Source organism: Xiphias gladius, chromosome 13 (genome assembly GCF_016859285.1).
Source record: "Xiphias gladius isolate SHS-SW01 ecotype Sanya breed wild chromosome 13, ASM1685928v1, whole genome shotgun sequence".
In the NCBI taxonomy this organism is placed as follows: Eukaryota; Metazoa; Chordata; class Actinopteri; order Istiophoriformes; family Xiphiidae; genus Xiphias; species Xiphias gladius.
This window is the reverse complement of record NC_053412.1, coordinates 12,044,666-12,165,089: the sequence shown is the minus strand read 5'-3', so window position 1 is coordinate 12,165,089 and position 120,424 is coordinate 12,044,666. Positions and strand designations below refer to the sequence as shown.

The 120,424-nt window shown below is 40.9% G+C and overlaps 7 protein-coding genes and 1 long non-coding RNA gene across 20 annotated transcripts; 4 read left to right on the top strand and 4 right to left on the bottom strand.

Annotated features, from left to right (window-relative positions):
* Positions 1-727: 727 nt before the first annotated feature.
* LOC120798029 (bile salt export pump-like) lies at positions 728-19,089 on the bottom strand. Of its 6 annotated transcripts, none has more exons than XM_040141938.1 (29): positions 18,944-19,089; positions 18,646-18,734; positions 18,477-18,495; positions 17,288-17,317; positions 17,146-17,197; positions 16,759-17,045; positions 16,523-16,610; positions 15,230-15,363; positions 14,967-15,138; positions 14,736-14,860; positions 14,473-14,647; positions 13,896-14,009; positions 13,672-13,782; positions 13,420-13,545; positions 12,759-12,962; positions 12,454-12,624; positions 11,061-11,262; positions 10,831-10,900; positions 10,154-10,274; positions 9,771-9,938; positions 9,504-9,608; positions 9,018-9,179; positions 8,550-8,753; positions 7,485-7,726; positions 6,645-6,801; positions 5,961-6,158; positions 4,576-4,782; positions 2,858-3,004; positions 728-2,383 (listed from the first exon to the last, which is right to left on the bottom strand). In XM_040141938.1, exons 2-29 carry the CDS (start codon positions 18,722-18,724, stop codon positions 2,183-2,185), a joined length of 4,071 nt encoding a protein of 1,356 aa, XP_039997872.1. In that variant the 5' UTR covers positions 18,725-18,734; positions 18,944-19,089; the 3' UTR covers positions 728-2,182. The 6 variants fall into 6 exon arrangements, 5 of the variants coding, with proteins under 5 accessions (XP_039997872.1, XP_039997874.1, XP_039997875.1 ...); XM_040141940.1 differs by having other exon boundaries at positions 18,948-19,089; XM_040141942.1 differs by having other exon boundaries at positions 2,277-2,680.
* A 6,684-nt stretch (positions 19,090-25,773) lies between these two features.
* Positions 25,774-30,221, top strand: LOC120798003 (retinol dehydrogenase 7-like). Of its 5 annotated transcripts, none has more exons than XM_040141882.1 (5): positions 25,774-25,866; positions 27,288-27,606; positions 28,133-28,391; positions 28,492-28,655; positions 28,742-30,220. In XM_040141882.1, the coding sequence occupies exons 2-5, from the start codon at positions 27,294-27,296 to the stop codon at positions 28,963-28,965; spliced, it is 960 nt and encodes a 319-aa protein (XP_039997816.1). In that variant the 5' UTR covers positions 25,774-25,866; positions 27,288-27,293; the 3' UTR covers positions 28,966-30,220. The 5 variants fall into 5 exon arrangements, with proteins under 5 accessions (XP_039997816.1, XP_039997818.1, XP_039997817.1 ...); XM_040141884.1 differs by having other exon boundaries at positions 25,782-25,866; positions 27,292-27,606; positions 28,742-30,221; XM_040141883.1 differs by having other exon boundaries at positions 25,799-25,866; positions 27,269-27,606; positions 28,742-30,221.
* A 582-nt stretch (positions 30,222-30,803) lies between these two features.
* atp5f1b (ATP synthase F1 subunit beta) lies at positions 30,804-34,671 on the bottom strand. The gene is made up of 10 exons (XM_040141881.1): positions 34,538-34,671; positions 33,472-33,645; positions 33,188-33,362; positions 32,855-32,976; positions 32,552-32,736; positions 32,260-32,418; positions 31,952-32,074; positions 31,523-31,735; positions 31,223-31,424; positions 30,804-31,083 (listed from the first exon to the last, which is right to left on the bottom strand). Exons 1-10 carry the CDS (start codon positions 34,638-34,640, stop codon positions 30,986-30,988), a joined length of 1,554 nt encoding a protein of 517 aa, XP_039997815.1. The 5' UTR covers positions 34,641-34,671; the 3' UTR covers positions 30,804-30,985.
* On the top strand, positions 33,652-76,119 carry LOC120798001 (collagen alpha-1(XXVIII) chain-like). 4 transcript variants are annotated; one of them, XM_040141879.1, is made up of 37 exons: positions 35,989-36,044; positions 40,557-40,599; positions 42,346-42,503; positions 43,772-44,346; positions 47,142-47,162; positions 47,250-47,312; positions 50,168-50,221; positions 50,355-50,399; positions 50,636-50,662; positions 51,126-51,170; positions 51,472-51,516; positions 52,202-52,255; positions 53,517-53,585; positions 53,693-53,761; positions 54,900-54,968; positions 58,213-58,281; positions 59,203-59,271; positions 60,860-60,928; positions 61,113-61,181; positions 61,293-61,364; positions 61,453-61,521; positions 61,664-61,735; positions 61,900-61,968; positions 63,293-63,361; positions 63,882-63,950; positions 64,512-64,580; positions 65,412-65,480; positions 69,313-69,381; positions 69,578-69,646; positions 69,730-69,810; positions 70,023-70,058; positions 70,149-70,185; positions 70,379-70,936; positions 72,302-72,600; positions 72,702-72,936; positions 74,942-75,136; positions 75,330-76,119. In XM_040141879.1, exons 3-37 carry the CDS (start codon positions 42,353-42,355, stop codon positions 75,335-75,337), a joined length of 3,708 nt encoding a protein of 1,235 aa, XP_039997813.1. In that variant the 5' UTR covers positions 35,989-36,044; positions 40,557-40,599; positions 42,346-42,352; the 3' UTR covers positions 75,338-76,119. The 4 variants fall into 4 exon arrangements, with proteins under 4 accessions (XP_039997810.1, XP_039997813.1, XP_039997812.1 ...); XM_040141880.1 differs by having other exon boundaries at positions 36,019-36,044; positions 40,557-40,584; XM_040141876.1 differs by lacking the exons at positions 35,989-36,044; positions 40,557-40,599 and adding an exon at positions 33,652-34,047.
* Positions 76,120-78,676: 2,557 nt separating this feature from the next.
* LOC120798310 lies at positions 78,677-83,221 on the bottom strand. The gene is made up of 3 exons (XR_005708670.1): positions 82,867-83,221; positions 82,585-82,701; positions 78,677-80,710 (listed from the first exon to the last, which is right to left on the bottom strand). It is a non-coding gene; the product is annotated as an uncharacterized LOC120798310 (long non-coding RNA).
* LOC120798308 (kelch-like protein 41b) lies at positions 79,652-86,811 on the top strand. The gene is made up of 6 exons (XM_040142520.1): positions 79,652-80,764; positions 82,082-82,239; positions 82,621-82,728; positions 84,892-85,077; positions 86,206-86,352; positions 86,446-86,811. Exons 1-6 carry the CDS (start codon positions 79,652-79,654, stop codon positions 86,555-86,557), a joined length of 1,824 nt encoding a protein of 607 aa, XP_039998454.1. The 3' UTR covers positions 86,558-86,811.
* A 2,803-nt stretch (positions 86,812-89,614) lies between these two features.
* LOC120798380 (2-oxoglutarate receptor 1-like) lies at positions 89,615-92,224 on the top strand. The gene is made up of 2 exons (XM_040142634.1): positions 89,615-89,719; positions 91,208-92,224. The coding sequence occupies exons 1-2, from the start codon at positions 89,699-89,701 to the stop codon at positions 92,222-92,224; spliced, it is 1,038 nt and encodes a 345-aa protein (XP_039998568.1). The 5' UTR covers positions 89,615-89,698.
* A 3,996-nt stretch (positions 92,225-96,220) lies between these two features.
* LOC120798202 (heparan-sulfate 6-O-sulfotransferase 3-B-like) lies at positions 96,221-119,916 on the bottom strand. Its single transcript, XM_040142310.1, has 2 exons — positions 119,358-119,916; positions 96,221-97,114 (listed from the first exon to the last, which is right to left on the bottom strand). Exons 1-2 carry the CDS (start codon positions 119,897-119,899, stop codon positions 96,358-96,360), a joined length of 1,299 nt encoding a protein of 432 aa, XP_039998244.1. The 5' UTR covers positions 119,900-119,916; the 3' UTR covers positions 96,221-96,357.
* Positions 119,917-120,424: the final 508 nt, after the last annotated feature.

The window sequence follows — 120,424 nt, the reverse complement described above, 5'->3', positions numbered from 1 at the left end:
AAGATGGGAAAAAAAATGGGAGTTAAAAAAATACAATGAGCTACTAAAAGACTCCATTTTAATTATTTGACAAATATTAGTATCAATTGATGTATGCAGTTCTGATTCATTTGATAACCTTTAACTGCTTTTTGTCAGTTTCAGGGCACCATAGCATTCAAGGGTGCTCTGTCCTCCAAAACTTCAGCAGAGGTGCTGATTCAAAATTCAGTATTTGCTGTATGTTTATTTTCCCCAGCAGCATGAATATACTGTTATTCAGCAGTCTGCTTCCAAACTAAGGATGTCGAACTATACTTGAACATACCAGTAGTTATTCATTTGAAGGTAGCTCCTCCGTGTAGCAGTATTGCCACCATTTTGGCTGATTAGATGACTCTCAGGACTGCAGATTTGGACAGAGTGCTTGACTGGTATCTCTGTGACTCCCCAGTCAGCTTTGTTGCACTTGTTAGTGCAGAAAATATTAAACATGTATACTTTACACATTCTCATTAGTACATCGAGTTCTGTAATCTCAGCGAATTACCAGCATGGGTCCGCCCACCTTCAGCCTGAGGAGAGGCTCAGTTATCTTAACCGAGAACCCTGTGCAGGGCTTTTTTAAAATGCCCTAAACCACAGCAAAAAGTTAAACAGAATAATTTTAAAGCACATCAGATATTTGATTCACTGAGTAAAAACTGCCACACACATTTAACTTTCATAATAGGTTTTTATATTTATTTATAGTATACTTAAAAAGATGTGATTTCATTACCCAGATACAAGATAATTAAATTTAATAAAAGTTTAAAATGAAAAAGGAAACATTTTTTTATATGAAATACATTTGTCTTTCATCAGCAACAACTTCATTGCAAGGAAAATGGAATACAAAGATTTTGTTGGATTAGTGCTTGGATTTCAAACATTGGTTCTCTGTCAATAGCCACACTTTTTTGCTTTTAGTCCCTTGTGTCACATATTTCCAGCATCTGCCAACTGGTCCCAGATGCCCGTTAAGTTTTATTTAATTTCCACAAAAAGAATTTTAAAAAAGTAGGACCATACATACAGTATTATAGTAACAACGATGAAAAACAGAAATAAATTTAGGAGCTGGGAGGAGGAATACAATCAGCAAAGGAATTACATTATAGCTACATTATGCTTTCTTGGTCAGAGTTAGATGAAAGATTGATACAACTCTCATGACTGTATGGTAAATATCTAGCTAGGGCCAACAGGTGATTAGCTTAGCCTAGTTTATCTTAGCTTAGCTTGTACATGTTTGTTGGTTATTGTTGGCCGCAGCGGTGAAAGAAGTACTTGGATACTTTGCTTGAGTAAAAATAGCTAAACCACAATGTAGAAATACTCCATTACAAGTTAAAGTTCAAAGTTCAGTATATAGTTATTACAAACAAGTACTCAGAATATCAAAATAAAAGTAGTTATCATCCATAAAAATGGCTCCCATTGAGATTGGTGAATATTACTGGATTATAATGACAGATGCATTCATGTGTAAGTAGCATTTTACTGTTCTAGTTGGTCAATGTGTAAAGTAATGTGTAACAAATAATAAAAAAAAACTGTCATCTGCAAAGTAACTATAGCTGTCAGAAAAATGTAGTGGAGTAAAAAGTACAATACTTCTACTTCTACTACTACAATACAACGTAAAGTAACATAAAATGAGAACACTGACATAAAGTACTTACACCACTTGAGTGAATGTACTTAGTTAGCACTGGTGACCTGTGGGGTTCACTCCACTCCGAATACCACTCTGAAGCCGTGTAGGATAACTGTGGATCAATTGTGAGTTTAGGGGCACTGCACATTGGCATTTTCAAGACATGGGACACACTTGCCTACTACCAAGTGGCACATGAACGCGCAAACGTAAGGGCTGAAAACTGCAAGCGCGGGTACAAGGGCAGACCCAGTATCCAAAAAATAAACAACTGCCAAAATAACAGAAAGACATGGGGTGATTACCTTAAAATACCCCACTTTAGGGTGGGTGACTCACAAAACTCCCTCTCTTCATAACAGGATCCCTTCCCAAAAATAAATATTGTAAGAGTAAACAGGTGTATCTTCCAGTTCTGGCCTCTCTTGACATACAGCAATAACAACGTTCCTCGTATTCGTCTCGGCTGCCTCGCTAATTGGATACTGTTTCCCTGAGCAGTTAGCTGATTGGTGCTCCCGTGGTAACCAGCTTGTAGTAGGCTCCCTTCAGGGCCATGAGCTGGTCGTGCGTTCCTTTCTCGATCAAAAAGCCCCTGGACATGACGGCGATAATGTCAGAGTTCTGAATGGTGGACAGTCGGTGGGCAATAACAATGCAGGTCCGGCCCTCTCTGGCCTTGTCCAGGGCTTCTTGCACGGTCTGTAACAGAAACAAAAACACACACAGATACACACACACACACACACAAGCGCGCGCGCTGAAGCCATGTTCACAGACTCCCACACAGCTGACACGCAGGCCTCATAATTACAGCAATTTCACAATCACGTGTTGATTACTATCATTAGAATGTTCCAGTGGATCAGTGCGCCGCAGAGGCCTCTTTGCTCCACAGCGTGGTTCAGCCATTTGAGCTGGTAAAGCTACTGCCTAGGCCCACAGACTGTATTCATCTTGAAGACGCTCTACTGAAGGCTCGGTATGAACTGTGAGCTGCTGGTGATAATAATAGAGATGATGAATGATAATGATGTTAATGATAATAATAATTAACTGTCTGCTCTCCTTGCTCCCTGTGCCTGGAGAATATCAAGCAGCTGCGCTGTGACGTGATATGAAGTGTGTGGATTCAGCAAACGATGACGGCGCTGCTCGGAGTGTATTGAGGCGTACCTTCTCGCTCTCGGTGTCCAGTGCGGAGGTGGCCTCGTCCAGGAGCAGGATCTTGGGGTCGCGTATGATCGCCCTGGCGATGGCGATGCGCTGTTTCTGACCACGAGACAACTGAGAACCCTGAGCGCCCACATTGGTGTCGTATTTCTAAGGCAGCGAGGAAGAACGAGATCTATATTAAACATATTATGAATAGTCACATCCTCATTTGTACATAAACGTGTTATTTGTCTGGAAAGCCGAGATATCCTTCTCCAATTCTTTTTCTATGCAAGGCCCTGAGAAAAAAATCAACAGAGGATAATGTTTATAGTTTTGGTTTACATTTTGTCCGTATCAGTACTGGCCTCAAAAACCCAGGATCAGTCAGGCTGTAGACCTTCCGACAGTGAGTCGGCTGCTGCAGGTAGTGAGCCTCATTGCATCAGCACAATTATAATGAGCTTTTGAAAAGGCACTGACTGAATCCTGCTGATGGAAGTGGAGTTAAAAAGTAAAAATGCAGTCATTTTAACTTTAACAAAGTGGTTTGCATAACTCATTAATTTGCCAGTGTAAAATTTTTGCGGAGTGATGAACTTGAAATGTCTCGGCTGTCAGTCAGCCGAATTACCCATCAAAGCCCCAACTGCACTCTCCAAACCTAAAATTTTTCAACAGTCCAATTACTTTCCCATTAGACTACATTAGACCATGCAATAACACTGCAATGCGTGTAAAGGATTTCACTTTTTATAAACTCTTGCCAGGAAATGTGAGGCCTACGGGAAGTCCTGTAGAACTGATTACATTGTTAAAAATATGGTCATTGAAATGCCACTAAAAGAAAAGTCATTTATGCACCACTTTTCACAGGTTTTAACAAAATGTAGCCAAGTTTGAAAGACAGCCAGAACTACACTGACTGCTTCATTTCAGCAATGCTGACAGCGGACTAACCACTGCATTCGCCTGTGGTCTGCTCTTTCAAGGCCAAATTCCACTTTATAATTTCATTGGTTTGATATGTTTATGAAATAATGTACATCTGATTACAGTACAAGAAATAATGGATTGTAAGTTTGTTCATTTATTATCATAAACTACCAAGAAGTTCTATCTTATGATTACTACACAGAACTTTCACATCCAGACCATGAAGGTCTGACAAAAGCCTTTGTTCTTTTCTCTCATAACCGGTATCAAACTCAACACTGACTAATTTTGAACTAATTTATTTCACATTTGATGAACCAAAAGACCGGTCCTTAGCCTGATCAACCAGTCACTGTAGACTCTTTCATGCCATTCATTAGTGTAGAGTTCTCTCGGTTCCTCAGTAAAAGTTGCTCTGAGCGGCTTTGTGAATAGATATGAGGAGGAAACCGAGGAATAAGTTAGGAACGTTCAGTGGCATTTAGGAGGACTCCTAGCGGTAAGCTGAGATACGCTGAAGAGCTACACCCACCGGCACACCTGCTCCTCATTCCCACATCAAGCCACACCTGTCCTTCATTAACCGCAGTGTGTATATATACCAGCCTCTCTCCCGTTGCTGTTTCCCTGATCAGCCTCTGTTTGCTTGCTCCCCTTGTTTTAATTTGGTATGCCTTTGCTAACTAGCCACCTGTTGCCAGTCTGTTTTCTAAACATGGATGAAATACACCTCATTTTAACCTGACCTGCTCTGCCTCTGCTTTTGAGTCCACACCCCACTAAACACAAAACGTCCACAGTACCTCAGGAAGCGACATGACAAAGTCGTGAAGCTGGGATTTCTTGGCGGCGGAGATGACCTCATTCATGCTGATCTCCCGGGAGTTGTCGCCGTACTTGATGTTCTCTGCGATGCTGCAGTCAAACAAGACGGGCTCCTGAGATACGATGCCAATCTTGGAGCGCAGGAAGGGGACGTTGACACAAGTTGAGTCACGGCCATCAATCAGCTGCAGGAAGCAATTGATTTTACCATTAGTAGACTGGAAATGCAATCCACTTAATGAGCTATCATACGGCCATCTCCACTGTAATTTCTCTCCAAACTATGCGGAGGTGATACTGTCCTTTTTTAAATCTCAGAGATTCAGGACTATGCCTTTCCAAAACAATTCCAACTCAATTAAGGCCATTTGGATCTTGGCAGTTATCCCTTTCTGGCACAAAGGCAAACTTCCTTTGTAGGAAGAATTACCCCTTTTAAAATACAGTCCAAAGTCAGCATAAATGTCTGACTGATAAATGCTTTGAAGTGATATGAGAGTCAAATATACTTCATTCACCAGGTACCTGCATGTCCAGTAATCATTTTTTGACTTTGACAAATTACAGATTTCACTTTATACAGTAACACCCAAAGTATAACTGAACGGCCTACGAGCATAAGTTGAAAGCAGAAATGACATTCATTTCAAATGAGACATCTGACATTTTAAAAAGAAGGTCAGCATCTGCTGTGACAATATAATGTTGGCTTAAAGGCAAAACTCTCAATTGCACATTTCCTTGTTTAAATATGCAAAGAATTCATTTGATTCTTCCTTTGCAGGGCCATATTTCCATAACCTATATGTACTATATGTGTAACAGTGTAGTCTTGGAAAAGTGCTCAAATACCTGTGACAAAATTGATTTTTTTTGTTTTTGCATCCACTTTGGGGCAGAGGAAATAAGCTATGAACACAATACCGGCATTCTATGACCTTTTTTAAGTGGATATTGTAAATGTGCCAACAAACAGTTGCCTATTAACAGATGCAGCAGATATGTAGCAACATGTGTTTATGTCCATTTGGCAAATTGAAGTCCAGTCGTGGCTCTCCTTTTAGCTCTGTTTTGGTCTCCATCAACTCCTGAGGGAAATAACGGGCTCTTAGCTGCTAAATGTTCAACCAACAAGTAGTGGACATTGGGTTTTTGGAGCTTTTCACTCAGTTAATTATGTGTTTTGCACGTAAAATCAAAGTACAGCTGTCAAATAAATGTCTGTAAAGAAGAAATACTGAAGTTGCATAAAATGGAAATACTCAAAACCTCAAAATTGTACCATTTACAGTATGAAACCATTCATAATTTATATTCAACGCTTGGTGTACATATGCAGCATTTTGAAGTATGTCCTCCTCACCACTCTGCCGTGGTCAGGATCATAAAACCTCTCCAGCAGCTGCACGCTGGTGCTCTTCCCACAGCCGCTGCTGCCCACAAAGGCCAGCGTCTGGCCGGGCTTCACCATCACATTCAGCCCATTCAGGACCTGGATGTCGGGCCTGGTGGGGTAGGTGAACTTGCAGTCAATGAACTCAATGTTCCCTTGGAAGTTATCCTGGAAACAAGGTGGAAGGAAGGAAGTGGGGTGGGGTGGGGGCAAAATGAGCACAAAGGTTACAGTAGGTTTCTTTGAGTGTTAGGGTGCCACCTTCTGTCCATAAAAGGCAGGATTAGACTCCAATTACACTGGCAGTGAAGAGTTCTGTTTCCTTTTTATGCTAGAAATTGTCTGATGCTGTTTTTTTTTTATTATTATTATTATTATCATGCTCCTCAAAAGCGTTCTGTGTACTGGTATTTTCAGGAAATTTATTTCCTTTTTTTTTTTGTTTGGATGTACAATAAATGATAGAAGGACTAACAATCCTTCCTTTCATCTCCTTCCATCTGCAAATCTCTCTTTCATGACTGATGTAAAATTACCAGGCAAAGCAATAAGAAATCAGACCCTTCTTAATCTAATGTGGAAGGAACAGGCAGCACTCAGACAGCAATGTGACAGCCGAGCACATAACATACAGCATAACATATGCCCTCATACCCATTTATCTCCCTTATCGCTGTAGACGCTGATCTGAGGCACGCGGTCCAGCAGCTGGAAGAAACGTGCAGCTGAAATCTTGGCCTTGGCGTAGTCCGGGGTGTAGGAGGAGGCTCTGCCGAGGGCTGTGCCACTGGTGACGATGGCTGAGATGACCCTGCCAAAGGGACCAATATACTGTGACTTCTCTTCCACCACGACAGGCGACATTATTGTGCATTTCTTTGTTTTGTCCGAATCTACAATTACAATAAATGTAAAGGCGATTGTAGCCATGAGGACAAAACGAAAACAAATCAGGTATAAAAGAAGAAAGAAAACTGATGGTTTACCAAACGCTTTCACTGTGATTTTTATTTTGCATGGCCACATGACCTGCACATACACATGCACCCTTTTCAGCCAGAAATGGCACCATTCTTACCTGCTTACTGGTGTATTTTAACTACTGTTGTCATGCAGCTGCACGGTGTAGCATGAGCTCACTTCGCCTAGTCTTAGTCTGTGATATAATGGCATATACAGTGATTGCATACAATGATTTCTACCATATAGTTTTTTGCCTATTTCTTTAGTTCTTACCCACATTTTAGGCATTTTATCAGAAGGACAGGAGAAAGATGACAGGAAATGGGGAAAGAGAAAAATGGGAAAGGACCGGCAACAAAGGTAGTTAATGTAAATGGCACCTTGTTTTTAAGTGTTAGGAGTGATACAAATTAGCATTAAATAAATCTTGATGCAGCCCCTACATCGGGAACCAGTGACATAAGCAGTAGCAACGACCGGGAGGCACACAGAATGACACTGCAGTTCACAGCCTCCCTCTTCCCCTCTCACCTGAACACCAGACTGAAATGAAGCCCCTCTCGTCGCACCAAGTAACCTCCAAACCTGTAGGAGGCGGAGTTGGTCAAGAAGATGACGCACTGGGCGAAACCGTAGCAGGCTCCATACACGTTTGCTTTCTTTAGGGCCGCTTGGTACGGGGCGTCAAGTTGGGCCTCATACAGGTCCACAAAACTCCGCTCCTTCCCCAGACCGGCGATGGTGCGGATGTTGTTTAGGGCCTCACCAGAAATCTATCAATGAAGGACTTGGGTTAGAATTCTGATATCAGATTGAACGGAAAAAACAGGCCAAAAAGCCAGATGGCTGGAGATGCCCCTGATTCTTATGGGCTTTTCCTGTGTGAAGAAGGATGGGCTTATAGATAAAGCATTTGCTCTGTTCTTATCTATATCCTATTTTATGCTGCTGCAGTAAGCCAACTTCCCCCATAGGGATCATTAAACTTTCATCTAATCCACTTTATTTGAATTGGTGGGGTTTACTGCATCAGGATAATTAAGATAGCGTAACGCAAGTTCACAGTAAATTGACTTTTGAATACTTTTCCTTTGATTTGAACTTGCTGGCTCTCACTGTATTGTCCTGGGGGTTTTTTTTATTTTTTTTTATCAGTTGTGCCTTTCAGTACCGTCGCTGCATTTTAAGCATGGGTGGCCCCAGCAGGTATCGAGCCTGACAGTGTTAGCTCCGTGCCTAAATCACCAAATTACAGGAGCACCTAATAAAATGCTTTTGGATCTGAGTTCAGCTGTAGGGCTGTAGAGTTTTTTCCTCAGTGGTGTGGAAAAAAAAAAAAAAAAAGATGAAACCTGGGGCCTGAAGTAGACCCTGTTGTTAAGCTTTCTCTTTTCTGCTGTCTGTAGATAAGTCAGCTGATGTCGCCTTCCAGCTGAAAGTTTACCAGGATTATTGTGATGATGCTTTTCACCTGCCACTCAGTTTATGAACATTGCAGTTGTGGTGTTTTCAAAGTAGAGGCTAATAAACAGTCACCCAAGACAGGAGAAAAAAGATTTCTGTTGAAGTTGTACAGTATAAACAATGATATCTGACCCGTCCGGCAGCTTCCATGGCCTCTTTGTCCTGCTTGGCGAAGCCCGTGAGCATCTTCGCCTGGAAGCCACCTGACAGGGCGATGAAAGGCAGGAAGCACAGGATGAGCAGCGTGAGCTTCCAGCTGAAGTAGAAGGACATGATGACGGCCACGCCGATGTTGGTCAGAGAGTTGACGATCATGCCGATCTGCGAGCCCGTGGCCTTAGAGCGAGACGAAGGGAAGAGGGGGATGGTGCTGCTTGACTCAAAATGTTGTGCAATGTGCTGATTGTTCTTATATATTGAACTAAGTCATCCGAGCAGAATTAAACAAGTTAGATTCTAGAAAAACAGGACACCAAGTGTTATTCTCCAGATACAGTAGGTGGGATTTATCTCAATACATAGCAAAATACAGTTAAGGCCAGAAAATAAAACCATAGTTTTTTCACTGAATTTAATCTTCATACTGAGGCTGTAACGTACCCCTTGAACTTGTGAAGCATCAGTCGCCAGACGTGTGGTCAGAGCTCCAGGGCTGTTCCTGTGATCGTCAAACCAGCCGATCTCCTGGCCCAGCATGGCGTGAAAACCGAGCCGCCGCAACCTGCGTGTCAGCAGCTCTCCAGCCTTGGAGAAAGCATAACCCTGGAGACACACAGGCACAAAGTATTTTTATTAAATCCAAAACCCCAACACGGTCACCTTCAACATAATGTCGGGTATCGGTAATTTGAGAAAATTGTCTATGTCATCCCCTCCCCACCAGGAGGTCAGGGAGTCATTAACCTGGTTACAGAACAGCACCTCTCCAGGATGTAGGGAAATCTTGTTCATCCAAAGAAGGTATTAATTTGTCAAAACAAAAGTGGTGGCTTATGACTTTCCCCCAACCTTGAACACAAGGAGGCGGTGAGGGCAGCGGAGAAGCACCAAAACAATCCGTCTTGCTAAAGCAGACCACTACTCTACCTGCAGCATCTGGGTGAAGAAAGAGACCACGCCGACCATGACAAAGAACAGGCAGATACTATCAATCTCCTCCCTCTGAGCCACAGGATCTGTTACTGAGAACGTCTATACACACACAAACACACACACAGGCATATGCGCACGTACAAAAACATGTTATTGTGGCCCACCATGCATATAGTTACCTGAATTTTCAGTGTCTATACACAGTGGCTCTATGGCTTTTGAAATAAGCTCAATTTTTAAGACAATCTAAGTGAACTTTACCGCCAAGATTTGACTGAACAGTAGAGAGTAGACGGGGTTGACTCCTCCGTTTATTGCAGCTCCAAGGGATCCGAAAAGCATATAGGGCCACTCAGGTATGTTGTACTTCAGGATCCTAGCAACTGGAGCGGGCTCCACGAGTTCGTCCTCCTCCTCTGGGATGGCATTCTGAGCATTCACAAAGGACGGACGTAAAAAAAATACACATCCGGACTGAACAGCAAAAGCTTTTAAGTGTGTGTACTGTCTGAGAACTGAGGGGAAAAAAAACAAATATGCTGCCAGGGAAAACTTCCAACGAGTGGTTTTCACTCCAACAATATGCAACTTATTGTTGACCTGCTTCAAACACCCACACATAAAATTTGCGCACGCACGCACACCTTGGATTTGTCTGCCTGAGAATCGGCATAGGCTCTGGGGCCGAGCTCTCCAGCAATGGGCACTGAAGACTCTGGGATCAGGTTGGACAGCTGGGATCGGGACCGCTGGCGGATCGAGGCTCTGAAAAAACAAAGAATTTACAGAAGTGGTTTCTGAACTGATGTATTTCTATCTATCATTTCTTGCACACTGTGTACATGAATATTTGGAGGACAGAGGAATAGATTGCAGCTTGTGTGTTGTTGATGCTGCTGGTGTTGTTCTTTGTGCACTTGTCACTGGGTGCTTCTTGAGGTGCTGATAGAGGAGCTTGAAGCCTCTGCTGTTGCAGCGTGTGTAAGTGGCTCTGGATGATAGCGCGAGCTAAATGCTCCAAGTGTCGAAGTAAGTGTAGGTGGCTGATTAGGTCAATTAAGGCACCGGTTTCTGGCATGATGCAAAGTCAATTTCAGCCACAAAATGACTACTGTAATAATCCAATTTAGATGCTTAGTCAGGAGCCCATAAAAGGGTATTATACACAAGTAAGCAAATGTGCGAGTACTGAAGGGCAGGAGGTGACTGGCACAGTGACTGTGTGTGTGTGTGTGTGTGTGTGTGTGTGTGTGTGTGTGTGTGTGTGTGTGTGTGTGTGTGTGTGTGTGTGTGTGTGTGTGTGTGTGTGTGTGTGTAATACCTCAAACTGGCACGGTAGCTGCCTGCTCTAGATAGACTCAGCCTCTCCTGCTCTTCCTCCTTGTCAGCCACTAAACGCAAGAGATCCAACAAAGGCTGATGATCACAGTCAGTAGATCCTTTCCCTATATGATTAAATATCTTTCTGGAATTTTAAATCGGAGCAAAAATTCAGTGGAATGAAAAACTACGTGAGATCAGGAAGACAGCATCCCCCGGAGCTGGACCTACTTTGCCGAGCCTTCTCGTTCAGAGCCTTGTCTCCTTGACTCTGGAGGGTCACGAGGGTGAAGTAGACTCCCTTCCTCTCCAGCAGGTCATTGTGTTTGCCCCTCTCCACAGCCCGGCCGTGCTCAAAGCCGACGATCACGTCGGCATTCTTTATGGTGGACAGCCGGTGAGCAATGGAGATGGTGGTGCGACCCATGCGTACCTACGACGAAAAAACAGATTTGTACCAGTGTTTTATTTCTGCTAGGGACTAAGAAAAACCAGTCTCATGGGTTTTGTTTGATTAATGAATAAAAAAGGATTCAGACCTCACATCCTCAAATTTCTAAAACCATCTCTGCCTTACGACCTACAACAAAACCAATCAATATTTTTCACTCTTTGTTGGTTATGAAATGGATTTTTTCCTCCCTTTTTGTGTTCATGTATTTTCCATTATCTAAAGTCTTACTGTTTTTTATGTGGCAAAAGTTTGACATTAAAATGTTAAACTATCAAAATAAAAAGATAAGGTGACTGTAAACCAGTGTCCTGAATTGCCCATTTCTGTATTAAATCATTCCTGAATGAAATATATGTGCCTCAGAGGCACCATCTTTCTTTCAGATGTGTAATGTTTGCCTCGCAAACAGCTCATAGGTAACAGTGTGCTTGAATAAGCAAGCCAATGAGTGTGCATACAATTTGCAGGGGCAAATACTTTAAAGAAAGGTAATGCCACCAGAATTTCTTTCTTTTTTTTTAATCATGATAAGAAAAACCTGATGAGTTTCTGAAATTTCTACAAATGTTCACCCTGGCCATGTCTGCAAACTGCAGGAATTACAGTTCCTCCAAAAACGTATTAGACAAAGCAGTTTGATAATATTTGAAGACATTCGTTCAGTATTCTCAAGTTTCTTTCAGCGTCCTCAGACTTCATTCCACATTTTCAGAATTTCCATTTAGGTTTTCCCAGGATTTCGTTTCCTGACAGCATGCCATTGTTTGTAAATATGATGTAAATGGATAGGTTTATAATGAAATTATCTTTATAATGTGTTTTACTTCATGTTTTTTTGACTGTATAATTTTTTCTGTAGTTTTTCAACCAGTTCCTGCAACTATACGTTTGTTGATGTGATGGCTAAATAAATACTGGCCCATTTTATTATTTCCTTATAGCCTTTACTTTTTTTTTTTTTCTTGAAGTTGGGTTACGGGGGCATATTTGAAATATACTCTGTATAGTTCTCATGTTACAGTATGTCACTTGGTGCCGCACTGTACATGGATGCTCATGTTTATGTATTCGACTTTTTTCCCAATGCTGAGTAATTATTTGTGATGACCTCAAACGAACAAGGGCTGAAACGAACGGAGTTAATGCTCCACACAGGCCGTTCAGACTTACTTTATCCAGGGCCACTTGAACGACAGCCTCACTTTCGTTGTCAAGGGCAGAGGTCGCCATGTCCAGCAGCAGGATACGAGGGTTCCTGACCAGCGCTCGAGCAATGGCAATACGCTGCTTCTGACCTCCGCTCAGCTGACCTCCACCCTCCCCCACCAAGGTGTCGAATTTCTGCCAAATTTAAAATGACAGGGAAACTTATCAGTCTTACTGGTTCTCAACACTGCACCGAATCGGTGCTTATACCTTTTCTACGCTTCCTGAAACCGAAACTCTATCTGCTAGATCCTCAGCGACCACTCCACCTGCGGCAGGTCCATGATGAAGCTGTAGGCGTTGGCCTCCTTTGCAGCGGTGATGATGTCTTCCATGGAGACGCCGGGTCGACCGTAGCGTATGTTCTCAGCGATGGTGGTGGCAAACAGCACAGGCTCCTGCTCCACAATGCCAATCAGTGAGCGCAGCCACTGGATGTTGAGCCCCCTGATGTCATGGCCGTCCAGGGTCACCTGAGATGGAGGGCACACAGAACAGCTGGTTTGATAGATGATGCCATTAAAGTACTTTGCTGCTATAATGTGTTTTTTTTTTCTTTCTTTTTTGCAACAATGCTTCAAATGATAAGGTTGTTAGTCTTGTGCTACAATAGCCTATTTCCTTCTTGAGAAGCTAAAAGGAATAAAAGAGTAAGGTGTGTAAAGACTTCTAATTCCAGTAAAAGTGAAAAATGAGGCTGTTAGGGCCCATTGGCTGAATAATGAAAGAGATTATCATGTACTTCTATAACCCTCCGGGGATGGTTATTTTTGAAACTACTGGAATAAAGCTTAAAAGGAAGGAGCTGGCAGCTACTGTGTGTCGAGGGATTCTTCAATCTCATGAGCCGACAAAAGGGACCTGAATCACAGTATATTATATGGGCGCCACATGTTCTTTTTAGAACTTTAGAACATGTCTCAAACTTACCATGCCCTCTTTAGGGTCGTAGAAGCGCTGGATGAGCTGAACAACAGAACTCTTCCCGGCTCCGCTCGGACCAACAAAGGCTGTGGTCTCCCCTGACTTCACTGCGACACTGAGCTGGTCCAGGATCTGAGTAGAGGTGACATGACACCGTGGCAAAAGTGACACAGAAAATTTTCTGGAAAACTGTTTTTCAGGAATCAAACTATACCCTCAGTTATATATGATAACAAAAGCAGCAGCACTCAAGAGTACCTTGACTTCAGGTCTGGATGGGTAGTAGAAAGTCACATTGTGAAACTCAATATCTCCTTTGACCCTGTCAAGCTTATATCCAGCCTCGGATAAACAGTCAATCTCCGGCTCCTGGCAGTGGCACATTTCAAAAAACAAGACTTGTCTATAAGAGTCAGTGTTTTCCTGTGAAAATACAGTACCTTTTACAGGTGCAAAATCTTGTAAACATCGAGCTTTCTCACTCTTTCAATTGTCTCAAAGATGATGGTGGCGGCGCCGCGGCCTGCAGCAAACGCCTCCAGACATGGGGAGGCCTGCCCCAAATTCATAGCGGCGATCAAAACACCAAAGAACACCTGGAATGAAGAGGTCAATATGTTATAGCAGCAAGAACTTTCTTGACTGGCAGAAGACACGAATGATTAATTATTTTTCAGTGTAGCAAACTGAGAATGGGGAAATTCTCCCCAGTGAACCATTTTTCTCTTTTGTTTGGGGTTGTTAGGAACCTCCAAAAGTAAGTGACCATTTTTCTCTTTGATCAAAGCAGCACTCTTTTGTTTTGTCTCGCACTGTTTTGCCCATGTAAGTGATAAAGACAGAAAAAAGGACCGGGGGAATTCAAAGGGAGTGAGGAAACAGAAACACCAGAAAAAACTTCCCATCACAAAATGACAGAAGACAGAAGAATCCAACAAGATAATGGTGCGTTTGATGGGCAGGAAAAGTGTAATTCTCCCTTTTGCACCAATGCTCATCAGTCAGTGGAGACGTTATAGGACGTTATAGCAAAATTTCTCATTATGGTAACTGTGATACCTGCAGTAGCGTTCCTGGTGTGTACTCCTCAGTGTCCACCACCAGACTAGAGCCATACCAGAAGGCCAGACCATAGCACAGGAAGATGATCAGCCACATATATCCGGTAAAAAAGCCCATAATCAGACCCTTCTTGATGCCCCAACGCTGCGCTGAGATCAAGTTCCTGTCATACCTATAAGGATGAGAGGAGCTCAACTCAGCTATGCTAACATGAGGAAAAAGTGAAAATTGTGTCGGAACTGTCATTTTGCGTACTTTACCTTTGCACCTCTTTTCTCTCTCCACCAAAGGCAGACACAGTCCTGATGGAGGAGAGGACCTCGTCAGCTACGGCTCCAGCTTTTGCGTAGGCCTGCAGCTCCATCCCTGTTAGCTTAGCCACGAACTAGACTCAGGGGAAAAACCAGGTGACGCAAAGTTAATGGAGAAAAAAAAACCAAGTGAGAGTCAAGTCAAGAAAAGTCAATCAAGGAAATCGAATCAAGTCTCACCAGAGCCATAAGACCAGCGCCAATACCGATGAGTGGACTTGCTGCAACGATGACAAGTGTTAACTTCCATCCTTTCACAAAGCCAATGCAGAAGCCACACACAAAGGTGGTGAAGCGCTGCAGAAAAATGGCGACTTGATCCGCGATAGCATCGTTGATCTTGTTGATATCACTGTAATACAGATATGACCACTGTAAGACAGACACAACATCCGTCCACAAGACCCCAGGAGACAGACGTTTTTTGTAATTTTCCCACTCACTCTGACATGCGAGTGTTGAGTTCCCCTACGGAGGTGCAGTCGAACCAGCCGATCTCCATCCGCATCACTTTGCTGAAGTACTTTTTCCTTATGAGCTGGATTTGCCTGGCAGCGGCCGTCACCCACAGGGAGATCTGTCAGTTGTAAAAGGGAGGTTACGCTCAGATTCGTTCACTGTTAGAAATAAAAGGGTGGTATCAGGACCCTGACCTCTGACCTCCGTTTGAAGGTTGAAAAGATACATTTCACATGTGAAAAAATGTAAAGGGGCACTACACCAGTTTTACACGATAAAGTTCAGCTTGTTCGGGTGAGGTGTGCGCCAGAGCCTGTGAAAACAGTAGGACATCGCCTTCTGTGGCTCTGGAGCAGCTTCGTCGAGACTTAGAAAAAAACCCCGATGATGTCGCAGTGATGTCATCGGGGTCTAATCTATCTCTTGTAGGCCATCCCAGGAACTGCAATACTAAATCTCAAACCTATTTAGTGCTTTATAAGCCATTAGTCCTGTTTTAAAATCAATTCTTTGGAGGCATGAAGCCAGTGTCAATCTTGATTTCAGTTGCAGTTACTCATTCATCGTGTGGGACCATTCAATGAATGAGTAACCGAATTAACGGGTGATATTGTTATGTAAATCTGTGGGTTGTCGAGCCTTGGGGAATTCCACGTGATTTCCTTTGCTCAGATGCATGATTACCAATCGGCACTAAGTAGACCCTGTCCTCCAAGAAGGGGTTCGAGCCAGAAAGTCCCACCAGGTTTTCCAATCTGTAGTGTAATATGCTGTGGTTGACCATGCTGATTGCAGCACTAAGATCCAATATACTAAGGCTGTCATTTAGGACCTAAACAAGAGCAGTGCCAGTGCCGTTTTGTGTGGTCAAAATCTTGACGGGAAAACAGCAAAACAGTTGTTTAAAGCCACAACTGTGTTCAGCTGCTTTACTTAAGATATAAACGGAAGGTTTCCTATGGGCCTGTAACTGTTCATTAAGTGAGGTGTCAAGATTGTAAGGCATAATAACTGCAGTTTTTATGTCCTGTGGGAAACAGCTTGAGAAGAGAAGTGTTGATTATTTGCAGGGGATCCCATGCCATGAAATAAACAGCATTTTTAACAAAGCTTGTGGGCAAAATTTCAAGGCAGCAGGAGGAGGATTTCAGATGTGGCACAATTTCCTTAATGGTCTCGTAGTATCAAATGAAATTGATGTTGTGCTGATTGAATTGGTTTTAAGTGGATGCAAAGAGGATTCATGATAGATCAGTCTATTTGGATGAAAGACTAACCTGAAAGTATCCTAACAAGAACACAGCTGCTCCAATTCCAACATAATAGAAGGCAAATTTGGTCATTTCATATTCGACGTCAAGGATCCTGAAAGTCAGCACGCACACAATAAATAAATCATACTACAAAACCACACACACATTTTAACATATATCTAAAACTTTTAATATTAGATCTTACACTATATTAGATGTTGAAGAAAGCCCCCCTCATGCATTTCTCACAACCCACTTACCCACACTGCCTTCCCTGCAGCGGTGTGAGCATCTCCCATGTTGAATTGTTCATGAGGCTCCAGTCTGGCTGGAGTGTGGCCGTGTAGTTCTTCCTCCACTGGATAGTGTTGTTCACACACTCCTTCCTGTCGTCGCTCAGCTCGTTAAGCTCGATGTCGTACTCGATGAAGGTGTCGGTGAGCAGACCAAACACCAGCAGCATGAGGGGCTGGGCTGAGCCGTGGAGCACCGCGCACAGGCTACCGGCCACCATCATCAGCACCTCGCTGCCCGTGGCAAAGCGGAACTGGAGAGGCATATAGCACACACACTTGCATTGGGTGGAAAAATCTCTCGGAAGGTGCCAGTGTTACATTCTGAAGTGTGGACAGAGGTTTTTTTTTTACCAGCTGGAAGAAGCCAACCCTTATTGCTGGTTGATCTGCTTTTCCCTGAGCTCTGTTTAAAACAGAAGGCCAATCAGTTTACATACTGTATTGGGTGAATGTAATTAAGTATCCAGAGACTCTATTGTTATACTTTACTCACTTCCCATCCTCCTTGGAAGTTGTCATGGTCCTACATGGAAGAAACCGGAACACACAGTTAGCTTCTACACACATCCTCTGGGTAACACTTTATAATAAGGGTACAAAAGACATGCTTAAGAAATGCACAATGATTTCATGCATGATTTAAAGCAGGATGTATTATGAATTCTTGTTGCTCATGTGTAATAAATGATTAATTCACTACAACGTTATATAATTATTTGATGCTTAATGGATCGTCAATTAGCAACTGTAGATTCAGTTTCTTCATACATCAACTTTTAATTTAGTACCATTAGGTGCAGGGGCCCTGAGGGCTCAACGCACTACAACATAAAAATACACGCAAATATGAAGAGTACATTTCTTTGAATGTAGAAAAACGAAATGCTGCAAAGTGAGAAAACACAAATCCGGAAACTTGCTGCAAAAACTGAAAACAGACCCAAATGTTCTGTGCACCTTGCAGCATTTCTGTATTTGGATGCGTATTGAGTTTTTTTTAGCATTTTTTTTCATAATGCTGACTTGTTCTCAAATTGGTGAATATGTTTCTTTGTTTTTTTGTTTTTCATTGGCTTTGGATTTGTCTGTGTGTTTTTCTTAAGCTGGAGTGTATTTAGCCCCAAGGCCCTCCATAATTAACAAATTGCATTAACTCTTAAGCATGTGATCTGTACGGTTATTATAAAGTGTTACCCATTCTCTGATTATAGCAGTGCTCCTTCAAAACAGAACACAACTGGATATTTCTCTTTGGTCTCACCTGAGACACTATAAACAAAAGCACACAAAAGCATGTAAATAGACCTGCCTACATAGCGTTCACACCTACGTACACACAAGCACACATGATCATTGTCTGCCACAGAGATGAAAGATTTCTCTCTCTAATAGCTCAGATTCCTTGCGAAGGGGCTAACTGTCACTTATTGTAGCTAATGCCTTCCTAAGTAACCCATCTCTCATTATCCAGCTGTTTTCATTATTCTAACTAGTGGCTGAACCGAAACATGCACAGATATTAAAATCCCCTCCACTCGACTCATTTTCTGAGTAAAAACAGTCTTTTTCTACAAACACAATCAGTGTTACTCATAAAACTCATTATTTATAGATCTTAAAACAATCTCCAAGATGATCACTAAAAATGACATTAGTATTGATATACAAAATGCTGTACTTACATATAGGAGCCAGCTGGTTCTGCAACACAGGAATTAAAGAGGCATTAATTAACATCTGTACATCCAAGACATTCCATCTGAACAAAGTGAAATACAGCATTTTTGTATTATTTTATCATAATTGGAGAATTTTTCTCGGTCCAGAAAATGAAATGTAATTGTGCATTACCGTCATCTGAAACCTCGTAGCTGTAATTTTCATGTCCCAGTTTTTTAATGCTTTGCAATTTCACTGATCCGGTCGGCATGTTGACTCATCTAGGAGAAGCGAAGAGAGAGCGCATTTCAGACGTCCAAAAGCAGAATAATTCGCGTATGACAGTCATGTCAAAATTTAAATCCCACTTGAGAGTACATTTATTTTTTTTCAGCATTCATCCTCCTGTGAGATACAATAAAAAAGAAAAAAAGAAAAAAACTTGCTGATTTGATGACATTTACATCATGAGACATTAATACAAACTTACCTACACAATTCCTTTTGAGAGAAAACTACGCTCCTTATCCTTGGCTGAAAGCGATCATGGGTTCTACCAAAAGGAGTCAAGTCCGATTAAACCAGCAGTACCAGCAGCACTCCTACACTCAAGTCCAGTATCCTGACATGCAGTTGTTACGTCCCCCAAGTTAGCTGTAGTTGTGGCAGCTCGTCACTTGTGGATGGGACAACGCTGTGTACATTGGCAGGGGTTCACGTGCTCTTGTTAAACAGAATTGGGCTCGGTTGGAACTCGGGGTCAGAGTGTTTTGTTTGAGGGTAAGTGTCCTGTCGGTTTGTGCTGCTGAACGGGCCAGTGACCTCGCCGGAGCAAACAGTTTACCTGCGGGGTCCCTGCACTGTGTCTTCATCATTACGAGCTGAATGTGAATGATGGCTTTACAGAGGTGCTGGCTTTAAATGAACACCTGCCTGTGAAGATTCTCAGCCATCCGGGTCATGGTATTCTGGAAGCGCTATGGGAAGGCAACTGGACTCGCTTGAAGTTCTTTGAAGACGTTGTGCCTTAAATGAACGTCGTGTAATCCTCTTGACAAAGAAAGGATTCAATATCTATACATTCTTTAGATGTGAAATTCTTTAGCTTATGAATCATATGTGTGTGTGTATATATGCTAATGTGTTTCTGCAAAAAAAGAAAACCATGTGTAATCAGTAAAAACTGGTCCAACTGTTTGTTTACTTTGTGTAAATACTAATACTACAGTTCCTCTAAAACTGTAGACAGGGTTATTACACTAGCTTAGCAGAGGTTGGTTGAAGGACTTATTGGACTGTGGAAATGGCTCAGGTCTTTAAGCCTATGGCAAAGCATTTTATACAGATTTAATAAGGTTCTTATTAATGCATGGACTCATGGGATTTAAGTGAAGACCAGAAGCTTTAGTGAAAATTTCTTCAACAAACTTTAATGGCTATAGTGGAATCTGAGAGTTACGGGTGGGTGGATCGATCTCCAAAGAATCAACAGTACCGATACATGGTCTTGCTTTGAGTATTGATACGGGTGTCACTTGGATCAACACCAAAAAATAGACCCACCGCATGTCAGATCACATCCTGAGCATATGGACACTCCTCTTAGTGCTGAAATATTTCCATCTCTGTTGCTGTCGTGTGCATGCACGCAGGGATCACCTCTTTAGTTTAGAATGTTTAAGTAGAGAATTCACAAGATGAATATGTCTCATTTACCATCAAAACTGTCTTGCGTTTTAACACGCGTGGGTTTATGTAATTAACAGAGAATAGTAAAAAGAAATGCCTCGCATTCGATAAAATAAATTTCTGATAATTATAGCATATTCTGAAGTAGCCTCTTAATAATGCCTTCACCTCATAAATCCTGACATACTTCTCTCCCTTATATGATTAGCCATACATGCCAGCCATCATGCAACAATAAAAGGTATCTATCAGTGCTGATATCAGAGATCCTGGCCCTTGTATTACTTGGTAGCGGATTGAAGCGAAATTTTGGGGCATCGCCCACACTTACTGAGAGCTGTCCTTATCGAGGACAAATCAAGGTTGGGACATCTGCAAGTTGACCAGTGACGACTGTATCCAGCAATGGAGGTGCTTTACAGGTCACTTGATTTAATATACATTCACATAACATTGGGCAAGCAGAAAATCTTTGGGTGAAATAGGGCAGCCCAGCCATTTTACATCTATATAGTATTTTCACTGCATAATAAAACTGCAAAGCCAAACTTCCTAAGATTAAGAAACTTCTGCTTCATAATGAAAAAAATGTAAGAAAAATATTTAATATTTTTGATTTTTCTAGCAAGTATCAAGGTCATATTTTATGATCATTATTTAATAGGAAACTTGGCCACCAGTTGTCAATACAAAGTAAATCTATATAAGCTTTAGGAATTTAAGTAATCAAATCTTGAGTCATACTCCAAGGTAAAAAAAACAGATTCACATACTTTCATTAAAACACTGATACAATAATTCTTTCAAAACTGTACACTGGATATAAATAAAAAGTCAGCGACACAAAAACCTGGAGTTGCTACATGAGTCTTATACCGAATAATATATTTAAATCAAAATAGTCAAAATAGAAGTTATATTTTGCTATTACTTTTCTCTTTCTACTAAAAATAAGTAAAACAATCTATGAGCCATTGAAAACTTTATACGAAAACGCTCTGAGGTCCAACACTGTACCCTGACGCCCCATTAGCTAATACTGCTGTCTTTTGCAGTCTCTTAATACGAGACAACGTAACTTTTGAAAGAAGAAGTAACGCATTAATTTTCTTACAAATGAAAAGTTTAATTTCTTAAACACGCTCTTTCTTACGTCAGTACACTCAAGGGTTTTGCTGCTACAGCTTTACTTGGTCTGGTATGACCAGTTGCTTATGGTGGCTAATGTTCGCTACCGTTAGCAAACTGGTGCGGATATTTCTATAAGAACAGACATTACTGACTCAATTTTGCCGACGTTCTGACTCTTCCCTACTTTTGCTACTGTTACACTATGTTCCCTCCATTAACACGATCCGATAATCATCACACTGTTTCAGATAAGTTACAAATTTATGAAAGTTAGACAGGCTTTAAAGCTGCACATAGTTTTGCACTGCTCAAAACGTGTGAGCATGTGTTGAGACTGGGTGTAGATGTTGTGACATTTCAAAATACCGCACTAGAGGTTACTGCCCTCTTCCTGCTCAACTTCCGGGTCAGCTTCATGTCACACATACGGCTGCCGTCGCTTTTCACACTGAGTGTAAGCATCAGGCGCGGAGTTACGGTGTTTTATTCCGCTGAGCAAGTACACACAACACCACAACACCCACACAAAACAGTGAAGATTGTTTATTAATTCCTTTAAACTTAGGGATAAATTAAATTTTTAGTTGACCCTTTGTTATACCTTAATAACCCTGAGAGACGTTTCTGTCCACGCATTTGTTTGAAAAAAAAAAAAAGGGCTGAAAACAGGTACAGATTGCTGGCAGGGACCTACTTGGTTTGTACACTGGTACATTATGAATACTCCTCTCAGCTTAAGGTACAAATTGTGATCCAAAGGTAAACAAAAAGGTAGACTCACTCTAAATCAACAACTAATATAAATGTTTTCTGATACAGCTGAAGGCTTGTTAATGTCATTAAAGTTTGGGAAAAAAAGGGGTAAAACAGGCCTTTTTTTTAAAAATACGATAAATTCGAGACCTTACTTTTAAGATTGTACAACATTATAGTAGCTGTGATTTGTATTGTCTTATGACTGACTGGGCGTGCACGCTTGCGACATGAAAACAACTGGTCGTGGGAATGTGCCGTCGGTCGCTGACTGCTGCCTTCAAGTGCTGTCGGGACAAAGAGGGGGATTATGAAAACACTTTATGTCCCAGATGAGGAGGACGTGGTAATGTACCAGCAACTTAAGAAATGGAAAATTTAGGAATTACATAGAACTCGCATCTTATCCGTCATTCTTCTGAAAAGTCCAGGATGAGGTGAATAACAGCTTTATTCAGGGTGGTGAAGAATTTAAACCGTCATACCATTAAAAACACACCACTTTAAAAAAGCTTAGTGATTTTATTTATCATTATTATTATTAAGCTTGTATTTTGGTTTGTCTTATTGTAAAGCACTTGTTAAAGCAAACTGTAACTGTGTTTTTGAAAAGTGCCATATTGAACTTATTGAGTAGTTACTGGGACCTTCTAGAGGTTGGAGAGCTGCATTAACAGATGAGTGTAAACTCTGTGGGCCTGTTTTGTTACTTTGATTTGTTGAGCAACACTGTGTGTGTGTGTGTGTGTGTGTGTGTGTGTGTGTGCGCGTGTGTGTGTGTGTAACGAGTTTACTGATATATTGATGTCATCTGTTTTCAACTAAAACCTCAAACACAGGCCTAAATCACTTGCATGTGCAAGAATTTGAAATTGCAACTTTCTGAGCCAGAATCTGCACACCTGGAAATGACTCACCAAACACCACTGCTGCCACCTGGTGGTAAAAATGTAAAAAAGCGACCGATGAGCTTTGGCACATACTCTACAAGGCTGACTGTCAAGAAATAAGATGAATTAATGGCGTGCGATCAGCGCAGTTATATCACCCATGCCAAGAAATAAGGGGCATTATCTATGTCCCCGTTTGTGTGTGTAATTTAGGGATTTTCACACCTTGTTTTGTTGAACAGAGGCCGGATTTTTGATGATGAGCGTGATTGTAGAAAGGGAACAGACACAGCAAGCTGGAGACCAGCAGGTTTTTTTGGTTTCGTCTGATACCATACGCCTACATGATTGTGGAGACCTTGAGCCACAGCAGCGCGTGTGCACCCAGAAGTTTGTCTGCGAGGCCTGCCGCAGACGACTATGGCCCGAACAAGGGCTCCGCAGGTTTTTCTCTCCCTCTTCAGTCTCCTCTCTTATGTCAAACTACAGCAGCAATAAAATGAACAAGACGGTAGAAGTTTTCACAAAGTAAAGGAAAAGTTACTGCAACATTTTATCTATTCACAAAACAGGAAAGGCAGCAATATTTCAACAACCAGATAAGTAGGAACTGAACTGGCTTTATTTCTTTTAACAATGCCAACAATGTCACTGAGGTAATGATGGGAAATAGGAACCAGATTGTTTTTCCTCTGGATTCTGCAGAGTCGATTTTTGCCCGCCACGGCATTCTGGAGGTCCTGATGTCAGATCTCGGGCAACAGTTGTCTGGACAAGCCTTCACTTCCTTCACAGCTTTGTATGGATTCAGACATCTCAAAGGCAGCCCGAGGTTTTTCTGCAAAGTAATGGGGAAGCGGAGTGAGCAGTCCAGACCTCGAAAAAAACCTCCCGAAAAGGGACGGACCTGGACCCTACCTGGCTCTCCTCGCCCTGTAGAAGCCACACCTCTCCGGGGATGGTTAAAGCTTGGCTCAGCTCCTCGTGGGCCGGCGTCTTCGTACCACGGCGACAACTCTTCCCTGCCTGACAGCATCGCGTTCGTCTGGAAGGACAAAGGAGGAAGAGGCGTCACCGTGCCAAAGCTGAGACACAACCGCCTGCACGAGACAGCGGGTCTCCAGCGCCGCAACAGCCCCTGAGCCGGCTCCCGTGTCACCGGCGTTGGGTCTCACCTGCAGAGGCTTCCGCTCTCAGAACTAGGTCTGGGACGGCCTTAGTTAAACCGAGTAGGATTAAGCTGTGAACTGGAAAAGAATACGTGATTAAAAAAAAAAAAAAGAAAAGGAAAAACCAGGGTGAGTGGCAGAAAGAAAAGGCTACGGGCTTGTTACGGGTTTCGTTCCATGAAAGCCTATGTTAATGTTTAAGGGGTGTAAGTGTTTGCAGTTCAAGTAAAACTCTGGGAATTTAAGATAAAGTAAGTGCTTAAGTACATTAGATTAAATAACCATTAAAGTGCCTGTGTTAACACTGCTCTTCCTTACAGGATTTAGATAGGAACAGACCTTTCAACAAAAGAGGCGGAATAATCCTCCAAGGTCTGAGGAGACAAACGCGGTCTTTGTTCTCCAGAAAGGGGGAGACGCGGTATTATTTCATGTCGCTACATAATATGTTTGACAGTTTGTGTCACACGTACGGAAACTGTCAAACTGTCATATTATTATGACTCGGAAAACACAACAGAAACTTTGCTTAAACATTTTAGATTTTGTGCTACTTTATATTTAACTAAATTTCAGGGGGTAATATTGTATTTATTATTCCATTATAAGTGTCGGACTATGTTGCACAGACTATAACTGCAAGGCAAAAAGATGGCTGCCAGACAGTGTCCCCTGACAAAATGTAGATCTCTTCATAAGTTTTCTAAGCGGTTTATTTTTTCATTCATTGATAATATTCGCACCTTAAAGTTATGCCATACAACTGTTGCCATTTCTGATGTGTTGATACGTCTGACCTTTCACTTCCTTCTGAAAAGAGAGCATCGTTTTTCGTCCGCATTATTTCAGCTCTCCGTGCTTTCAGTTTCACATTTGCCGGGGACTTCCGTTTTATTTTATTTTTGTTTTTCTTCGTTTTTGAGAGGCCCTGGCACGCGGCAATACCTGCAAGCATGCCATTGTTTCCAGGATACGGGGACACGTGACGCGTTTTTTTTAATCTCGTGGAGGCAGACCCCAGTACATAAACCTAGAAACAACTAAATGAATAAATGAAGGAGGACGGAATGAACCCACCACAGAGGAAAAACCGTGTCAGACATACTGTGGATCTTGAGTCATACTACAGGATCATATAGTCACAGAGGACACTGATATCTATTTAGACCCATCCTCTATTTTAGTGTAACCCCGGGGAGACACTGCTTCCTCCTGATCACCACTTATTCTACAAAGCATATATTCATCAGAGGCTATTTCCTCCGTTGCACCAACCCATTCTTTGGGGACCGGTGAAACCCCAGTAAGCAATAACTTTGGGCTTAAAGCGACTTCTGAACCAAACCCAACCACTTAAAAAATCCTAAAACTCTGGATCCAAAGTGGTCTGACCAAAACCGCATCCCCGTGTACAGTGTAAGAAAGTTCCTATATCAGTTTTACTTTTCCAACACAGGTCTCAACGGTGCGGGACAGAATCCATGCGGTAGTTTTACACTGTGTGTGAGCTTTCTCCTGGCTTTGCCACATCCAGCCACAACTTTAGACCATTTGCCACATTTACTTTCCCCTCCAAGGCCGCGTTCGCATTTTCTCTAACATTTCTCGATGTCAGCGCCCGGTCCCGCCCTCTGGCCCGCAAGTCATGTGGTCGGCGCCGCACCGTTGCCGTTGTTCAACCGGGGGGGGGCTTTTTCCTTCGCGACGCGAGGCGAAGGGTCCGGTAGAAGACTTCGCCCGCCGACCCGGACAGTCCGACGCGGAAGATTCCAGCACAGCAGGTACGAGGTCGGGTCAACAGGCTACATTATAGGTAGCTAATGTCAGTAACTGTTTTGGTATCGTCTACAGTAGCTTTCTTCTTCTTCTTCTTCTTCTTTTTAAACTTTTTGTTCACATTTCGTACAATTCTGTACACTACTGCACTAAGACAACATACAGTACGCACAGAGCGAACGGGTTGTATGAACATACATTGTAAAGGCTTTTCTTGTAGTCCAGAAAGGCAGCGGGGTTTTTTTAAAAAAAAAATGTGTTTAACGAACACTTGCCACCGGCGACCCCGGTTGTTTCTCCCCGTCACGTTACGCAACGCGGCGGTGGCAAAGTCGGTGGAGCCGGTGGATCTTTGGACTTTTTTTTTTTTTTTTTTTTTGTGGAGCGAAACCGAAACATATTTGAGCTCCTGCTTTAAACGGCTGCATGGCAGAATTTAAAGTGAATAAGTATTATCAACAAAATGTACTTGTTTCAAAAAGTAAAATATTCGCAGGAAAATGCCTCATTTGTCGTGTTATATTATTATTATTATGTATATGAGATTATTATCAGTGATGCATTAATGTGTAAGGGGTGTTTCACTATTATACATAGGTTGAGGTGGAGCCAACTCAACCGTTTAATAAAAGGTTGATAGCTTAGTCTGTAATATTGAAAATAAATTTTATTGACAGGAAGTAAAAGGGGTAAAGAGGACAATATACTTCTACCCCACTTCATTTCAGAAGGAAACAAAGTGCGGTATAAAATTCCCTCAAACCGGTTCTGAAGTGACACACAATGAGTCAATGTACTCTCTCTACCACCTGGCACCACGGTGTATACACCAAACAGGCATGTTGTCTTAGTGCAGTAGTGTACAGAATTGTACAAAATGTGAACAAAGAGTAAAAAAAAAAAAGAAAAAGATTAGTGTCAAATTAATGGGAAAACCAGCATGAACTGTCTTGATGAAACCAAAACGGCTTTATTGCCTCCTTGGCATTGACTGTAAACCTCTCCGGAACCCCCCTAGAGGGGTTGGACACCATTCTTCCTAAAGATGTTCCCTTATTTGGTGTTTTGATGATGGTGGACGCATTATTCCAAAAATCTGGCATAGGTGTTTATTCGGGTTGCGCCTTTTAGACTGTGAAGGCCATCGGGGGTGGCTTTATGAAGCCTTGTTGAAGCATGGAAGTGTTCACTCCTCCATAACTTGGCCGTGAATATTTCAGATCGAAATATTTCCGTACTGGAGATGACAACAAATGCTCCATCTCAACACAGAGCTAACATATAATTAACTTTAATACTCCTAAAACCATTAAGTGAGCCCTTGTTCCCTGTATAAAAGCATGTGCATTTGTTAAGATTACACTCATTTATTCAGGTTTTTCCTTTTTATTTGACACTCCTCTGTAGTTTTCCTCTCTTTGTTCAGACAGTCATGTACCTGTACCTCTTGGGGCTGGTGGTTTTCTTCTACCTGTACCGCTGGGCCAGGGAGTTGCCCAGGGTCCCCGACAAAGGCAGCAAGTATGTGTACATCACAGGCTGCGACTCAGGCTTTGGCAGCCTCCTGGCCCGCCATCTGGACAAGCTGGGGTTCAGAGTGATCGCCTCGTGTTTCACCGAGAAGGGAGAGGAGGATCTGAAGAAGTCCTGCTCCAGCAACCTAATCACAACGCACCTAGATGTTAGGTCTAAGGACAGCGTTGCCAAAGTCGCGGCAATGATCAAGGACAAAGTTGGGGAGCGCGGTGAGTGTTGAGTGTTGCAACCATGGGATGGATTGCCGTGACACTTGGTAGTGAGATCGACAGGATGAATTGTAATAACTTTGGTGATCCCTGGCTTTTCATGTATCGCCATCATCAGCTCACAGTTTGAATTTGTCCACTTCTTTAGTTAATGAGCAAATACTCAACGTTATAGTACAGCCTCAGAGGGAATGTGTAACCACTGCAAGTTTGCTCTGGCTCACATTCAAGATCCAGTCTTGATGTTTTGTTCCCAGTGTTTGGCTTTGTAAAACTACACTTTAACCAGAATCTCAAAATCACACACTGTCAAACATTTAACTAGCACTCACCTATGCAAACCTCCACATTACTGTCTTCTGAAATGAATTCAGCATATATTAACATGCTTTGAATTTTTGTGTAGCAGCTAGTTGTGAAGGAAAAATATTTAAAAAAAAAAAGAGGAAATATTTAAGAAATATTTAAAAAAAAAAATATATATATATATTTTATTGACCAGATCTCCTTTGTGTGAACCTCCTAGGTTTATGGGCTGTGGTGAACAATGCAGGCGTGGCCATTCCCTCTGCCCCCTGTGACTGGCTGACCATTGATGACTACAAGTCGATGCTGGACGTAAACCTGAACGGGGTGATTGCGGTGACCCTGAGTGTCCTTCCGCTGATTAAGAAGGCCAGAGGACGGGTGGTCAACGTAGCCAGTGTGTTTGGGAGGATCAGTGTTGTTGGAGGCCCGTACACTGTCTCCAAGTATGGTGTGGAGGCTTTCAGTGACAGCCTCAGGTGAAAAATTAACTCGCATAATTAATTGCTTGTCACTGTGTTAACGCGGAGATTTCATAGTTGGAGCACAAGCACTGATAAAATGAAATGTCTTGGTTAGGTTAAATATGGCTCCTTTTGGTGTCAAAGTCCTCTGCATTGAGCCAGGCTTCTTCAAAACAAACGTCACTGACGCTGGTATCCTGACAAAAAGTGTCAAGATGCTGTGGGACAGACTGCCCCAGGACGTCAAAGATGACTATGGAACTGAATATCTCCAAAATGGTAGGTTTGGATCATCTCTTGTTTTTATGTATGTATGTTTGTTTTCAATTCATCTATTTATTTAGTCTGCTCATTTTCCCTCCTAGCATTAGGAGTAATAGAAAACAAAGTTTCCAAGATGATTGACGGGGATCTGATGAAGGTGGTCAGCTGCATGGAGCACGCTGTGTCCGCGGTCAGGCCCCGCACCCGCTACTCCCCAGGGTGGGACGCCAAGCTTTTTTGGCTGCCGCTGTCTTACATGCCAACTTGTGTCTCCAATTACATCATGAGCATAGATGCCATTCCTATTGCCAGGCAGATACAATAAATAGCACATTTTTTTGTATTCACGTGTGCACATTTCATGCTCTTCAAACAATACAGTTTTTCGAGTTTATAACTGACATTTTTGCTTCATTTCATATGCAATTGTGGGAGCCAGCATTTGGCTAGAAAGCAATAATGTATTACATAAAAAAAACTTTAAAAAGTGCTTTGTCTGTCTGTTTGTATCCCTCCTCTGAGTATTTCTCTGTAACCTGTTTTTCTGGCAGGTTAATAAATTATTGGCATTTTGAAGGCCACCTTATCTACAGGCATATTGTTCAGTCTAATGTTCTCGGCCTTGATGATAGGCATGCGCGAAAGGTTAGGGAGGAGCAGTAAAACATGACTACACATAGCAAAACTATGTTGGTTTCTTTGGTTCTTTTTCGCTGAAATCCACCCTGAAGTAGAAAATGAATCACTGATAGTAAAGAATGTCTGGAACACTGTACAGTAGTAATACGCAGTTTGTGATCTTTTGCAAGAGCAGCAAAGACAACGGGCTGTGATGTCACCTACAACCCAAGTCAGATTTTGCAAACCCGAACCTGCAACGCTCAGTAACAGAACCGACTCATGAGCTACAGTTAATCAGTCGGCTGTATTGTCAGTTCCGGACGGATGACGTCTCGAGGGTGTGAGATTGTGTCTTAGGCATTCACAGTAAAAGAATTCATGGCAGCTAGTTAGGTTTGATAAAATTACACTAAATGCTTTAAAATAAACTGTGCCCCTTGTTTTTAATTTGTTTTTCATTCATTTTTACCCATTAACTGCCCCGGTGCAGTCTAGAGTCCTGACTCAGTACAGGGTATGCGCAGGTCTCTAAAATTCTTAGCTTCAGTCCGCCAAAGTCCTAAATATTTTGTCTTGCCTCCTGTAGGCAGTAATATTAGTAATGGAGTGTGTAATGTCAGGAGACATTACACATCTATAAACTAGAGGTGGGACTGTTGTGGCAGTGGGCTGTGTGTAGGAGGCTGTTTAGTCAGCAGCCACTCCTGCTGGCTACAGTAGCTTGGAAGATCCCTCATAAATGGACTGACTAGTGCTGATTGTAGCACAATTTGAATGAGCGTCATAATTTTTAAAATAGGTATATCCATCAATTTCTACCACTTATTTGACTCCAGGTCAAATGAATTAAATCTTCGATATTAGGAATTATCATATAGATCTGGGATTAATGTGATAAATTTTAGGACATATTGTCCCTACTGGTTTCTCATTATGACCTTGATCAGGTAAGTAAATTGCATTCTACGTAATGCAAAAATTCTTAAAAAGTCTTAAGTTAAACCTGGTGAACCCAGCTGTAAAAATGTCCTGTATTTCATAATAAAAAGTCAAATTCAGAAAAGCCCAGAGTTGTAACTGATTTTTTTTGGTCTCATGTCACCTTGTGACCCCTTGACCTGTGGGTTGGGGACCTCTCAAGTTGGTAATGAAAATATTGTGATGCAAACTGCTGGTCAGAAATTGCAAATATTTGAAGGAGTTTTGAAAATGATTAAAAAAAAAAAAAAAAAAAAAAAACTAACAGTATGCTTCCCTTGTGCCCCCTCTAGTGTTGGCCATAAAAGCTCCTGCTTCTGTGATTTTGGACCATCAGAGCAGTGGCCGTTTTAATACAAATATGACTTAAGTCTGAAACAAACACACATTCCAATTGTTTGTCCACCGTTTTATTTCAGTATGAGACAAGCTGCAACACAGTTTAGATATCTTAGCATGGCTCAAGAATGCCAACTTGTGGTCAGAGTAGATGAGGACAGCCATTTCAAAAATTCTCAACTACAACATATTAAAGCCTATAGGAAATATAGAGTTGACAAGTGGTTTTGTGTAAAGACAGCTTTTTATTCCATCTTTCATTGGAAACATTAAATAGAACTTTCTTTCAGGATGACAAGACAGGTACATTTGCATTTTGACAAGTTTTACAAACCAAGTGCTCCAAACCGCTGGACCCCTTTCCTTTGTTTTTCCTCTTCTCCCCACAACAGAGATTGTTTAGGTGTTTATGAGTGCTCCTCCGCCAGCTTCTCGGCCTTCTGAACAACTTCCTCGATGGGGCCGACCATGTAGAAGGCCTGCTCGGGCAGAGCATCGTACTCACCTAAAGGGAAATGGGTACAAAAGGCAACATTACTATCATAAATAGGTTTCAGAGTAGGTGAGGGTCACCAGCACAATCTAGAAAACTTTGAACAATCCAAGTACTTCAACAGGTCACATAAGTAACCTAACACACTTACCACCAAGGATGCTCTTGAAGCCCTTGATAGTTTCCTTGAGGGGCACCAGCTTGCCCAAGTGGCCAGTGAAGACCTCGGCCACCTGGAAGGGCTGGGACAGAAAACGCTGGATCTTGCGGGCGCGGGCCACAGTCAGCTTGTCTTCCTCAGACAACTCATCCATACCCAAGATGGCGATGATATCCTGCAGAGATTTGTAGTCCTGTAGGAGGAAAGTTGTCAATATTTAACTGGTACTGTCAAAAAAATAAATAAAATAAAAAATAATACAGGTTTCAAAAAACAGATGAAATCCCACACCTGAAGGATTTTCTGCACACCACGTGCAACGTCGTAGTGCTCAGCTCCAACGATGTTGGGGTCCATGATACGGGAGGTTGAGTCCAAGGGGTCAACAGCAGGGTAGATACCCAGCTCAGCGATGGCACGGGACAACACAGTGGTGGCATCCAAGTGAGCGAAGGTGGTGGCGGGGGCAGGGTCAGTCAAATCATCAGCGGGCACATAGATGGCCTGGTGGAGAGAATTGAGACTTGGTCAGCCATTATCAGTGAAAAATGTCCCTTTGGGTAATTATTCATCAAGAAAACACAATGAAACAGAGACAATTCTACAGCAATTCAGTACAAATCTTTCATCCATTAACAGTTTAAGGATTGCTTTAGCCAAGCACAGACAAGTGTGATACATGAAGTCAAGTCAGTTCCCCTCCTTGATGGACCCTTTTACCTGCACAGATGTGATTGAACCTTTCTTGGTGGTGGTGATTCTCTCCTGCATGGTACCCATGTCAGTGGCCAGAGTGGGCTGATAACCCACAGCAGAGGGAATACGACCCAGCAGGGCAGACACCTGAGAGATAAGGACATGAAGGAAGTCAGTATCAAGCATGCTATGTGACATTTTTAGCCCAACTTGAGTTTTATGTTTAGCTGCACACCGTACAAAATATGGCTGTATTGTTATTAAAAATTGATACACAACCTTACAATAACTATTAAATACTATTCTACATTAACTACTGAAGTTATACGGACCTCAGAGCCAGCCTGTGTGAAGCGGAAGATGTTGTCAATGAAGAGCAATACATCCTGACCCTCCTGGTCACGGAAGTACTCGGCCACAGTCAGTCCAGTCAGAGCCACTCTGGCACGGGCACCAGGGGGCTCATTCATCTGTCCATACACCAGCGCCACCTAGCGGGGACAAGGACTGAGGTCAGTGGTTGATGTTCACTTCTATGCCATGATAAATATACCATTTTTAAAAAGGTCAAGTTCTCGTTTTTTTTTTTTTTCTTTCTTCAAAGTGGCTTTCCACAATCTTCACCTTTGAGGTGGTGTCCTTCAGGTTGATGACACCAGACTCAATCATTTCATGGTACAAGTCATTTCCCTCGCGGGTACGTTCTCCTACACCGGCAAACACAGAGTAACCACCGTGGGCTTTAGCCACGTTGTTGATCAGCTCCATGATCAATACGGTCTTGCCAACACCAGCACCACCAAACAGACCTGTAACAATGAGAAATGTAGGATTAGTTTTGTAATATTACCAAGCAGCTTGTCTTTAAAGATTCCATTGTGGAAACAATCTATCCAGACAGTACAACATTTAAGTTTTGCTGCGTACCAATCTTTCCTCCCTTGGCGTAGGGGGCCAGCAGGTCCACAACCTTAATACCAGTAACCAGAATCTCCTGCTCCACACTCATGTCAGTGAATTCAGGGGCCTCAGCGTGGATTGGTGCAGTCCTGAGGGAAGATAACAATTTCCAAATCATTTATCAAAGAGCATAACTCTTTTGCAGGCCAGTAGACCTTTAAAGCTAAATCACTGCCAGTTGCAGTTTTTTCTATATGCTACTATCACTTATATTTTCATTCTGTTGGATATATTGACTTGATTGTGAAAGTCACTTGATAAATGTCATCAGTTCTGTTGTTGTTTCCAAAGTGAACTCACTGCTTGGTGGAGATGGGACCCCTCTCGTCGATGGGCTCGCCAATGACATTCATAATCCTGCCCAGGGTCTCGGGACCCACTGGGATTCTGATGGGGGCGCCGGTGTCCAGGACTTTCTGTCCACGGACCAGACCTTCAGTACCATCCATAGCAATGGTACGCACCGTGTTCTCCCCTAAACACACATAACATGATTTATCTTAGGTTTCTGCGGAAGCGAGAAATTGAAATTCTTGTCTACTTGTAGGGGTACTGGGCTCAAGGTTACAATCCAAGTAGCTCACCAAGATGCTGTGCGACCTCCAGGACTAGCCTGGACTCACGGCCGGCGACTTCCAGAGCGTTGAGGATGGGAGGAAGGCCCTCATCGAACTGGACGTCGACGACGGCACCGATGACAGCCACGATGCGCCCGCTGGCGGCGCTGGCAGCGGCAGCAGGTGCGACATAGTCTCTGCCTGGAAAGTAATGCAGACAGCGTGCGCATTTAGCTGTGCCATACGCGTGAGCCTCGGCCGTGACCTTCTTATGTCACTGGTGTTGTTTATTGGTCTCTGATTTAACCACTCTGGCCGGTGTAATCCCCGGTTAGAACAGCTCGATAACCGTGTGTCTGGCCGCTCCGTCTCAATGTCAAGTGATTGTTGTCGGCCATAATATGAATCAGCTTTTAAACAACTGAAGTGACTGACTAAGGCTCCCTAACAGAACAACCAGCGTATTTGTGAGATTTCAGTAGAAACTCTCATCAAGTCATATCCCAGATTAAACAATACTAACGCGAAAAACAATTCATTGGGTACTTCGAGCTAACGTTGCTAATGCTGCTACTCTTAACGACAGATGCCGGACATTCAATGGCAAGTATGTTTAGAGTATATCATAATCTCTCTGTCTCCTTTGTTGTTAGACTAACTCAATGCGTCTGTGGAAAAACACGACTTTTTAAGATTGCTAATCTACTAGACTTATCTTGCTAAATTACAATTTGTAACATTAATGCTAAGTTAGCAGACTCTGCACAGTATCACACCGCCTCATGTCATTACACAAAGGTCATTGCTGCTAGCACCAGAAAAACAAAGCCTAGTCATTATTTGTTGCAAGACATCTGTCAATAGGAGCATATATTGACATTTGTACCCACTTCATATTATGGAATAATTCCAATACATTTCAAATTTGACATTTAAAAACTGAGGCCTGCTATACTGCTGACAGTGGAGCCAGCGTGTTGCTAGCATCAGCTAACGTTAGCATTGCCCCTGCCCTCTTCTGACAAGCGCCGAAATACGTCTTTTCCTCGTACGATTTCGCTAATAAAACAAAAACCAAGCATGCAGGACTTACGTGAAAGGACGGCTGGGGATCCAACGAGGGCCTTCAGGGGCTGGACCCCAGGCTTGAGAGCCTGCAGAGCCCCGGTGCAACAGCGTCCCACAGCTCCTAACATGGTCAAAATGGCTGAAGGTGGAAAGAGACGGAGGAACTTGCGGCTTTATAATGAATGACCGCTGAGGGGAACTGCGCTTGCGTGCAACGTAAAAGCTGCATACTGAGCATGCGCAAAAGTTCAGCGCTGACATTCTGCCCTCCACAGAACCGGCCTCTTTGGCAGTACATATGACCGCGCAATGAAAGTCCAACCTAAAGGTTACCTATGATATTAGTTGTCATTTTAATCAGTCCTCCAGGTAACGTAGACCTACACGGGGACAACATGGGCTGTGCATTCCAGTGGTGTCATTGTCTCGCTTGTGCACAGTGTCCCATGTCAAGGGGAGTCAATTTTTCTGATGCACCCCTGACTACATTTGTTTGCCAGCTGCTACCTACTTTGCAGATTAAGATTTTACATATACGACAAGCAATCGGTTCCTAAAATGTGAAGCATTGTTATAAACTAATCTACTCAACGTTAACGTGAGGTAGTTAAAATTAGCTCCACCCTGAGCAGCTACAACATTAGAATGGTGCTTATAGTTTAATGCATCAGTAATACTAATCCATCAATACAATATATGTAATGACATAACCTTCTATAAGGGCTACTTACTTTTGATGCTTTAAAAATTATATCTCATTGATAATCTACGTTAAACTTAAGCAAAATTTTAATGCAAGACTAAGAAGTATTTTTACAATGTGGTCCTACTACTTTTACTCAAGTATTGGATCTGACTTCTGTTTCCACCACTGGCTGCTTAATATACCATGTGTAAAAAACACAGACACCCACGAACATGCTCACTCGTAAATAGGCCTGCATTAAGTGTAGTCATGAACTGATCATGACTTCTTTATAGATGTAGCAAAAAAGTTTTTTGTTTTCATTTCCTATCTTATTAATCACTTTGTGACCCCTCAGAGCCCTCTCGGGGGAGTCTGGGGAACCACTGGTCTAGACAATCCTAAACTGTGCCCCAGTTACAAACCACGCAGTGTGTTCTTACTACAAAGGGGACACAGTAAAGAATAGTCCAAACAGTCAGTACGCAAACTAATAAAACCTCGATTGCTGATGTGCACTCCTTCATACCTGATGTACACTTTCCTTTATGCACTCCCAAAATGCAACGCACAAAGGAAATGGTGGAGCTGCTCGCAGCTGAAAAAACTTTAAAACAAACAGTGAATGGTGGTGAGACGGCTCCAGGAAGGTCCCCAAAAAAAAAACATGACAGACTTTTTTCTCGGCAGACATTCTGACACGTCAAAGCAGAAAATGCACAGGTGTAATTAATGACATTGATGATGTATTGCATTTAGCTGAGCGAGCTCCAGGGATTGGTACAGTGCATGCCAGCTCACTGGAGAGGCTTCCCGGGACACTTAATGGAACAGAAACATGGTTAATGTCAGTAGTTGCTCCCTTGCTTTTTCTGCTAATAAGGCAAAATTTCTACAATGAAAAATCTTTTCCTGCCACTACAAACAGTGAGTTTAACTGATCTCTTGTATACTAATTGACAAAAAAACAGTATAGCTAGAAAATTGAATACTGTCCGCGTTATTAATATGTAGTGTGGAAATGGGAGCCAGCACAGGTGTGCTTTGTAAGCCTAGAGGAGTGAGTCCACCATATTTACATTAGAGGGTGCTGTGGTACCAAAAGAGACAGAATGTGTAGTGGAAGGTTCTCTGCAGGTGTATGCATGTGTGTGACATATGTACATATGCTTTTTCATTTTGGAAGGCTTAAATCATCCATCTGTCAAAGCCCTTGTCAGAGCACAAAATAAATTATGTATTTTTGTACAACGATCTCGAACAAACCAAGATCTCTGGTACAATAGTTTTTGTTTTCTTTGGTTCTTTTAAGATGAGTGTGAGTTTATTAAACAATGTAAAGGCACTTTAGTCTGGTTTATAAGACATATTCTTTGCAGTTTTTATCAGCACAAGATTTAGCACAATACTCTCCCAAATTCCCATATCAACTTTCCGTGTTTGTTTTCTACAGAGAAAGTTCAACCATCCACCGTGTCACCTGCAAAATGTCTGCTTACTAATCCACTTTTAAATGTCAAAGGCAGTATTCATCCCTTCTTACAACAAATATGTTAAGTTAGGATTAGGATATTCAGCGCTCATTATCTACTGCAGACACTCCACATTGAGCAAAAGTGTTTACTATACAGATCAAAAGTCTGTTCAGTCAAAATTAGTTCATTATGTTCAGTGTATTCAGCATATCACACATAGCCTTGGTATTCCTTTAGATTTCTTTTAAAAGTGTTTTTAAAAACATTCATGCGGTTTTGATATTGTTGTAACTGATTGAACAAGGCTTGGAATCGCTCCTCTTATCCGCAGATGACTATCTGACTCTCTGCAGCCATAGATACATCTCTACTAGTCTGTATTTGTCTGTGAAAACACAGCCCATACTTGCATTAAGCATCCTGTTCATGCCCCAAAGTAAAGTCTGACGAGTAATGGCTGAGATTACATTCTGTTGCTAGGCTACTGTTGTTTGTGTTGGCGGATTGTTACAGGTACATACTTTTTACTGCACATGCAGGAGACGACACAGATTGTCAACATGCCGAATGTCACTTATGGCAAAAAATCTTTTTGTAATTTTCTTGTGAAAAACTGATGTAATGTTGATCATCATCATTCGGCAATGTTTCTCAAAAAGTTTCCACGTACAAGAATCAACACATTCCTTCAAATGATCCAGTGCGGTACAGGCCAGTGTGGTTAGCATTTTAAATAGCATCATCTGTCACTACAAAAGTTTGACGGCCCACATTATGGACTAATCTGTGGAACCTGCTCTTTATTTGGACCCGCAAAAATGACTTTTTTAAAAACATTTTTCAATTCCTTGCAAATGTTTCCTATCTCTGAAACAAAAGCCAGACATGTGTAATGTCTAGGTCAGGTTTTGTGAAGGCCTCCTTCATCATACATGGGACATTCTGACAGCAGGCGACCTTTGACTTTCCACCGACTTGTTCCAAGATTTTTGATCAAAGACTTCATAGGTGATGAGGATGTGCTCATAGTGGTAGATTGAAACAGACCATCTCGGTCAAGACTGAAATATCTCAACAATAATTCGGGGCATGGAGAAAACCATGCCATGACATTCTGCGCAGACATTTATGGCCCACAGATGATGGGTCCTAATCACTTTAGTGATTCCCTAACTCTTCCTCTAGCGCAACCACGGGATTGACATTTTTGGGTTTTAGTGAAATGTCTCTGCAACTATTGAAGGAATTGGCATCAAATTTGGTACACACTATGCTCGCCGCAAGATTGTTATAACATCGTTTTTTAACATTATAACATCATTTGCATTATTCCAGTAGTTTACATTATGACAAAATACTTGCAAAACTAATGTCATTCCCATCGACCCCAGCTGTACTGTGTGTTTAGTGATAATTAACAAATAATATGCTAATCTATGATGATGGCTGTTTCCAAAATCACTCCTTTGTTCACTCCTTCACTACTCCCCACACAATAAACACTCAGTAGTTTACTCCAGAGTGAGTATTAAATTGACTGCGGACCCTTGTGAAGTCGCTCAACTGCCGATTGCCACGTCTATAAAATACAGGAAATTGCATTGTGGGATTGTTAGCAGAAAGTAGTGTACATGCCATGAACACTACTTTTTCCATTCCATTGTGGGAATTTTTGAGGGGACTATACTGGTGCAGTAATAGGCAGTTATAATAGCTAAAGGTAAATGCGTAGTGATTTCGGACACGGCCAAATACCACGTTAAACCTGCTAAACATCAGCACGTTGCCATTGTCATTGTCAGCACGTTCACATCCTTTTAATTCTTCATCTGAAATCACCAGGACACAATTTTAATTCAACCACAACTTTGGTTTATGACCAAAGACCTGCAAAACTAATGTCCTTCCCATCAGGCTCAGCTGTACTTTAGAGTTTAATGCTAATTAGCAACCATTAGCATGTCAACACGAGAAAAACATACTTAACACTAGCATGTTAATAATACCATAGTGAGCATGTTAGCATGTTGATGTTACCTTTCAGCTCAACGTGCCACTGTAAGTACAGCCCAGCAAAGCTGCTGGCAAGGCAAACAATGCAAACATAGTGCATTTGGTTTAAGACAAACAAAACATGTTGGAAAGTCCTTTATGCATTTTAACTGTGGCTGACATCTTATGCAACTCTATCTGAATATATATCTGGTACAGTAACCGGTAACACTGTCCTGTGGTGCTCCATTAATGGTTGCACAATGAGGCTTATATTCAGTTTTACCCTGCTCTGTGGTGTAGCTGTCAGCTCCCCTTTTAGATCAGGTGTTAGTCGTGTTCTCCTCCGCGCTGTAACTTAGGAGTTGAAAGCACATGCATTATCTTGTAAAAACAGTTGTTAAGACAAATGTCACAGGAAAGATACCTGGAGGGGTTAAGGATTATCAAAGAGCTAAGTGGTGGCTTCCGCAGTGTCATAAAAGAGAGCCTCACTCTTGTTTTGTCTTCCCTCCCCTCTTCATGCCACACACCTTTTCTAGGAACCTATTTTCTCATTAAAATTCAAATATTTGGCATAAAATAAAAAATACAATGCCCTTCTCTTTATTGATGCCCTTTACTGGTATCTACATCTGCTCAGAACATCACTATTCTCTTTTAGATAGGACCGTCTTTATTTATTTATTCCCATATACTCGTTGAATGAATGTCACCTAATTGCTGGGTACTTTGGGGTCTGCTTTTAGAAAACCTTCCAGCAATGCGCACTTTAAACGCAGTATGGTGAAAATGCGGGCTCATTATTTTAGAATTCCCACTATGAAATAAATCAAGAGAGTGAAAACCAAAGGCTTTTTTTTTTTTTTTTTTTAAATGGTCATGACAGGCATGTGGATCTGCCGCTTCCTTATTCAGGTTTTCAGAATGCTTAGATTATTTCTTTTACTGCACCTGGAGGTTCTGTGGTTTTCTATTTGTATATTGGACATCATATTGATATTCAGTGCTATGCTGTGTCCTAGTTTTGGCATATTTTGTGTATTATGCAACGAAACAAGCGTCTAAGCTACACAGGTTTACATTCATGTGTAATAGCTAAAGCAGAAGCTTTCAGAACTGTAAGGTCAGACATCAACGACAGTTTTTTTTTTCTTATTTCTCACTGCAAACTAGTTCCAAACAGACTCAGTATTAGAGTGAATAATTCCCATAAGTCCTCGCGTTGGCTTAATCAGCGTGCTGCACGAAGGAAAGGGACCTGAACCAGGTCTAAGCAGGTCCATCTTTCCAAGGGAGCATTCTTTAGTGAAAGCGTACCTTTCCTTGTTTTCAGTAATAGAGTAGGCAATAAAAACACACGCCGCCATCCCTGTCATGGAGTTATGTGATTCCAGCTCCAGGTTGTAGGGTCGCAGACAGTCTCATGGGATTTTAGGACTCCTCTGATCCAGGACTACAGGAATTATAATAAGATTAAGGGGCTATGAGACTTATCTTTGGTGCTGAAAAGGACACGCACCAGGTTTCAATAAAAACTGGACTGATTCTGAGGAAGTGCATTGTTATAACCTTTCACATCCGGCTTTGAAGAAAGACCTTTGCCAGAAAAGAGACTTCTTCTTTTGTTAATGTACAGAACCTGACTTTAGGTGCATAGGATAGAAAAGAAATGCATACTGGGCAGATCTCACCCATTTTTATGATATCCAAGCAACATGAATGAATAACCATCTGAAAGAATTGAAATAAAATATGTATGTATCTTCAAATGCTACAGTGGCACTACCCTTCATACTAATTTAACTCTTTCTGGCTTCTGGAAATCTGTGTTTACAGTAAATCATGCCAAGAGAAAGAATAACAAATGACTGATGTGGTTGTTTTCACAGGCGAATCGTGGTATGCTGTTCTTGCAAGGTGTGTTGCCTTAAGGTATAAATCTCCTATCCAAACTTTTCCAGCTTTCTGGATTATTCAGAGGGCAATGCCTCTGCAGGCAAGATTACAGAAAAATAGATAATATATACTTTAAAGCAACTCTATTAGATGGTTTTTATAGCAGCAATGGATTAAATGATTATGTGTAATGTGAACGGCTTTTGTAGTGATGCGACCACAAAGAATTTTCATGCAACTCTGCAGTTCCACTCAGCTCTATGGAGCTTTATGGCTTCTTTTAGCTCATTGTTTTCATAGCCCGCAACTCTGTTTGTTTCTAGCAAAAAAAGAAAAGGTCCAAAAAACCCACTGTACACTACCTGCCCAACACCAAACAGCAGACAGATAAAGTTAGCAGCTAGCTGGTGAACCTAGTGGAGCATTTAACAGCTAAAGAGCCAGGTAGATGGTGGAGGCCAAACAGAGCTAAAAGGAATCCAAATGAATGCTAATGTTGCTGTGTGCTGGATGTTTAAATGGTCAGTATTGTTTGTTAACAAGTTCACTCTATCAACTATGCCAGTGTTGTGTTCACAGCTTGTTACTGCTGACCCCAAGGCAAAAAATTAGTTATTGCAGGCGTAAGAAAAACTGGAGTTCACCCAATTACCAGCAAGAATATGAGCAACCAGGCAGGGTCACTGCGGGGATTTTAGAAATCGAGAGGTCATAAATCCAAATTCGCCAAGCAGAACCCAGCCCACCTTCTCTCTCTCTCTCTCTCTCTCTCTCTAACATTCACCAACATTGGCCATCATAAGCTACTGGTCATACCACACCAAGTGAGGTTTTAGAGGCAAATTGTTATTTCTTTTTTCAAAAATAACACAATCACAAGCTTATTTGGTGTAAGCGGTCTAATTTTGTCAAGAAATATTAGCATCAGCCTACAACATGTGTAAAATTTCTTCTTCACATCATTATAAACCATTAACTCTCCAGATATATTAGCAAAGACATTACCTTACAGAACATTACCTTGATGTTCTCAGTGGTAGCTATGGTGCTGCTACCGCACATGACATTGACAAAAAAACTATTTAAAAACCCTGCTTTGATCTCGAGCAGTTGTCTTAGTGAAAAAGACAAATTGCTATTATTCCCAGGGGCTTCCCTTTCTGTTCCTGTTTTAAACAGCATATATAACAAAGGAAAATGGCATTATCAAAAAAAGGGGTTGGGGGAAGGTACTCATTGCTCTGTCATGTCGAGGGATTTCTCCCACACTCTCCCCAGAATGGGAGTGAGCTCAAAAAAGGGCTGGCCCTCCTTTCATTTACTGCAAGCTTAGAATGGCTCCAATTTGAGTCCCATGAGAGCCAGTATACAGTTCAAACTTTTAGCTACACACCGCTGCTGTTGCCGCCACTACATGGTAGCCTCTTTACTTTACATACAGCCTCTCAACTAAGATCCAGCCACTGGAAGAGGACACATGATTTGATGCTCAGGACATGGAAGCAAACTAACTCTGAATGAGGACTCTCTCCAGCCTATTTGCACTTTCTGACTGAATTCCATCCCAGCCAGGAGAACTATACAAAGCTGATCACATTGGAGACCTAAGTCAGCAACATTGTGAGTTATGCATTCCTGAGTACCTGAGTCTGAAACATGCAAGCTTGTTAAGGCTTGTTCTCTGAGTGTGTGCAGCTTTTTCAGAGAGTATTAAAATGTGAGGACATGTCTGGGTCTTTTTTTTTTTTTTTAATCCATCTCTGTCTTCTCTTTATTTCTTAGGGGAGTCATGGTCCCCTCACTGCACTGGCTCCTGCTGCTGTGGGGACTTCAGGGTCTTTGGGCACAGGACTATGATGAAGACTATGAAGAACAGGTGGTGACCACCAAGAAGAAGAGCAAACTGTATCCATCCAATTCCATAACACAAAATGGCAAATGTAAGTCCAAAATAGTCTCCTTTTTACATTTTTCTGGGGCACCAGAAAGTCAGTTTGTTCCCCACTGACAATCTTACTTGGAAAAAGTGTTGTGGAATTTGTGCAGGTGGCACATGTTCAAATTTGTTTCATCACTGGAAAAAAAAAGTGCTGCCAAAGGTAAAGAAATGGAACATGATACTCAACAAGGACATGCTGGAGGATGCAATCCACTTGCACTGATCATATCTCTCAAGCTTCTCAGAGCAATCCATCTCCTGTGACTATTCAGTGCTCTGTTACCCAAATGTTTTATTCGCTCAGAATCCTGTTTCCCCAGGCAAATTCTCTCTGTGACATATTTCCGTAAAGATTAATGTGATTTATCCTCAGCCTATATTAGATCTGTGACCTTCTTCCATTGCTGAAGGTTGGTGCAGCAAGTGGAGTTACTTTTATCACTTCAAAATTATATGTCACATTCGTGAACTTATTACACTTTTCTTGAAAAGGCATTAGCCTTTAGAGCCTAAACGGTCAATAAATCACCTTTACCCCTTCTGAAGGCTCCACAGATAAAAATTTCTCCTTGACTTATGAAATCCATTTGGCTATGATCAGTTGGGTCTTTATATTTGGCTGGATATGAAAGTAATAAATGATATATCTTGTATCAGTTTAGCAACAGAAAATACAGGAAATATACATTATGTGACGTTAACTCAGTAGTTTGACATGTCTAATCATCTAATGATGAAATGCCAAAATCTAGTGGCTTACATTTCTTGTATGAAAAAGTCGTTTTTTTTCTTTGCTCTGACTGATTATGAATCTAGTTCAGAGAATTGTTTGGCATTTTGGGAAATACGCTTATTCACTTTTTTAGCCAACAGTTAGATGAGAGAATTGATAGGAGTCTCATGTCATACGAAGCTAGATCTAGCAGACAGTTAGCTTAGCATAGCATGAAGAGCGGAAAATGGGAGGAAACAGCTAACCTGGTTAGAGTAAGAGTAGAATCAGCTTTCTCATCTAACTCTCGACAAGAAAGCAAATAAGAGGCTTCAGCCAGCAGCCAGTTAGCTTAACTTAGCATAGAGACTGGGAACAGCTAGCCAGGCTGTAACTATAGCTTCATATTTAGTGTGCAGACATAAGTGCGGTATCAATCTTCTGCTCTAACTCTTGGCAAGAAAGCAAATTAACTGTATTTCCCATTTTGTCAAACTATTCGTTTCATTCTTGCTATCACATAGTTAAGAAATAGCTAACTCCTCTTTCTTCTCAAGCGCTCATTGATGAGGACTGCAGTTTGGAGATAGCCTTTCTGATCGATAGCTCAGAGAGTGCCAAGGACAACCATGCCCAAGAGAAGCGCTTTGCCTCAGATGTGATGGACCGGCTGCAGGGCCTCCGGCTGCAAACCGGCCGGAGCCTCAGCTCCCGTGCAGCCCTGCTTCAGTACAGCAGCCATGTCATCATAGAGCAGACCTTCAAACAGTGGAGAGGCACTGACGACTTCAAGGCCCGAATCAATCCAGTCGTGTACATCGGTCATGGCACCTACACCACCTACGCTATCACCAACCTCACCCGAATCTACTTGGAAGAGTCGGCTCCCAGCAGCATCAAGGTGGCCATTCTGCTCTTTGATGGCATCTCGCACCCCAGGAACCCAGACATATTTTCAGCTGTGGCTGACGCCAAGAACCAAGGTGTCCGTTTCTTCACCATAGGCATCACACCTGAAGCCAATGAGCCAACCAATATAGCTCAGCTACGACTAATTGCTAGCTCCCCAGCCTCCCGCTACCTTCACAACCTGCAGGACAGAGGCATTGTGGACAAAGTCATCAAGGAGATTGTGAGTAAAAATAAATGTAGATAGATTTTATTTCAGATTGAATGCAAAATTGTAGATGGAGAAAAAGGCACTCAAAGTCCGTTCAAAGTCAGCTTTTTGGTTATTGATGTAATGCATGATAAACACTCAGACATATATGAAGACTCAGTCGGACACAATTCTGCTGTAGCATGTTTAAAAAGAGATTTTTAGAAAAAAATAACTTGTTCTTCCTCTCACAAATCAAAAGTTAAATTTATAAGCAATAAAATCCTCCCTTGCTCAGTTAAATACACTCAGGGGTTTTGCTGCTACAGCCTTAGTTGGTCTCTAATGTTAGTAAACCTTAGTTCGGTATTGTTGTATAAAGGACATAACTGAGTCAGTCTGCTGATGACTCTTCCCTACTCTGCCACTGTTATACTGTTTCAGCATTTACTTTTATGCCCATATTATGTTAGCCTTTGTTTCAATCAATCAATCAATCAATCTACCTATATTTGTATTCGAGAGAATCACTGTGAGAGACCCTCATTTACAATGATTTTGAGGGGGAAAAAAGCACTGTTATGTAATAAAATCGCATATACAGGTTGGGATGTTGAAGATCAAGTTTCTAAAATGCCCAAAAGGTATGAGTGTATGGATTTATGAGTAGGTGCTGTAATTTGTCCCAGGCATCAGGTGCACTAAAATTAAAAGCAGTCTTTCCAAGTTCAGACCTGACTAGTGGAACATAAAGATCCGGCCAGTGGAGCTGGTCTGATAGAGCCCATCTGAGTAACTCATAATAAATCATAAAGGTAACGGGGTAGCTCTCCAGTAAGGGGTGAATAGATTAAAAGATGCCAGTGAGTGTCACGTCTCTCTTGAAACGCAAACCACCCAACCTTATGATATAAAACAATATGATGTGTGCCATAAGCATCGCCTGTAATAAATCTCAAGGCAGAGTGATAGCCAGAGTCCAAAGGTTTATGAGCAGAAGGGGATATGTGTCTATAAATCACATCACCCTAGTCCAAAATTGACATGAAAACTGCCTCAACAACTCTTTTTCTACAGAGTGTGGGAAAAATGGTTTAATTTCTGTGGAAATAGCCAACTTTTTGCCTGAGTCACCACACAAGGTTATCTTTATAAAATCTGAAGGTGAGCTTTTCATCAATCCAGAAGCTGAGATATATTTATAATTAAATATTAAGAAATATTAAGTTCATCATGATCTATACCTCTGGCTCGGGTAAATCGTTTTAACAAAAGTTAAGAAACTAAATAGTCTAGTTTTAAGTGTGACTAGACCACTTGTTGTTAATGGAAGTTTAAGTAAATTGACGATAAAAATATGTTTGGGGGTTTTTTTTACATAAAAAGCTCAAACTTGCATATAATTACTTTGCTAGCTCCAATGTTTCATAATTTCTTTGGCAATTACATTTTGTGGAAATTGCATGTATGTTTGATAATTGCTTATTACCAGAGGGCAGACATTTACGACAGGTTAAGCTTCAAAAATCCCATTATGCAGTCAAACTTCTGCCAGTTGAATGAAATGTTAGTGTCTTTGACCTCTCCGTGCAACACAAGAAGCCCTTCCACTGTGCCGTCTTTGACACTACCTGCTGCTTTGATTTCTTGGCTTCCTGCATCCCTGATGTACACCTGCTGTCCGCTGCCATAGTAACAGGTCTACTGGCATCCCCCAGGTCATCACTATAAAATAAAATTCACTTTACAAAGAAATGGAAAGCTACGGAATTCTTCTTTAGCCATACATGTGTTGTCATTATTTTCGGTTGTTCATTTTGACTTGAATATTTTGGGGTTACTTTCACAAACCAGCAATACACTTCCACTAAGATAATTAGAACATGTGCTGCACAGCAACATCGTGCAGACAACTACTAAGCTGTTGGCTGTAACATATGCTTCGCATTAACACTCTCTGTGGTAAAATTAGGTGCAGTAAGTGCAGGAACCCGGCAAGAACATGCATGCACGCTATATCATTCAACCAGCTTCCCAAAAACACCACTTCAAAATCAGGCCTACTGTTGACACAGGTGGTACACATCCAAATATGATGAGGGGAAACTTTAAAGTAAACTTGGACTGAGCCTCCTAGAGCATTGAACCTGACAGCCTGCATTCTGCTGGCATGCAAGAGCCCAGCAGCTGCATCTACAGTCAGACTTTCATCTCATTGCTCTGTAAAGGCAGCATCTGTATGTCATAAGCATGAGGCATTGTCCCAGTTGAGTCTTTTATCTTTAGTCATAGCATTCGACTGCATCGCTCTATCCTCTAAAAGAGGGCAGACTGTCTTCAAGACGCCCCTCCCTGGGGAAAAAACCCCTGGATGCTAAGCGAGGCTATTTCACTGATCAATGCATATGGCTTGTATTTAGTCTCAGTAGAATTTGGACCCCCAGCCCCTTTGTGTAGAGAATGTGGACAGCTTCAAAGAGAATAGCAACCGGTGGGGTGAAAATCGAGGGTTTTGGCAAGATCTGTCTGTTACGAGAGGAAGTGCAGGATATGAGTCCACTCGCAGAATGAGGTTGAAGGCCTTTTGACAAATTGAACACAGGCCAGCAGTGCATGAGTTTAATTGGGTGTTTGAGTAGCAGGTGTTTGCAGTTGCCATGGAATCCCAAAGTGCAACTTTGACATCAGAATAAAAGACTAGCCCACATCCAAAGACTATTTTCTTAGATCTCTTTCTGTAAATGTCTGCCGGTGCGGTATAAATCAGCATCAACCACATGGAGTTAATCTAACAACATCTTGACATTCTTGTGTTTCTTGCTCCACAGACAGCGCTGGCAGATGAAGGGGTAAGTCGCGAGACTGCTGTCTTTCTGCACATATCTTGATTTGTGTCCCCGTATGGCTCGTCTGACTCCTCCTTACCTGTGTTAAAGTGTCCCCTGGCCCAGAGCAAGTGTGCGTGCGAGAAGGGTGAGAGGGGACCCGGCGGCCCTCCTGTAAGTATTTCTCCTACCCCAGCGTACTGGCGTATTGAGTCCCAAAAGTGGTCAATATTAATTATGAAATAGATAATTACTTAAATAGGTTATGTAGAATATATATATGAGAACAACAATTTTCTAAAATAACGTGTTATTAAAACTCATTATTATGAAATGCTAGCTCTTCATTTTTATTTTCATAACAGTTTTATAGGACGTTTTTTCATGACGGTGTTTTTTCTCAGTGATAGTTTCATTTCATGCGACTTTTCATGACAGTGGTTTTGTCAGCCCCCTCTCACAGTACACAGAACCCAACATCTGGTTTTATTTATTTAACAAGGCTGCACATGCTACCTACTTAGCTGGCTAGCTAGCTATGCGTGGTTGTTACCACTTTATGACTCAGCATTAAAGTGACAAGACAGTGCTAATAGCAGCAGCTCACATTAGCAGGTTCATTCAGAATTACCTCTACTATCTACTTTAAAGATGTTCCTCAGAGAAAGACACAGACAAAGCTTTTCTCTTGGTTGCGTTAGCCCAAAGGAGCTAGCTAACACTGCTAACATTATCATTTCACTTTAATGCTGAGTAATCATCCAAGCTTTCTATAATGAAATAAAAAATATATCCAATAAAACTCTTATTATTACAAAAATAAGAATGATTAAATTACATTTTATAATAATGAGTTGAATTTTAATTATTTCTTATTCTCAAATTGTTGGTTCATTTATATACATTATGCAGTTTATTCATAAGATTATTTATTTCATAATGTCTTTTTCATTTATTTTAAAAAGACAATTACTCCCAAACTGCCTCTTTTTGAAGCACTGTAGAGGACAACACAGCTGACAACGGCCCCTTTGATGCTAACAGGCTACATAATTGCAGGGTTTTGGGTGGGTTTAGTTTGCAGTTTTGAGAAGTTCTGTTTCCCTGCAGCAGTGAAAGTAAAGGGAATGCTTTGCATTCCACTTACAGTTTATTGAGAACAGGCCTAAACAGATATTTACATGTGAAATCAGTAGAATCATGTCTGGCAAAAGAACCCAGCCACTTGGGATTGACTGAGGACACTTGCTGGATAAGATGTGATATGCATAGCTTTGTTCGCCTGCCAAAGCCACGTTGTGATATAAGCACTCCATTTATGACTGAGAGAAGGTCAGCCACAATTAGTGGATTTGCTTTGATGTATTTTCACACAATGAAAAAAAGAGTAATTACCCCCTTAAACCTAATGCTCCGAACAAAAGCTGTTTTACATCAGGAGCAGCAGGCGCACACTGACAAAGGCCGTGTATGCAGACAGAGACATACAGAGAGGGACATAGACTACTTAAAAGATAAGAACATGCACAGTCAACAGCACACGTTCATGAAAACAGAGAGAAGAGCCAAACAGTTGTTTGGGTAAGTCCTCTCACACACATGCAGACAACTTATGACAAAGTATCTCCTAGAGAAGTAGACAAACTTAAAGGGATCATTCGACATTTTGGGAAATTCACTTACCTGGGAACCAAGTTCACCATTTAATGCGTCATATCACATCTTGCTTCTTAAATCTATATAAAAACCGAAGTGTAAAAAGGACAAGTTGTGGTATAACATGCTAATAAAGTTGCAAAGTTCCTGAAGTTAAAGTTGCATTCGTTTTTCCCATAGACAGTGGGAACTCCAAAGTTGCATTTTACCAAGAACCATCTCATCATTGATCTTAAAATTCTGTTTAATATTTAAATTCTGTCCATATTGTTATTATTTTTCCGGCTACCTAGCATGGCGTTATGAATTCGCCACTGCTCTGATTTGCACCATTGACTGGCTTCTTCTCCATGGCAACAGCAGCTGAGGCTCATGAGTATTGTAGTATTCAGCCGTCTGACAGACTGAAAAAACATGATTTCTCAGAGACAGAGTTGAAATAATTAAAACTGGGGGCCATAACATAAACCTATATGACCGTTACATCCTCTGTGAGAGTCCTGTGTTTCTGTGTTAGGTAGCGTTTTGGATACAGTTCAAAGAAACATTTGAAATGAAAATACAGAATGGGGAGAATAACTTCTGGGACCAGCAGCTCCTTCCACTCCACAGGCCATTAATCAGCTTTAGAGGTGCTGGTTGCTGGATTATTTTTTATTTTTTTTACTTTTTACAAAGCCAGGCAAGCTCTTTCCCCCTGTTTCCAGTCTTCATACTAATCTAAGCTAAGCTAACCTAAGGTAAGCTAATCATCGTCTGTCTCCAGCCTCATACTTAAGAGTGGTATCAATCTTCTCACGTATTTCCCGGCAAGACAGCAAATAAATGTTGAACCATTCCCTTGAGATATGGTATCAGTGTAGTTTCTTGTCATTTCTTGTTACCAGTTTCAAACAAGATGTTTAAGTTATCTACTTAGACTAGATATGGTGACATAATTTTTAGAATTTAAGTACTTAACTGCTTTTTTGACCCTGCATTAGCTTTTCTAGCCTAGTTATAATTAGGGTAAGGGAGGGTTTACTTTATGATATTACTTTACTCATATTATGTATGTTTCGGATTTTCATATGATATAATTAAATTACTTTTTCGATTCAATTCACTTTTATTTATATAGCGCCAAATCATTATATACATCATCTCAAGGCACTTTACCGAGTAAGGTCAAGACTTTACAATATTATAGAGAGAAACCCAACATGAACCGGGCTCCAGGTGAGCAACTGTCTGCCTCGACCGATTATGCTGATGCTTTTTTCTTTAAACTCTGAAGAAGGCACACTGTTGCAAAAGATAATGACACATGATTCTTAAGTGCTCCTGCTTTCTCTCTTTTCTACCTAATGTTTCATGCATAATTTTCTCTACAGGGTAAGAAGGGCCGACCTGGAGAGGATGGAAGTCCTGGTCAAAAAGGACAGAAGGTGATGCCTGCTTATTAAACACCAGTTGCATAACTGCATAATTCAAATCCGCTACCAGATAAAGATATTGCTGGTACTTGCTAACAAGTTGGGTTACCTCTCCTGATAAACCTAGAATCCTTCTTTTTCATAGGGTGAAAGTGGGCTCAGTGGACTTCCAGGACGAGAAGGAGCAGAGGTGAGATGAGGGTCTTAAATCAAATTAAGATATAAGTTGACTAGTTGTCAAGATACAAGTACAACTACGGAATAAAAACAAGAACAAAAATAAAAACCTACCCAATTAGTTTCATCTTCCACTCAAGTCACTGCTGTAAAAGAAAAAGAGACAACTCTTGTTCTGCGGTCTGTGTGGCAGTGTTTTGGTTGTTATATGTCTCCTCCTTTATTAACAAGACTGTTTTGTACACACAGGGAAAACCAGGATATAAAGGAGAGAAGGTATTGTATGGATTCTACTGCAAAGTCACTCAATATTCTTATATGGTTTGTCAGAGTATAAGGTTCCCACGCTTGTGGGAAATCTGCAGCAGTGAGAGAAACTGGAGAATTATATTTTCCAGATGTACGGTGCTATGAAAGGAAGCATACACAGAAAAAACTTGTTCTCCTTTTTTCATCTCTGTTCAATGTGAAGCTTATCTGCAAGTATCTCTAGTTACTTTTCTTTTGAAGGAATTTAACCCAAAATTTTATTGATTGCATAAATCCCGTGTCATTAGTCTTGGCTATCCAGCTGCGGGCTGGGATATTAAAACCCGCTAAAGCAAGATACAGGTTTGGAAATTGCAATCTGTGTCATAGGTGTGCAAAAGGCACAACCAAATTGGCAGGCTCATGATAAATGCATGACAGCGTCCCTCATAAAAGGATCTCAGTTAACTGTTTTTTGTTTATCTTACAGGGGGAGAGAGGGGAGTGTGGCACACCCGGAATTAAGGGAGACAGAGTATGTTGCCCTTTAATATTGTAAGATCTTGAAACCAAGTTCAGGTATAATTTTCTGTTTCAGTTTTATTGTCATTGTTTCATCGATGTCTGCCAGATCTCACTTTTAATCTGAGTGAGATATAAATTTATGAAGTGTTGCTTTATGGTAATCACTGACTAAAGTTAACTGTCCACATCCTTTTAATCTATTTTTTGATTTAGCAAACTATCATTAAACCTAACAGGACCAATTTCAGATGGAAGAACTGTTTGTGATCATCATGGACTATGAATTTTAAGCAATTCCTACTCTTTTCCAGGGTCCTGAAGGTACCATTGGCCCGAGAGGAAATCGTGGACTTCAGGTGAAATCTACCATCCTTTTATCATCAAATCCAATGGACCGTTTGCTAAGTGCCCCCCTTTGCCATTCTAGCATGGCACATATTCAGTTTACAATAACGATGGCAGATTTACCAAATGAAATTCTTTCACTCATTTTCACTCTTACAAGAGAAAAGGCTTTGAGGATGAGAACTAACTGATGAGTCTGGAAAATGTAACGCTTTCTTGGGTAGCCGATAACGTCAGCCTAAACTGGATGGTCCAGCCCTGAATGGAGATCTTCCCAACGTAACCTGTAACCCCACAAAATTTGCTCTTTGCTTTGGAGTAACTTTGGGTTATTACCGCGGGTAGTCCACTTGTCAGTCAGACATGCTAAAGACAGCGGCTCATGTTAGAGCAGACAAAAACAGTTAAATCCATTCCCACACTTTTGCTGCTGTGTTTTTGGTTTGGAAGTGATAATATAAAGTCTTTAAATACTGAGGTACCATTTCCTACAGCTCCATACACATCGCCGCAGCATGCAAAAAATCCAAAGACTGATAGGCCCACTGTGCCTAGTTATGGTTACTAAACTATGATTGGACAGCCATGCTGTGGGGGTGGGGTTTAGTAAACAATCAGTTGTTTTAACTTGAAAGACTTACTCTCCTACTTTGCATTACCCAGTGTATAACATTCACACACTTCTTCACAATTCAGGGTTTGCCTGGTCCACTTGGTGATATCGGGCCTGAAGGTGCGATGGGCAAAAAAGTAAGTATTCCTCTGTTTGATGCTTTTGAAATCAGTGTGTGATAGGTATGAACCAAACCTCTGAAATCAAGGAGGTGTTTAGGTACAATAGATAACTGAGAAAGATGCAAATCAAACTTTCTCCTGTGACTGGTCTTTCCTTTTTATATGTATGGGAGTGAGTTCACTTTGTGCCAAAGACTGTCCTGTCCCTTTCTCCCGTCCAAATGCATTGATCAAAGGTTTGATCTGGTTTGAATTAAGTCTCTTTCACAGCTGTGCGAAAAGGGGTGTCCATGTCAACTGATTCATCAGCACAAAGATAATGAATAATCCTGGTACCTGTGGCGTGGCAGAGGTGAATAATGAAATGCGCTGCTGCGTGTGGAAGAATATAAAGTGGGGGAGTACATGTGACATAAAAAATTGTTCCCTCTGTTCGTGGTGAATTTTTCTCAGAATAACATTACGCTCACGAAGTTGACATTTAAAATGCGTTTAGATTAAATCAATTTATCATGGGCATAAATAACACCACAAATGTCAAATAGCCCTATGAACCGATTGGGTGACCAAACATTTGAACACTTATTTGTGAGTTATGATCCATCACCAGTGGAACATTTGAAACCCTTCTGTAGTACCTCATCTGTTATTACGTTGTCAGCCTAGTCGTCTGTTCCTACTATTTAAGACCCCTCTCCCGTGTTATAGCTGCCAATTCTGCCATGAACCCACACTCCCCACCAAGTGTTCCCTCCTTAATTATTTTGGAAGAATGTTCATGTTGATTGTCTGGCTGTCATCCTATATCACCTGAATGGCAGACTAATGTCTGGCTTTAAACATTGTCCCAACCTGCCTGAAAGGGCAAGGGAAAGGAAAAAAAGGTGCCGGTATGCACCTACTAACAATTCCACACCCTCTTCGCGCTTCTTGTGTGCCCTCCTGCTGCACACCATGGCCGTGATTTACAGCTTCTGGGTGAATAATTACATTCTTTACCAATAAAGTCTTGACTGAAGGAATGAAGGAACCCCGTAGTACATGTCTAAACCCCCTTTAAAGAGAGCTGACTATTAGAGAAAGGAGAAGCAGCTTGTGAACGTATATGTGAGTGTGGAGTGGGAGAATCTAGAAGAACCTGAGGAGCTCCACTGTTTTCCAATCATGTAAAAATGAGGCGAAGAATCACATTAACAAAGCTACTGTATGTGTGCAGCTGTTTATGCATGTGTGTCTGTGTACTTGCACATGTCTGTCCCTACCTATCTTTTTATAGGGGGAAAGGGGACTTCCTGGGCCACCTGGAATCCAAGGGGAAACAGGGATCGGCCTTCCAGGACCCAAGGTGACGTCTGCCGCCTTATGGTTTTGGAAAATGAAGTCATAAAAAACGTAATTATCCACCTGTGTGTCACTGTTTTTGCACTCATCACACTCTCTCGCACTCCACAGGGCGATGTTGGTTATCAAGGGCAACCAGGGCCCCCCGGTCCTCTGGGATTTGGCGAGCCCGGACCACCGGTGAGTAAGGAACCAGCACACAAGATTCTAGGCTAATGCTACATGTCCCAGGCAAAAAGTCAGCATCCTCATAAGTTGATGATCCATGTAGAAGACACAGGAGTAGCATTGTTGTTGTGCTGCAGTGTGAAGCTAGTTAGCCTTTGTGATATAGTATGTGAAAGTGTATAAAAATGTTATTTTTGTATGGATGCTAACTATGAAAAACATACTTTAAGAGGTTAGATTTATGCTTTATTGTTATAATTTTATTATGTTTCACTTCTACATGAAAAAAAAGTTGGAGGATGAGGACTTCCCAGTGGATTTCAGCAAACATAACACAAAATAACATAATAAGAAATTCTCCTTGGCTTTGGAAGTAAAGCTTGGTCAGATTTCTCCTGTAGGTTGTAAGCCAATTAACTGGATTAACATTTGTGGCTTCCATTAGAGCAACAAAACATGCTGTTCAATTCATTTCTTATGCTTTTGCTCTTGTGTTTTTGGTTTTGGAAAACCTAATAAAAAAGACACTCCCCTCTCTTTCAGTTTTGTGTATTAATCTTAAAGCCCCTGAAAACTTGGTTTCAAAGTCTGTTTAACATTAAATATCAATGTATATTCAGTAAATATACATTAAATAAGCAACAAAAATAAAATCAAGGTGGGAAAAAATAAACACAAAATAAAATTAGTTAGTTTTGGTAAGAGTTCAGCACTCACAGAGACTGTTTGGGTGTGGTTTGATAAAATTTGACTGACAGTGCCAGCCCCATAAGCAAATATTAGAACACCGTGATTCAAATGTTGCTGAATCCTGATTCGCTTACTTCCGGTTGAGGCCAACCTTCTTCAAACCAGTACGTCAAGCAAGGACAAAACCACAAATAAAGCAGTCTCAAGTGTGAAATAACAAAATACATTTGGATTCCGATTGAGATATTTGACAAATTTTGATTGAGTTTTTTAGGACCTTTAATAAATCTCTGTTTGGACAAAAATCCAAAGCTTGACAGGCCTGCGGTGTTGAGGTACAGTTGCAAAGCTCTGACTGGACAGTCACTGTTCAGGGGAGAGGTTTGGTCAAGTCAGTTATTTAAAATGGTCATTTTTTATGTTCCCCCAGTGGTCATTTACATCATTTTGTTTTACTCAGGGGCCTCAAGGGCCACAGGGAGTCCAAGGAGAGAGAGGACTGATAGGAGAAGGTCTCCCTGGACCAAAGGTGAGTTAGTGTTCATGTCTTTTATGTCTCAGCCTCATGGGGCCCACAGTTTTTCCTGGGAGGCTCATGCACTGAAGCCCATTAAAAGCTTTAAAACCTCTTGACCCCATTTTCATGCATTCATCTTCACTTCACCCATCTACCCACTGAGCTGCACGAAGGCCCAGTCTGAGCTCCAGATTCCAGGACGTAATGACAGGAAACTGACAACGTGTACGGTTACAAAAGATGATAACACAACACAGAAGTTCCATAAATTCACATAAAAAAGTACAGTATGGGTCTCATTACCTCATGGTATGATCCAGTCCATCGATCGTCCCCACTAGAGGAAATGAGAACAGGCCGGCACTGAGTAGAAGATGCAGCGATAATATAGGAAAATAGCCAGGACACCTTGAGACATGACAGATTGAGTGACTCAGAGAAAGAGGAAAGAATGACTCTGTTCCTGCGTCTGTGTCTTCTCAGTATGTACAGACACACGCTTACACAAACACACACATATTGTCTCTCTCCCGCATATGGATACACATCCACACAGGTGCACATGAGCAGAGCTTCCAGAGATGAGACTGGAAACTGAGGAGCTCTTTCCATTCTACAATTCAAAAATTACACATGGTGGGTGTAATGGCTGATCCAATGTTATTAGACTAAACCTCTTCAAAATGCGCAATTTTTAGTCAAAAAGAAAAAGTAGGATACATTTTTTTCCCACCCAAATGTCATGCCTTGTAGTGTGGAGAAGGTTCTGAAACAACACTTAGACCATCAAGTAAGGAGTTAAGTTATATAAAGAATTATCAAACAGTTCGATTAATGAATAATATGTGAAAAATCTAAATATCCTGAAAAATGTACAAACGTTTTTGTGAGTGGGTTTACAGTGCAAACACAGATTATCACGTGGGCAAGCCGTATCGGCTCCATAACTGAACAACATCAACACTGATGAGCTCTATGTCATTGTATTTGCAGAAGCTGACATTAACAGTGGAAATTTTGCTTTGTAAAATGTGAGTGCTTCCTTTCAGATTGTAGGTGTAAAATCAGACCCAGACCCCTTTGTTGTTTTGATAAACGCAGACAGTTAAATTAAGCGTGATGAATTCAGTGGAATGTCCTCAGGTAAGGACAAATTCAAACAATTTTTGTCTTTGTTACCATATTAACTGAGTAGATTTACATCAGAAGCTACAGGAACTACAATTGAGGTTAAATTCTTACTTTTTCCACTTCCCCAGACCTTCCTCCAGTTTCTCATTTTGTAACTTTCCTTTGAGATGATAACAGCTAGTTTTCAACCTTGAACAGATGGAGGTGTAACCCCCCCCCCCTTAAAGCCTGGCCTTGGGGGTGCTCGTTTTTTCCTCCACAGGAGATCTGATCGTGGACTTGCAGATGGCGTTCTTGTTCTAAAGCAACGTTCTTCACATGACGTGTCTCGACAAGCTCCAAATCACAGGAGCTCAGCAGCAATATTACCCTTTTTTCCACATTATTAGCACCTCTGCTTGAGGGCCAAAGCAAGGGATCAGAGTTTTGACAAAAAAGCTTTACTTTCTGAAGCTGACATGCAAATGCAGCATTAATATGCTAGTAAATGTGCTCATGTATCTGACACTGTATTTCTGTTGACCGTGGATGACGTTGGAAGACAGGGAAATTATCTCAAAGCAAATGCAACTTCTCTGCAGAGTCATACCCATCCACACATTATGCTGCACTTTTTATTGTACTTACTGTCAACTTGGATTACCGGTCTAATCCCTCACTTTATTTCTGTTCCCGCTTTTTTCTGTTTTTTTTATGCTTATAGATCCCCTCCAGACATATTTTAAGACACATAGAATACCTTTCTTTGAATCATATTTTTGTCAGCTATGTTTTTTTACTCATAAATTGGTCAGTAAACAAGTGAGAATGGGTTAAAAGCACACCCACTCTTTCTCCCTCTTTACAGAAACTATCATGCAAATATGAATATGCCTCAGGCTTTTTGGCCCAGGTACACACACTGAGTACCTAACATAGTACAAACCACACACTCAGTGAGACCATGTAACTTTTAAAATAATGAATAACACATTCTTCCACTTACAAATAAAAAGTTGAATTCATAAGAAATAAAACGCACAGTTGCTGATTCAGTACACTCAGCGGTTTTGCTGCTACAGCTTTACTTGGTCTGGTATGAGCAGTTGTTTATGGTGGCTTATGTTAGCTAGTGTTAGCAAACTTTAATAGATGGATGAATGAATGAATGAATGAATGAATGAATATGTTTGAAGACACTTGTAACACTGTACTGCAGTCATTACATACATTAAAAATGACAGAGGATGAAAACACAAAAAAGCCCAAAGGCTTAATCCATTATATGGATAATGTTGCATAATTGAATCACTAAACCAGTTCACTGACTTGATGACTCTTCTCTATTTGTGCTACTCTTACACTAGGTTTTAGCATATACCATCATCCTGTATTTGATGCATAGCTGTCGCATGCTTAGAGTTACATAGTCTCACTTTAAAAGAAGCCAAACTGAGTCTAATCGTGTGTTTCACGAGTCTGATTTTGGTAGCAAAATGCGACAGACCGTCGCATAAAACCGTAATTGAACTGGATGGAAAACACTTACATTGGTTTTTTCCTCAGTAGGTATAGAAACATCATGTTTTCTGGGACAGTAATCTGAGCTCATTCTAACAATATGAGTTTGGTTTCTGCACAGTCTGAACTGAAGTTCATTTTTAAACTGATCATTAATTGCATTTACGTTTGATAATAGACTGACCAATATTATTAGCTTACCACAGATTGAAATATCTCAGCTACAACTGGATGGATTGACATGAAATTCTTACTGACATCCATGTAGATCAGTAACACCATCAGCAGATCAACTTTTTCACTTATCCAGTGAAATATCTCAGCATCTATACATAACTTTTTTTTTTAACCAACATTCATGGTTCCCAGATGAAGTATCCTAATGACTGTGTTGATCCTCTTGCGGGTCTTTTCTCAATTTGGGGTTTTGAGTGAATTGCCTCGACAGATAATGGGATTGCCATGAAGCTTGGTAAAGACATTAATGTTCCCTTTCAAATGAATTTTTAGAATTTTGCTAATCCTCCTACTTTTAATCAAGCTGCTAGCATGCTCCTACATGTCCTTATTTTCATACATTTAACTGCTATTTCAAGAGACAAAACTTCTTTGTCTGTCCTCACAGGGAGAACGAGGCTTGGACGGGCCACGGGGGCCCAGAGGACAGCCGGGCGCTGGAATCAAGGGAGACAAGGTAGAGTACAGAGAGGCTGTAAATAAGACACTTGGCTGAAAAGCCTTCACACAGGCATGAAGATAAAACTAGGGTCCTGTTACGAAGAGGGGCCAATAGTTGGCAGAGTCACCAGTGAATGCATTAAGAGTGGTGTTATATAGGAGGTCACAGTCTACAGATGAATCAATGTTAAAGCCTGGGTAGTGTAGGAGGAGCGAGGCTTCTTGGTTTGGATTGTTAAATGTGGGAAAGTTAGCTTTGCTCTGGCACAGTCAGACAAAGGTATTCTCCCTCTCTTTCAGGGTGTGTTTGCAGATCTTTGTAGCTATCTGGCAATCTTTTAGTTCACAGATATTGATAGGGACATGACTAGGAGACGTTAAAATGTGTTTTAAAGTAACATAATTCATCTTATGTCACTGCAATATGACATTAACATTTAGGAATGAATGGAACCATCTCCCTAAGAAAATATGGGTATTTTCAAACTTGAAGATTTTCACTTGGGAGTTCTTGCCAAGGATTGTGATGACAGTTTCACTGTAGCTGAGTGGTGAAATTCATCATGATGATTGCAATGTTTTCATGTGGTAATGACAGACCAGTGCCTACAAGGTTTTCTGTGCACTAACATAATACATTTATAATTTCAAGGCTGAATGTGACAGATGGAAAGACATTTAATAAAAAAAGCAAATGTCATTGAGTTATGCGTATATAAAGATTTTACCGCATGAATGTACTCATGTAATGCAATAAACAGTGTATATTCATTACTGAGCACAGGATCTTGGCAAAGAATTCTTAACAGGTGGGTGCTTTCCACATGCAGTAAATCATGAAATGTCCCAGATGGCATTTGAGTGTGATGCACTGTCATACTGTCAACACTTACATGCTGCTATCATCATTAACCTCCAGTCTTACCTGAATCTGTAGGGGGATTTTGGACCTCCAGGTCTTCCAGGGCCCCTTGGCCTCCCAGGAGTAGGCATACAGGGCGAAAAGGCAAGTATTTTGTTTATAAAGTGACTCCTACAGTGGATTAAGCTCCCATGAAATCGCAGTTTTACATGTTATTTCTTAATTCCTTAAATGTACATGCTGTTCCAGTCTTTCTTAGGGACTGTGGGGTGGGAAGGGGCCTCAGTCTAACGTTTCACCTTTTAAGAAGGCAAGAGCCCAACGTTATTAATAATTTCATTGGACCTTCCCTTTGACTTTGAAAAAAATCACAACACCCTCCTCCCGATATGTAAATATGTAATTTAACAATATTAAATTGGTACAACTCGTTCATACATTAATAACTAAGCTTGGCAAACCATGAAGAATTTGAGAATGGTATGCTCTACTTTAAACCTGACCCCTTGACTAGCACTGACATTTGACATTTGTGCTTTTAGTGAAATATCTCTACAACTACTGCATGGAATGTCATGAAATTTGTTACAAGTATATACTGATAACCCTCAAAATTAACTGTAATTACTTTGGTAATCCCTTAACTTGTCATCTACCATCACCATTGCCATTGTCATTGTGAGTCTTTAACCAGCCTCAAAGACAGCTAATGTCGCCCCAATTTTTATTACTCTCCCATGGCTCCCTCTTGGGGCTCGCCTTAAGTTCAAGTTACTAATACTTACCTACAGAGTTGCCTTATTCACATGTATGAGCCTTCTCATTCACTATAATCTGCAAATGAACATGACTAGTGCTACCATCACCACGAGGCAGGAAACCTCAATCCAAACTCTTCTCCTGTGTGGTTCCTCAGTGGTGGAACAAGCTTCCAAACTTGATTCGGTCAGCAGAATCTCTTTCTGTCCTCAAAAATCACTTGAAGACCTACATCTTCCAAGATCATTTACTCTCCTAATGCTATCTTTCTCTCTGTCTATCTGTCAATCCTGCTCTATCTCTATCTGGCTTGGTTTGTACCTCATTCGTATGTTGCTTTGGACAAAAGCTTGTGACTAATTAATAAATTTAAAAGTAAATGTTGGCATGCTGATGATGTCATTTAGCTGAAAGTACCACTATGCACTATGTGCAGCCTCACAGAGCCACTAGCATAGCTGTAGACTGAGGTATAAATGGTTGCTGTTGCCATTGAAGAAAGGAACTAGGAAGAGGCACCAGCTATGGGGGGTTCTAAATAATGAAAATAAAGAAAAATTAGATTATGTAACCTATATATAAGGTCACTCTGGCTGACTGGCCATCACAATTAAACCAGCATGATGCATAAGTTTCATTAGTATTTGTGTATTGGAGCAACAGCTGGAGACTCAATGGACACTGTTTCCTGCTGACAGCTGAGCGAAAGATCACTTCCCTGATATCAAAACACAAGTTAATTATTGTCAGAAAATGGTTACAGTCCACTGCTCTCTGACGTGTGGAACAGCGAGAGACAGGTGTGTGCACCATGTGCTCTTGCACTGCACAACCAATAAGCTCTGGTTTTATGCAAACCTGATTTTGTTTAAAGCAGAAAGTGATATGTACAAACAGAGCTCTAAATGTTCAACTAACGGTGGAAGAATGGACAATGAAGTGTTATTGTTACTGCATCCATTTATCCTTGCAGGGTATTGAAGGACCAAGGGGGCCCCCAGGGAGCAGAGGCCCAACAGGAGAGGGCATGCCTGGACCCAAGGTGTGTACATAGACTCACAGTGCTGTTCAGTTTAATGATAATGTCGAATAAACACCATCATGGCCCACAGTTGGAGAGGCCCCTTAAAATATTATTCTTTAAGGGACCCAAAAATCCTATCCACTCCCCTGTGCCAATTGTTAAAAATGGCGGGATGATAAGAATGTTTTCTTGTCTCATACAGGGAGATCAAGGGTTGCCAGGCGAGGTTGGTGCCCCAGGGGAGAGAGGGGCTGGAGAACCTGGAACTAAGGTAGGTCAAAGCCCTTTGATGAAATCCACATCAACAGCAATCAACTTTGTTTTTGTAGAGTTAAAAGTTTCCTAACCAAAAACTGACACAGGTCTATGAATCTTACCTCAGGGTGAGCCAGGATCACCGGGAATGTCGGGTTTGCCGGGGCTGCCAGGTGAAGATGGAGCCCCTGGACAGAAGGTAGTGTAGAGATTGTTTTCTCTAATATGAAGCCTGTAAAATTAATCAAAAATCAATTCAGTGTATACATATGTGCTTGTGTCATTAGGGTGAGCCAGGAGCTTCAGGTATCAGGGGGCCAGAGGGGGCACCTGGAATTGGCACTCAGGGTGAAAAGGTAAAAAAAAAAAAAGGAGAAAAGGTGACATTCCCTGCTCACTTTTTTGCTCGTCTTGTAGTAATACTTTACCACATTACACATGATAAGTAAAGTCACTGCTATCGGATTATTAATTGTATTCCCAATCATGATCTTTAAGGGTGACCAAGGCCAGAGAGGAATAAGAGGCTTGACTGGTCCACCTGGCATTGCTGGACCCTCCGGACCAAAGGTGAGAAGCTATTAAGCCATCATTAGCTGTTATATATTTCAAATTTTTTGCATTGAGACCCTGTCTGTGGCCTTCTGGAAGGGTATAAATGCCAAGGAATGATAAGAAAAGATCAAATGTGAGTTAATGATCTTAACGACTTGGATTGCATTCATCCTCATCAGGGAGAACCAGGGGCACAGGGCAGAGGGGGTTCTCCTGGTCCACCAGGCCGTTTCATCGTAGGACCCAAGGTAACTACTATAAGTTCCACTGCAGTAACCCTAGTATACAGGAAGCCTGTTACATTCCCCAGTCATTTTCCTACAACAAATGATAATGATTTTGATTATTCACAATTCTTTTAACTATCTTTCCAAGAGTTGTTCTAGCTTGGTATATTCATTGTTTGAAGGGATACACAGTCATCTCTCGAAACAGTTTGGAGTCCAGTGGAATTACTGTATATCATGGCACTATCAACAATTTTCACCTGTTACACTATGATGTAATGTCAGCCGTGGTGGAATAAGTATTCAGATCATTTATTTAAAGGTGCCCGTGGAGTTTCTTGTAAATAAATAAATGTATATGTACATTGTTTATCACCATAATGGATTGTATGTATCTGTGATGCCTAATAGCCGTGTTGAATGTATTTCCCTCCTTATGAGACATTTGCAAAGCTGATTTTTTAAACATTTGAAATTATGCATTGTTTACATTAATGTTTGCTCGCTAGCAATTATCTTCTATGCTGTCTCTGTGTGTATATTGCTACACTTCTTTGCACGTTACCACTGCCAAAAGTCCATCAGAGGCATAGCATGAAACTGACTACAGGAATGTGTATTGCATCACCCATTGCGTGTGTGTCCTTGTGTGTGGACAGACCCGTTTGTAAAGACATTGACCCATAGAGCTTCCACATAATGGATGGATGGATGTAAACAGAATTTTGACATTGTGGCTCGATCAAAGGCGAGCTTATTTTAACTACTTTATATACTGTTGGCAAGGATTACCATCCAGGCAAAGCACCCAACTTCCCAGAAACACGCAGGGGCTCCAATTGCCCCAGGTTAACTCTGTGGCAGTTTCTATGCGGTAACTTGCTTAATTGCATGAGGCTTGGGTCTGTTTTCCTGCTTATGAAATCAGCTTTTCATTTCCAAGAGGAAGACTGTTATCTTTTATTTCAAAGTTACATAGTGTAACTGCTGCAGATTTACCAAATTTTATTATCTTTAACATTTCAGTTGATATTATGCTTTCAGAATACATCCTCTTAATTTATTTATCTCATTTAATTAAATTATAACCATACTAACTTGGGGAACTCAGGGTGGAAAAGGAGAGTGGGGAGTGTGGCTTTTGGGCCCAAAGCACATTTTTGCCCTAAAGCCCCCCAGCAAGGCAAGTTAGATTGGTTTGTAAAAAAGTAAAAATTAGTATATGAGTACTGTACTTGTGTAAACGTACTTAGTTACATTCCACCACTGAATGTCAGTAGTATGTTATGAACTCTAGTAGTATGACATTACTTTGTGTGGTAAAGAAACCTAAAATGTGTTCTAGGGTGATCCTGGCCCAAATGGTCCTCCTGGTCCGATTGGGGAAACTGGCTACGGACTGCCTGGTCCAAAGGTGATGCTCAGTATAAACAACAGTGTGTACTGTATAACTTTTGTCTTATGTCTTGGATGTCTGCCCATCAACACACGCTCAAAGTCAGATTTTCAATAAGCAAGGGTGAGCCTGTTGTCACAGCTGAACAGTCTATGTTTGGAAAATCAATTATCAAATGAAATGTAGGTCTGGCAGCACATGTGTGCACTTTTATCATGAAGACCATTTCACAGCATCTAGAAAGAACAGGGAAGATGTCAAAAAGGTTAACATAAAGCTACATCCTGTTGTGCTATCCTCGCCCATGCATTCGTTGAAAATTTCAGCTAATAAAATGCTACAGCATGTTTTGTAATTTTAACCTTCCCCTGTTTTGATGTATTGCACAAGAGGAAATAGAAGCACGCAAAGGAGCAGAGAGCAGATGGGTCCATTTACATTAACATTCACTTCAGTTTCCTTTGAAAATGGATCTATAAATCACTTTGTATCCTTTGCATGAATGAATTATTGACTTACAAGGATCTGTGTGCTTTAGGGTGACCGCGGAGATCCAGGCCCTGCAGGTCCATTCGGTCCCAAAGGAGATGGTTATCCCGGCCCCATGGTGAGGAAATGATTCAGTCACTGACATGTCCATTTGTCCACTCATAAATCTGTACATTCATACCATCCATCTATGCATTATATCAAGCCCTCCATTCATCTTTCTTTTGTCTGCTAATTCTATCCAAAAGTTCCTGCCATCTATCCATCAATGAGACATTTATTACCAAAGGTTACAGTTGCTGGCCTTATATATCTCCTGAGTATGTTTTCCTTAATTAAGACCATAGCATGGGAGAAACAGTAGTGGAATCAGGAGTATATGTGATCACTAATGAAAGCGATTTAAAGGAATAGTCCACCATTTTGGGAAATATGCTCATTCGCTTTTTTTTTTAGCCTGGCTCTGTCCAAAGGTAATATCTTGTTTTGTACAAATTTAACATGTATATATGACAATTTGCTGTTATACGGGTGGGCTATGTGCCAGACTATTTCTTGGTCAGAACAAGTAACTTCCAGGAGTCTCCGCCGGTGTCCTGCCAAAAATGTCAAACTATTCCTTTTAATGTTTTCAACATCTCTGGGGGTGTATTCTACCGTAGTGTCCTGTGTTGTTTAGGGCCCTCCTGGTCTGCCTGGACTTCCAGGAGAATCCGGTCCAGAAGGAGCAGGCATTCCTGGACCAAAGGTGAGAACTTGGTTCTTTCAGACCAAAAATAATGTTCGTCAAGTAGGTGCATGTTGGTAGCAAATTATAACGACAAAACATAGTGTCGTGACTGTCATAGAGCCGCAGTAGTGCGTTCACTCCAGTGTAGTTTGCATGTGAGTGTGAATGTAACCTTTCTTTTATAAGAAGAAACCAAGTGTGAGATCATGTTACTTGCTTCCAATTAACACTAAATAATAAATACTGTTCTTCTATGAATAACATTAGCAATATGAGATCAGCTGGTAATTATCTCTGTGTTGCATTTAACAGTATTTTACAATTGCAAAAAAACCACCTCATTTTAGCACAAGTTTCAACACTTATTACTTCATGTACAGATTACTAAAATTACTAAATCAATTTAAGTGTGTAATCTTGAGGAATTGACCAGTGCAGATTCTATTTTGATGAAGGATTAGTGACTTTTTTCATTTTACAATGATTATTGTGAAACTATAGGTGATGCATTATAGCGTGATGTAATACTTAATATGACACCAGTGGTTTCATTTTGTGTGCTATGTGAGGCTAAAATTAATAGTGTAACTTTGTGTTAAGAGTTTTGTAAAATGAACCTCCGTTATGAAAACTGAGCCCAAGCAATTGTCAAATACTGATACAATTGTAAAATAGTGATTTCAAAGCGAAAGTTTGAGTTTGCATTGAAGATGGGTGAAAATACCATATCTCCCCAGTGAAAGATTTGATCATTTGTTGGAGGAAACAAGATTTTACAGGATGTCTGATGGATTGTGAAGTGCTGCGTGTAAGTATTCATATATGTTCAATTACTTTTCTTCGTTGTAGGGGGATATTGGTTTCCGAGGGCTGCCTGGTTTACCAGGACCTCCAGGTGAAGGACTCCAAGGACCTCCGGTACTTGATTACTTTTTTTTACTACTTTTACTTCTATTTGTTCAATTTTGACTTGTCATTTAGATTTTTAACTCATAGAAATAAAAAGTTTATATTCTGTCACGAGTCAAGGACAACATTCTACCATGCTTACTTAGGTAGGAAACCTTCTGTAATTTTATTATGCCTCTGTGTCGGCGACAGCCGTGGCCGGAGGCATTATGTTTTCAGGTGTCCATCCGTCCGTCCCATTCTTGCGAACGCAATATATCAGGAATGTCTTGAGGGAATTTCTTCAAATTTGGCACAAATGTTCACTTGGATTCATGGATAAACTGAATTTGGTGGTCAAAGGTCAAGGTCAAGGTGACCTCACAAAACACATTTCTGGCCATAACTCAAGAATCCATCCATCCGTCCGTCCATCCATTAGCTAAACCGAGGGTTTGGGGGGGCTGAAGCCAATCCTAGTTGACATTATGCAAGAGGCAGGGCACTCCCTGGACAGGTTGCTAGTGTATTACAGTGACGATATATAGAGTCAAAAACAACCAGTCACGCTCACATTCACAACTACAGGCAATTTAGAGGCGCCAATTTAACCCAGAACCTTCTTGCTGTGAGGTGACAGTGCTAACCACTGCACCACCGTGCCACCTGACTCAAGAAATTCATACGCTAATTATGACAAAGTGTCACATTAATGTTTAAAAGAATAAAATGATGAAGTGATGAAAATTTATACCCAAAAGGTCAAAGGACATCATAATGTTCTGCAAAAACACTTTTCCAGCCATTATTCAAGGCCATAACTCAGGAACAGAAGGGCTCGAAGCACCCTGTTTTACACCTGGGTGAGATGATCCGGTGGCTGAATGAGGGTGAAGGGTTATCCAGAATGGCTTTGATCCTTCATCCGGCTTCTCTTCAACAAGCTGCCAATCTGCCACAGCTCGTTGTAGAGAGGGTGAGGATGGTTATACAAGATGGCTTCGGTTGTGTTCCTCATCCTCCTCTCCGCCACTGCCTCCACACTGTCCAGTTCCAACCTGATCACCGAGCTGGCCTTCCTTAACAGCTATTTGAGACTGTTGACCTCCAATACTTGATGCAACAACCCCAGCACACCACCATGGAGAACAGAGCACTGGCTACTACAGACTGATAGAAGGTCTGCAGGGAGCCTGTTGCACACATTGAAGGATCTGAGTCTACTGAGGAAGAACAGTCTGCTCTGTCCCTTCCTGAAGAGGGCTTGTAGGAGTCCACTCTCTTCACTTCCTCTCCCTGGATGACAACCAGGGCAGGGGGCCTCCTTTTCCTCTGGCTGTCCACCACAAGCTCATTGTTTTTACTCATATTGAGATTCAGGTGGTCGTTTTTGCACCATGTGACAAGGCTCTCTATCAGTCCTCTGTGCTCCTCTGTAAAAATAGTCTCTAAATGAAGACAGATTCACTGGAATCACACGTCAATACAGTGGTAGCTTCCATTTCCCCCAAAAATACACTTAATACCTTTTTATTAAATTCTTTCAAAGTGTTCACTACATATATTATATGAGTCTGGAGAGACATGGGTGTAAACAACTTGAGTGGCTGGTGGAGGCATACAATCCCAGGGCAGTCATTCTGGTTTGACATACAACCAGATGTTGGTGATTGAGTCATATTCTCTGAAGACTTGCGTCTAAGATGCAGTCAGAGATTTCCAGATTGAAAAAAGTGTGCTTCATCTTGTGTGTGAACTTGCCCACCACAGGGGCCTTATATTCAGAGGCTGCCTGTTCATTTGTTAACGGTATTTGTCGTGATTCTCCCCACAGCACTCTGACACATTGGTGCAGAGTGTGAATCTCCACAGACATATGTGTCTGATGAGAAGCACTTGGCCTAACAGGCCTAAGTGAAGCAACACCCAGCACCCATATGTCCTCAAATATCACATCCAGATTCCCTGCAGGCTTCAGACCATAGCCTGTGCAGGTCCGAGCGCTGTCACAATCATGCAGCAGTAGGCAAGATGTAATTGAAGATTCAACTAAAGTAGTCAAATTTAGAAAAACATGAGAAAGCAGATCACTTTGGCAGACTTCTGTCCTTATCATGTTGAGAAAATGGCAGTGCCAGAAATCCGTCACTCAGTATTATAAAACAGGGATAATCCTCACCATGAAAATTCTATTTCCTAGAAAACTGACACGCTTTTCAAAGTGTGTGTCACATTCACTTTACATCTGGTCAAGGAAGTTAAGTTACCAATTACACATGTGTGATACATGGATTGTCTGTCCCGATGGAACAGTACCATGATCTTGGATTATTTTTTTAACAAAATGCCCTAATTCTCACATTTGGGAGTCATTTTACATAGGAAATGTATTCTAGTAAAACCTTAATATATAGATTTTTATTCCAGTGGAACATCACAATAGGTGATTTCATGGATTAGTTTATCTTTTACAGTTAAATTCAGTGAAATCAAAGACAGGAAAGAGTCATTTAAGAATAAGAAGGATATGATGCCCCAAAGTGTTCAGTGGTGAATAGATAAATACACTTCTATTTCATAATGTCACTTTTCATTGCAGCAGAGATGCCACTAATGCCCTCTCTCTCACCTTTCAGCCAACCACATACCCACAGCCTCCCAGTTTAACAACTGTTACCAAATGTAGCCGGTTAGCACCTGGCTAAATAATTCAGAATCAATCAGCTAGCAGCTGTTAAACAGTGCACAGATAACTAACCTCTCCTTTTATTTATCTTAGCAAGGCTACATATGCTAACTACCACGCAAGGTTGTGAGTTTTAATTACTGCTTAGTATAATTAATATCAATAGTAATGCTTTCTCAAGGGATTTAGGTGGTAAAATATTAAGAGGTTTATATAAAATTTTAAAAATCCATTCCATTCCTAGGTGGTGCCTCCTGTATCCTCTTTACTAATTATATTAAACAAATTAATGATTGAATTTTCCACAGTTTAACAGTTTTTTGTTCTTTTTTTTTTTTTTTTTTGGAGACAGAGAAGAATGATTACCAGTCAGGGCTCAGCTTCAGTTGTTAATGGTGTGTTGCTAATGTAAGCCCAAAAAACCCAAGCCAGAAATCTCGCTGTAGTCATGGACTCAGACTGACAAATGTAGCCTCCAAATCTACATCAAACCCATTACAAGAATATTATCCTATGAATATGTAAATAATTAAAGAACTTATGTCTCAGCAGGATTTTAGAGAACTTGTTCATGCTTTTAAGTAGGCTCAACTACTATAATGTGTGTCTTTACGAGTGGAAAGACGAGTTGATCAGACAGCTGCAGCTGATTCATAATGCTGCCACTTGAGTGGAACACATCTCTGCCGTTCTTCAGTTCAAAGCACTGATTTTGAAATTCTACTGTTTATAAAGCACACCTACATGTCTGATCTGCTGTTACGTCATGAACTGTTCAGACCTCTCAGGTCGTCTGGGGCAGGTCTGATTACTGTCCCCATAGTTCAAACCAAACATGGAGAAGCACGGTTTATTTTTTATTCACCAGATATCTGTAACAAACTCCTAGGAACTCTCCAATTTTCAGCTCTCTTAAATCAAGGTTGAAACCTGTTTTTTCATTGCCAAACTCTAACTGCAGTGTCCTTTTTTATTCTCCTGTTTATTCTGTTCTATTTAACCTTTAACTTATATCTATCTTCTATTTTATTTGATTCTTTCCAAATTCTATTCATGTAAGTCTTTTTATTTTACCATGTCTTACTTTTATATCTAAACTTTATGCCTTGTTCTGTCTTGTCTATGTGTGAATTGAATGGTGCTATACTGTAGAAATAAAATTGCTTTGCCTTACAGGGTAACCCTGGGCGACCTGGGCCACCAGGGCCAATGGGGCCACAAGGACAAGGGGTTCAAGGTCCGAAGGTAAGAAATGATTTGATTTTGAAATTATTTTCCTCATAGTTATTAAGTTACCTGTAAACTATGTCTGAGAGATTATAATTTCCTGCATATTTATATATGCTCAATAGCTCAACAAAGAGCATATTAGTATAGTATCTGTATCTATGTGTGTTTCTTTCACTTACTGTGTTGAAATGTGTTACTGTGTTTGATTCAGGGTGAACAGGGGGCCCAAGGCGTGACAGGGCCAAGGGGTCTACCTGGAGAGGGCTTTCCCGGAGCTAAAGTGAGTTTTGGACTTTTGAATTTGGGGTTGTGTGCACGTATTGTGCTCTGATCACTGACATTTTGCCCTGCAATGTGTGACAGGGTGACCGTGGCTCGGCAGGGGAGAGGGGGCTGAAGGGAATCAAAGGAGATATGGGAGATGCTGGAACCTCAGGGCAACCTGTGAGTGGCGATTATGGTGCTTTTACATGCGCATTTACTGTGTACTGCGCTTTGACTGAAAATTTAATAGAATTATGTTCTAATCCTTATTATCACTCATACAGAAAATATTAGTCTGGTGAATTGAATTGAAAATGTGTAGAAACCCAGCCACTTTCAGAATGACATAACTATTTTTGTTTCATTTTAATTTTTTGGGGATTTTATCTTAGGGCCGACCTGGTATCAAAGGTGAAGCAGGACTCACCGTGAGTCTTCACACTTTTTCATATACTTTTTCATTAGTTTCTTCTCATATTTATTTCTACGCTCATACTGTGTTGGTATGTTCATTTCAGAGAGAAGACATCATTCGAATGATCAAAGAGATCTGTGGTAAGGTAACTTGTGATCCTAGCAATACTTATTTCACTTCTCACTATTGACTGTTATAAGAGAAGATTTCATTTCTGCATCTAAGCCACAGTCTGGTATTATCTTTAGATTATCAGATCAGATACCACAGACTGAGCGTCATCAAAGTGACATTTCAGTCATGATCTCATATTTTGATGTGATGTGATTCCAGGATGTGGGATCAGGTGCAAGGAGAGGCCCATGGAGCTGGTGTTTGTCATTGACAGCTCAGAGAGCGTGGGCCCAGAAAACTTTGAGATTATCAAGGACTTTGTAAATGCACTAGTAGACCGGGTCACAGTGGGCCGCAACGCCACAAGGATTGGCCTGGTGCTGTACAGCCTGGAGGTGAAGCTGGTGTTCAACTTGGCCCGCTACGCCAGCAAACAGGACATCAAGCAGGCCATCAGGAACATCCCATACATGGGAGAGGGCACATACACAGGCACAGCCATTCGTAAAGCTACACAGGAGGCCTTCTACAGTTCACGTCTGGGAGTCAGCAAAGTGGCCATCGTGATTACTGATGGCCAGACGGACAAACGAGAGCCAGTGAAGCTGGATATAGCGGTACGGGAAGCACATGCTGCTAATATTGAGATGTTTGCTCTGGGGATTGTGAACACCTCAGACCCAACACAGGCTGAGTTCCTGAGAGAGCTGAACCTGATTGCCTCTGATCCAGACACTGAGCACATGTTCCTCATCGATGACTTCAACACCCTGCCAGGTAAGAGGAACTTACCTTTGGTAGGTGTTTTGGTGTCAGTAAGAAATTTCATTTGCAAAAATGCTAAAGATATTGTTTGAGGTCATTGAGGAATAGTGTTGCAGTTACATAGTTTGTCTACCAAACCCCTGATGAGTTCATTGTCCCACTTTTTTCATGTGTGTTTGTGTGTGTATGTTTTTAGGTTAAAAAAAAAAAAGATTATCAAGCGATAAACTGTCATTGAATATCTTTCACATGACAAATATCAATGTCAGTGTTATACTCACTACTGTACATCATCTTCTGAGTCATGATTACTGTACTTTAAATTAACATTTTAAAAGCATACCCTGTGTTTTTAGACCAAGGTTGTATTTCTAGCTAGCACAATTGGAAAATCAACTTGCAGAGACGTGAAACTTGCTTCAGATAGGTAATCCATCACAGTGAACAATTAGATGCTTTTATCAAACATGACCTAGCTCATTTGAGTATTCCAGACTTAAACTGCAATGTAAAAAAATCCTCTTGAGTCTTAACTAATAATAAATACTGAGCTTTAGAGGTCCCGCTTGGCAAATTTTAACTTTGGACAGAGGTAGGCTAACTGTTTCCCTCTTTCTCCAGTCTTTTCGCTCGGCTAAGCTAATCGCCTACAGGCACTAGCTTCATGTTTAGCATACAGACGTGACACTGGTATTGATTTTCTCACCTAACTCTCAGCAAGAAAGTGAATAAGTGTATTTCGGGGAAACGCTTCCTTTTATTTTCATCAAATTCATCATTTTGTGGTAATGCAGTTTTCACCAGGGGCTACTTTGAAAACTCTTCCTTGCTGGTGTTAAAGTGAAACTCCAAGCTTTGAAATTTGGCCAGGAATGTTCTATAAGGTATGCTATGCTTTGAATAACAGTTAGCAGTTACGCAAAGAATATGATTTGCAGATAATGACCTAAAATGTGCAAAAACACAGCTATGGTCCTTTAATATCACAAATCTTAGATGTAATATCTAAATGAGGCTTGAAACCAGTGTAATCTTTTCCCAAGTGCATTGTTAGCTAGAAATGTTTTTACCAAGACTAAGAGTCTACAGCTTCGCTAGCAACTTTGTGAGGGAGCACTTATAGGTGCAGCAGTGTTTTGAGCTAAATGCTAACAGAAACATGCTAAAATGCTCACAATGACTAAAACGCTGATGTTCACCAAGTTAAGTCAGTGTTTTAGCAGTTTAACTTTTGCTAATTAGCGCTAAACATAAAGTATATTTGAGGCTAATGAGAATGTCATACTCAGGCAATCTTTAGAGACACAAACCTAACGGTCAAACTGCCTTCATCCTATATCTTTGGCTCTGACTTCTCTCTGTGTCTTTCTGTCTCAGCTCTGGAATCCAAGTTGGTCAGCCAGTTCTGTGAGGACGAGAATGGAGCCCTGATATATAACAGAATAACTAACGGCTACAACGGCTATGGAAACAATGGCTACAACGGCAACAGGAATGGGTTCAATGGGAATTACGCCATCGGAGGCTATGGATACCGGCCCGCGTCTGAGCAGGACATACATAACAGCCGACAGACCGGCACTAACACCGGCACCAACACAGGCTCCAGCACCCGCAGCAATGGAGGCCAAGTAGAGACCACCCAGCATGGCAGTAAAGGATCCAGCACGGCACATGTAGGGAAGATAAGAATGTAAATTTATATTTATATTATACAAAGATCATAATTAAGAGGCACAAAGTGTTTACCACTGTTTCCTGGTTTTGTCACCGTCAGGGCGGGGGAGGGCAGCGTGTGCACACTGGTATAACAAACTGGGGAACTGAGCGCGGAGACACATTTAACCGGGAAACTTTGGATTCCAGACCCGTCCCTCCTTCCAGAGAGGACTCCTCCAGTAGCCGGGGCTCCTCCTCATCTTCATCTTCATCTTCATCTTCAAATATAACCACATCCTTCTCAGGTGTATCTGTACAGTATGTGCCTTCCCCAAGGCCAGCTCTCCCCAAAGGTACAGAGAGTCTATCATACTAGTGTTTTTAAATGCATCATTCCTACAAGTGCTGTCCAAGTAGTATTTCACAAATTTGTGTTAAAAATTGTGACAATTAACTATCGTGAGCCTTTTGAAATGAGTGTAATTTTTAAAAAAAATAGCTACATTTGTGAATCAATTTTCTGGTAGAATATGTTTTCAGTTTTTAATTAGAATACGTCCAACATGTCAGTTGTTTTCTGGTTTTTCGTTCTGTCATTAGCTGAGCTGAGGTTTAAGATGGGTTTAAACTTATGTTGTCAGGAACAAAATCACATGGCCTCTTGAAACTCAGTGCTGTGTGTCAGAAGCTGCAGTTTAAACTGCACCCGTGTGTTAGTGTAAACTCAGCTGCTGTGTCCTGTAGAATCCTCCTAGATGCCACTAGGTCATTGTATCTGTTGTTTAACTTGAACCTGCAGCCCCAAGCCAATTATTATTATTTGAAGTTAACAACAAGCATATTTCTGATATTTGAATATATAAATAGGGATTAAAAAAAAGCCAACTGGAGCAGGAAGGAAATTCTGCTGCTGGCAGAGGAGGTACATCAGGGAAATGATATAATAATGTGAAGTTAGTATCACGGTGACGAGTATAGACAGTGAAGATACATGGAAAGTGAAAGTGAAACAAAATCAACACCATCTTTATTTTCACCCTTCATAAATGCAGAAAACAAGGGGAAACGTGATGCAACACTCTACCGAATGTTCAAAAGCAAATAGTAAGCTAAAACTATGTCTCTCTATGTAAGACATGTCTCAGAAGGTGTGTGCTCACCTCTGTGTCTGTACTCCAGTGATTCACCAACTCTGTGACGTTGGTGAATCACCAGAGCCCTCTTAAATTTAAGCATATTTAAGTCTTCAGTGTTGAGTCTAATGGAAGATTTATGAAGCTGAGATAATTTTATTCATTTCTAAAAGTTCAAATAATATGTCCCAAACTAATGTAACTGTGTAAGATGTATTGTAAGAACAATTCCCACTCCGATTTCAATGTAAACTATTGTATTTCAGTACTGACACCACAGCAGATTGTAAAGATTTATGACTGTAGGGGCAAGATGCTCAACAATTTAATTTGTGTTTTTATTAGACCGATGGAAATTTATACAGCTAGACTATAATTGATAAACAAACCTCTTATTTGTTCCGGTAGTATTTGTAAAATCTTTCCCCCGGCAGTTCAGGATAAGGTCGCTCAACTGGAAAATCAGAAAGATGAAACCAATTTCTTTATTTATCATTTTTCTGAGTGAAGAAAGCTATTCCGTGGTGTCCTTCTGAATCACCTGTGCAGGGCAGAATTTATAAGATGACTTCATCATTTGAGCCGCGCTTCAGCTGAATCGGTGCTTTTTTTAATACGGTGCAATCAGGCCCAGCTTAGCATGGAGCTGCGATTTAAACCCCAGCAAGTTCCAGTTCAACTGAACCTGTTTTAAACTGCAGCTAAAGCTAGTCACATGCTACATGACGCAGAAACAGCCCCATTACACAATCCTTTGTGCATCATCCCGCCATGATTTGACCAAATCTGAACAATGGTATCTGATCAGACCTGCTGTGATGTCTCCTGATAGAATCTCCACTTTAGCTCTAGTCCAGGGTGTTTAGAGTTCATGTGGCAGAGGGGACACAGCTTCCCTTAATGTGGCCGTTGCAGAAAAGCAGCCCCTGTATCTTCAGCAACCACAGTGAAGGAGTGTGAAGTGTTGCTGGCCTGTGTCCAGGGTTATGATAAGTGTTTTGTGATTGACAGTCATGTAGGTGCGGAGCCGGGAGGCCAATTATTTTTGATGCAGTGCGGATGATATTACAGAATCTGCTCCTTCTTGAGAGCGCAGTGAGGAAACAGATGTTGCCTCAGAAGAGAGCAGAAGGGGCTACTTTGAGGTGGGATTAGATGGACAGGTCCTTAGTCATTAGTCATCTGACCCCAGTTTTTTTCCATTACACGACATCTCTCTCTGCAGAGACTGTTCCCTCAGACCCTCGCTGTGGCTTGGTTCTGGACCAGGGAACGTGTCGGGATTATAACATCCGCTGGTATTACGACAAGCAGGCCAACGCCTGCGCCCAGTTCTGGTACGGAGGCTGTAATGGCAACCAGAACCGCTTTGACACAGAGGAGGAGTGCAAGAGGACGTGTGTGATCGCCAGATCCATCGGTAAAGTCTCATGATTCATCCCTGCCACATTAATATAATTTATACCATTCATACCTACCCTGTCAACCAGCAAATTTGTCATTTCCTTTTCCTTTTTTTTTCTTTTTTCCTCAACTGAAATTAGGCCATAACAACGTTATGGTTCTAAATGTTTTAGACTATTGACTTTTCTCATATGTTTTCTTTTTTCCAGGGGGCTGAGTGAAGGCATCTGCCATACATCTGCTGGAGATACTTCAAGGAGGGGCAGCTAACACCAGCCTTTTTCACAGGGTTATGTAAAGTTTTTGCATAATTCTCAGGCATATCCACGTACACTGATGTTCCATATCACCCGTACATTATAGTTCCTGTCTTTGTGCCCCCTCCCGTATTGTAAAACCCTCCCTCCTCTAAGTACGGAGAAAGAGAGCCGAGCTTTGATAGATACCTCCATTTTTTTTTTAATATTAGCATCTAGTGCAGGAGATACACCATCGCTCCTTCTCAGGAATACAGATGAGCACTCTGAGTGCTTCCAGTTCCCTGGGGATTCCCACACCTATGGGACACAATCATTTTTCTTCATACACAGTCTGTGAGTGCTGCGAAGATTGTGCAACATGATTTGTAATAACTATGGTGCCTCGTCAGTGTCAGAATCATACATGGCATCAAACAATCAATATGTCATTAAGATAAACTGTAGCTATGAATTTCTTTACTCAAGCAAGCACTGTAGGGTATATTGGTGTTTAAACATAATCACAAGAACCAGTGACACACAGCAGAGATTAAGCCTCTCATCACTTATATCAATAAGATATAGTTTGTTTAGTTCTAAATAAAATGACTGATGCCCTGTAACTTCATGGAATAATTTTGTGCATTTGAAGGTGTTCTTTTAGACTCTCTGAATGAAAATGTAATGTTTGGTGTTTACACTGTTTCACTTCTTTCTTCCACTATCTGTCTACATCTGTTCAAGCAGTAAACTTATACCACCGATGGACAGACACACACACACACACACACACACACACACACACACACACACACACACACACACACATATACACACACACACACATACACACACACACACACACTGCCCTCTACTGGGTTACACATGCTGTGTACTGTATGAGCACCATTTTTCTTCTGCTGTTGAGCAACCGATCTGTTGTTGTGTTACCCACCTTGTACTGAAAAATCCATACTGTATTGTTTATTACATGGTCAACATTTGATGTCAAACATTTTTAATAAATAGGATCTAAACTAATATGTGAAAAGGCATCAAATTCATATTAAGGGACTTGATGAAAATGATTAGACAGGGAGGGATGTTCAGAAAAAGGAGGAGGGTTTTTGGAGAGCAAGGGAGGGGATTTTGTTTTTCTTTCCCTATATTTATATTTGAATTCAGCTTTCCCTTGCGAGATTTATTATATAACAAAGAGAGTAGTTACATCAATCATAAACAGATCACATCATCATCAAACCAGAAGGAAATAGAACCAATATGTCCATTTTTAGAAACAGAATAAACATGGGTCTTATGAGTGATTAAACATTATCTCTAGCAAAGAGTTATTTTTTTCTTTAGTTTACAGTCACTCATTAATCTGCATGAAAACTGAGTCATAAAATTAATGTATAATATGATACAAGTTCAGCATCACATGTTTCCAGTTGTTCTACTAATCAGTGTAGTGAGAAGAAACATAATGACGGTTGATCTGTTGTGGACATGCATTTTCAATCTAAGTGTGATTTGAAAGGCTTTATTGATATTTATATCAATTTGCACATGAAAACCAGTTCCTGTATGCGTAAAATGAGACCCCACTGTTAGCATAGCATGTAGTAGTTCTTAGTTCAAACATTGACAGCTGCTGGAACACTTGATAAAAGGGAGGGGTCATTTGTTTGCTATAAATTCAGCAATAGCTCATTGCATTTGTAATGTGCAGATTTTAGTTGTTTATTTGGATTTCTGTGTGGGTGTGGTTTGATCAGATTTTATTGACAGTGGTCTGGCATCATGAGCAAACAGCCCCAGAACCGTCATCCGATATCCAATCAAATGTTGAGAAGCCTCAACTAATCAGCCATGAGAAGCTGCTGTCAGACTCTGTTTCGCCGCTGGGGGGACAGGGAAGTGTGGTGGAGCCGTGACCGTCACTAGGAGCACAATTACGGCCCTTTGAGAGAGTCGCTCTGTGGCAGGCCGTGCTGTAGCTGAGCTAGTAGCTCTGCTGTGTTGTCATTACTGCCACTGCGGAAGAGTTACTCTCGTTCCTGTACAATGTCGTTTTTTTGGGTGCTAATCAGGCCTGCATAATGCTACTAGGGGAATAAAGCTCAGAATTGTGCCTATCTTGTCACGTTTAGGGAGAGGAGAGCATTTCAGATACCAAAGCTTTCAAATCTAAACAAACAGATACAGCTCATTTTAAGCGGAAAAATCTGTTCTTATATGATATGTGAATTATTAGAAAAATCACCTGTATCATGCCAGTTCTTCTTTAAATAATTTATGCTTTGCCTATTATATATTACAGTTATCAGTGGTCAAAGGAGTTGAACCAACTCAACACAGTTATTAATGTAATATATTTTTTAAAGATATTGGGGGAGATTTAATAACCCTGGGGTTTTGCTTTTTTAAAAAGTGAAACACAAGATTCATCGCCCCTCCCCGTCCGAATAATTTTTCATACAGTCCCTAAATACCGCAAAAAAAATGAAAGCATATTTGCAAAACATGTTTTAGAAGAATTCATCTGCTGTGGCTCTAGGGAAGTGGCAGAGCAATCTTATGCCGAACCTGCTCTCCCCTTCTGCTTAAATTACGTGTTAGACAGTCCTCGACAAGTGGCATAGTCTGATCTATCTTTAGTGCTGCCCACAGGAGAAACGTTACCTAACTCTACACACTCCTTACACGTTATCAGGCCACAGAAATAAGACTCAACAATGTAAGAACCTATTGATCCAGACACATCAGTAAAAGCCTTTCTTAAATGCCAGTTTTAATATTTGGTACTTGAAGGCATGGCTGTGTGCAAATTGACACCATTTATCTTCAAGAAGGAAAACACAGTGAGCAATATTTTCAGCACTGAAATTATCTCGGTGATTGACATGCAAAAGGTTTAAAAGGTTTTACTCCAGACTCGCACACACAGTCACAAAGACACCCACAATCAAGCAGCTGGACTATAATCCATCCGACAGGGAAAGGGCAGAACCATGCTGATTGGTGGACAGAGCTGCTTGTATGTGTGGCTGTCACCTGTTTCTGCACACAGCTGCTGCACCCAAACTTTTCTGGTCCATTTTTAGCGCAAAGTTTCTTTTTGCTCTTCAGTCTCACTTCATTAATCCCATACTGTGATGAGACAAGATAAGATAAAATGTTGTATTGACTTTAGTGGTTCCATTGAGGAACTGTAACATGTACCAAAAGTAATTACTTTCAAGAATAAAACACCTAAGTGCTAAAAGAAAGTATAGAATTAACGGTGAATTATGAGAAATAATATGTTACAAAAATAAAAGCAAAAAAATATTTATTGAACTTTGAAAATTAAAACATTTGTAGAGTTCCTCAAGGGTTATTTTAAAAAATCAAATTTATCTACAATTATCAACAATTGTATCACTGTTTCAGTCATTTTTCAAGAAAAAAATACCCAACATTTTCTGGCTCCAGGTTCTCAGATGTGAGTATTTTTTGCTTTTCTTTGTCATATATTACAGTAAATGAAACATAAATAGTATATCTTGGAAAATTAGTTGAACAAGTAATTCGAAACAAGTAAATTAAAGAGGGTACATAAGGTTCTGAAAAATATTGGTGGACATTTTTCGCAGCCGTAGTATCATCTATGGTAGTGACAAGTATCATGATTATAATTATAGATACTAACCGTCATGGTTGATTAGTAACACTGTATGGATTGCAAGGTGTAAAGAAATTGGTGTGTATGTTAGCAACAGACCAAATCAGTACAGTTTAATCAGCTTTAATAGACTGAAATAATGAAAAAATTAAATGAATGAAAAACAGATATAAATGCAAAGGTGAATACACATACTTTTGAATCTGACAGCGACTGCTGTAAATATCCTCCCAGTCATACGTTCAGTTCAAGGCGAGCTATTTGAGGGCTTTGACGGCATTGTCTCTTCTGTTAGCGTGCTACGTGACACTCTGGGAGCTGAATCATGGTGCATATCCAAAGCCTGAGCAGCCAGTTGCTTCTTTCAGTCTGTGACAGCAGCTGCTCAAGCCGAGGCCTGTGCTGTGCTTTGATTTGGCCCAGTCAGATTCCACCGGAGCTGAAGCAGGCAGGGGGCAGAGGGAGCTATATTTAGAGTGGGACAGGATTAAATTGCAGGGTCTTCACACTGGGAACCTTTTCTCTGCTCTGCCTTTTCCAGCCAGGACCAACTACCAAAAGGACCTGTGGCCGCCATCTCCTTCCTCTCTCCTTGTTCGCCCGCCGTCTCCCCTCCTGACACACCATGGACCCCAACGCCATCAAGGAGGAGCTGCGCCTGTTTCAGAGCACCCTGCTCCAGGATGGGCTGAAGGAGCTGCTGAATGAGAACAAGTTTGTGGACTGCACCCTGAAGGTAGGCGACCGCAGCTTCCCCTGCCATCGGCTGATCATGGCCGCCTGTAGCCCATACTTCAGGGAGATCTTCTTCACAGAGGATGGAAAGGAGGTGGAGAACACCAAGGAGGTGGTCCTGGAGGATGTCAACCCTTCCATCCTAGACATGATCATCCAGTACCTCTATTCGGCTGAGATTGACCTCACTGATGACAATGTTCAGGATATAATTGCTGTGGCAAACAGATTCCAGATCCCTTCTGTCTTCACGGTGTGTGTTAACTACCTTCAGAAGAAGCTGTCCCTGGGCAACTGCATGGCCATTTTCAGGATGGGCTTGGTGCTGAGCTGTCCCAGGCTCGCTGTGGCTGCACGCAACTACATCGCTGACCGCTTTGAGCTCCTCTACAAAGACGAGGAGTTCCTTAGGCTTGCAGCCCACGAACTGTTCGCCATCATCGGTGGAGACTCGCTGAATGTGGAGAAGGAGGAGCTTGTATTTGAGGCAGTCATGGCCTGGGTCCGCCACGACAGAGAGAAGCGCGTCAAGGTCCTGAAGGATGCTTTCAATTGCATTCGCTTCCGCCTGCTGCCGGAGAAGTACTTCAAAGACAGAGTGGAGACTGATGAGATCATCAAGGCCGACCCAGAGCTGCAGAAGACAATCCAGATCATCAGGGATGCCTTCAAGGGGAAACTTCCAGAGGAACCCAAGAAGAAGGAAGGGGAGGAGGGGGCCAACAAGGGAGGAGGTGAAGATGAGGACAGCCCATTCCCCGGGTTCCTGAATGACAGCCGCAGACACGGCATGTACGCACGTGACTTCATCGTGATGATCAATGACACAGCAGCAGTGGCGTATGATGTCAGCGAGAATGAGTGCTTCCTGGTGGCCATGTCAGAGCAGGTGCCACGTAACCACGTCAGCCTGGCGTCACAGAAGAACCAGCTTTACATCATTGGTGGACTGTTTGTGGATGAGGAAAACAAGGACGTGCCTCTGCAATGTTATGTCTATTTGGTAAGCAAGTTGATAGTCTTCTATATTATTATTTCTTCAATTACAAAATATTGCATAGAAATGAATTATTTAGAGAAATTGTTCAGCATTTTGGCCAATATTCTTATTTGTTATATTGCCAAGAGTTAGATGAGAAGATCGATACCACTAACATATCTTAAACATTAAACGTATGCTAAAGCTTCATATTTCATATTTAGAGGAGATGGCTAGCTTACCTAATGCCTTATTCACGCCATGTCAACAGAATGGGAAGGAAAACACCCCTTATTACAACCCCCAAAGTATTACTCCAAGATGGTTGTCGTCAGATAAACGGCCTAAATCAGCTACAATTCAGCTAAAAGCTGAATTGATTGTATTAGTGTTAATATTGGAATTTTTTTTATGTAACTGTGGTGGTGCATTTGCAGCCATTCTGCCAACACTTTGTTGACGTCTGTGGTTGTTTTTCACTAAGTGGGTGATCTCATCGCTGTCATCAATTCCCGATATCTTTGACTCAGAATTACAAGTCGGACATAGATCTCTACGCTTTTTCCCCACTCTGATTCTCCCAATTAGGGGTTCAATCGTTTTTGTATGGATTTAAAAGAGATATCAATGAGATTAAACAAGATAAAACATTTTAATTAGTGAGCTTTAGAGGTGCTGGTAGGCAGATTTTTGATTAAACTTTGACAGAGCCATGCTAACTGTTTCCTGCCGTGTCCAGTCTTTATGCTAAACTAAGATAACCATCTAATGGCTTTAGCTTTTATATTAAACGGAAAAACAAGAGAGTGGAACCAATATTCTCATCTAACTCTCAGGAAGAAGACATCAGTATAATTCCCAGCATGCTGAACTATTCTTAATGGAAAATCTTAAAAGAAGTATTTTAAAAGTAATGGACTTAGCTGTGCTTCCTAGGGAGTATTTTATCTGATTCATACCTTTTCTGTCCTTTATTTCAATGCCTTAATGGAGCTCAAACCACAAATAAACCAGAGGAAAAATGAGACAGAAATTCAAATAAATTTTTCAGTATGTAACCACGAGAATGATTGGGATACAGTTTTTCCTAAATCCTTCTGCGGCCAATCAATGGTTTATGTTTCCCATGTTGCCCCTGAGGTCTAAGCGATACATAGACTAAAGGACGTGATAGAGGCCTTGAATACCTTCGTTTTACAGTATAATCGATATGTGGGTACCATACAGGACAAGGATTCATTTCCTCCTTTATGAGGAGATAAAAACAAAGAGTTAATGGGCACTAAGAGGGTGCTTCCCCCCTCTTGTGTTTTAATGTCCAGTATTAATTTTTCTCCACAGTTGGATCCGCTCACTTCTGACTGGGTTGCCCTGCCGCCCATGCCTTCTCCAAGATGCCTCTTCAACATCGGTGAAAGCGAGAACCTGCTGTTCGCCGTGGCTGGAAAAGACCTCCAGACCAATGAGTCGCTGGATTCAGTGATGTGCTACGATACTGAGTTAGTGGTGTTATTTGCTTCTTTGTCCCCCCCCCCCATTTCCATATTTTTCACTTTGTCTCACATGTTGTAAAGTTTACAGGTGATATGTTGCGTTTAAGGATAATTAATCGTGTTTTGATTTGATCTATCCTTCTTCATCTGCTCGGGTTGTTTCTTCGGTATTTGTATTTGTATTTGTATCTGTTTATGTTAGAATATTTAACTTATTTACTTTTATCACAACTACAGATTGATTTGGCTCTACCGCCTGGGAAATCAATGCGTGTCACAATCAAGCATTTGAATTCTGAGCAAAGCAGCAGCAAGAATTCCAGGGAACAAAATAACACTGAATGAGCAAACCTGTTTGAAAATATCACTTAAATGTCCTTTCTTTAGGAAGATGAAGTGGAGCGAGACCAAAAAGCTTCCTCTGAAGATCCACGGCCATGCTGTTGTATCCCACAAAGGACTAGTCTACTGCATTGGAGGAAAGACAGATGAGAAGTGAGTAAATGAGTCTGTGTGGGCAGTCGTCTGTTTGTGTGTGTGTGTGTGTGTGTGTGTGTGTGTGTGTGTGTGTGTGTGTGTGTGTGTGTGTGTGTGTGTGTGTGTGTGTGTGTGTGTGTGTGTATTAGACCTTACACAGGGAGCTGCAGCTGTTTTTAGTCTATCATCCTGAGAGACTGCAGGGCTGCACGGCACATCATAGACAACAATGACACTGATGCAGTCCGGGATGGTCTAATATGTTACAATTATGGAAAATACGGTTCCTTTGCAACTCTTGTTGCAGGTTAGTGAGAATACAGGATCTGCTTATTTTCTCTACCTGAGAGTATAGCATTGAACATGACGTACTGCTATATTCAATGTTCGCAGTGCGTGCAGCAGTGGTACACTGTGCTTTACAAGACCATGAACAAAATGTAAAAGTCAACAAACCTAAGGATCTGATACTAGAATGTACAATAGGCTCATCAGTGTGTTCAGTGTTTTCAGCTGCCATCGGACCCCTCTGCTAATCAACAAGAGGAGACAGGTGTGCTTCTGCTGCACTGAATTTCATGTGGGGTTGTGCTTCGAAAAGCTGAGTATCTTTCTGAAGGACACAACATGCAATTCAGCCAGGAGACAATAAAATCTGTGAGAAAAAGAGAAGATCCACAAGGCCAAATAACTGAATAAGTACCCTAAAAAAAACACGATGGAAAAAGAAAAAACAAAATTAATAAAAAGAAAAGAAAAAAGAAAAAAAACCAAAGTCTTACTTGGCTTACATTTTTTTGTTTTTTGTTTTTTTTAGAGAAAAATATAGGTTTAGGAAGAAATAACACCAAGGTATAAACAAAGGCATATGTAAATTAAGAGAGTATAGAAAGAGTATATACCATGTTTTTTAGTTAAAACCTACATACCCTTGCATACAGTTAAATACAAACCTACACAACATATCAACAAATACAAATCCAGATATCCATAAGCAGACACTCGTACATACTGTACATACGAGTAAAAATAGAGGGAGTATATCATCATAACCTTATTTATAGACGTAAATATGTATACATTTCAGGGGAACTGTGTGATTACTAAAGTCGTATTCTTGGGAGGCTCCAGCGTTTATTTAAATCTTTGATTTCTCCGTTACATAATAAGGGACAGTCCCAAATGTATGTGCAGATTCACATTACACCACGCCCTCTCCAACAAAGTGCACTGTATTTCTTATCATAAACTGAGATTATGGAGATTTAAAATGTTGCATACTTATCTCATCTAAATTGTCTACAATTGGGACTACATAATTCCCATCTATTTTTGATATCAACAGGATTATCTGCTGTGGCCAGATTAGTCATCTTGTTGATATATGACATTGTCTGTCTTGCACGGATTTCATTTTCAACCAACTATATCCAGTATTGTTCCAAATTAGATGGCGTTGCTTTAATTTTCTCCCATTCTATATGTGTTGTGATAGCAAAATGAGCCATAAAAAATTAAAATTAAAACCTAGTTGTCCTCAATGTAAGACTGTGGATCTAGACATTTTGTTTCCTTTTTTGTTATTGTATTTTTTATTTGTCTTTCTTGTTTCCGTTGGTTATTTTCTTATTTAATTCATTTTCCCTATTATGTTTTCTTTTCATTAATTTCATATTCTGTTTCCTTCTGAGCAACTCATTCGGCTGCTTTTTTCTGGCCTGTTTCCTGCTGATTTTTGATGAGATGCTGTGTCTTTTAAAAATAGAACTCACTGATGCTCTGATAAAAGCTTCATGCTGAAACATATTGGCAGTCCATTAGCCATAAATAAAATCCACCTAAGTGATTAAAAGACGAGGTGAAATTTTCATCATCACTTATTTGAATGTGGCCTTTTTGGTTAAATGTCTTTGAGGAAAAATAAACACTTTGTTGATCATATTTACAAATCGGTTTATTCCAAATGATCCTTATTTGTAATTGTTTGATAAGCTTTTTTCTTTGTCTCCTACTTATTGTTATTTTCTAATGTTAAAATAACAATGTTAATGTAAAGGAGCTTTTTGCAACAATTTCTCTGAACAATCTGGAGGAACAAACCATTCTACCATCCATTCATCAGTGTGAACAATATAAATGACCATCACCTGATTCTCCTGTAACATCTTTTTGTCTCCACAGCAAAGCTCTCAACAAGATGTTTGTGTACAACCACAAGCAGTCAGAGTGGAGGGAGTTGGCAGCCATGAAGACACCCAGGGCCATGTTTGGAGCCGTCATCCACAACGGCAAGATCGTGGTGGCTGGTGGAGTCAACGAGGACGGCCTCACCGCTACTTGTGAAGCCTACGACTTCACAGCAAACAAGTATGATTCTTTTTAAACGTTTTTTGTTTTTTGGTTTTTTTGTTGTTTTTTTACCTTTTTAGTTATATCTATATACATTTTCCACAAAAAACTACAACACTCAGCTTTTCTGACCTTTGCACATCAGTAATCTCAGAACTACCACATATTGTGGACCCCCAAGGTTTTCATTATTACATAAAAGAGACATTGTGAAATAAACATATGAATAAATTGCATAAAATATATAATTAAACCAAAAAATTGTAAAATATTTAACCAATTATTTACATTTTTATGCATATTACACATTATGATGAAATGTTATTTCATAATTCTTACTTAACTAATTTTAGACATTTTTAAAATGGTATTTTCTCATGTCACATTTTATTTCATACTTTCTGTTGGCTACAGCGACCACAGAGAAAGAGTATCTTTCTTATCGAGGCAGTTTTATCTTGAATTCTGTGTCATAACAATCAGCTCAACAGATAGCACATTCAACAACTAAAAGGGGGGTTAGCTACCTAACAGCATCAGCCTGCGGTGGGTTGATTCAGATTTACTTTGTTAGCTAGAGCACTGTTGTTACCTTAGCTCACAGGAGCTAACCGGCTTGATCAGCAGGAGCAGTGGTTCAGCTTCCTAGCCGCAGAGAGGCTGGAGAGTGTGGGGATGGTGACTGGTGACAACACCACTGTTATGAAACGTGATAGCAAAAGTGTCAGTACGACACACAAAGTGGCATCGGGAGGAGTGACATGAAATAAAGGGTGAGAAGAAATGAGTGTTATTGGGAAAAACAGACTTTTAAAAATGGCCATTTTGAAATTGAGGTTTTTTTATAATGAAATAAAAATTAACTAATAAATCTGTTATCACGGAAATTGGAATGATGAAATAAATTTAACAATAATGAACTGAATTTCAATAGTAACATTCTTTTCAGCATTATTTATTTCATACTCTTTCATTTATTTATTCCACATATGTTTGGGCATTTTGGCCTCCATATTATATATCTCAGTTATCTCAGCAGCTGGGAAAAAAAGGCTGAATTTCAACAAATAGACCAAGGTACAAAAGACATCTACAGTGAGAGCTCCATCTTCAACTTGACCTTCTCTTAATGTCGTATCTCCTCAGGTGGGAGCCCTTCGCAGAGTTTCCCCAAGAGAGGAGCTCTGTCAACCTGGTGAGCAACAGAGGCTCCCTGTACGCCGTGGGCGGCTTCGCTATGGTTCAGATGGAGAACCAGGAGGTGGCTCCCACAGAGGTCACTGACGTCTGGCAGTAAGTCTTCTCAAGTTCTGGGACCACCATTTACATGTTTTCCTTCGTTACCATTGTCGTTCCGAGATCTGACTCTCCGCTTTCCCTTGTTAGATATGAGGATGATAAGAAGCAGTGGAGCGGCATGCTGAGGGAGATGCGCTACGCTGCTGGCTCCTCCTGTGCGTCCATGCGCCTCAATGCTGCCAGGATGCCCAAGCTGTAAACAGAACCACTTTAACTCTCTAACAAGACACCCCCATCCCCAGCAAGCTGCCTCCGAGGCGTCTCATCCTCTGCACTCGGATTTCTGTGCGTCAAGTTGATCTTTGACATTAATTTTTCTCTGAACTCAGACAATTTTTATCTGTACTATAAACACTTGGTTCTGCTGCCTCTTCAAAGACTGCACCATCCCTACAGTATTAAAAAAAAGAAGCCACAATTTAGATTGATCTACTAGGCTCTGTTTACATCATTTCTAGCTCTTCTTTTGTAAAATAAACATTTGTAAACTTGGGCTTCTTTTACTGTTTTGATTTTGTCTGATCTAAGGAAAAGTGAAATTACAGAGACTATATCAACATGTCGAGAGCAACTGAGGGAGAAGCTTCTTTGCACTTTCAGGTAAACGAGGAAGTGGAACTGGGTTAATAGCAGATTTAGTGTTGACATTTAGACTCAACATAAGTCACACATTCATGTGTGTGTCAACATGACTGAGGGTTACTACACTGCAGTCAAACATGACTGGAAAAGATTAGGTATGTCTATGCAGTTTCCCTTCACACTGGAAGAAATATAGTCACACTGAATTATAGTGTTTACACTTGTTTTTACATTAACATTAATAGGATAATGGTACAGGAGACGAAATTACACCAAACTGAAATCAGTCATTGGTTTGCAGTTTCCACCTGCGTGCTGCAGCTGTGAAAGAGATGGGAAGATGTGTAAAGGATGGCAGCACTGGGAGCTGAAATGTCAGTTGAAGGGGAGTCCTGACAGAAATGATTGCTAGTTCAACTGAAAGAAGTGCAGAGTCAATGGTGTATGAACATTTAAAGTTTTGGGTAAAGGGTAAAAATGTAAAAATGTTGAGTGAAACTAAACACTGAATATCTGCTTTGACAAAGGTCTGTGACTGCTTAATTTTTAGAACAGTACAGAAACAAAAGTGCTGGGACGCTGGCAAGGCTAGCAAAATTAGAGTTAGAGATGATAAATTAAAAAAAAAAATTAAACAAAAATTCAAACAAAATGACAAGTTAAGTACAAGATGGACAGAGTTTTGACAGGGAAGAAAAGAAAACCTATTACGCTCATCCAGCACTCCAATCAGTCTAAACCAAAATACAGGAGCATCTTGCTTTCGAGTTCACTGTCAATATACTGTATAGTAGCAGAAGAGGCTTGTCTCTTCTGTGTCTAAAAGCTCTCACACTCTACACAAAATGTAAAGCTGCTCTAATCAAGATTCTAATTATCAACAGAACCTTTTAGCATCTTTCAGCTCATTGTTTTGGTTTTACGGCCCGCAACTTTACTGTTTAGGTTCACTCTCACTGATTTCATCAGCGTTTTTTCCAGGCGTAGCAGGCAGGTATTTCCAATGAAAAGTTCTGATAATCCGACCGTCCACTACCTGCCCAGCAACAGACGACAGTCAACTAGCTTTTGAACTTGGCAGAGCATTTACATTACATAGCATTTATTTGCATGCTTTTGTCCAGAGCAACTTAGAGTAAGTACATTCAAACCACTTAGGAGTATGAGCTAGATATAATCCAAAATTGGGACCATATCCCTTTTTTTTTAAAATTAGAGAAATCATGTTGAAATCAGGGACTCTGTTGTCCTGACTTCAGTGGGAAGCTCACTCCACCGTTTTGGATCCAGAAGAGAAAAGAGCCTTGACCCTATTCAGCAACCAAGGGGTTCTCTGAGTGAGGTAAGAACTCAGACCCGGTTGTAGGGTTTGACCATGGCTTGGATGTAGGAAGGAGTAGTTTGTTTCACTGCCCTTTAGTCCAGCACCAGAAGTTTGGAATTGGATACGAGCAGCAACAGGGAGCCAGTGTGGTGAACGGAGAAGAGGAGTGGTGTGGGAAAACTTAAGAAGATTGAATACCATGTGGGCAGTCACATTCTGGAGTAGCTGCAGAGGTCTGATGTCTGACGCAGGGGCTCCAGCAAGGAGGGGGTTGCAGTAGTCCTGGAGGGAGATGACGAGCATCTGAATGAGCACATTTGCTGCCTCCCTGGTGAGGAAGGGACGAATGCTCCTAATGTTGTAAAGGAGGAATTGACAGGAGCATGGTGCTGCTGCAATGTTTTCAGAGAACGACAGTTCATCATCCAGGGTCACTCCCAGGTTCCTCACCGTTCCGAGCTGGCACCGCCACAGTCTTGTCAATGGTGATGGCCAGGTCTGAGGGAGGGGACCCTTTTCCCTGGAGTAACAGAACCTCGTTCTTGTCCCAGTTGTGGTGGTGCCCTGACATCCACTCCAAGGTGTCTCCTTCGAATGCAATTTAACTACTAAAGAGCCAGATATCTCCCTAACAAGTTTGTGGAGACCAAACTACAGCTAAAAGCAGGTTGAATATTCGACTTACTGTCATCGGATTGCCAGAAAAACGACTCCAAATGAATGCTAATGTTGGTCTGTATCTGCTGGATGTGTTGATAAGCAACTGATAGTAACATGCTCCTCAAATCCACTTTATATTTTACAGAAACACAAGAGTTGTTACTTGTTGATCATTTCTTCTGCTGGGAACCACTGTGGTCTAACTACGTTGCCAGCTTTAAGATTTGCTCACAGCGACATTTAAAAAGTGCAGGCACAACTCTCAGGTAAACCTTTTTCAGTGACAGAAATTTGGAGTTAATTGAAACTTATCTTAAAGAGCTCATTTGAATCAGATTTTTGACAGATTTGGGACTACTAGGTTTAGGGTATGAGGTCTGAAAAATAAGGACACATACTTATGACATTGTATTCTAAGCATTAATTTCCTGCAATCATTAAACTTCCTTATTACCTTAATCGGGAACCCAAGGTCTGTGTCTGTGCCAAATTTAGCTCTGCCGAGTCACACTAAGGTAATCACATGCCTGTTTGAAGAAATAACAAAGACCTCAATAGAAACTCATGAGAGAGATTCTTGAGCTTTATCAGCTCAAGCATGACACCAGGAAGTTATGGCTGAGGGTCAAGCACACAACAGTGGGCTTTCAAACAAAAATATGCTGGAGTTAATCCTTGGGTGTGGAAAACTGGAAGGGAAGAGGAAAGAGTGGGATGAGGAGTGAATGGATGTGAAAGCAGAAATCAGAGGCTGAAGGCTTGGAGTGAGTGCTGATGAGGACACTGTCACTAAAAGTGAGTAGAAAAATCTCTTTTTCAAACTCTACCTTTATGAGTCAGCTTCTATGTAAGCATTTCAACAGTTACATGAACATGTGAAATTAGCTTTCGGGTAAAGTTTGTATTTTTCCATAGATATAATCATTTTAATGAGTACAAGTTACGGCCTTATGAAACCGGAGTGCGCACGCAATGTGTAAATACACCTCGCACATCTCCTCCCGTCCGTAATGACAGCAGATTGTACTGACAGCATCACAGGAAGCTGCCATCAAGCCAGAATGCCATAGGTGCTGTCATATTCTGAGAGGCTTTCAGAAACCAGGCTGTTGATGAGGAAAGAAGAAGATTTTGTTTGTTTCTTTCCCACTGAGTTTGCTTGATTGTTTCTTTTCCTAGTCTGCTTGCCTCTTGGTTTTTTTCCCCTACTTCTTTCCTCAGCCAGTAATTGCCACTGACAGTGATATAACAGGTGAGGGAAAAGGGAAGGATGATTTGCATGTACCTATTTCTTCCTTGCCCAAAACCATATACTGTATATGTATTCATTTGAATTGGGAATTAGAAAAATTCACAGGAATTGATCTATTCATCCCCTCAAAACATCAAGAACAAATTCAGCATTTGTTCATAATATTTGAAAATGTTAAAACTGCTCCAATCAATATTTTTATATTAAAGACTGAAAAAATTAGCCTTTGTAAAGTAAAGGGTGTCACTCGTAGTGACACACCCATGGAGAATTATCACCCAACTCTGCAGTTTGCCTCAGCTCTACAGAGCTTTTTAGCATTATTCAGCTTATTGTTTTGGTTGTAGGGCCGAGAGCTTTGATGCTTTTTGTTTTTCAGTAAAAATGTTCCAAAATTATCGCGACAAAATTTCAAAACAGGACTAAGAGGAGAGTGAAAATTACACTTTCATTCATCAGGTAGCCAGACACACCCCTCCAAATGCATGCAAAGTTTGCCCTGCGTCTGCTGAATGTGTAGATTGGCAACTGTTGCCAACTTAGCGCCTTTATTATCAGATTTACAGACTTTTAAGCCCCCTTTAGATTCTTTTCTACACAAAAGTACCTCGCGACAAATCTAACCCCTTTTTGGACAAACATTAGCTACTTTCTGTAGAGTCGCCAGTGTTGCTCCGCAAGCGCGAGGTCAGCCTACCCTCCGCGGACAAACCTCTCTCTGGTGTCAGTGGCTTGACCACAGTTACCAAGTCTGCATTTTAGCAGTGCAGAGCAGCAGCTTAGAAATAGCTTGGAAGTGACTGCTGGTTAAAATTTAATCTCAATGGGCCACGTTTCAGTCACTATTACATACTTATTCTGTTGTGTGACAACAGAAACAGAAAAACATGTAAATGTGAACAGCTTTCTCGGGAATTCAACTGTATTATATTACTGTATATTTGAGCACAGGGAGAGGGAAAGAAGCAAACAGATAAAGGGCGGTCCAGCCATATACTAGGTTTTGACCTAGGCTTCTTTATACTCAACAGGGCTCAGCTATGGCCAGCATCCTCCACCATGGAGAAAATCACAACTGCACCAACGTGGACCGACTGATGAAACGCTATTACCTGCCCGTCTCCTACACCGTTATCTTCATCGTGGGCCTGGTGGGAAATGTAACCTCCATTGGTGTTTACCTGAAAAAGCTGCGTCCCTGGAAGAGCAGCAGCATCATCATGGTCAACCTCGCACTGACCGACCTCCTCTATGTCCTCAGCATGCCTTTCCTGGTTTACTACTACAGCAATGGGGATTCTTGGATGCTCGGCGACTTCATGTGCCGCTTTGTGCGCTTCGGGTTTCATTTTAACCTGTATGGGAGCATCCTCTTCCTGACGTGTCTCGCAGTTTTCCGCTATGTAGTGGTGATGAAGCCTTTGAGGGCAGCACAGGTGCAGCGGAAGTTCTGGGGTATAATTGCGTGCTCAGCTGTCTGGATAATTGCCGCTGCTGAAATCACTCCTATGTTGACGATGATATCCTTGGAAGAACATGACAATGAGACCTACTGCGTGGACTTTGCAAGTGCCATACCTGTTGACGATGTGCCTTGGTATGGCTGGCTGCTCACTGCATTCGGATTTCTACTCCCCCTAGCTGTGGTGTTCATGTGTTATATCGGCATAGTGAAACAATTAGTAAAAGGCCCCAACACGACCAGTCCCCGTCGGATGCGTGCACGGCGCGTGACCGTGCTAATCCTGGTTGTGTTTGTCGTGTGTTTCCTTCCGTATCACATTTTGCGTGTGCTGCGAATTGAAATTCGAAGGACACAAAAGATACCGTGCACGGTGGAGCATATTGTTCATGCCGCATATATTATCTCCAGGCCTCTGGCTGGACTCAACACGTTCTCTAACCTGATTCTGTACAATCTTTCAGGTGACAAGTTTAAGAGGGCCTTCCTCAGCACTTTTTACTGGGAATGTTGGCTGCCCAAGGCCAGGTCGCTGCTTCACGTGGCCATCATCAGCAAGGCAGGCAGTGACCTGCCAGCAGTATGAATGACAACTGTCCAACACCTGCCTTTTCTTTCTTTGGACATACTGTAAGTTTACTCACTCAGAAATGATGGGCAAGCTGCATGAAAGCTGCATGACAGCTTGGGTTTCTTCAATGTGTGCTCCCCAGAGATAATAAACCACCCCTTAAGTTTTGGTTTGTCTTGGGCAAAAACTGTTTGCCAACCCTTGAAGTGTAAATATGAATGACTATAGGAAAAAGCTCTACAATTTGAATGTCAAGTTAGACCTTTGTCAACACCTTTTCTTTCTCTGGCTGGAAGTCCGATGAGTATAATTTACCTGACTATATGATGGATTCTTTTGTTTGCAGCCGCAAAAATAGTTTCACTTTGTAAACCTAAAAGCGGGAAGTGAGTTTGCATTTCTGAGCTGTGGGTTCCCTTTCCAGAGTTCCAGTTTTTGCTTGTAAGGAATGACTGATGCAGAAAATAAGGTCCGTGGTTTTCATAAAATTTTATAGTTTCACGACATGCTGTCTCTCTTCTGATGTCTCTACAGTGAATCTGAAGCTACTTTGTGCCTTAAAAAGTTTGTTTTTAAATGTAACTGCACTGGTTGTCGTACGTAAACTTCTGCTACACTACAACATTTTTAGTGATCCCCTTGACTTTTCCTCTAGCCCCACCTTTAGGTTCATGTCATGTCATCAGATGATTGAGTAAACTGCTCCGAAATACATGTCCCCCATCAGGATGAATTGTAATTTACTGATCCCCTTAACTTGTCATCCACCGTCATCAACAGGTCAAAAGATCTGTCAGATCTTTGATTTATGACTAAATACCACCAAAACTAACTACATTCCCCTCAGCCCCAGCTTTATTTCTTTTCTTAGTGCTAATAAGCATTAGCGTGCTAACGTGCTAAACTAAGATGGTGAGCGCCATGAACATCTAACAAGATGGTAACGACATAGACACAGAATCTGCTTGAAATCATGATGCTAGCATTGTCGTTGTGAGCATGTTAGCATACTGACATTAAGATTTAGCTCAAAACGTCACTGCATCACAAAGCAGGCTCACAGAACCGCTAGCATGGTTCTAGACTCCTCCCTCACCATGCCGTACATTACACCTGTTAATATCTCAACTGTTAATTTGAAGCTGCTTTGTGCTTTAAAAAGTATGATTTTAGAATAAAACCATACAGGTTTGAGTTACTGAACTTCCGTGACACTACACATTTTTTACTACATTTTAAGATAAACAGAAAGTTGTGAAAAAGTTTGCGAAAAAATTGTAGCAAACTAGCTCATTTTAGCCTAGCAATGGCTTCACATCATTTTGTCTGGTTCAAAAATCACAAAAAACATCATCTCGATAAACAACATATTGCACTTTTACCTGTCATAAGTCTGTTTGTTGCTGAAGTCGCAGAAATTTAGTTGTATGTTTTTATACACTCTCCCACCAGTCTTTTTTCTTTTTCTTTTCTTGTTGAGATCACAACTCTCTTGTGTTCCTAATTTATAACAATCAACGGCTCATGCATTCGGCCCGTATGGCCAAGAACTTCAGTGTAGAAAATCCGTCAGAAAAAGGCGCATGACAAGGTTGTGGCGGGTGCCCTGTCACATGTACCTTAGGATGATACCGATATGGCTGTCCTCTCTTGGGGGGGAGGGGTTACATACCATCTATGTCCTGTTATTGTTTTGCCTCTGTGTGTGTGTGTGTGTGTCTGTTCTACGTCTTTGTGTTCTAGGTGCAGCTCACTGATGACTGATTGAGGGCACCTGTGTAAAGGTGAGGGCTGGGTCTATATGAACGGCTTCTTACGCTGACCACACTCTTTCACTCCCTGGCACAAGACCCAGTTTTTTTTGTGTGTGTGTGTGTTTTCTGGCTTTGTCGTTTTGTCTCTTTGTAAATAAATGTCAGTCTTCTGCATCCAACCTACTGCCGTAGTCCAGTGTCGTGTCCCTCCTTATGTTGCAGCTTTCAAGCCGGTCGTAACAGGGGTCACTTACTTGAGTATACTATTAATCATTTAACACAATCGTACATTGTTTTGTATTTCCTTACTTCACAACATTTTGGAAATGGATGGAAATTTAGACACTATAGCAAAAGGACATTTGTCCCCCCAAAGGTGTGATCAAAAGACTTTACAGTCCGACATGTGCAGCTACTGATCTGTGAAAGACTCTGAGGTTGTATCCAAGCACGTAGCTGAGTTCTCTGTGCAGATGCGTTCACCTTCCCCATGAGCTAACAAGGCAGGGCAGCACATTTCTCATTTCGAAAGCCCACATACTGCAGTCTGCATTGCTGCACAGAGAGCGCTGACAGCGAAAGAACCAAAGGGTTGGTATCAGAGTTCTTCGACATGGCATTAATACTAGGATGTGCAAAATGTTTCTCTGCTAAGAAGGAATCTTTGAGGACATGGAAACCACCGTTTATCTTCATCACACACAAACCTCCCGGAACAAATTCTCCCCAGATAAAGGAAGCTTTTATGTTATTTGTCTACCACTGGCTGCAAACTGCTTCATCCTGGATAACAGATGTCATTCTGTTGCATTGCCCTTCCCAGGTTTATGGCTGAGATCACATTTCAGAACAAATATTAAGCTGTGTCAAACAGGGAATCTGAATGTTATAAGATGGAATTTGTGTAATACTTAAGGTGCCTGTCACTATTCCGTGTCCGTGTACAAAGAGAAGTAAAATCCCGCATAATTATAATAGGCTTATATAATTCTAATCTTTCTCTTTTACACGCTGTGCAAGTAGAAAAGAGACTGCAGCTGGGGACGGAGAGGCTATTTTAGTCTGTGGACATAGCCATTTCCTTTTCTGCCTCCTGACTGATCTCCTCGTCGTCAGTCTCCTACTCATTAACAAAACGCCCGGGTGGAGTGGCCGGGAAGTGCTTATTACAGCAACCATTTTTTTCCAGAAAAAGGACATTAATATTAAGCAATAATTCTGGAACCTAACAAGATCTCAAGGCCTCGTCTGTTCTAAATGTGTTGAAACACTTTGTTTTTCCACTGAATTGCAAATGGAAGTGTCAGTTGAGCTGAGTACTCCGTGTTTGTCAAATTATGGAGGATAAAGCTTTTAGCAAGCCAGAGGGTTTCTTCTATTTTCTGCTGAGCCAGAGTCACAGTCAATTGAACGTTAAATGATCAGTTTGGGAGCGAAGAGCCTGTGATCAATGCCCTAATGGTGGAAATACCAATGTTCTGTCTCTGTGATGTAAGAGCACTGAAACTGACTCTGACAGCCTGTCTCTCAGGTCTGCAGCTCGCCTCTCCCTCTTGAGAGAAAGTGTGCGTTTAGTGTGTCTGTCTGTGCGTGGATATGGAAGAAGTTGGCACACCGCATGAAGATTTCAGATTTTTATGGTGAGAACATGCTGTGAAAAAGGAGCAAAGCAAGAACACGTGCGTGTACAAAGGCGTACCAGAGAGAGTCCAGCAGGGACAAATTTACATCACTGGATGCTGCATATTTTTATTGAACACATTTCCTGCGAGAAATTGCCTTGATTGTTTCTGTATATTACAGCTTAATCAGTGAGAAAGAAAAACACACGGCAGACTATTCCCAAGTTTGTGCTTTGATATTCTTATGAAGCCAAACACCACAGAGTAACTACAAGATTTCACTGATCAACACGGCGCTAGATCACAAACATGACACAGAGGATCCTTCGAGTCATTCACCATTTTGAAAACATTCTAAACTTGGCCTTCTTCATGAGGCACATTTTTTTTTTTTTTTTTTTTCAGTTCTACTAATTCTTAGCGAAGTTTAAGAAACATTTTCACTGCTTTGAGAACATTCAAAGCATTTGCTAATTAATTAAATAAATACATTTCACAACGGCAGTGCCAAAATAGCCATTTAAAAAACAAAAAACAAAAAAAAAAACGGAAATACAAAATGTTTATGTTGCCATGACAAATACATCCATCATAAATAATAAGACACCATTCGGCAGTCCAACAAATCGTTATGAGGCTATGAGGGCAGGAGGTTCTTGGCAGATTCACAGCGGAGGCGAGACAGAGGGAGATGGAGGGAGGAGAGTAAAGCACAATGAATCATACAGCGATCAATCAGTGCATTGGTGTTTTTTAGTTCCCCGTGTACTCTTCACCACCGCACCACCTGGCTGCTGTAGTCCTCTGTGGTGGCTACCTCCTCAAGCACCTTCACCTCCTCTTCCTCCTCCTCCCCTCCTCCTCCTCCTCCCAGTCTCCACAGCTCAGCCAGATAGGTCCTGTGCAGCCGCTGCCTGTGCTGCCTCTCCTGCCGCCTCCTCAGCCGCTCCTCCTGGTGCTGCCTCTGGCGGTTGTACTGGTAGCGCCGCAGGAACAGCTCCTTGGCGTAGTCGTACAGCTCCATGTCGAGGGCGTTCAGCCCCTCGATGCGCCACCGCACCTTCTCGCTGATTCCCACGCTGGCTGCGCGCGTGCTGTTGATCTGCGTGAAGGCCCTGATGAAGCGCAGGCCGAACGTCCGCTCGAACAGGTACTGCGTCTTGCGCTGGAACTCCGTCAGGCCGTAGAAAGCCATGTTGCGCAGGTTGGCCTTGGCGCTGGCGAGCAGCACGTGGCCCCGCTCCAGCTCGCTCATGGAGGACATGTTGTAGCAGCCCACCAGGCTGAGGTCGGCCAGCATGCGGACCTGGCGGTTGTTGGCGAGGTTAGAAGGGCAGTTCATGAAGTCTGCCAGGGGGACACCTGTCCAGTCTTCACCGCTGTAGCAGGCGGGGAGCTCGTCCTGAGTGGGCGGGCGACCATCACACATGTGGAGGGCTGTTTTCCACGTGGCCCCACGCTGCACATGCTTCCACTCACTGAGGTAGCGTGACACGGGGTCACGTAGCATGGTGATGTAATAAAAATTCCTGCGGAGACAAATAAAGCGAAACTTCAGATGAGGTGTCTAGCATGCAAGTTAGCTCAAAGACGTATATTATCCTATATTGTGGCCGGACTGCCTTCATGTGACGGAAAGGAATAGTTCGACATTTTGGGAAACGGTTATTTTATATCATCCCTTGATTTAGATCAGAATAGCGATACCACTCTCATGTCTGAACGCAAAATACGCTATATCCAGGATTCGAAACTGTGAGGAGACTGTGCCCATCCAAGAAATAGTCCCATACATAAAACCCCTGTAAAACCACAAATTAACATTCTTACACTTTAGTCATGGTCTTTCAATGCCAAGCTAAGCTAACCGCCTGCCGGCTTTAGCTGTATTTTAGCATACAGACATGAGAGTGGTATCTGTCTTCTCATTTAACTCTCGACAAGAAAACAAACAAGTGCCTTTGCCAAAATGTCAAACTATTCCTTAAAACTGCATTTTTCTTTTGACCTTCCTTTTCCTTTTTTCCTTTTCCTTTTGATTACGTGCTGCTCTGAGTTCCCCTGCTAGCTAGCCTTTTTTGAGACATACATTATTTCAGGTTTTTTTCATCACTTTTCATGACCTTCTTAGCTTTGCATAGATAATATGGTTTTTATTTCAGTCAGATAGTCCCAGCATCCTCCTTCAACTGAATTACAGCCGCACAGAATATTAACTTTAGAACAGTACCTGTGTGTGCAGTGAGTGGTACAAAGGTTAAAGAAACTGTCTTGGAAAACACACGGAACCACATTTTCAGCACAGTGAAGGAGGATGAAACTATACATCAAATTTCTCATATCCTGCTGCAGGTAAAAAAGAAATATGAGCCAGGAAAAACCACAGCGCTGGAAGTATATAGTGTGCAATGAAAGTGTGATTATGGTTTGAATGAAAAACATCATTGAATGTGTCTTAAAGTGTTCTATAGTATAATGACATAGAAAGCAAAGCAAGCATGTATATAGCATTTGATATCCTGCAGATATGAAATTATTTTTGTTTTTGTCACACCAATTTGCTCCTGGCTGCCTCTGGTAATACTTTTTTTTTTTTTTTTTTTTCATGTTTATGGGTCACTCTGATCTGCCACAAACAGTGCTTCAAAAAATTTCTGTAACCCTGCCTGCACGGAAACCTTTCAGCTAACAAACACAGGTTTCGGCTTTTATCTACTGAGATCAGTGACGACCGGCGTAGCAGCGAGGTGACTGAGGAAGTCAGCGCCGGCAGAATTTCAGCCATTTTCAAGAATTTTTTTTCAAAAGGAAAACAACCTAGATAAAAGGGTAATTGAAAATGTCCGTCTTCTGTGCAAAGATCACCATGACCTCACGGTGTCAGGCAGAAACCAAATGTAAAGACGAAATAAAAAGCTGAACGTTTTACTCCTTTCACTCCACAGGCCTGCAGTTTATTTTCTGGGAGCTCTCAGTTAACAGCTAAATAAAGAATTCAGATTCAAGGACATTTTACGGCAGTGGTGCTCTGGAAGCTTCTCTTTTAAACCCTATTACATGAATGATCAGTCTTCAATAAATGCCGCATTCCCTTTTCCCTATATACAGTCTCATAACTCATTGATGTTCCTATCCATTCGATTTTCTCAATTTGGCTGATAAGAGCACAGACGGCTGCGATGAGCTGGATGGGCTCCCTAAATCAGATCCCTTTATGGTTTGTAGGTTTCTTTGTGTACAATATATACACGCTCAGTACCTCTGAGAGTGTGTGACTGTGCGAGTCGATGAGGACAAGCTTGGACTGTTGGCGCTGACAACAACAGCGCCAAGACACACACTTGCACATTCCACAGATGGACGTTGTTTGCCCCGGGTGCATATGTGACGGTCACAGACTCGTGCATTATACAAAATGGCTGCGTTCGAATTAATTTGAACGCAGCCATTTTGTATAATGGCTGCGTTCGAATTAATTTGAATACGTTATGTGTTAGTTAGTTAGTTTGTTCAGTTAACACTTTGGAAAAGTGAAACCCGTACCAGCCACTGGCTTTGCTCGAACCAAGAACTACGAAATGCTATGCTAATGGTAAGTGAGAAAAACGGGGCCTTTCGCGCTGTCAAAGATGTCTCAGAATTCTCTATTAACTTAAATGGCTGAGCACAGAGACAGACGTTTCGCCGTAAGCGCCTTTTACGCATAATGGAATTCGTTTCTACATACAAAGTAATGTACAGTATAAAAAGACCGCGTTTAGTGTTGTCATTACAATATGCAGGAAGTGTGGAAGAACGGAGGATTAAGTGTGTGTGTTCGAATCATCCAGGGCAAACAGATAACATTAGTAAGGTACCAAACTAAAAACAGCCACATTCACCATGTTTTATCTCACTACTCGGATTAATAGAACAATTGGCAACATTTGATGCTGAACTTGGATCATACAATACACTTACTGCTCTATGTTATAAAAGGCGAGTGTACCCGTAGGTATCTTTCCACATCACCTGACCTCCACACCCACTGCACACCTGCTCCAAATTTCCAAATCAGTTCAACACACTTTTTGTCTCACTGTTCCTGGCTCCTTTCGTAAATGACCCCCTTACTTGCCTTTTTTTTGGCAGCCTGTTCTGCCTGCCTGCTGCAAAACTCTTTTCAGTGAATTATGCTTTTACCTCGCCAGTTTCATCTACAGTTCCTGTTTGTTGAGTCCTGTTTTACTGAGCTTTTACAAATTTCACTTTCCTGAATTTTTTAAAAGGATAGATAAGATAAGGCTTTTACGAAAGGGTTCACTCACAACAAAAAGACTTAACTGCAGTCATTTCTTGAGATTAACTGATACAGAGGACATAGAACAAGTGATTTGTCTCATTCTGCTGGTAGAATTTGTCACTTTCTTCTAAAAAAAAAAAGAAGAGAACTTTAAAAGTCAGTTTTAGATTTGATATTATTTGATACTTAACAGCTTTGTTTGGCGATTATACTGTATATACAACTATGCTTAAAGGTTTGCCTTTTTTTGACACTAGCATGGTACATTCTGTTAAGATGCACTGACCTCCATTAGTTGAGTCCTCTATTTCTAAATCTGCTGTCTATGAAATATAAAAGCAGCAACCATGTAAAACTGGGGCTTTCACAGTAAGACCATCTGCACAGCTGTACTTGTTTCAGGTTCACCTCTAAACGGAGAAAACTTGATCAATTGACGGAGAAGTTGGGTTATTGAGGAAAGAGTGCACAGGCAAACAGCCTCAAAAGGTCTACAATTTAGCAAATACTTGCCAAACGGCAGCTATCAATCAGTTGTGATATATGCTTAAGTGAGTGCCATGATGATATCACTGCAGAACCCACCCGCAGACAGACACACCACCCAGAGATAATGGCCATCCACAGTGGGAGCTAAGTGAATTACCCTGCCATCTTCGCCGGGTTGAACGGACAGCACTTGATGGATGGACACACACGAGCGCCTCACAAAGCGGCCTTTGTTGTACTTCCTGGAAAACAGCTCACTCTTTTCCTCCTCCTGCGCCTATCGTCTATCTGTACAGCTAACCGCGAGACAGCCAGATCAATAAATGTCCATGCAACCCCACCTTTCTGTGTCTGTGCTTTCATTGACAAAGAGCAGCAAATGTCAAAGCTCTCCTCTTACTCATGTCAGGGACAGAGGCACGGTCAGATTATGAAGGTCAGGAATAATTATTTGTTGGATGAATTGCTGAGCTTTTCTAATACAGGGAACAAAATGTCACTTTGATAGAGCTCTTCATGGCATATATACAAGTAGAAGGTGACCAAAGCATCACCAGTAGGAGGTGCTGATTTGATCCAATTGTCTAAAAGTATTTTTCTGTAAATCCATTTCACTCGAAAATGGAATGTCATTGCTTCTTAAACCTGCAATAATGACTTTTTTTCCACTTTGGGCAGACAACAAACTGGAAACACAACACTTCCATAGTATCACCTTTTTAAAATAGATACGGCTAACGTGTAAACGAGCAGTTGCACATCTAGACATCCAGTGGATGTCTAAAGCGAATTGTTTGTTGGTTGATGACGTTCTCCTGAGCTAAAACAACTCCTCTTCACCATCGATCTCTCTAAAACATCATCCGTCATCCGCTTCGGTTTATTCCATTACGGTGCCTAAGCTGTCTGCTAATGTGCTAAATGGCTTTCAAGTCTTTCAGGCCTGAATAGGACACTGTGGGAACATTTCTGGTGTTATCATATACCCGACTGATTGAGACAAAATCGAATGTTCTCAGACAAATTTGAGTGAATATACTAGCCACCAAAGCTACTCTGGCATATAATAGCGCAGTCATTGTCAACACACAGCCACACAATTGTGTGTGATCATGCAAGGGTGTTACTAAAGGTAAAGTTAAATCACCTTGTTGCATTTTACTACTGATCAATCCGACGCCTCATTCATGCCCTTCTCCCTGCCTGTCACCTTTCTCACCACAGCAAACCTGCAAACACTATTGATTGACCGCTCGCCGTCTCTCTCCCTGATTGTCTCTCTCTCACTCTCTATATCACCATCAAAAAGCTACAGGGGAAACTCACAGCAAAATATCGATACCCGCCTTGTTAATGCACTCGCTACAATCAAGGACACTGTCAGTCTCATGATTAAAGCCTTGATGGAAACTATTTAAGCCACTGAAGAGGCAGCCCATACAAAAGTACCTGAATCTTATTTATTTTATCTTTTGAAAAATGAAAAAACATCATGTTGCTTTTAGTTGAAGCATTTCTGAAGAGCGGTTTCACTGCTCCAACTCAGCCCCACAATAAAAGCTGTCAATGAAGTATCGCTTTCCAAGCCATTTCTATCAGCCAAATTGCGAGAAGAAGCAACTTTGAAAACAAGCACAGGACTCCACATCGATTGCTCACTGAGGTCAGAGTGTTAATAACTTGCACAGTTGAAGCAAATCCATTTTAATGGGGTTTCTGTGCCCACAAGGGATCCTTTAACTATTGCCTCCAAGAGAGAACTACTGTATGACAAGAAACAAGACAAAGTCAAAACCTACTATAAGGCTGGACAGCGTACGGTCAATGTGCAAAGTTGAGTAGGTGAAAATTGTTATGGAACCACTGAAAAGAAAACCTTTCAATGGAAAAGTAGCTAAAGCCTGCTCAAAAGTTGCTAAATGTCGCTAGATGACGTAAAATGCTAATTACCATATTCATGATGTCATCGCATCATATTTGTATTCTGCCTATTGTCAGCTGGCTTCAACCCTTTATCTGTTTGCTTCTTTCCTACTCTCTGTGCTCAAATATACACTAATCTAATACAGTTGAATTCCCAATAAAGCTGATGTCATTTACATGTTTTTCTGTTTCTGTTGTCAGACAATGGACCCAGTATGAAATAGTCACTTCCAAGCCATTTCCAGCACTGCTAGAATCCGCAACAACGTCTGACAGTATAACCATACACATAATTTAAAGACAGCGGCTGTGCTGTCCTTTCCGCTAGATTTTCCTTTACAAGCTCAGTCACGTCTGTTTCAGCTGCCGTGCGGTCGACTGAATGAGAGGCTTAGAAAGGTGTGCCAGCGTTCGCTGGCCAATACTTGCAACTCTCTTCCGTGGAAAGTAACTAAGTTTGTTGAAAAAGTTGCTAGATTAGTTGCTAGATGCTTTTTTTGAAGAAAAAAAAAAGGGTCTGAAAAGTCGTTAAATCTAGTGAGAAAGGCACTAAATTGACAGCACTGCCTGTAAAGGTCTCTAGTCTGTAGTCACATGCTGTCTAACAGTTCGGTTTTATCTCCTTAAATATCACTTTTGCATGCTCCTTTGGTTGTGATAATGTCAGCTTTGCTGAAAGTTTTAGCCTGTGAGTCACTTTATTTCACACATCAAAAAGAGGAGAATTAATCTCTTAGAGGAACAAGGGCACTATAAAAATGTAGTTAATTTAATCTATTTATTTATATATGAGATAATATCACTTGTTTCTAATGCGAATACTCCTAGTGTCCGCTTTGTTTATTTAAGAGTTTGACTAAACTGTTCATGTGATTTTACTGTTTGAAGTAGCCAATATATGTTGTTGTTTGTCTTTAATAATCATCCCAACTTCCGGATACTAATACTATCTAAAAGTGTTTAAAGCTGCTCTACACAATATTCTTATGTTAACAATGGATCAGATGAGTATGATTCATGTGGAAGGTGTCACTAGCAGTGATGAACCCACAGGGAATTTTCATCCAACTCCCTCATGGCTCCCCTTTGCTGTACGTCTTAGCGTCTTTCAGCTCACTCTTTCGGTTATACGGCCTGCAGCTTTAATGTTTTGGTTCACTCTCATTTCTCATAGTGTTGTTTCCAGATGCTGCAGGCATCGGATTTCACAAAGGAATGCTAATGTTGGTTTTGGGTCTGCTAGACGTGTAAATAGGCAACACTGTGCTAACACCTTAGCCATGTCAAATTCATATGAAAATAATATTTCAATAATGTTTACAGTTTGGCCAAAAACATCAGTTAATACTTTGCAAAAGAAGAACTGTCTTTCTATATTTTTGTAAATTAAAGGCTTACTCAATCAAGTGTCATGACTTTTTCACTGCTGACTCTTACAAATTCCGCCTTATTCTACTTGCTTTTGAGACACTGAATTTCATATCAAGATTTGTGAAACAAATCCTTGTCAAAGGTCCTGAATTTTTTTTTTTCCTCAATCAGTGTCTTATTACAGTACGAGCAATGAGGTCCAACATGATGAGATTTTTCTTTGAAAGCTAGAACAGTTTTGGTCATTTTAATATGAAGGCTTCATGTATTTGTGTTTTCTGACTGGTTTTTTGAAGTCACTGGGACTCAGATTTAAAAAGGTGCGGCCCCATACTTCTGTGCACCAATCAGAATTTAGCAACATTTTTCTCAAAGTCTGATAACAGTTGTGGGGTTGTTTGCTTAAGGCCACTGTCTGGAATCTGATGAATTCACAACCACACAGTCCTAATGAAGCAGATTAGCTAAATTTTTGACTGGTAAACTCTCAGTAAATAATAACTAAGAATTTAACTTTAATTCCTGCTTATTCATTCATGAATATTTATTGTTTTAGAAAAAAGTTAAATTTTGAAACCAAGTTTTTTAGGGGCTTTAACAGAAAGAAAACAATTACCAGAATTTTACACCAAACTACACCTCAAAATGAAACCAAAGCTCTTGTTAAACTGGCCATTTTTGCGGTGACAGGGGAAACGTTGGATGAACAACAGGGAGAACGTGCAGCTCTTAGTCCAGGAGGGATATGTGGATATACTGATTTTGGTGAAGCAGATAAAATATTAGCCTGGTTCGAGTTTCAGCGTAACCATCTTGACTGTGGGTTAATGGATCTCTTGTGGGAAGCAGGAGTGACACAAACGGGAGCTATAAAACACAGCAGAGGGATACAAATTCCAATAAAAGTAAATGAGAAAGAGAATTAGACAAATGAAAGAGGAATGTCAGAGAGTAGAGATCCAACAGCGGTAGGTGTGTATGTTAAAGGCTATGTTATCAAGATGACCGCGTTGCACAGAGACCAGGGAAGTCTAATCACATCAGTCTCTGGACCAGGATGTCAAGTGGGATCCAGTTTCACTCATGTGATTCTCTGTCTCGTACCAATTTAATCTTTGTATGCCAATTACAGGCAAAATGATCCCAGTGCCCATCTGCGCACAGCAGGTTTTTCTATCCAACAAGCATGCGCGCGTACACACACACACACACACACACAAACTACAACACTATCCACTCTCTTTCAGCCCAAAACGATCTGTCAATAATGCCCTCTCCCCTCCAAAACATAACCCAGTTGTAGGGAGCAGCGGCAGGTAACACTATTTGATAAATCATACAGATGTACAGATTAAGAGGGAGAGAGTGAGGAGAGAAATGATGAACAGGGAGAGTGGCGCTGCACTGTGATCTTCATTGGTCGCAGTTATGAGATGCTATTTTGGGCAATAAAGGAAAAGCCCCAGGGATGCTGGTGTTGAGACGAGGGGACCGAGAACGCTTCCAGAAAGACAAATTGTCCAGGCCAGCAAGAGTGTAAAGATGTGGTTTCACTGAAAACTACATGATAGACTATGTGAGGAGCTGCAGCCAATATACACTTAAACAAATGAAATTATGCAGAGTATTTCAAAACAAATTGAGGTATCATCTTTGCATAAAAAACATCTTCCTCTGGAGACAGGATCATCTGTCTGTATTCATGAAATTTTGGCCGCGTTTCAGGTAGCTACATTCCTCCAGAGTTCCTAGAGTCCATTTGGTTTTTAAATACACCCACGGCAAGAATAGTGTTGAGGAGATCCACGCCCACCAAGAACCTGGCGTGCGGAGCTTTAGTAGCTTTAGCGTCTTAGCCTTAGCCTTAACCTTTGCTTGACATCTTAATCTTTGCAGCTTTGTGAGGTGTCAGGCAGTCCTCTAGGTCCATCTAGATATGTAAAGGATAAATGGGTGACTGTACTCTGCAAAGGTCACATCTACCCACGCAAAGTGCCAAGGACTTTCTGAAAGGCAATCCAGTTTTTTAGCAGTATATGAAGGCTGCTTTGAACAGTTTGCCTTATGGTTTCTTGCAGCATTTTGCCATTGAGCATTAGTGATTTACAGCTTGTACCCTTCCTATTATTATGACTCTGTAAAATCACAAAACATAAGATTTTAATTAGTATGCTATATCATATACTAATATAAGACTAACCTGGTCAATAACAACCTAGAAATCAAGTGAGATAAAGGACTTTGTTGAATCTACTCCAGTCTCATACAACTAAGTCCATGCATTTGTTACTTCTAGGATGGATTATTGCAATTCCTTATAATCAGGCTGCCCCCAACAAGACACTCCAGCTGACGCAGAATGTTGCTGTATGTGTACTGACAAGAACTAGGAAAGGAGATCACATTTCTCCCACATTAGCTCCTCCGCACTGGCTGCCTGTAAAGCAGGCTTAGAACTCGCAGCTCCGGAGGCAGGTTTTTCTGCCTCCGGAGCTGCAGAGTCTGGGTCTGTGTCTGCAAACCACCTACTGCCCCCATGATCCTGCTCAACACCCACTGCTTCAATTATTAATATTAGTCTTATTATAAGTCTTATACATCTCTATATAGAGCTTGAATTGTGCTATGTCCCAGTTCTCCTCAGGGTTTCTTCCTGTTAAAATGCAGTTTTTCCTTGCCACCGCCGCAAGTGCTTGCTCATGGGGGACTGTTTGGTCTCTGTAAATCATATCGCAAAGAGTACGTTCTAGACTTGCTCTAGATGAAAAGTGCCCTGAGATAACCTCTGCTATGATTTGGCGCTATATACGTTAATAAAACTGACTTGACTTAACTAGAAAATTGAACAGTTTTATTCCATAATAATTTATACCATCCATCCTACCAAAAAGTCCGTCAGCACAAAATAGAAACCACGAGGCATTTTAATGGATAGCACATAATGATCTGTCTAGCAGAGACTTCCTCCCTGTGAGGCTTTTTTCTCTTTTACCAAAAGGGACACACACTATTTTGTAAAAGAGGAATCTTCAATCCAGTCGACAGGTTTCTGTATGAATCTGGACTTCTGGATTAATCGGCCCCTTCCTCCTCCCTTCTATAATAAAACCTGTCTTCGACTGCCCCTAATCCCCCTAAGGACTGTGGAGATTACCAAGATCCTCTGAATATCTCACATTTCTCACAAGAATACAAGACACTGCTCACTGTCATTAGGAAGCGCACCAGTGGGGTTGATTTAACAGAACCACACTGTTTATTAATAGTAATTCCTTTTAACTTGATCCTATACTGCAATAAACAATTAACCACATTTTTAAAAGGTGATTAAAGACGTTCTTTCCTAGAATTCAGTGATTTCCTATATTCATGTAACTGCAATGGAAGCTTCTTTTTATGGAAACTAATTTCTGCCCCTTACAAAAATCCATTATTATGAAGTGTTTTTTCTCCATAATTATCAGATATTTAAAAGATACTCTCTTACTCTTGTAATTATGAGAAAAACTTTCTTAAAATTATGAGATATCTTGTGCTATCTTGTAATTATGTCTATCTCATAATTATGGGACAATTTCTCATATCTTTGAGATGTTAAGGCACAACTTAGCATCTCATAAATACAAAAGAAGTAAGTGACAATATTTTGAAAGGAGTCACTTGTCAAAATAACAATTGATGACAACCAGAATTATCGTAGTTTGAATCCCATAATTAAAACCATGATTTATTTTTATTTATTTTTAAAATGATTCAATTTGATTATATCATGGAAATAGGACAATGGTCATGGAATATATCATGATGTCTTTCCAGTCATAATTATGAGATAATTTCTTGGAATTATGAGGAAAATGTCATAATTATGAGGAAAAAGGGTGATTTAAATCAAGTTCTTTCAACACACACTACAATGGAACCCGTCTTATGGAAGCCCATTTCCACCATGTGGAAAAAAAAAACTCACCACTACTAAGTCTTTTTTTCAATGATTTCAGTGGATAATCTACTAATTATATCTAATAATTATAAGAAAGTTTTTAATTTTAGGAATGTTTCTCAGTCTGAATTAGGAGAAGTAGTTTCATATTTTTGAGATGGTACGTCAAAACTCAATATACTGATGAAAGAAATAAGTGAGGATATTCTGACTTCATTTGTCAAAATGACAAAAACCACTGGGAAAAAAAAGGTCCTGGGTTGATGATAACCAGACATATCCAAGTCTGGTGCCCACAATTAAAACTAGATTCTTTGAAAAGCTGATTTTAAATGAATTATTGTATAGTGGAATACAGGATCAAACATAGTCTGCTAAGTCTGCTAAGTGATAATAATGGGAAAGTTTCTTATAGTTATGAGAAAAAAATGTTCTTTCAACACACAACAAAGGAACCTATCTTAAAAAAAAAACTAATTTCTGCCACTAAGTAAAAAATTATGAGATAGATACTTAGAAATTGACTTGGTTTTGAATTTTTGCGGGCATAAATTGATTTCCCATATACCTTTTACACAATCTCCAATTAGCCTCTGCCTAAACTTGCAACAGTGATACTGGGTAACTACAGATTTTAGCCTTTGATGTCTTGACATGTCTACAACACGTATTTACATCAACCTCCTTATGGTAATTACTAGTAGGATATTTGGGAATTTTCCTTCCAACTACATTTCAGTGACTGTATAAGTGTGTTAACACAAGCAGTAAAAATAACAGCAAAATCTCCCAGTGCTGGCAGAACAAAGTAGTCAAAATCATTATCAGTTCATTATCGTATTCACACTCATCTCCACACTCTCATTTGTCTATGGTTTGAATTTAACTGCAGATTTAAATATGGGGGTTCCAATGACTTATTCACATGAAGGACATGTTGTACCTTCAGATATGGCTTGAATAAATAAATGGGGTATTATAACTGAAATTTATTATAATGGTTAAGTTGCCATCCCAGCTACTAAAAAATTTTTGTAGGTGTATTGCAGTGTGAGAATTATTATCCCAGGATGTGTTTAATTGCATTTTGGAGTTATAAAATTGTTCTTAACTGAGGAGAATAAAAATATTTGTCAGTGATATTAGTGTAAAAGCAAGGAAAGAAAGTAAGTAACAACAGTAAGAACTATTATATTGGGCTCCACATGACAAAAATGGATGTAAGAATAGTTTAACATTTTGGGAAACAATTAGCTTAGCTTGACTCCAGAAGTAACTGTATCCTGCAAGTAAAAGTTTAATGCACCCCCCCTTAAAACCACAACTCTTTACATTTTGGATTGAGCAATTGAGATATATAGTATTGATTGATTTCATTTATTGATTGGTTGATTGGCTAGTGAGCTTAAGAGAACAACTTTTTAACTTTGGACAGAGCCAGTCTAGCTATTTCCCCCTGCTGTCAGATTTTATCGTAAGCTAAGGTAACTGGCTGGCTCTAGCTTCATATTCGGTGTAAACACACCGAATATGAAGAGAGTGGTATCAATTTTTTTTTCATCTAACTCTTGACAAGAGAGCGACTAAGTGTATTTCCATTAATGTCAAACTATTAAGGATCAAAAAACATTTAAGGGTGTAACGACTTTTGACTCAGGAAAATGTAAAAATAAAGTTTAATATAACCCCCGGTTTAGAGTCACTTTGGTAACTGTGGCATAATTTACCATATGCCACGTTATGCAAAAAGTTGATCATTTTAATGCAGCCAGGCGTCATCAGCAGGCTGGTGAAGAATTGTCGTGTCATGAGTCTGAAGAGACATACTGTAGCACATACCTCCAAGTGAGGACGCCTGACATCTACACCTCTTTAGCAAACACGCAATGTCATTGCCTTAGTCTCCTCCACAGACGTAAACCAGGGTTGTGTTAGCATGGGAAATATTGACAAAAACTAAAACTAAATGGTACGTGAGGAGATTTTTGTATTTTATCAGCCTCCATCACAACATTAGGCTGCAGTGTCGGATCTCCCAAAAGACCTGTACATTCACCCTTTGCTAACAATAAAACTCTGGTGGTGTCAGATACTGTACATATACTTTTCCACCCACAAGAAGTGACGAATCAGAACTTAAGTCAAATGCAAACTGTCTCCTAAAGCAAGACACGTAGAGAATCCAATTTTAAATCCTTATCCTGTTGTTTTAGTTTCCTTAACGTGAGTCAATGTAACGTTTTGGCTACAAGTGACAGTTCTGGGATTACGCTAAATGCTACCTTTTTAATATCTATCATACACCAATTTTAACCTAAACCTTGCTGACATTAACAAACATTTAGAAACCATATGGGTCATACTAGACCAAGTAAAAGCTGTACCAGAGAAACTCCGGAGTGCATTTAACTGAGCAAGGGTGTATATGAATTCAACTTTTAATTAAATAAGAATGTATTATTTCTTCCCTGAAAAGTGATGGTCCTATTTTAAGGCGTCACAGATCCACAGGGAGCAGTTTCTATGATTTCTGGCCACTGAAGGTCACTTTTTTTTTTTTGGACAGTCAGCATTCTTGTCACATTGAGATTTAACAACAATGTGTGGTTGTCAGCAGCTTGAAATAACTTGATGTGTAAGCTCAGAGACTGACATTAGAGTCAAAAGCAATGGTGACAGTAAAAGGACAGTATTACGCCTAAAGCATTACGAAATACTCTCTGCCTCAAACTGAACACATTTCCTCAATAATATACATCCCTTTTTGAAATCTGTGTATATGGGTGTCTTTAGCTGAGGATTTAAACTGACTTACTGTAACTGCAAAGGCAGATTAATGTCAAAAAACTTGCAACCAATGGTTTTTTTTCTCCCATATAGTCTATGTATTCCTGTGAAACATGGTTTAGCAAAAGGAAACAGATAATCATATCTAGAAAACTGCATTTTGATAAAATCATCTTTTTCATCATAATTTCATCCATGTTTTACTAGTAAACCTTATCAACTCAACAATATTTTCAAGCCCATTACGCCATTAACATCATCAGTAATAGGGTTCCATTGCCAAATTAATAGCTAAAATCACCTTAACTGTGTCCAGAAGGAACTGGGCTAATTAGACTCAGGCTGAACTGTGTTTTGGCCAGCCTGCATTCTATGCTCTAATCTGAAATAATGAGGTCAGTAATAACGTTACACTCTCTGACCGCTCAGTGTGAGGCTGGCTGCCAAGGATGAACAGGGCAGCCCGGCAACTGAAGCAGGATTGACATCTCGGCCTTACAGCAATTTTTTAGCCTGCTGCGATGTGAATGCTGTAGCCCCACGGTGCGAGCAAAGCCCTGCAGGAGTCTCTGACCAGTGGTTTGCCTATCAGAAAACTACTTGAACCATTGCATAAGGAGGGCAGATGGATAAATGCAGGTTAATTCAGCATATGCTACTTATGTCAGGAGTCAGGAGTGAATGGATAAAGAAGGGGACAAAGGTGCAAATAAAAGGAAAACCTACAGGAGATGAATTATGAATCTCAAGATGGCTTCTTATAAGTGTGGTGTGTCGTGATCAAGTCTATTACCATCAGTTTGCTGGAGGGTCCTCTAAACAAGAGCTAAATTCAACCAATTGCCCTGATTATAAAAAGATGTGGCATGGCCATGCCAGTATCGCTACACATGAGCTTTAACTAAACTAGAACTGGTTGCCATGCCAACTCGTCTGGTAACCAAGGAGCTAATTATTGATCACTCTCTCATTGTTTTTTGTGCATGCATCTACTTTCAAGATTTTTTTTCAAATGACAACAACTCACAACAAATAAATAATAAAAAAAATATAATTAAGAATATGAAGCATTTCCACCTTTTAAAGTGCAACTAAAGCCAGGTTTTTGCAATATCATGCTCTACTTTATGTATTTGCTGGTGTTATTAGTTTTTACACTGGTAGGATGTGTAGGAGAGAGGTGATTCCAAGGTGACTATGAATTGCGCAAAAGCAAACAGATGGTGCTTCTGTATTCAGTAAAGACCAGCAGGACAACAATTCCCTAATGTGAGAGATAGTCATCTTTTCATAAAGTGCAGTAATAAGATGAATCCAGGTGAAAGTCGTAATCTGTTACTGATACGCTGATGATGAAGGATGACAGAAGTTTTTACATAACTGAGATGTAGACTGTAAAAAAAAAAGCCTTGAAGTATGGGGTACATTCAGTGTACACTGAAGAAATTTTTTCACGATCAAAGTTCTGCTACACAAAATATTTGCAGTCCTTTTTTGGACTTTTCTCTAACCTTTGCTTTTGTAAATGAAATATTGAATAATTTCACTTTTTTTGTTATCGTTTTACAGTTATTTAAATGAAATTATCTCTGGTGGAACTGCTAACAACTCACAGTGTGTTTGAATTCACCTGTATTTCTGTTCACAACTTTATCTTTTCAGACAAAAGTAAGGGGTTGAGTTGCACACATTCTACTTGTACAGGGCAGGGTCTTTCAATGGCACATGTAATTGGTTGCATCTTGTATACAGTCACTTTTCCCCAACATTTTACATATTGATGATATCTTAGGCTTAAGATAAAGGTCAGTTGCTCCATACGCACAATTTTGTTGACAATTATAGCCCAGCCGTCCTTTTGTTGGAGAGTTTGACTGCAGCCATTTATGTGTGACTGCTTTCTTGCTAGGAGCCAAGAGTATTTTAAAGAGGTATTCATCCTTAGCCATGATTTTTCCTTGGGTTGTGACAAAGGAGCAAAAACTTCTGTCCCAAATAATTCCAATACTTCTTTATCAATCTCTTGCCAATATGAAAAAAGTAATGGGCAAGCCAAAAACAATGCCTCCATCATTCATTCTATCCCTGATAACTCCTCTTAATACATTTCAATTCTGGAGTCACAAAATATCATGTTATGTTCTTCCAACACCCATCCACTGCGACAAAGTGCAATGAAACAATCTTTCGCTTATTAATTGTAACCTAGAATAAGCATGTGATTTAAACACCACTTGAACTTTCACTGAAGAGATGAAAAATAGCGGTAGACTAACATCAGATCTGCGTGGAGTGATGAAGAGACTAACCTTCCTCCTATTAATACATGAAGCAAAGAGAAACACCATGTTTCCACCATGTTCTACAAGTGGTCTTCGGTGGTCACCGTTTGTGGATTTTTAAACGACATCATCTCGTTGTACTCTCTTCTTCTGCAAAGGTTTAAAGGCATCTGACTGGAGAATTAGTGCCATCAACCGTTTAAATCAATGCAAATAAAACTCCTAATATTCACACAACAGCACTGAATGGAAACATGCATTCATTTGCAGATTTTCTGGAAATTTGGTAAAAGTTCGAACTACATTTGGATGGAAAACTTTTTAAAATGTGACAATGGGCCCAAATGGCACATTCTTTTTTTTTTTGTAAGGGGTCACAAGCCAGTTGGAAACCACTGGTTGGGAGATAAATGAAGTGCAGATATTTCCCTCCGAAATGTAGTGAAGTAGAAGTATAAAGTAGCAGAAAATGTAATTATCCAAGTAAAGTACAAGTGTCTCAAAACTGTACTTACACAATTTGAGTAAATGTACTCTAAGAGGGATTTGTAGGGATGCCTTATGTTATATTTTGTGCTCAAGAGTTAAATAAACCAGTGAAGGGTGTGAGGGCTGAGATAAGACTCGCTGCAAACGACATCACACCCTGCTGGATGTAGCCTTAAGGTAAGTGTGGGTGTTATCCATTCCTATTGTGTTTGATCCCTGACTGTGTGCCCTCCTATTGCTATATGTGACTTGTATAAAACTAGTCATCCCTCAATATTAACATGCTATTACTAAGTTGGATTGTCTTTGGCAATCAAACTAGGAACAAATGATATTATTGCTTTATAAAATACATGAAATGGCTTCAGACTTATGAAACACTCAATGATTATATCTAAACTTTAGGTAACAAGTAGAGTATAAAGCAATAGGGATTATTTATATATTGGAAAAAAAACTCTCAGACTTATCTTCTTGCTTTTTAACCTCTCTTAACCTCTCTTAAGAACAGTGGGATCAGGGCTGAAATAAAAACAATTCTGCCAAAGCAGAGTAATCTTAAAGGATAGGTCAGAGTAGCATTAAATATTGTATTAAGCTGAGCAGTAACATGACTTAGTAACACACATGATATGCACATGCACTAACTCAGTTCCATTCCCTCTGCTACCATCATCATGTGCGTCACAGTCCATCATGGAGGGGCTACATTGCCGAAAGTGACAGGACAAGAGACTTTCAGGTCTGATAAAACTGCAACATGAAACCTTGTGGCAACACATCAAGTGCAGAATAAGCTCCGTGTAGTCTTTATTCAGCAGCTTTAACCAAAAATGACAGGATGGGTTCACTTATTTAACAAATTCGTCTATTTCCAGTGTGATGCAGTGTGATGGTTCCCTGATATTTTTTTTAATTGGGTGGACAGAAAATCAACCAATCATTATCCTTGGGAAATGAGAACTTCATGTAACACATTTTATGACTGTTGAATGAGTTATGACTCACAACTCGTCTGACACATTCACAGGTATAGAATTGAGATATGAGTCATGATGCATTTGGCTCAAATTTGATAGTTTCCTCTAGAATATGTACTGTATGTATATACAGCACATATGACCCTGCATCTGGCCATATGTGATGACTGTGCACACAAGACCACTTGTAAAAGCTCTAAGAGTTTACGGATCATCAAAGACTGAATATTACCTTTTTATATTAAAAAGATTTACGTTGCAACATCATAATCAGTGACGTAAAAGCATTTCAGGGGTGGCGACGACCTCTGACCTCTCTGTGGAAGGGCCAGGCAAAAGAGTATTTCACTGCAGGGATCAATGGAGTATCACATTATCAGTGAGTACTTTTCAAGATCGCTCGGTGCAGTGTCATATCATATCAGATTCGTCTGGTGCTGTGGTAAGTCACAGAAAAATCCCTCTCAGTCAACACTTACAAGAGTTTCTTCAGCGCTCATTAGGCCTGTGAGTTGAAACACAACTCTCTAATCAACACCTCCCTTGTCAAAATAATTCATACCAAAATAAACCGGAAAACTGCTGCATAGCCCAGATTTGGTCCCTCGTTTAAAAAAAAAGAAAAAAAAAAAGCTATAACTCATGTCTGTAATCAGCCTTGAGAACAGCAAAGTGCCAAAGTTAATGAGTCTTGATTTTCACTAACCAGTTATACTGAGTTGACAAGTGTTGACTGGATTATTGTTGACTCACTCATTGTGCTGATATGGCTCTGAGGCGCCGCTTCAAAATGATTTTAAAATCCTTAAATTAAGTCTGATGGGTTCCACAGAGGACAGTTAATGGATTGGAAGGATTCGTGAAGGGACTCCTGGTTCTTGTCAACTCCCTTTAACGCTCTCGGTAACATATGGAGATTTGCCCTCTGAACCAACTGCAAGGCAAATTGGTTTCCACACGCAGGTGGCACACCCTCAGAGGATCCTGCCCTTCTTAAGTGATTTACTCCCTTAAGCTTAGCTGTATTGGTTCTGTAATTACAGGAAACTGAAACAGACCTTCAGATGAGGAAACCGTCTGTCTTCTGGCTGCTTCTTCTGCTGGTGTTGACATGCCATGTGGTGTGCATGTTAACACTCCAGCTTTAACAGCTCTATGCCCTTCATTAAATACCATTAAGAACACACATTTGGCAAATGCAGCCCTGGAGAAAACTGAAAGCCAGGGGACTTGGTTCCACAACGTACACTGTAGAAAATGGGCCAGTTACTTTTGACTTTGTGCCTCTAGGTAAACAATGCAGGCTCTCAAAAGCTACTGACATAAATCATTTTGCATGCTCAAAAACATCTTTAATAATAATAATTATGTCCATAAATCTCTAACTGGGTAAACACTTATTCCACAACAAGTTGGAAAACTGTGAAAAATTCCTAAGGTCGTACCTTCAAATTGCTTGTTTTCTCCAACCAACAGTCCAAAACCTAAAGGTATTCAATTAATAATGATGCAAAACTGAAATAAGCAGTAAATGCCGTTTGGTCCATAAATGTCTTTCAATCCATTATCAAAATTACCTTCCATTAATTTTCTGTCAATCATCTAATCAATTAATTAAGTATTTGTTTCAGTTACACTCAGGGTTCTGTGTTAGTGCACTCATAACATTCACATGAGAGTGAACGACAGTCTTTTTTTGATTGATGACCAGTTCTCTTTGTTTAGTGACTGCTTGTTTGGTTGTTAATTTGCTTTGTTTTTTAATTAGCAGATTACTTGACCTTCTCATTTAGTTATTAACTTCTTAATTCATTCACTTGCTTACTCACTCAATATCAGACTGAGGGAGCAGGTGATAGAATGAATTAGAATGTCAGTAATGGGTAAGTGACTAAGTAAATGAATAAGATAATGAATGGGTGAAAAATGTGACTTATTTAATGTTAGGTAAATGAGTCTATTAGCAACACAGTGAACAGAGTAAGTGAGTGAGTGAGTAAATTCAGTATATGAATTTAGAGTGATTGAATCAGTGAAATGAAAAATGTGTGTGACTTGGGTGCGGGCCAGTCACTTGCCCACTCAGTAAATGAATGAGAGACTTCATATTAAGAAAATGAGTCCGTGAGTAAACTAGGGATCAATGATTAAAACTTTGTAAGAGTTTGTATTTAAGTGAGTGACTGAGTAAATTAATGAGTGAATAAAGGAATGACTCACTTAACGTAACAAAATGAGTCTGTGAGTGGCGCTGCTGAGCAGGGAGGATGTAGGATGTGTCTTGCAGTAGCTCCGCTGGAATTTGACTCTTATTTACTTTATTTGCATCATTCTGTAGCTTTTCTTGATACCAAGCTTTAATATTGCAGCTAATTACTTTAGTTAATTTATTTTCCAATCAAGGACAATATTTGATGGCGGATCGAGGGAATTATAATACTTCTGAAGTAGGCCGCAACAAGCCTATGCTATCTCCTGAGCCAGAACTCCAACGTCAGCTGGATGCTAACGCCATGGTGTTGCTGAACATAAGGCAGATGATGGACGAAATGCGCTCTGACATTATCAGCAAATTTGATTCAATCATCTGAAGGCAGTCAAAAGACAGATAACAGCGGCTCTGGAGCTTTTTGAGAGCAAATTGTCTCACATTGTGAGACTGGTCCAGACCTCGAGCATTTGGCTTAAGCAAGCTACCCGACCTTTAAGCTAATGTTAGCACACTAACTGCCCTGGTTGATCCCGTTCAGAGAAATGTGAGGACCTGGAGGGACATTCCAGATGTAATAATATTCGTCTGGTTGGTTTGCCCTTTATGCAGATGACCTCCTGTTGTACATTTCCAACCTGCCGGTCTCTGTCCCTGCTGCCCTTGCCACTCTTCAATCATTTGGTCAAATATCCAGATACAAATAGATCTTAAGCAAAAGTGAGTTATTTCCTATTAATACAGCTGCTAAGAATTATGCTTTACACAACCCACCCTTACACACAAATTTGAAGACCTTTTAAAGGTTTAACTTTAACCCCCTTTTTGACCCAGATCCTAGAAGACAGTGAACACTGGTCTTTGCTCAATCTATATTTGGTGGCTCGAGTAATTTGCATTAAAATTAATATTCTTCCACGATTCTCTGACATGTTACAACGCATAGCACTTTTCCTCCCACAGACCTTCTTCCGTAAAGTGGATAGCCTGAGTTTATCTTGAATAAGAAGGTTCCTAGGCTGCGTAAACAGTACTTGCAAAAGCCTAGGCCACTTAGAGGGATGGCTTTACCAAATCTCTGGTTTTATTATTGAGCTGCCAATATCAGGATTTTTAAATACCGTCTTCAATATGAGGTCTTTGATCCTCCCCCAACCCGCCTGATTATAGAGGCTAACTCTACCAAACCTGTATCATTGAAGGCTCTGATACACTCTCCTATTTATTTTTCCACTTGCCCCTATACTAAGAATGTGATTGTTAAAACCTTTCTAAGAATCTGGGTTCAGTTTAAGCGCTATTTTGGTCTATAATCATTTTCTACCTATGCCCCACTAGCTGCTATCATGTTTTTCCTCCTTCCGTTGCAAACAGTCTTTTCTTAATGTGGTCAAATCTTAGTATCAATACTTTCAAAGACTTGTATATTGATAATATTTTTAAATCATTTCAACAACTCAACAACAGATTTTCACTTCCCAGGCAACATTTTTTTCAGATATTTATAGGTCCATAGCTTTGCCTATAACACTTTCACCATGTGTACCAACCTACCTAATGATTACATTTTTGATGGTTTCCTGACAACAATCCCAGCTTTGAAAGACTCAATTTGATATATCTACAATCAAATTAATCTTCTATGTACAGAGTCATTAAAAAACACTACAGAGACCCTTTGGGAGGGAGATCTGGGGGAGGTGATACTAGAGGATGTTTGGGCGGGGATTTTAGAACATGTATACAAATCTTTTATTTTTGCAAGACATGGTCTTATTTAATGCAAAGTGCTACACTGTACATACAACACTGGCTTGGTTGTCTAAGATCTATGACAGTGTATCACCAGCTTTTGATGGGTGTCAGCAATCTCCTGCAAACCTCATACACATGGTCTGACTTTGCCCATCCTTACATAATTATTGGACAAAGATTTTTAATACCCTTTCAGAGATAACAAGGGGAAAAGTAGCAAATGCTCTGAGTGCATTGTCTGGGGTCTTCCCCTAAATTCCTTCCCTCCCTACATCCAAAAAGGATTTCTTAGATTTTGTCACCCTAATGGCTAGAAGACTAATACTGACCAACTGGTAAGCAGCAGTATCTCCCTCGAACACCCACTGGATAAGAGACATCCTTTATTTTCTTAGATTGGAAAAGATTGGACTGTCATTAAGGTGTTCCTCCAATAAATTTGGGAAAACATGGGGGTCCATTGTATCCAACTCGTTGAAGGGATATATTCCCCACTCATAGCTGATTGAAGCCCCTTTGGCGGTTTAGAGGGGTATCAGTATTCTGTGTGTTGTGGTGTGGGTGATATGCTGCTGTACTGACTATTAGTGTTTATTACGGACACGGTTTACCACTAACTGACTGACTGACTTATTATTTGTTGGTTTTTGATTGTGTTATTTTAGTTTTCGCAGTCTTTGTAAGCTGCTTTGGTGTTTGGCAATACATCAACTTTCACTTTTTATAATGTCCATTTATAAAAGGAATACACTGTATACCTTTTTGCTTTTTTATAAATGCTCTGAGGACACAATTGTATGTTCTTGAAAGATCATATTAACAAAGTTTAAAAAAAATAATAATAAAAAATGAGTCTGTGAGCAGCTCAGTGAATCAATGAATAAAAATATGAAATTGTAAGTGAGTGAGTGAGTGAGTGAGTTAGCAAACCAGCAGATTAGTAAGTGAATGACTGCTTTGATGTTAACACTAGTACAAGCAACCAAGTGAGTGAGTGAGTGAATTACTGAATAAGTTCATCATTTAATAAGATGCGCAAATGAACAAGTGTGTTGCAAAGTAAGTTGAAGAGTGAATGAACATATGAATGAGTGAGCGAGTAAATGAATGAGCAAATTAGTTAGTGACTTTAGAGAGTGGACAAATGAATGACAGATGTACAAATCTACATTCTCCATCTTATTCATTTATTAGGGTTAGGTTTATAAATGAGTAAGACGCTGTCTGCTTATTGACTACACCTGTCCGGCAGGTCCACCCCTCACCTCTTGCTCCTTTGGGCACTCTTCTTGTCCCTCTTGTTCATCACCACGGGCACACAGCTCGTGAGCTCGGTCCAGTCCGCGTGCAGCCCGCAACTCCAGCCGGTGGAGAAGCGGGAGAAGAGCCACGACTCGGCTTTCCCGGGCCGGTGGCAGGTGCATTTCCTCTGGCCGGCCATGCAGTCGCAGGGCTGCTCCAGCTGAATATTTTTCACCAGGTGCCGCCCAAACGTCGTCCCGCCGGTCTTCTGGATATGCAGGAACACCATCACATCATCCGCCCGGATGTTGAAGTCGACGTGCCTGTCCAGGTCCCGCTCCGTGAAGTTAAATCTGGACGTGATTTTGGAGGGAAGGTCCTCGTCCGCCTCCGGCTCCGTGTAAACTAACTCGAACCCTGAGGAGTACCGCTGGAAAAGCCCCTTCTCGTCGCTTCTGAAGTAGCAGGTGTTGCTGTCCGCCGGGCACACATACTGGTAGCCGATCATTAAGAAGAGCACCGCCGCAATGGGGACGAAGATGAGTCTATTGAACTTCTCCTCCATGGTGGGCAACTGCGAATCACACCGTCGGTAACATGTTGTCCGAGTCGTTTCCCCCCTCCCCGCGTCTCATCCTGCACTTTCCCGTCAGGTACGCGGTGCTACACTTAGTTCAAGCCAAGCGAGCAGGTACGAACGGTGCCCCGCTTGGGGGGGGGGGCAGCTTGACTGGCCTCTCGTCCTGCACGCGAACAGGTGCACTTTTTTTTAAAAAACTCGAAGCGGCCACTAAACATCCAGTCGTTTCCTAGAAGATTAACACATCTTTTTTTTTTTTTTTCTTTCCTTAAATGTGCCGGAACGAGGGGCGTAACTCGCGTGCAAACAACAGCTTTCCGAGGCGTCGGCGCGAGGCGGAACATCCAAACCCCCCCCCCCACACACCCCCCTTCGTGAGGAGCGCTCGGGCTCGGCTGTCCTGCCAGAGCCAACTGCTGATCGGTATCTGAGCCGGGAGCAGCGGCGGCGAGCTAGACCAAATGAGCGCGACGACTTCCTGTCGAGACTTTCGAGATAAAATCGTTTTCG

What these genes read in the sequence shown, in the direction of transcription:
- LOC120798029 (XM_040141938.1), bottom strand. Translation starts at nt 18,724, where the DNA reads ATGCCGACCGGATCAGTGAAATTGCAAAGCATTAAAAAACTGGGACAT. An exon ending in ACTTCCAAGGAGGATGGGAA is followed by an intron (nt 17,198 to 17,287) that starts GTGAGTAAAGTA and finishes TGTTTTAAACAG; the next exon opens with AGCTCAGGGAAAAGCAGATC. An exon ending in TTCAAGTGGCCCTGGATAAA is followed by an intron (nt 11,263 to 12,453) that starts GTAAGTCTGAAC and finishes TTTTCGTCGTAG; the next exon opens with GTACGCATGGGTCGCACCAC.
- LOC120798003 (XM_040141884.1), top strand. Translation starts at nt 27,294, where the DNA reads ATGTACCTGTACCTCTTGGGGCTGGTGGTTTTCTTCTACCTGTACCGC. An exon ending in GCTTTCAGTGACAGCCTCAG is followed by an intron (nt 28,392 to 28,491) that starts GTGAAAAATTAA and finishes TGTCTTGGTTAG; the next exon opens with GTTAAATATGGCTCCTTTTG. An exon ending in AACTGAATATCTCCAAAATG is followed by an intron (nt 28,656 to 28,741) that starts GTAGGTTTGGAT and finishes TTTCCCTCCTAG; the next exon opens with CATTAGGAGTAATAGAAAAC.
- LOC120798001 (XM_040141876.1), top strand. An exon ending in CAGGACGAGAAGGAGCAGAG is followed by an intron (nt 50,400 to 50,635) that starts GTGAGATGAGGG and finishes TTGTACACACAG; the next exon opens with GGAAAACCAGGATATAAAGG. An exon ending in TCGGCCTTCCAGGACCCAAG is followed by an intron (nt 53,586 to 53,692) that starts GTGACGTCTGCC and finishes CGCACTCCACAG; the next exon opens with GGCGATGTTGGTTATCAAGG.
- atp5f1b (XM_040141881.1), bottom strand. Translation starts at nt 34,640, where the DNA reads ATGTTAGGAGCTGTGGGACGCTGTTGCACCGGGGCTCTGCAGGCTCTC. An exon ending in CGCCAAGGGAGGAAAGATTG is followed by an intron (nt 32,737 to 32,854) that starts GTACGCAGCAAA and finishes TCATTGTTACAG; the next exon opens with GTCTGTTTGGTGGTGCTGGT. An exon ending in CTTCAAGAGCATCCTTGGTG is followed by an intron (nt 31,084 to 31,222) that starts GTAAGTGTGTTA and finishes ATTTCCCTTTAG; the next exon opens with GTGAGTACGATGCTCTGCCC.
- LOC120798308 (XM_040142520.1), top strand. Translation starts at nt 79,652, where the DNA reads ATGGACCCCAACGCCATCAAGGAGGAGCTGCGCCTGTTTCAGAGCACC. An exon ending in TGCAATGTTATGTCTATTTG is followed by an intron (nt 80,765 to 82,081) that starts GTAAGCAAGTTG and finishes TTTTCTCCACAG; the next exon opens with TTGGATCCGCTCACTTCTGA. An exon ending in TACGACTTCACAGCAAACAA is followed by an intron (nt 85,078 to 86,205) that starts GTATGATTCTTT and finishes GTATCTCCTCAG; the next exon opens with GTGGGAGCCCTTCGCAGAGT.
- LOC120798380 (XM_040142634.1), top strand. Translation starts at nt 89,699, where the DNA reads ATGAGGACACTGTCACTAAAA. An exon ending in TGAGGACACTGTCACTAAAA is followed by an intron (nt 89,720 to 91,207) that starts GTGAGTAGAAAA and finishes TATACTCAACAG; the next exon opens with GGCTCAGCTATGGCCAGCAT.
- LOC120798202 (XM_040142310.1), bottom strand. Translation starts at nt 119,899, where the DNA reads ATGGAGGAGAAGTTCAATAGACTCATCTTCGTCCCCATTGCGGCGGTG. An exon ending in AGTGCCCAAAGGAGCAAGAG is followed by an intron (nt 97,115 to 119,357) that starts GTGAGGGGTGGA and finishes TTGTCTCCGCAG; the next exon opens with GAATTTTTATTACATCACCA.